This window comes from Harpia harpyja, chromosome 12 (genome assembly GCF_026419915.1).
Source record: "Harpia harpyja isolate bHarHar1 chromosome 12, bHarHar1 primary haplotype, whole genome shotgun sequence".
NCBI lineage: Eukaryota > Metazoa > Chordata > Aves > Accipitriformes > Accipitridae > Harpia > Harpia harpyja.
In genome coordinates this window covers 26,416,964-26,561,142 of record NC_068951.1, presented here as the reverse complement: position 1 = coordinate 26,561,142, position 144,179 = coordinate 26,416,964, and the positions used below count along the sequence as shown (strand labels likewise).

Sequence of the window (144,179 nt, the reverse complement as noted above, 5' to 3'; positions counted from 1 at the left end):
TTTAGTGTCAGAGTGCTCTTTATGCACTTAGCAGCCTTTCTGACAAAGGACCAAGTTGATCACATCTGTTCAAAGAAGAAAAATATGGGATGCCTGACTGCCATGAAGAGTTCTGCACCCAGATTCCTTCCCATCCTGCCAGGATGGCCCAAGACCATGGTTTCAGCCTGTTTGTAAGAGATCTTTTTCCCCAGTCCTCTTTATCTGCTCTTCAAATAGGACTTCTCCTTGAATATATGAAAAACTTTTTATACCAATAAAGAATGAAAAGTTGGGCTAATTTTTTTGACCTACCTTTCTTTTTGGTGCAGCTAATCCCATTTCTCTAATGCATGCTGTCGTGGTTTAACCCCAGTCAGCAACTAAACACCACGCAGCCGCTCACTCACTCCCCCCCACCCAGTGGGATGGGGGAGAAAATCGGGAAAAAGAAGCAAACCCCATGGGTTGAGATAAGAATGGTTTAATAGAACAGAAAAGAAGAAACTAATAATGATAATGATAACACTAATAAAATGACAGCAGTAATAATGAAAGGATTGGAATGTACAAATGACGCGCAGTGCAATTGCTCACCACCCGCCGACCAACACCCAGCCAGTCCCCCGAGCGGCGATTCCCAGCCCCCCCTTCCCTGTTCCTATACTAGATGGGACGTCACATGGTATGGAATACACCGTTGGCCAGTTTGGGTCAGGTGCCCTGGCTGTGTCCTGTGCCAGCTTCTTGTGCCCCTCCAGCTTTCTCACTGGCTGGGCATGAGAAGCTGAAAAATCCTTGACTTTAGTCTAAACACTACTGAGCAACAACTGAAAACATCAGTGTTATCAACATTCTTCGCATACTGAACTCAAAACATAGCACTGTACCAGCTACTAGGAAGACAGTTGACTCTATCCCAGCTGAAACCAGGACACATGCCAAAATCTGATTCTCATATAATAAAGCAACAAGATGTGTCTTAATCTTACCGTCATGCATTGCATAAAGCTAGAGAGCTTTGTATTGAGGGTATTCCTTCCATTATGTTAGAGATCACACATCCCTATCACGGTTCCAATTTCCTCAATCCATAGCTGTCCAACCTCTGATAAAAAACATAGTGGTTTTTTTGCTGGACGAACCTTGTATTGGTGACATATTCCCACATTCTGATCCATCACTAGGGGCTCTGCTAAAGCAGTTCCTTGCTAAAGAACATAAGTAATCTTCAGTCTATCTGACCTCCACTCCACTTGCTTGTTGAAGATCATCCTGCATACCTAACAAGTGCGTGATCAGAACTGAATACACAAGTGTGACAAACGTTGTCTGAGATGCTGCCCCCAAATAAGTAACAAACTGGAAGAAATACATTTAGGTAATTGTGGAATATAATTAGCTTGTTTCGTGAAAAGCTTGGGCTGCATCAAAATAAAGAAATTGTGCTTTTATCTAGACAGAGTTTAAAGGATAAGTGTACTTAGAGCAGCTGACTGGGAACATTTCAGCTGAGATGTACTCTGAACACAGACAGGTCTATCATTTACAGTAATGAAAAGTCATAAATGTCTCTATTAAAGAGTTATTTCCTGCATAACAAGGAATAAGGGACTAGGGGGTCTCATAGGTGATTGCAGAAGGAGTAGATAAGCTATTTTTCCATAAAATAGTTCCAGACCAAACACTAAACAAGAAGTCAGGTCTGAAATCCCTAACTGACATTGATGCAGATGCTAGCTTGAGGCCATGCTTTGGATAAGCGTAGTATCGCTCTCTGTATGGAACACAACTGATTCAACTACCACAGCAACAGCAACAAAACTGAATTAAAAAAAAATTAAAGGCTGTCTATTGAGCTCTTTTGAGGTGGTAGAATCATGTAAACTTTGTGCTAAAATCTCCCATTAAAAAAAAAAAAGGAACTATTTTGTCTTTAATATTATTTCCTCTGATAAGACTCCAACACATTTAAGAACAGTATCCTAAAGGGAGACAATATTTTATACATCTAAAAAAATCAACATTCTACAGAAGCACTTGCCACAAGCACCAAGACTGGTGGCTGATGGGCCTGAGGGACATTTTAGAGCATGACCCATACCAGGTAACTTCTGCCTCTACATCTAAGACTTCCAGTAAGCATATTCACTGATGAGGGGGCCAATATGAGAGATAAAAGTCTCCCTTAAGCTTTAGGGGAATGGAGTCCACAACATTTTTGGATCATGGTCAGAGTTAGCTTTAAGTCATCAGCTCATTATTGCCACCTGCCAGGAGATATTTGTGGATCTCTGAGGTCTTCTGAAGTAGAAAAGCAGAACTTTTACCTCATGGTGATATTGGTAATCTACCTTCCCAGCCCTTGAAATTACCTGAGAGAAGTTTTATACAAGCTGCAGTCATTGGTGGGTGTTCTTTACTCTGGGCCATAGTTTACAGCTTTAAGTCCTTTAGCCGTGTGGCATGACGTTATCCCTTTTGTTGACTTTGCAGTCATATTCACTGCTGAGAAGCTCATCACAGCTGCTTCCTTGCTAGTACATAACTGCCCACTATTTGCAACCTTTATACAACAAAGGAGAAAAGCAAAGGATTAATATTTCCTTAATGAAAGCCATTTTAATGCCCTTTCTGTCATTACATTCAGCCATGTTCCTTCAGTTGCATTAAAATCCCACAGATTTTAAGCATTGCTTAAGATTTTAAGCAATTCAAGCAACTCTTGATTGTTTACAAAAGAAACACGCATGGCTTTTCCCCTTGTAATTAAGGGAGGGAATGATTTATTCATCTAAATAATGCCTTTCACCCACACACCAAACGTGTTTGTGACTCAGGGAAAGCATGTTTCCTCCCAGGTTTCCAGTGAAACTTAGTAGGCAACTCTGGATTTTTAAAAGAAATATAATTTTTTGAAAGAAATCAAGCAGGGACTCACTTCTAGGTAAAAGAAAGACTTTGATATTCTAGAAATAACTATAAATTAGGAGGATTTACGAGACACAACCTCAGGGACCCCCAGCAAGGGGTGTCCTCAGACCTCAAGCCCAAGGCAGCACTTGTGAGGAACTGAGGGCTGTGGCCAGAGCAGGCATCCCACCCGCCAGCGCCCAGGCCAGGTCACCACAGAGCCAGGGCCAGGCAGGCCGGGGGCCAGGTCACCACAGAGGAGCCCCCGAGCCTGGTGGGGGGTCACGCCAGTTGTTGGCACTGTGAAACAGGCAGCTGGACCAAGGGGGGGGCCACTCAGGAGGCCGAGGGCAGGCAGGGGTGGGGAGATGGGCCCCAGGCGGTCACCGAGGCGGCTGAGGGCAGGCCGGGCCGGTCCTGTGGGGGTGGCAGCGCCGTGAAGCCCCTGGGCCCAGCGGTCGCTGCTGTCATATCTTAACCATCATTTGCCCAATACAGTCTCTGCGCAACCTGTTTTCTGCTGCCGCAGGTCCAAGAACACAGAAGGGAAACTCTTCTATAACAGCTGTATTTTTGCCCACCACATTTTGAATATCAGACAAGTGTTGGCCTCAAAACATTTGGTAAAGATTTAAACTGGTAACACATCCATTTCCCATGTCTTTTCTGCATGTTTTTTTATAGATTAATTTTGATTATGAACCTATAAACAAACTCTGTCATGACTATGGTATATTCTGATGAAGGTGCTCTTTCCAGCCTGGACAATCACAGATTTTTTTTTCTTCTTCAAAGGAGAGCACAGTCCTTTAGTCTTGCACACTATACATACTCAAAGGGATCACACACACACCTTTTTATATGCTGGGGTGGACAGGGCCCCAAAGCAAAGGGGAAGCTGCTGGGAACTCAAAGACTGTCCCAGGGAATTGGGAATATGGCATCCCTTTCCAGACCCCTGAAGCAAAGGTATGGGACAAAGCAGGGGATATGCAATTTACAGCCCCACCACTGGGAAGGGGACTGAAGGTTCTGTAAATTAACTTGACACCCGCTATGTACATGTTCTTACAAACCTACGGTATTGTGTGTCATGAGTCTTTACTCATGAGGGTAGGACCTTTTGGGAGGACGGTGTGCAGCATGGAGGGAAAGGATATGCAAATATTTTAAAGCTCTGTTTTATGGCTCTGCTCTCATGAAAATAAGTGATTTGGAAAAAAAAAAAACAAACCCACAACTTAAATGAGAACTAGATTAGATGTATTTTAAACAGTTATTCCTACTAGAAATTGCTGAGAAAATAAACCGAGATATACATAGTTCTGCAAAAATTCTAAATAAGACAGTTTAGGTTTTCCTTGTTAGTAAGCACACTGTACCTTATGTCTATTTTAGAAGATATTTAACATAACACAGATCAGATCAATGACTGACTGCAAACCATGGGTTTCTTCCACTGGATCCAAAAGCTCTTATAGTAATTAGTCCATCTTTAGCACTACAGAGCTCCAGCCAGCAGGAGGCTCTGAAACAAATAATTTTAATTAAATCCCTGTCTAAAATGCCTTTTATAGTTCATTCATGCCAGGAAAACACTTCACAGTAGCGTAGCCATCAGACTGCTGTGCAAGTAAGGTCAACACCCTAAGAATGTTTCAGACACCTTAATATTGGGGAGTGGGGGAGGGGGGGGAGGGAGAAAAAAATAAGTATTTTTGTTTACCAAAATTAGGCCTTAATTCTTGCAATAATGCCACATCCCAACTCTAAGACATAACCAGGGAAGCAGTAAGGGGAGGTTAGCACCGGAGTTGAGATGAACAGCAGTAGAGATTCTGATGCTGTAGGTGATGTGAACCCAGATCGAGCTTTGCACAGGTGACTCATTTGCCTGCATGCACTTGATCATTCTGAAAAGCACCCCACTACAATGACAGTTAAGAACTGAACATTGACAGGGTCATCTTAAAGTGTTTGTTAATTTGGGTGCCACAGTAGCATCAAAAAAAAAAAAAATTACAACATACGTGCTAGCACTGCAGAATCAGTTAGCTTCAAGAGTCCTCAGCAAACAAAACCTACCTGCAATTTCCATCCTACTCCCTCTACTGCCTCATTGGTTGCATAGGCCAGCTTGCTATAGCTGAGACTCACTCATCTCTCAGGCTTTCACTATGTTAGGTAAAAAAAAAAAATTAAAAAATCATATTATTCACTTTACTATTTTGTTTTGAAGAGATATGTAGCTGTTTTCAGTCTGGCTATTTATAAGGAATTTATTCTTGTCTATAGCAGACACTGGTTCTGATTCTGCAAGTTTAAACACCCAAGAAGACTGTGAAAAGCTCAGTTAAGTCTAGAACTCAGAACAGGGTCACAGAAGAAAAATCTAAATGTCTAAAAGTACCAAGTTAATTTATGACCAGGCACTGAGACCAACCAATGCTTACTGGGGTGCAAGCAACTGAGACATGAAAACTATTAATTTCAACATGTCCTGTGGAAAGGTTCCATAAAGCTGGAAGAGGCTGAGCTCAGCCTGACAGGATTTGGATCTTTGTAAAACCAACATAAATAGCAAAATAAGTACATGAGTGCAATATATGTGTGCAAATACATGCATGAGGGTAATGTGAGGAGGAGGCCAGTTCTTTATAGATAAAGCTTTGAATTTGAATTGTCATTTGATAGAATAGAATTCTGCACTTATAGAGGCAAGCCTCAATTGGAGGGAACACAAGAAAAAGTGACCTTTGTTTGCTGAAAAGATCTTTGTTTCCTTCAGATCTGATCTTGCAATCCTGCATTCATACTCCAGGCATTTAATAGGAGCAAGATTGTTCTACTTCTATGAAAGGTAAACAACACATACAGCTGAACTGCTAAAAAAATTACGTCTTAAACACTACCAGTAATTCAGGAGTGTAGAGCAAGGCTAGAAGCATGATATTGATGGAGTTATTTAATAAACACTTCTGTGCAATGTCAAGACAGCATTGCTTATTCTCTGTTCTGCTTCAAGTTTTGTGCTATTTGGTTTGTTTCTGAAAGGCTCAGCTCTGACATGAGGCATTGAGAACCTTAGCTTTCATTAAAAACAAAACCCGCTAATATTCATGACAGAGAAAAAGTAAACTTCAAAGACTAAAAAAACCTAGAGATGAATATGAGAAAGACACTTTTTTTTGTAATCTGGTTGTTTACACAGTCTTGTATAGTTGGGGTTTTATTTTTAATCCTTGAAGTATCTGGTACTGAAATTTTTACTTGGCAGTTTTATTGCAGATCCTTTCCAACAGAACCAGTATGAATACAATCCAATTCACTTAGTGTGGATGACCATATCTCAAAAATTGGAGACATCCCTTCCACTTCAAGGGTTTTGTTATTTTGCATGGCTCTTCATGCTACAAATACAGCAAACTCCAACTGTTACCCAAAGGAAGGTTCATAGAGTAGTTTAACTCGCCAAAAACAACAGCTTGCCACAAAAAACAAACAAAACAAGACTCTACATGCAGTCACATATTAGTTATTTTTATCTTGTTGGTCATGAGAATGTTAGCAAACAAACCTTAATTTCTTTCAACAAATAGTTTGATATACAGTCATATGTACAGAGAAATCAGTGTCCTTAACCCCCCCCCCAAAAGATGGAACATAACTGTATTCACTTTCTAATGCCAAAATCCACGATTATAAGCAAATCAGTAAATAGCAGTAAGCAAATAATTCCTAATAAGCATCCATTTAATTTATTCTAAGGTCTTATTTATGGTACTGTATCACACAATGTTCTCAAGCAAAGCTCAGACCTATGCAGCAAACTGCAAAGTCATAGAGATTCCCATCAGTAGAGACAATTTCAACAGGAAAAAACAGGGCAGACTGGGAACAGGTGAAACGGGAGCTATTCATGCAGCTGAAAAAACTTCAGGAAAGCCCATGAGCTAAATCATAACAGAGGGTTGGAGATTAAAATAATAATCAGAGCAAGCAATGCTGCCTACAGGTAACATTATAGTGTCTAGCATTATAATGTATAACTGTTATAATGAAAGTATCAGGCAATTTTAGAACTGTGTCATATTTCAAGAAATGGAGCTGAAGATTTCCCACATTATCTGTCCCACTTGCTTGCTTTTTTTTTTTTTTTTTTACTTGGGCTTTTTCTGTAACATTGTATCAGAAGTACTTCAGTCACCTATAAAAATTAGCATTAATAGAAACTTCTCTTTTGCCCCTATTAACAAAATTCACTACAGAACTTTTTTCTTAAGCAGCTTGCTATTTATGAGCGTTCCTTGTCATCGAGAACTTATTTTTCACCATTTCTGTGAAAAATACTACTTAGCTGTTCCCATGCAGTTCCTGAATGCTTAGTCTCCTGGCACTGAGTAACTCCAGCCTAGGCTGCTGAGGCAAGAGGCACAGAAATGCAAGCAGAAACGCTCTCTCGCTTCTGGGTTTCAATGCTTCTGCTCCTCTCACCCAGGCAATATGGTGAGGAAAGCAGACTGGCAGGTGGGACAAGAGCCAGGATGAGAGGGTGGAAGGAAGCACAGACTGAAACAAGGAAGCTGCAGGTGGAAGACTAAAAGCACAAAGTAACTTGATTTTTTTTTGTTTCTACTGTCTTTGCTGAACTTTCTAACCTTACTGTCCTCCTACATAGCTTTTGTGTTATGAAGTCAAATGTTTTACTAGATTTCTTTTCTTGATCTATATTTATCTGTGCATTGTCTGACTTAAAGGACAAGATGACTGTTTAAATAATCATGCCTTCATTTGCTGCTGTGAACGTGCTCAAAACTCCACATATGCAGGAATCTGCATCTGCAGCATTCTCAGTAAAAAAAAAAAATCAGGTTTGTGTCCATACTCAACACAACTTTTCAATATAGAGTAACAACGTATAAACAATGCTAGTTCAAGAGGAGAACTAGGTATTCCTAATAGTACTCCTTTTTAGATGTAAACATCTTTTATGGAATTGCTGTGAAGTTAACAAATGTGCAATGGCTTCCTGTCATTTGGGACATGAGCTCATACGGGCATATGAGGAATGAAAAATGAAATGGTGCTTCTGCACCAAAATCCTTTTTAGACCTTGGCGTCACTAACCCATTGGAAATGCACATGCACCCCAGATATCTACTTGACTAACACAACTGACATTCATGATGTTAAAGCAGCAGATTGTTAACCCCAGCTATAACTAGATTTAGCCTACAATATAAACCCATTTTTCCTTCTGCTCACAGGACTAGCTTTAAAGTGGCCTGTGCCAACACGAGTAACTATGATGTAAATATCATGTAGAATTGGTTTTAGCACAGCTCCTCGTCTCATTTCTCCCAAGACCAGTGAACTCTGCAGAGCCACTCTTCACTACATCTCACTCACTGTAACTTCTTTTTGGGTGCCACATCATGTACCTTGATCGTCTCCATCTTCATGCATTTGGAAGGAAAACTCAGTGCATCAAAAACAGTGAGTCAATGCAATTATATAAATGACTAACAGCACTATATATACACACTTGATACATCATCCTGTCCCCTCAACCCCCAAAAAACGAGAAACCAAAAAGCCCCCCCACACATACTTTTTTCTTGACTAGGATTTGCTATCTTTCACATCATTCATCCTTCCCTTTGGGTTTGATATTGGCCTAAATAAAAGGATAATGACCCTGGATATGAAAATCCAGTACTTTCTTGCTGTTACACAAATAATTATCCAACAAATCCTCTGTATACTCAAATTTTCTTTCTGACATCTCTATTTACACTAGCAGCAGTAGCTCTTGCTTTCTCTGAGCCACATCATCCTCACAGGTACCAGGCCATCTTTAAGTGCCTGGGAACCACTGCTAAGGACTTGCCTGGTACTGTTGCACATCACCTACTGCTTCTAGGAAGCAGCCCTTTTTCATTAACCCTTAGCACTCCTGTTTTCAAAATCACAGGGTCATGGTTCTTTTACAAGTTTATACTTGCATTTCTGCAGCTCGTATAGCTACTGTGGTCTAATAAACGACTGTTCAAATTCATAGGCTCTAACCTGGGAAGTCAGTGGAGTAAAATTAGGAGAGAAACCTGTAGTTATTTAATCACTTAGATCCCAGCTCTGCACAAAGGCGTGCATTCCAAACAGTGGTTGTACTGACTTCAATGAAGTTGGCTTTGACAGAGCTAATTAGCACCAAAATGTGCCCAATCAGGGCCTCTGTTACATCACCTGTGAAGGTCTGATCGACAGAGCAGTTAAAATGCCTGTAGCCATCTTATGCTAAAACTAGTCATGTGAACACAATAGCTGCTGCATGCTTTGTGTTGCAATTATGTTACAATTAGGACAGCAGCTACACATCTGTCAAGTATTAGGTATTTTTCACATAGACCCTCTGCAGGAAGATCACTAGATAAAATCCTCTGGGAGATGCCTGTTCATTCTAATCACAGGATAAAGCAAGATATGTGAGTATAACTGAACTGTGAAGTCACTGTGCTCATCTCTCATGCCCATCACCGAGAGATGTGAACAGGCGGTTTGCCTGCCTGAAGCAATGCCACACTCCTGCAAGAACAGTCTCCACAGCTTTGGTCCTTTCAGTCCTATGGACACTGCAGGCATCTGACCATTCTAGGTCATCTCTCCCTGAATGAAATGTTAATACATTTAAAAAGCTGATTAGTTGAACTGACCCATCTTTTTGTGAGCTCTTCTGTCTGGCTTCAGAAATCCCATAATAGGATTTACTCTTCTGCAGCAGTTTGCATAGGAGCCCTGTAAATTCGGTCCAAAGGGCTTTTACTACAGGAAAATAAGCTGGTATATCATTTCACTGCAGTATACTTCAGATACAGCAAAAGCACTAAGAGTATCCAGGTTCAGCATTGATTTACACGAGGTCATATGAACATCATTATTATTCCTACAGAAAGCACACGTGTTGTAGCGAATTCAAACTGCATTGCAGGAACATGATGAAAGATGGAGAGCGAGCATAGGAACTCTTTCACCAGCTTCCTTACCCACTGAACAAAAAAAGACAGCAGCCAAGAAGTTAGACAAAGTAAGCAGGAGGCCAATATTTGGCAGCTCATCTCTACATGCTGCTCCATTTCAGAGCAGCAAACGAAGCACCTCTGGTAGCGCATTTCAATCCACAACCTCTATTCAGCTACGCAGAAATTTTCTAGACTCTGCACATGGCTGAAATTTTCCATTTTCTATTTCAACCATTCTTGAGGTTTTTCCCAAGATGAAACATGTGTAATAGCTATTAAAAAAAACCCAAACAACAACAACAACAAAAGTACATACACATCCCACCCCAAGACAATCCTGGTGACCTTTACTTTGCCAATCTGCAATGCTCCCAGGCTTTAGAACAGGAACCTGAAATTTGGAAGAATAGCATGTTTCTGCATATGCTCTGTGCTGTTCCAAATTTGCACAAATACATGACATTTTTCAAAGGTTTAGTAAATGAATCCTGAAACTTGTTGAACAGGGTAAAGGGGAGAGGGGGGCAGTGGGAAGTACCTTGGACAGTTCTGATCTCCTTTCAAAAAGCAGGGCTAGACAAAATTCAGAGAGGAAACAAGGTTGTTTAAAAGATAGGGAAATGCCTGTCATAGATGTTGAAGACGTTGAAATCTGGAAAAACAAACAACAGACATACGAGGTAGATCTTCAAAATTATAAACGGCATAGAGATAGTTCGGTGAGATAGCCCACTCACCATCTCTTTCAGTGCAAGAACCAAGTGGGCTCAAATGAAGCTAGCAAGAACCAAACCCAAAACAAACAAAAAGGGTGGTTGTTTTCATACAAAAGTAGTAGAGCTGTGGATCTCCTTGCCATGTGAAAGCGAAAGTTTATATGGATTAAAGAGAAACTGGACAAATTCATGGAAGAGATATCCGTCAGCAATTACTGACTACATAAACACTGTCCCACACAACATCCTTGTCTCTAAATTGAAGACACATGGATTTGATGGATGGGACACTGCGGATAAGGAATTGGCTGGATGGTCACACTCAAAGAGTTTCAGTCAACAGCTCGATGTCCAAGTGGAAAGCACTGACAAGTGGCATTCCTCAGGGGTCAGTATTGGGACTGGTGCTGTTTAACATCTTTGTTGGTGACATGGACAGTGGGATTGAGTGCACCTTCAGTAAGTTTGCCAACAACACCAAGCTCTGTGGCGTGGTCAACGCGCTGGAGGGGAGGGATGCCATCCAGAGGGACCTTGACAGGCAGAGACCCATACAAACCTCATGAAGTTCAACAAGGCCAAGTGCAAGGTCCTGTGCATGGGTCGGGGCAATCCCAAGCACAAATAGGCTTGGATGATGAATGGATTGAAAGCAGCCCTGCAGAGATGGACTTGGGGGTGTTGGTTGACAAGAAGCTCAACATGACCTGGCAATGTGCGTTTGCAGTCCAGAAAGCCAACCGTATCCTGGGCTGCATCAAAAGAAGCGTGACCAGCAGGCTGAGGGAGGTGATTCTCCCCCTCTACCCCACTCCCGTGAGACCCCACCTGGAATACTGCGTTCAGCTCCAGGGCCCCCAACATCACAAGGACATGGACCTGTTGCAGCGAGTCCAGAGGAGGGCCACAAAGATGATGAGAGGGCTGGAGCGTCTGTCCTATGAATACAGACTGAGAGAGTTAGGGCTGTTCAGCTTGGAGAAGAGGAGGATCCAGGGAGACCTTATAGCAGCCTTCCAATACCTAAAGGGGGCCTACAAGAAAGCTGGAAAGGGACATTTTACAAGGGCATGTAGTGATAGGACAAGGGGTAATGGCTTTAAACTGAAAGAGGGTAGATTTAGATGAGATGTAAGGAAGAAGTTCTTCACTGTGAGGGTGGTGAGGCACTGGAACAGGTTGCCCAGAGAGTCTGTGGATGCCCCATCCCTGGAAGTGTTCAAGGCCAGGTGGGATGATGATTTGAGCAACCTGGTCTAATGAAAGGTGTCCCTGCCCAAGGCAGGGGGCTTGGAGCTAGATGATCTTTAAGGTCCCTTCCAACCCAAACCATTCTATGATTCTATGACATTGCCTCAGGATGTTTCTGTATTAAAAATACTTGGCACTGGGGAAAGGGCTAGAGGATGCTGCTCAAATATGTTTGTCCTGTTCTCATCCTCTATCCTAGACATTTACTTTTGAATTCTATTTGAGGCAGGGCCTTGGGCTATAGTTTTTATTATTAAAAAAAAAAAAAAAAATCAGAAAAATCTCTTTATGCAGTTATTTCCATGCTGTTATCTCTTAACTGATTGTAAGCCGTAAAGGACAAGCAGTATGTCTATTTGTTAAGTCCCAGAGATTTAAAGAAGGCCCGAAGTAGACAGGTCCCAGAGGACATCTAATGGAGTCCTGGTTTGTATCATCTTATATTTTTTTATTCTTCCCAAAGGCTGGTCTGTCCTGACTTTGCTCCTTGCATATGTACCCTTGTCCCAAGAACAATAAGGAGGAAAGGAGAAGCATGGCATGGAGTTTGTCAGCTTACATCAAGAGGGGCCACATTATATCAAGGGGGAAAGTGACTCTGCCTAACTTTCAACTATTATGTAAAGGAGGCAACTTGCCCAACAAAACAAGGAAAAAGAAGCTTCAGTAGGCTCTCCCAGACAGTGATTCAGAGTTCAACACCTACTCAAAAATCCTCTGAAGGTGTTTCCATCTCTCCTAGGCAGACCAAGAGACAAGCTGGCAAACACAGAAATCCAAGCAAAATGGCTAAATTTAGGCAGATAAATACCCCTTCTTGTGCAGATTGCAAATAAAGACAGAGCCTAAAGAGAGAACTATCAAATAAATTGCTAGTGATTGCTTTTAGACTGTCCAGGAGTGATGGTATTTTATCATGTCATCACATCTAATAAACAGAAAATGCAATTGAGTCACTCCGTGGGCAATTTGATTTGATTTTTCATTTCTCTGATGCTTATAATTCCATCTTATGTTAGCATCAGAGAGGGTTGGGCTGTGACAGTGATAACAGATAATCTAGTAGTGCATATTTTTGCCCACAACATCATGAAAGTAGCAAGTCGTGATAACCCCTATCAGCAACAAGGACTAAAGATGAGACTTTCACATAGAGGCTTTTGCAGCATTACTGACATCATTACACTGCCACTCTGTAGAAATCAGATGGCATTTTTCAGCATAATAGAGCAACCTTCCTTCAGCAAAATGCTGGTGTTAGCTGAACTACTCTGCAGCTCTGGAAAGCTTGGAGGGGCTCATTTACACAGGTGTCAATGGACTGAATTCTGCACTTGTATTCCCAAAATCCTCCATGAAGATATTCTCCCAGTTTTACTATCACTTAGCAACCTTTGCCTTCTGTCCTTCTGACTAAATATAAATTCTATGGATTAGCTGTTTTCACAGCTGTACAAACTACTTCAGCTAAAGGTTACCTAACTTTCACAAGCATAACAGCACTCGTATCACAATCCAGGCAAATACTTCACACAATTCCACTCTATTCCTCTTCTAAAAGTCCTTGAATTAATGTAGGTTCATAATTATCTGAGTATACACTTAATTGTTTTCAGATCAGTCCTTTTATTAAGATTTTTTTTTTCCAGTTTCCCTTCAGTTAGGGTCAATTTAAATGTTTCCAGCTGAAACATCCTAAGATAAATAGTCCTGTGACTACTATCACAATAGACAGTTCAAAGCACAGCGTAAGTGTAGCAGAATTTACCTGTTTGGGAACACAAAAGTAAGATAGTATCTTGAACTTGATAGTTAGATAAATGAAGTTATGCCTACTTGTCTCCTGCTGTTTTAATTCAGTGACTACTCTGTGCTTCTGAATTGTGGTACAAAGGCATCTTAAACTGCTATAATGCTGAAGTGCCTTGCCTAACCAATGCTCTAAAGCACAGGAATAGACTACCTGCAGTGGTTATGGAAGTGTTTAGCAGTGAGACTTTTTAAGAATACATTGGACAAACTGCTTCTGACAGTTGCTTAAGTATAGTTGACATTACTTTCAGAGAGGGGGATTATCTTTCATGGTTTTTCCCAGACCTATTTTGTAGACTTTCATGGCATAGCAACATTTAAACCACAGTACAAATTTATAAAACAGCAGCAGTTCACATACTTTGGGATTTGATGTGACTATATGGCCTTCTGAAGTTCCTTCCAGCGTGAATTATCCTCTGATTCTCTGCATAGAGTGCTATGTATCAAACTGTTCCCCTCTGTACACCACTGTGATTTTGGAGGTCAAAGCACCGAATATGGAGAACTACAGAGGAGACTGGTAACATACATGCCTACATATAAACATGGTTCTTCTACTGTACATTTCATACCCTTAATCCTGGTGTGTATATACATCCCCCATCTGTTTCTCTCTATATTGTGGTCTGTTATACCCACCCACCCCCCCATTTCTTTCATCTGTTCTCTTTTCCTCTGGGAAGCACCACATTCTAAGAATTTCAATGGATGCTTTATGTGTTTAGAATTTGTCCAAAATGTTTATCATTCTGAAAGATCTTCACATCTAACTGAACTGTATTTACAGGTGAACATTCAGAACAATGACAAAGTATTTGTCTGAATCTTAATTTGCAGTAAAACTAACAACTTGGCTGCTACAGCAATAAACTTTTATGTAACTAACTTTGTGAGGCAGTAAGCACTTTTCGCTATATATAATGGATTATGAGTATGTAATACATTGAGTTGGCTTTAAGATCTCAACACAGAAATAAAGAAAAATCCCAAAGAAATTATCACTTTAAAAAAAATGCAACATTCTTGAGTTCAATCTTCAGTGTAAATAGCTTCCTAATCTGACTAGTATAAATGAGCTTTTGATAAATGGTGTAATTTACATGTACTTATAGGATGTTATAAACCCACACAATAATTTTTTTTTCTTTAGAATTTGCTTCTTAGCAAGTGTTTGCTAACAAGAAAAACAGCCTCATGGCTCCCTAAGAACAAGAACATTTGGAGATTGCTTCTGGTGACAGAAAAAACTTAGCTATGCCCAAAGCACCAGCAAAACTGTAAAGCTAGTCTATTTTTTTTCCCTAAAACTTCCGGATTACATAGCTGATACCCCAAAGACAAATTGAAGTTAATTTTATTCTTTCCTTATTATTATTATTTCTGGTTTTTTACTCCTTAGGTTAAGAAGGATTTGGAGATGCTGAGAACTGAATTGAGACGTGAAAACCATGTAAAACACTGTACTTCATACAAAACAGAACTCAGTCAAGTGTAAGAGGTTCATGTGACCTGCCCTGTTCATACAAGCCTGGGAGGAGAGGAGTTCCCTCTAAATCACATGGCATCAATAGCCTTTGTTTTCCAATCTCAAATCAACCAATTCTGAACAATATAAACCTTACTTCAGTCTAATGTTTATTTCCTGCTGTTTTCCTTTAATTCAACCAGAAATTAAGAACAAAAGCAGAGCTTGCCTTTATATTTGTTAAATAAAAAATTTAAAAAAACCCCAACCAAACAAAAAATACCATCCCCCCCAAAAAATGAAAATAAACACAACCAAACACTACACACCCCAAACAGACAAACCAAACTTACAAGGCAAAATTCCAGTACTGCACACATAGCTGAGCCCTCAGCTGAGCCCGCTGGCTTGTATGACACGTATGTCAACACTACTTTTTTGTTCACTGAAAGCAGGATCTAGGCACCTGTGTAGTTGTGTGGTGTTCCATGCATTGAAATTATTCAAAACTGAAACCAAAGTTACTGAATGAAAGAATTTTTAATGCAAAAGCTCTGCTATTGCCATTTTCCTGTATATTATGATTTTAAAGAAATATGCCAAAACAATTATTTTGTGAGTCCACCTACAAGAATTAATAAAAGCCAATTGATAAATACTTTAAAGACTTTTAATGTGAGTGTCTTGACAAGCTTTAAATGACTTTATTAAGGCAGAACAGTACAGTTTTTCAGAGTTATTTCATAAAAGGAAATGAATTCTTAGTTTAAACTCATGGCCACATTTGAAAGGAAAGAGAACTGAATTTTTACGTGAAAAGAGCAAAAAGATTTTTTAAGAACCAACTGAATTAGAAACACAAACCATGAAACAGCTGGTTCCACTGCTTTAATAAGTGACTTAGAGGTTTGCATCCATTCCTGGATAATTCCACATGGAGGGATATACTAATCCTTCAGAAAACCTTTCCTGACACCAAGATAACCATACTGAGCAGGCTTGCAGACATCCTTCCCAAACGCTAGTCACTGGGAAAGTCAATCTAACCTGACAGAACTGAGAATTATGACTATATCACTTGAGTCTTTAAAAGCCTTTTTAGAACATGTTGAAAGAATAAAAATTAGGGTTGTTCCTAGAGAACCATAATTAAGTATAAATGTTCATTTCCACCATGAAGAACATGGTTTAAAAACTATATTATGATAGTACCATTCCTGATGAAACACTGATTGAAGCCATTGACTTACACCTAGAATATAAGCGGGACTTTTTTGCCCCCTGTAGTCATCCTTTTGATGAAAAAAACCAAACATGTTGTGGCCAATATCTCATCCTTTATCATAATAGCAAAGGCGAAGATCAAGCCTTGTGTGCATAAATATGTAGTGAGAGCCCCTCATCTGTCACAAAATGGAGAAATGCACCACCACTTCATCACAAGGTTTTCCAAACTTTTGATACCTAACATCTGACACAGAAGAGTTTAGGCAACACACAAAACATTTTGATGTTCCACTGAGAAACAAGACCAATAAACTACAACCAAACTGAAAATATTTGCTCCAACAAGCATAATAAAGTCATTGCATAAATGTTGGATTCGAAGATAATTATACAAGATATCAGACAGTATATATATACAGGTATACTTTCAAATATTTATATTTTATCCAGGAGCTTACATATATACTAATATGGGACTTTCAGATAAGGCACCACATATAAATGTGCATTTCTAATGGTGTTTGAAGGAACTGGAATGATGCCTATTTCCCATCTTCCCCTCCCCACCCCCTTCAAGGTGTTTAAATGCAGCCTCCAAAGTATAAATAGTATGATTGTCCTAAGGATTTCATAAAGCAGTCTCATACATCCAAGTAGGCAGTATTTACTTATAAGACTCAGATTGTGCTAGGGAAATTCAAAAGTTCTGCCACTGATGTTGGAGAGAGCAAGACTGGACATTAAAGTGGATTCATCAACAGAAAAATAATCTAATGAGCACAGGGTCCAATAACATCGCCTAGTGTTCAGCTTTATAAAAAGAGTAGGGGAGTGGTTGCATGGATTTTGGCTTGGAAGACTGACAATAAAGAAATTTGAGTGCGTACTATGGAGCAGTGTGTAAATGCATACTCCTGAGGTCTACTCCAAATATTTTATAGTATGTATATATAAAGCTCAACTAAAAAGATATCTATTCAGTGTGACGTAAAATATGAAAGTAAATCATTCAGAGAAGCAAGACACAATATAGTTACCATTAGCTTAGCCTTTCCCTAAGGTTTAAGAACCTGTATTTGAGAGCCATGGGAAAAAAACACGAAAGTAGGTCTAATTTTATCAATCTTTAATTAAACACTGAACTAACTCAGTATAACAAAGCTGGTTTTGTATGGCTCTACCGTTATTCCATTTTGATTTTTTTTGTAATAAAAGTGAAATGCAAGGCCTACATTCAGGAAATTATTTAAACATACCTTAGTTGTAACAATGGACTACCCTTAATGAGATCTATACATGCTTTATAGTATCTTGCTGAAGGCTGATTGAATAGATGCTTAAAAAATAAAAAGAATTTTTAAAAGAAAAAAAAAAAAAGCACAAATCTGAAGCTTGAAGCCCAAATACTGAGCCTACTCCCACTTGGACAATCACACAAAGAGCTCCACTGCTGCTGGGCTAGAGTTTTGAGCTCCTTGGTGGATATTCAGGTATTTTGAATTGCATCCAAAAATATGCTGAGCTATTAACATGGCAGATGTCAGAGAGTTGCATGACTGGAATCTCTGGTGTGTTTGGCAGAAAATTTTAAGTTTAAAATTGGCTATAAATTCTAGGAATCTGAAAGCAGGTGGTACACTCCAATTTGAACAGAAACTGAAGAAACTGCCATTGACTTTAGTGAGAAGATGAGAGGACCTTCAGTCTGAGAAATCAGGGATCTGAGTAGGCTCAGCCTTCTAGCTTCCATTCTGATCACTAGTCATGCTGCATTTATTACAATCCTGTCTAGGCTTCTTGCATTTCCTTCTCTAACCAGTAATCAATATTGAATTGAAATTTGGGTCCCTGGAAAGCTGCAGTGAAACAGTTCACTCATTTCTGAAGTATAAATGTTTTGGCAAGCCAAAAAGCTGAAAAAGTCAAATAGAAGCTCTGTCCTATTGTGTATTCCAGCTCTCTGGCACGAATTATGAATGGCACTAAAAATCAGAAAAAAGGAACAGGCATCGTCTTAGTGCTCTGTCCCTGCTCAGCCACCCCCAGCAACAGATGCATTTGGAAAATGTACAGATGCCTCCGAGAGCTGGAAGTTGAGATGTTAGTGCAAAATTTTCAGACACCACCACCACCACAATTTAAAACTCAGAAATTATACATGATAATTAATGTCAGGAGCTATACAAGGAACCCTGACCAAAATATCCCCAGCAGGTGGCATGGTCACTAAGAACAAAAAGTCCAAAACCAGTGTTAGCATGTCTATGTACAGACACCCAAACCCAGAACATAGCTGCTATATGGATGGGTTTAAAGTGCAATGAGAAGTCAATGCAAAAGGAGTCTGCTATCTGTTCTCTTTTCTGAGGATGCCATGGTTTAACCCCAGCCAGCAACTAAGCACCACGCAGCCACTCACTCACTTGCCCCCCACCCAGTGGGATGGGGGAGAAAATCGGGAAAAGTAGTAAAACTCGTGGGTTGAGATAAGAACGGTTTAATAGAACAGAAAAGAAGAAACTAATAATGATAACACTAATAAAGTGACAGCACTAATAATAAAAGGATTGGAATATACAAATGATGCACATTGCAATTGCTCACCACCCGCCGATCGACACCCAGTTAGTCCCCGAGCGGCAATCCCCCCGCCCCCACTCCCCCCAGTTCCTATACTAGATGTGACATCCCATGGTATGGAATACCCCTTTGGCCAGTTTGGGTCAGGTGCCCTGGCTGTGTCCTGTGCCAACTTCTTGTGCCCCTCCAGCTTTCTCACTGGCTGGGCACGAGAAGCTGAAAAATCCTTGACTTTAGACTAAACACTACTGAGCAATAACTGAAAACATCAGTGTTATCAACATTCTTCGCATACTGAACTCAAAACATAGCACTGTACCAGCTACTAGGAAGACAGTTAACTCTATGCCAGCTGAAACCAGGACAGAGGACATCTCAAAAGCACTCAGGGAGAAAAATGTAGACTGGAGTAATTACATTGGTACCATCTGTCTCCTCCAAAAAAACCAAACCCTCTTTCCTAGGGTAAATGCGGAGTACAAAAGGATTTGCTGGCATGCAAGTGTAGCAGAGCACATAAGGAATAAATTCAAAATTTGGAAAGAGTTACATTTCTCATGCATGCACTGTACTCTTGTACAGATACAGAGCATGTACACATACACAGAGCAGTTTTATGGTACAGGAGATGCAATCAGAGAGAGAAGAGGTACAATTAATGAAGAAGAAAAATGTCAGTCCTGCAGAGGACTGAAATTAGTCTGCTGTGCCTATGAAATGGCTTGCATAGATTGAAGCATTTTTCAGATTCCAAACAAATTGGTAATTCCAGTTCCCAAGGTTATAATTAAAAGTCCAGCTTCACTCTGCAAAAAGTGGTGGAGCTGGCATAGTATTTTTCATGCTTTTAGATGATCAAGAGAGCAAATATGACAGAATGGCAAAAAAATCTATGGAGAAAGAGAAAGTTGAGACAGTTTTTAAGATTATTGAATTATCAATTACTGACTGACAGCTGAACTAAAAATCCCACTGGGGCAGTATGACAGTCACTATGGAGAGTTTGGATAATGCTGCCTGCTTTTGAAAAACCTTGCCAGTGAAAATGTAATACAAGAAATGTAGGAAAAGTCATCAGGCATGCCTGTAAAAGCCAAAGCTACATGCGATAAATATGCAGTGCAAAATGTGAGCACGGTAGAATTCTGTGGTTTTGTATGGGATCTTCACACCACACTTCTTAGCCATTAAAATTTAAATAACCTGGACCTTTGCAGTGGTTTTTAAATTTTAAATTGTCATCATTTTCAAATGAATTATGCAGTAACATTGCAAACTTCAGTAAGTAACAACAATGCAACATTGTAAGTTTAAACTAATTCTTAAAGAATAACAAAACCTTCTTCCTGATTTTAATAGACTTAAAATGGGATGTGCATGACAGATATTTTTACAAATTTAGTCTATTATAATTTGTGGTCTTGATTTCTTTTTGTTAATTTTGCAAAATACTTTTCTCTACATAGAATATTTTCATTTCAAAACCAAATAACTACTAATTAATGTTGTTGTTGTTTTTTTTTCTAAGCAATCTAACGCTAGTCCTTCCTATTCCAAAATAAAACAAATAACTAGCCATTGCTTATCTACTTGAAAATAAATACATTTCAGCTTTGGAAAAGTGAAAGGTTAGTGACAGGCACCATGAAATCTAATCCTTGTAAGAAGTCTTTATCAGTGTAATAAAACATTTCCACTTTTGTCAGACCCTTTGCCTTATCGTTAATGTATTTTCACCATCAGAACATCGACATGCAAGATTAAACTTCTTAATAATAATCTTCATATTATATGTAGCTCCTTAAACAGAGACAGTCTACCATTTTTCCAGACTGAACCTTAACACACCTCTTTATTGTCACTGAATTACTGTGGCTTATTTAAAGTTTAATGGCTGCTCTGGTGATGAGTCTCTAGAGACTATCACTTTACTGACAGACCCATCTAAGTTTCAAAGACAACAGAAGTGCTAAAAGTATATAAAAGCAGTAGCTGTACAGTGGCAAATTAGCAGTACTGCCTCCTCTAAAGACATACAGTACAGCAAGTGCAGTTTGACCCTGTGATGTTATTCACACACTGCTCAGTAGGCTGCTGGCCCCAGAGTACTCAAAAAAAAAACCAAAAACCCCAAGCAAACAAACAAAAAAACCAAACCACAAAACACCACCAAAAAAAAAACCACCCCAAACCAAAATCCCACCACCTAGTGAAGTCAGATTAAAAATTACACATATCTTGATTATCAATAGCTAGAATTTCTTGAGAGGACTTCCAAGAGCTTTGTCTTTCAGAGCTCCATTTCATCAATTTGAATAGCTGCTTTCTCACATAACCAATATCAATTGTACTACAGAAATCTCCAAAGTGCAATAAAAACCCCCAACATTTACAACAGCTTTCTCCAATTATTGGCCTTACTATGTTTGTTCATGTTAAAGCAAACCGGTGACAACCTACCTTCTCCAAAACTGTGACAGATCCCCTTCTATGGCAACTGAAAGCACTAACTAGGATGTGCTAAAGCAGACTCACCAATTTTTTACATTTGCATCAGAGAGAATAACAATTGTATTAGCATTACTGTATTCTTAAAACACTAGAAAAGAAAGTGGATCCTTGAATATACATGTAAATTAGTCATCTAAATTATTAGCTTATAAATACAAGTTAAACCTCAGAAATAAATTTTCTATTGAAGGTCTTTGATATTAAATATTATGTTCATTTTCAAAGGATTATTCATTCTATCCTAAAGATGAAAATTCATTCTGGACAACAACCAAAAATCATTAGCTCTTGCAAAATGAAATTTAATACAAAGCATATTTTCTCACTGCTAAGTAATGGTAATTTTGAAATTCTGTAATAGTTTCTTCATTGTTAGGGCCAAAGATGCTATTACCTGCTCATAGCACTTCAGAAATGCATTGGTGCAACAGTGAGCAGAATCTAATCCAATGTATTAAGATAGTTTTAGAGAAGCTTCTAAGATGCAACAATTACTTTGCATGGACAACTAATAAGCAGCTAATAGTAGTCAGTGAATAATTGGTAACAATATCTTCAGCAATTATAAAGACTTTATCCATAAGCCAAAGGATGTAATCTGGTGTTTTTGTTGCTGTTGGGGTTTTTTGTTTGTTTGTTTGGGGTTTTTTTAACATTAACACTTCACTTCAAAAACAAAAATAAGGCCAAATATTGGCCGTAAATCCTGCAATTGTCATTTCTGAAGTAGGAGGGCCTGCATTAATATGTCCTCTCTTGGTAACCTGTGGGAGCTGAGGGCTAGAAGAGGCTTGTCATGCTTCCAACTAGAATTTCTTGGTGCAGGCAGTAGAAATGCAACCCTTCTGGAAAGAAGCAGACATACCATGCACGAGCCACATGCATAGTCTGGGCACACGCTGTAAATCTGACATTGTCACACATTAAACATACTCCGCATGTAGTGATCAACTGTGTACTATATTTTTGATAAACTGAACATTTCTGCACACTGTGCAGTTTCTCAGCATGTGTACTATAGGAATACCTGGGGTTTCCAGCAGGCAGCAACCCAGAGGAAGCTCAGTACAACGGTTCTTGTTAGACTGCCTAGCATACAGAAATATTAGACAAATGATGAATCCTCCCAGACCAAAATCAGCAGCCTGGGGAGAGTCCAAGGCAAAAATCAATGTGCATACCTCTAGAAGCAAGATTGAAAGCCCTGACAGTTCTCTGAGGGAATCGCCCATTAGACTAGTTACATGTTCACCTCCCGCCCTGATCTATTTATGCACTTTTCATGCTTCTCTGTCAAAGGACTTGGAAGAAGCTGTTCACTCAGCTACATAACTAGTGGATGAAGCTCATCAAATGAGTGTGACCCTTATATGTATTATAGCCTGCTCATTAGAACAATAATCCAAAAATGAAAGACCTGGGTCTAATATCCTTCAGAAGGTTCATAGCCATATAAGCAATCTGTCAGGGGGACACTCTAGTGATCCCAAACAGCCCAAGATGGCAAAAAACATCTTCCCTGCTGAAACTATGCCATTGTATGGAAAAGATTTTGAGATTCAGTGGGGTACGAAAATACCAGAAAAAGAGCAAAACTCACCTGGCAAGGTGCAGCCGTGACTCCATTCCATACTCCCAAGCTAATTATGCATTTTATTCAGAAAACATCTTTCTTTGAATGTTCTCTTTGAGCCTACAGTCATGAGCCTATAAGGCCAAGTAATTAATTTTCAATTCAATTTCATTTCATTTCACATTTCAAGATATAAATAGTTGAGTGCTACAAAAATATACACACCCCAAAGCCAAAACCACCTGTAAATGTTTTAGAGCTTTGCAAAGTAGTTTTCTGTATCAAATCGTATACCTTGCAGATGACATTTTACTAAACCACAAAAAGGTGAACTATAGTTTACAGCAGAAAATGCTACATTTACTCCCATCTTTTGATTTTCACATCAGAATATCATAATCTTACATTTTAAAATAGTCTCAGTATTATATTTGTATAATTTAATAGTTTGTTACCACAAATCTTTTTGCCAGAATAAAAATTTAATGACATTACGTATATGGACCAATTTTTAACATAACACCTACATGGTAATGGCCTGATCATTCCTTCATGTTAGTTTACCACATATTAACTCAATGTCAGAGCCATACTCATCATTTATAGCAGCATGAGAGGACAGTCTTGTAGGAGAGGTCATTAAAGTGTGAGTCCTTCTTTTATTATGCTAATATAGGTAGGGGTTTTTTTCAAACAAGCAAAATCCATTACCAATTTTCTCACTTTTCATATAGAAAATGGGACTGGAAAGAAACTAAAGAAGTTATCCAGTCCATATTGTAACATCAGCGTAATGCCAACCCCATTCCTTACTGATGGCTTCCCAACCACTCCCAAGAACATCCTGTGATAGAAAAGTCACAGATCCCACAACACTTTATTCCAGTGACTGACTGTCTTTAGACTTCCAGTCCTTCACCTAAACCAAATTTCTTAAGACTCTGAGAATCCCTAAGTACTGTCATCTGCCAGGACAGCAGACCTTGGTAATGACTTAACTTAACCACAAAGGAAGAAAATTCAGGGGAAAACAAAACAAAAAATAGACCTGAAAAAAGCCAAACAATCACCAAACTAGGACTCATTATATATTTAGTGTGGATTTACTCATTTCTGGGAATGCCTAGCCATGCCAGAAATCTTCTGATTTCATCCTGTTGTGCATCTTACTCCTTTGTTCTCCACAAATTCACAACTTCTCGAGAATCGAGACTTCTGTCAAACAATTACAACTAGTGTTCTAAAAGCACTCTGAATTGATTGCAAAAAAAACGGGGGAGGGCGGAAATCAGATGTTTCAAAATTTTTCATGAAAAGACAAACTTTATTTCGCCCATTCCTCTTCCAGTCATAAGCAGTTCTTCCAATTCAAGTGAAGTTGTGTTGAGCGTCCACATGAATCGCTCACTTATTTCTCAAATAAACCATTCCCTATATGAGTCTTAGGTTATATTTTTAAATGAAGCATCTCTCTGGCTCCAGCTAATTCTGCATTTAGCACTTAAAAGTCAGATACATAGCAGAAGTACACCTTGCTTCATTGTTATTAGTTTCCTATATCAAAATGTAAGTAACAAACACTGAATTACAAATTCACTGACAGAAGCCAAAAAGCATGTATTCAAAAGCAGAGATTTGTGAAATGAAATGCTTGCCTTCACATGCAGTTATGAGATCCTAATTCTTATTTTTCCTCATAAAACAAAAAATTATTTCAGGACCCCATCAAGCTCTAAACACTCGCCCCTTCTCTCCAAATCCAGATAAACTCTTTCTGTGCTCCTTCACAGCTATAAATGAAATTGCCTTTGCCTTCTTGAAACCTTCCCAAAGTGTGCCTTATTGTTAAAGTTACATATCTACCTTATTCCTAGGTTGCTTTACAAGCAAATTTTCATTCAAAAGTGTTTAAGCTCTTGCAAGTTTAGGCTCTGATGCAATCCTAGTTCTCATGGTCATCTCAAAAATTTATCCTGTAACTGGCAATTTTACAAGCTTTCTGAGAAAATACAGAGGATTACGGGTGGAGGGACTGTTTTATTTAAACTTCCTCAGAAAAGAGAGTAGGTCTGAACTACATTAAAGGGGCTGCTCAGAGAGGCTTTCATGCCTGTGGCTCAACTGTACCTGTTGCAGTGGAAATATGCATTTCAGTTTAACAACTGCTATTTATGATTCTGGAAATACCATTAGCTACTATGGTGATGCAAATTGATTTAATAGTAATTTTGAAACAAACTTTTAACTCCATAGGATTTTGCACATGACTGTAGGCATCTATTTACAATCACCCCTTCTGCAGCTATTTAAACAACTGTACATGGTAATTTAGCAGCATAAAGTACAAAAAAGAATAAAGGTCAGCGTTTTCATGTTTATTTACATCCTTCTGGCTTGCACAAAGGTTGCTAGCTTTTTGTTATTCTCTTGAGAGTTCAGCCAGAGATGTCCAAAGTGAGATTGAAGGACAGTGGACGGTCAGATAGGATTTTTTTTTTTTTGGTAGTAGCTGCCCTACTCTTTTCATACACCTGCATTTCATTGTCAGTATATCGTGTCATTTATTCAAATATATTGCATGAGCAATTTCTCACATTGCATCTCATCTCATTGCACCCAGAAAATTAACACACAGCAGTTGGTGTATGCTTACATGAAAAAATCTACCAAAAAAGGAAACCATTTTCCTTCACATTTTAATTGTATGTTCTCACCACCTATGCAATTTTAGTGCCTCAGTAGACATCTTAGAAAGCATAGAACACTATAGCTACAGAGAACCTCTACCAAATCAGACTTTCTGCATTATCATTTGCATTGGTCTTTGAATGTCCTTTTTCAGCCTCTTTTTCTGACCTCTTCCAGGTTTTCTTGTTCTCTGCTTGCCTGTCCAAATGAAGAAAAATGGATAGTACTTATTCATAGCTGCTATGAGGCCTTTTTAGTATGTCTTTTGGCTTGACTTCTTCTTCTACAGATATACAAAATATAATTCCTATTTAAAAAACTAACTCCTCCCAACACTTGAAAATTTCACCCAAGAGAACAGCCAAAAGTATGAAGCCTGTGGGACACACTATGTTGGAGGATCGTGGCTAGAATTAAGATAAAACTTCCAAAAATAGTTTAGTAATGAAAAATTCCGGTGATTTTCAGGAAAAGTCAGAATTCCAGATCCCGTTTTCAATATTTATTCAGAAGAAATTAAAAAAATCTATATCTATTCTCAATACAAAGCTGACCCACGTAGTCACAGTCTTTTAAGTAAGTACCAACACTCTGAACAACCTCTGGAGTTGTAGGAAGGGACAAGAATGAGCACATAGCTCATGCAACATTAAGTTTGAATGCTCAGAGAACAGGGGGAAGCCAAAAGAATTTTTTCCTCTTTATCCAAAAACCCAGGGCAGCATAGATGAACTTAAAGAGTGTATTTGTGAATGTGTCTCCTTCTGTCTACTCTATATGCATCATCACCTTTAGATGACTAACAGATTTCAGTTAATGCTACAGATGATGGCTCATTGCCTACCAGCTGGTTATTATTATCAGCTTCTAGCACAATTCTGTTAAAAGTGAGTGCATTAGTTTTGACCTAAGAGGAACTAAATGGCTCACTTTTAGTTTATTGCAAACACCAGCTTCTCTCCCTGTGGAATAATACAGTTGAGATCAACTGAAACACTCAATTATAGGAACTCTCTAGTTTACTGGAATAAGACTGACAGCAAACCATTCAGAATTTCAAAAAATCTGGGAACGACTTAATATTCTTAATTTATCTTCCAGAATTTAAATGCAATCTCCTATCCCTTTCTCTTCCCCCATCTTTTCTGGGAATGCAGGTAGCCTGAAAATAGTGTAGGTTTGGGGGTTAGAGACAGACTGACTGAATGAGTAGGTTTAATTTTTAAACTTGTACATTAACTCAAAAATTTTGAGGTTATGTTAGAAAAAATTCTTTTTGTAGTTACAGATATGTATATAGATGAAAAATAAATACATCTACCACCCATGTTCTATGGTAATGATCTGGATTTATTAAATGTGGAGCCATGTCATGCAGTCTGGAGCTAAGTGACAAATGACAGTGATCACTCTCTTTTGACTACATCCAACAGCTATCTTTGTCAGACCATCTTCCTCTCTAGCTTCTCGCCATTGTCAGTGAGAACCTTGTGAGCTAAATCTGTTCTAATATAAATTAAAATAAGTCATGCTACTTATTTTGCAACGCATTTTGACACCTCTTCAAGACTAGTTTGTTAACTGAGGGTGCTTTAGTCACAGTCCAAATACCCATCTCAAAGGGAAAAGGACTTTGACTGACAGAACAAGATTTTGTAATTGATCACCAAAACTGTAAAAAACGTATTGGACAAGAAACACTTTGTCCAAAACATATTAACATATTAAAGCTAACTACCTAATCTTCAAAGTGAATAGTTTAACCAATGTAACTCTGCAAACAAAATGTACCTGATATTTTGGGTAAAAGATATGTGTCCATCTACAGTGTCAGAACTCAACCAATGTATTGAACAACTACATAAAGAGAATTACGTAACCTCATCAATAACCTGATCGCACATGAGGTGATAGATTATGTATGATAGTCAACTACACAGTAATACAGCAAACTGTAATATCCATTTCAGTAAACAAACATCTCATAGACAAACATAAACCATGTTAGATGATCTATATTTTAAAAAACTTTTCAAAATAACTACACAAAAAACATGTAGCACCCCTTTTACATTCATTGCGAAAGGGAAATACTTTAGTTGTAATGGAATAACTACACATTCATCAAGACAGTAATCTGTGTGCACAAACCAACAGCACAGCAAACATGGACAAGGAGGATAAATAGAGGTGCACCAAAAATATTGTTTGATTAACACTAAGAGTAGCTGGAAAGCTGCCTGGCAGAAAAAGACCTGGGGGTGCTGGTTGACAGCTGGCTGAATATGAGCCAGCAGTGTGCCCAGGTGGCCAAGAAGGCCAACGGCATCCTGGCCTGCATCAGAAATAGTGTGGCCAGCAGGAGCAGGGAGGTGATTGTTCCCCTGTACTCGGCACTGGTGAGGCCGCACCTCGAGTACTGTGTTCAGTTTTGGGCCCCTCACTACAGGAAAGACATGGAGGTGCTGGAGCGTGTCCAGAGAAGGGCAGCAAAGCTGGTGAGGGGCCTGGAGCACAAGTCTTATGAGGAGCGGCTGAGGGAGCTGGGGTTGTTCAGTCTAGAAAAGAGGAGGCTGAGGGGAGACCTTATCGTTCTCTACAACTACCTGAAGCGGGGTTGTAGTGAGGTGGGTGCTGGTCTCTTCTGTCAAGTAACCAGTGATATAGGACAAGAGGAAATGGCCTCAAGTTGCACCAGGGGAGGTTTAGATTGGATATTAGGAAAAATTTCTTTACTGAAAGGGTTGTCAGGCATTGGAACAGGCTGCCCAGGGAAGTGGTGGTGTCACCATCCCTGGAGGTATTCAAAAAGGGTGTAGACAAGGCACTTCAGGACATGGTTTAGTGGCCATGGTTGACAGTTGGACTCAATGATCTTAAAGGTCTTTTCCAACCTAAATGATTCTATGATTCTAATGCCCAAAGGCTTCTATTAGGATTAGGACCTGGCTGTCCTAACTGGATGAAATTTTTTATTATGTAAGAGACATGGTCCCTGTATTGGGGATTTGACAATATCATATTTATTCTGGAAGTATTACGCCTCTGTCCAGAAAATGCTAAGACATTGAGAGCTTTTTTGATCCTGCTTTGTAAACATACACCACACGCTAAACTTTCCACCTTTGTATTTCTAATTAGGTGAGTTTTGTAAAAAGCAGCTCACAGGACAAGCAAAGGGAAGTGAAAAGCAAAACACTGTTTTCCCCAGTCCCCTACAACATTGATCTATTCCTGAAAATACCATTCAGTTACAGAATCAGTACAGGCTGGCTAGATTTCCTGGGCCAAACCAAGCCACGCATAAGCACAGTTTTCTAGAACAGTTTTTTACTGCAGATGAACCGAACTTCAAAGCCACAGAAGCACAGAATCAAAGCACAGAATTGCTTAGATTAAAAAGGATGTCTTAAGGTCACTTAGCCCACCCCCCTGCTCAGCAGGGTCAGCCAGAGCAGGTTATCCAGGACCATTTCCAGAGGGGTTTTGAGTATCTCCAAGAATGGCCAAATCAAAGTCTTAGTGTAAGTTTGGCTCCCTCTGACTTTTCAGGAATGATTGACATATTTTCTCACATGACAGTCAGCTCTGTTTGGTGCTATTGTTTCAGTTTCTGTCAGCTCAAACTAACAATGCTGCACCAGTTTATTCTGCCAATCTTCCCAACAGAAGGGCTGATTAATTATTTTAAGTAGCCCCTTGGATTTTTATAAAAGTCTAAACCAGCCAAATATTAAGGCGAACAAGTAGAATAGTCTGTATCCTTAAAATATAAGAATATTGTATCCTCTGGCTGTGACTTTCTGTTAGCCAGTGTCCTAGGCTGACACATAAAAGACAGACAGCTAACTAAAATGCCACAGTATTCTCTTCCTGTTGCCAATTCATATCTAAAAGCTGAGGGAAAAATACACTCCCAGTGACAACTCTGAAATAAGTCAATGTGTGACAGTAATCAGGTCTCTTCTGTCAAGTCGAGTTCCAGGAAAAAGAGTAGGTTTTTTAAGCTATATGCCAACATTGTCAAGGAATAAGAACAATGGCACAAAGTAGTACTTGGCTATTTCCCTCAGAAATAAAGACTGTGGGCTTTCAGCAAAGAGGAGAGCCAGCTACCTGAAATGAGAAAGTTTCAGGTAGATGGTGAAGAAATCAGGTCACAATGGCTAGCTCAAAGAGGGGCTCTGAAATGGTGAGAAGCAGCAGTAGAAGAATCCGTGTCTGCACAAGACAGGTTTGTGGAGTTTTTGCAGGATGATGGAGCCAGACAGTAAAGAGTTACTAATGCAAAAAAGAGAGAAGGAATCAAATTACAAGGTAAGAATCGGAGGGCTTCACAACAACTCTTAAGGATGTGATAAAAATCAAAGCAAACTATCTGCTGGAGTAAGAGACAGGTGAGTGGCAGTGTCTATAATGGAAAAATGATGGTTCAGAGCCATATCACGTCAGGGAACAAAGACCAAATTTAAAGGCGAGACTGAGCAACAAATATCCCCACCTCTAATGAGGGAAAAACCTCTCCTCTCTTTTTCTGTCACAGACCTCTTCCCCCTGACAACTCACAAAAGCAGACAATCTGAAATTAGAGAGTGGAAAACCAGTTATGAACTTCTGGAGTGCAAACATCACTGACATAACACCGTCATTTCCTTTCTCTGAACTGTCCCTAGCTGAAGGTCTCTGTCCTTTTCCTTCACAACAGAAGCAAAGCATCTCAACAGTACTGAAGAAGCTGTTCTGAAACCCAGAAACAGCAATGTGAAAACCATATCTATAAAGTTAAAAGACTTAGAGCAGAATAGTTGAGAGCGCAAAAGTAAAGGGAGTAAAAAAGAAAAAAAGGAGTAAAATAAAAGAAGGGAGAAAACAGAAAAGATACAGAGAGAAAAGAATTGCATGCTGCTAGGGAAAAGGAGGGTAACAGAAGAGTTAAGGATGGGAGAAGGTGTAAGACAGTCAAACAGAACATCTGTAGGCAAGTAACATCTGAGCGTCTTCTCCAAAATCTGTGAAGGTAAGTAAAATATGATATCACAGGGATAAGTTAACGTTAACCACCTTACCCTTGGTGGTGACAAGGTTTAAGTAACTAGAGTACATAAAACCATGAAACCAAACAAGGGATACACAGAATGGAGAGAGGCTGAGATGCTCAGAATGTGTCCAAGGGAAGGCATCAGAGAGGTTAGATAAGAAATTTGAGCGTATTAATAACTGAAACAGACAGCCATGTTACATGACTGGTAGTGTCTGTGTGTGCTGTGTCTATGTGTGTCAACAGAGTCAGGCACAGCCCCATGATCAGTTGTACTCTTTAATTGTTAGTGTTTTCTGTTCAGAAAAAAAAAAAGAAAACACAACCAGTCTGGATGAAGTCACACTGCTCTAAAAACTAAAGGAGTTTAGACATGAGCTGTGCCCTACTCTGTGCCCATGAGACCAGTGAACAGGCCTTGACCAGCTTTAATTAGTAGCCTAAATGCAACCTAAGAGACACCTAGGTAGAGTCACATGTGGACTCAGTCTGAGGTAACAGTAAATATCTGGGGCAGAAGAAATTCTTGAACAGTGACAGAAAAAGGATAAGATCATGACAGTGAAGGAGGAGCAGACAAGCTACTGAACAAGGAGGAATGTGTGAAAGATTAGAAGCTCGGTGGCAACAGGATTGAATTTATCAGAAAGGGAATGCTGTGACAAGGAAGAGAAAATAGGACACTTAAAATGCAAAACTGGAAATCTGATGCAAAGTCATGTAAAAATGACTTAAAGAAAATAGATGAAATTAAAGTAACCGATCAAGTGGAAGCTGATAGAAAATATTAAGCGCTGCACAGGTAGGGCAACGGTGTCTATTAGAGAAGAGCTGATGAGAAACACAGTCAACAGGGTTGAGGGACACAACAGACCTGGGAGTCTGAGTGACCCCAAAACATGGAATGTACATGGTGAGGACTGAGGAGGAGGAGGAGGAAAGGGCATTACAGCCTGTTTCCAGGAATGAAGCAGTGCAAGAGCATTGGAAAAGCGTGAGAAAGGTATGGCACAGTGCTGAGGGAGTCAATTCAGAGGGGCTGACATGCAGGTATTAAACAGAGTGGGTTATGTTTCATGCAGACAACCAGTTTCAACAACAACCTGGGCTTGCATTTCAGCAGGTAAAGTCTCCGGTTTGTCTGGCTCTGGATTTCAGGACTTTCCACTCACTCAGAGCCTGGAAAGATTCCTCAGGTCTCCATGCTGTTACATGGGCTGGCTTTAGGCTAGCATATTTCAAGTGCTCCGCTAAGAGGCTGCTGTGTCTCTTAGTTTTCTCAGCTTCTCCACTTTCCATTTAAAACCCAACACTTCCCGTCGCTTTGATTCCTGTTTACCCTTACGTACCACGATGTAGCTATCAGCCTTGCCATCTCTCATTTGTTGCTTCACAAGTTGACAGATGACTGCTACAACAGCAGGGATAATCCATATCCTTAGCGCAAAGCCTTAAGAGGTATTTAAAAATTAACATGAAACTTTCTCCTCTTGGTTATGCAAAAGTCACCAAGAACAAACCCTTCAGGTAGCCTTTCTTAACAATGAAAATTGTTGGTTCAGTAGTTAAATGATACCATGCCTCTGGCTGCAAAGTTGGTTTAAGAAATTTCTGCGCTGTAAATTGGAACAGAGAACAAAACCTGATTTAATATATAAAATAATTCCCTCCACATGCCCCAGGCCGTTCCAAAACTCACTAAACTTCATGATTTCATAATGTTGTGCCAACAAAAGGGAATAGCAAGGTGTAGAAAAGACACAGGAATGACATATTTAAAGGAGAGAAACACTGTCTCTTTATTGCAGAAGGAAAAGATGGTTGTCAAAGCGTGGATTTAGTTGCCCTTGCCACCTGCCCTTCCTCTTTGTCTTTGAATTCACTCAGCAAATCTCTGAACACAGCACTGACTAAAGAGCAGGGCTCACCATACCTCAGTCAAGTTTCCAGCAGTATTTGTGGACATGTATCAAGCTCTTGCCATGGTTTCACTGCTGAATTCATCTGTGGAGCACAGTGTTTGCTACATAACTGACAGAAGTAAAATACTCATCACCTAACTGGACAGAGCAGTTGGGCTCCGACGTAGATCACGAATGTATCGAAACCAAATCTCAGCAAAAGGGAGATCTTGCCAGCATCTACAAGGTGATGACAGCTGTCTCCAGCCCTGCAAGTTTCACACCTGAGCCAAAGGACTCCTACTGAACCCGGGAGGCTCTGAGTACACTCTAGCTCAGGGTTCACAAATAACCTATGTTTGCACCGTGCATCACCTGCGACTCAGATGCTTTTAATCTCACCTCTCCATGACTAGAGATCAATTCTAATAATTTGTACTGCACAGATTCTCAGACGTGGGTGTGCAAACACGACAAAGACAAGCTACGAGACATTTAGTATTTTCTTGAAAAGAAAAAAAGAAAAAAAAAAACACTGCTGCAAGTAACTGAATAAAATAGCCTAAAGGAGCTCAACACAAGTCATAAGTTGTAGCTAGCTAAGTACGCTCCTTCTCTAAATTCTCGAGTCTCTCATCTAAGGCAGTAAGAAAGAAACCCGCGTCATTTAAATCGCATGGTTTACGGGGCTGGGGCTCTAAGAACATCACGACGCTCATAACGAGGAGCCAGCAACGATTGCCAGTTTCTTGCTGGGTCACCCAACACCTCGTTGTCACGTCCCAGTTCCCACACCGCCAACAGAGCGCAACACCCGCAACTTCTTCAGGCGTCCTGCCCTCGGCGCAGCCCTCTACATCGCTTCAGAGAAACCGAAATAACCCCGAGCAGCTGCCTCCTGCCTCCCCTCATGTTCCGGCTTGGCACCCGCTGCCAGACGGCGCTCTGCAGGTGTGAAGAGTCCCGGGGACGGCGCTGACGAGGGTGACCGCCGCTCGCCCGGGCAACCCCTGCCTGAGGTGCCGCTTTCGGCCCCGCCGCAGCCCGCCCCGCCCCGGGCGGGGAGCCGCGCTGACCGCCGCCCCGGGGAGCGCAGCCCCCGGCCCGCCGCCACCGCGGGGCCCGGCCGCGAGGGAGGGACGAGGGAGGCGGCCGGGGCGGGTAGGGGAGGAGTGAGGCAGAGGGCAGGGCCGGGAGGCGCCGCGCCGCAGCGCGCCGGGGCCGCGCTATTGCTGCTCAGACACCGCTGGAGCGGAGGGTCCCGCTGCCGCTGCCGCTGCCGCCGCCTCCGCGCCCGCCATGGCCGGCCGCCCCCGGCCCGCCGCCGAGCCCGGCCGCCCGCCGCCCGCCGCGCCCAGGTAGGGCCCGCGCCCCCGCCCCTCCCCGCGCGCCGCCGCCGCCTGCGCGCGTGGGGCTGCGCCGCGTCGCGAGGGGCTGCCGCCGCCCGCGGTGAGTAACGGCTCCGGGTGCCGCCCGCCCCCGCCCGGTGAGGAGCGGCGCTGGGCGCCCGCGGGTCCCCGCCGCCTGCCCGGTGAGTAACGGCTGTGGGCGCCCGCCGGGTGCCCTCCCGGTGAGGAGCCGCGCTGGGCGCCCGCCGCCCCGGTGCCGAGGACCCCCGCCTGGGCTCACCACGGCACGGCACGGCAGTCGGGAGCCCGCAGGGAAGGGGGTCGCCCCCCGCCTGAGGGCGGTCACGGAGGAGCGGGGACACCGCGGCCGGGCTTCGCTTCTGCGGTACCCGCGGGGAAGGCGGGTGGCGGCCGGCCGTGTGGAGCCGCTGCCGGCGGGAGCGGCCGCCCGGGGCCTGGGAGCGCAGGGAGCAGCCGACACGGGCGCGGCAAATTCCTCTGCGGCTGCGGAGGGGCTGGGGATGCGCCGCTACCTGCCAGAAGGTGGTCAACCGCCGTGGCTTTACTCTTACGCGAAAAGCAGGAATTAAAGGGCTTCTCTTAAAATCGACACACCCCCCTCCCATATATAGATTTTGTCATCTAATTTTGCTATAACAGCTGGTTTTCATACCATAGCGTCTTGAGAGTCGTCAAGTTAGTTAGTGCTTAATAAAATACCTTTAGGATATTGTGCTTAAATCACTCCGACGCATGTACGCTACCTAGTAAATCAGATTCTTTCACAATGAAAGAAAAAACTAAAAATCACTTTTATTATCCCAGCTCCACCAAACATGTATTTATAGCTTTTATGAACAACAGATTAGGGCAAAACTTGCTTCAAGACAGAAATTGATGCACAGGTAGGAGTAGCCTACCGGAGATGTGAGATGCGGTTAAGCATAATTTTCAACAATCACAAGTAAATCGCATTTTGATGATAGCAGGCGGAGAAAAGTATTATAGAAATTGTACCTTTTAAGTATGATACAGACTATGAGAGATAACAAGCATGTGTTGCAAATTATTACAATTTGTTTTGTTGTAGTTGCTTCCAGTGCAGCGTCCCAATGAGAGATGAGGGGTAAAAATGATAGAAATAAAGTCCGGAGAAAACACAGCCTTGAAAAGCAGGCAGTAAAATGATACATAACTACCTGAATACTCAAGAGACACTGGTTGGGGAAGGGAGGGATGACAACACTTAAGTGGGTGATAATTACTTGCAGGAGAAATTGCTTTTATTTACTTGAAGGAAACAAAAAGATTTAAAGCAACCCCTCAAAGAGAGTTGACTAAATAGCATTTCATATCAGTAAACTTTTACTGACGAAAGGTTAGTGGTTTTGCACTTTGATCTGAATTGCCTGATCTAGAAATAGCCCTTCCCGATTTTTCCCTTGGCATTTCAGGGTGAAAAGAGCAAGATTTAGCTTTTTGTTGTTGTTGTTAATCATGGCTAGTAATTTTGTATACAGCTTTTACAACTAAATACCAAAGCTACTGTACAAACTTTAGTATTTTATGAGAAGCCACAATCTGAAAGTGAGAGGGACTCAGAGTTTAAAGCCAGAGAGACTTTTAGGTTATCTGATCTGACATCCTATATTTCACACTCTACAAGAAAAATTGGGTAGAATGCAATATTGACCCCAGTAGCCTGCGTCAGGATAAAACAGGTATTCCAAAGAGACAGCCTTAAAGATACTAAGAATTAGACAAGCTGCTGCTTTCCTTGCTTATGATCGTGCTTTCATTGTTACACATTTACCTCCTCATAGGCATACAACCACCTTCCAACTCCACACAATTGTTGCTAGGCTTTTCATCACTGCATAAAACTGAGGAAACCAGTCCTACTCCACTCCAGAGCTCTGCCATCTGGTCATCCATTCACCCTGGCTAGGCCTGCTGCCCAGAAAACATTCTCTATTTCTGTAACAAGGCCAAGGCTTACCTTGCTCCTGTGTGCAACATACCTCTTTCTTCCTCCTGAAGTGTGATAGATTTTCTTCCTGTAGCTTAACCAAGTCAGAATTCCACACACCAAGAACTACAGTTCTCTTTTTCATCTCTTTTATCTCCTGCAGCTAGTATGTTGACAGCAGCTTGTTAGTTGTTAATCAAGGTAACCCTTTCTTTGCTGAACAACTACGTAAACGTCATACTTTCTGTCTGTGAATAAGGGTCAGAGGACTCCAGGAAAGAAGGTAACCAGAACAGTGAGTAATTTATTCAGGGCATTCCTGTCTTCACCAGGAAACCTTAGGAAAAAAGCACACCTAGGAAGCCATGGGACAGAAAACTTGTCCTCATACACCTTTAGCTCATCATGCCCACCATACAACATTTGGGCAACTTTAATTGGGGGCTAGTTACAACAGCTGTCGAGAAATAGGAACAATGAATGTTAGCATTTACCAGTTAGCTTTACAGGCCTTACCAAAGAAAGGTTTCACTGTCGAACTGTTATAAATCAAATAGTATTTTGCTTCTTCCCTACAGAATCATTTCAGGCATTGGCCTGTTTCTGTGGCTATTCATGCCTGATCTTACTCACCTACACCTAACTTCCTAAACCAAGGCTGCGGCTCTGCCCACCTTGCTGACTTCCTATCACACACTACAATCACTGCCTGAGTTCAGGATAAACTCAGGGTGCATGTAAATTCCTGTTCAATACCTTCCCTTGCTTTGTCTTCTGTATCTGAAGGCAGAAACATAAGCCATGGGTCTGGATGCCTGCAGCCACTGTGGAGCAGAGCAGAGCAGGGTAGTGGCCTTTGGGCATCCACTGATAAATTAACATTTCTGGCAGTAGCTTCTTGCAGTGAACGCTTACCCTGGGGATCAGTTGAGCAGCTGCAGAGAACTGCACAGAACTGGTAGCTGTCACTTTTTCTTCAAGCAGCTAAAAGGCATTTTTGTTGCAGATCACAGCTGGGAAGCTGGAACTGTGATCTATAACGATTTATTGTTTTGTAATGGTGGAAAAACAAAACTGCATTAAGACCTTAAACATACCAGCTTGCACTTTGCCTCTTCAGGTGAGAGGCAAGAAAAAAATTACTTGAATTTTTTACAAATGAGCCAGGAACTTCTGTGCTTCTGTCCCCTGTGTAAGCCAGTGACTATTTGGAATGCTGTTGCACAGCTGCCTAAGGAGATACAACCACCCCTTTTGGTAAAACTGCAGTTTCTCTGCTCAAGTTTATGAAACTAAACCTATACACATACGCAATTTTTGGCCAACCTTGTATATCTGTCTTAGCTGACAAATAAGAGTCTTCAGACACGTCTTTGGACTGGCACATGCTTTCAACACACCTTTTGTGTGAATACTAGAAAGAAAAGGAGGGATAATAAGTGTTCTTCAATTCAGAATTAGAAGCAGCACTGGGGCTTAGAACCAACATTAGACTGAACAGTAGTTCAAAAGAATTAAAATGGATATCCACCCAACAGAGATGAGAAGTAGCAGGTTTTATATTTTAAACAGTGAAAAGACAAGCCCAAAGAACATCTGGCTATTTCTGAAAAACTTACTCTCCATGTAGTACAAAAAGTTTTGTATCACCAACATGAAATTAAATATCTTTGCTACGTCTTAATAATACCTGGCATGGCAGAAAACTTAGGCACATAGAGCACAGAGAATGGCTAAGAAAAACCTTTCTGATTTGTAGGGACTTGTTGGAAACCAAACATTTTTTACATTTTATGAATATGCTAGGGCTGACCACAGATACAAAGAGGTAAGTTAAGATATTCAAAGCTAAGAAGAGATCCAAAAAGCTGCAGCTGTATCAGACCTTTATTACAACTAGTAGGCATGTGGCACGCACTCATTGCCATCGGTAACTTATACAGTAACACTAATGTCACAGATTTCAGCTGACAGCTGCTCCTATGGCCCAACAAAGCAGCCCAGCTCTTGTATAACAGAGAAAACAGATTTTGTGGCTTTGTACTAAGATGCTTTTAGGAATGAATGAAATAAAACTTTGATCCTTTAAGGAGACAAAATTGCAGGCAAGGACTCAAATTATGAAGTTCAACAGTCATGGGACTAAGCTAGAGATAACAGTTTCTTTGAAGAAATCATTAAAAAATAAAAAAAAAACCAACTAAAAAAACCCCCAAACAAACAAACCAAACCAGAACAGCAGCACATAAGCCAACAGGAATCAGTATTAAGAATTTATTTTGAACAATTGTCAGTGATGAGTGGAATGAAATAAGCAAAGCCAACTACTCAGGGGGTGATGGGTGGTATTTGGTGAGACTGACCACATAGCTCACAGATTTGTTCTCCGTATTTTTCCACCTCTGTGAGTAAAAGAGAAACAAATGTATTACAAATCTTATTTAAATAAGAGAGGGCAAATGAAGAAATCCCCTGAACAAGAGTGTATTGTCAGAACTTTCATTATCAAGACAACTGCATGCATTAGAACAGTAGCTGGTGTCACATATGAGGATGAAATTTGTTTTTCTGCACTCGTGCAGAACCAGCACTGTAGCCCAACCAGAGAAATCTGTTTAATACTTGCTGGGTATGCTTTTCATTTGCAAATTAGCAGATGAATTTACCAGACGCTTTGAGTGGAGTGGCCGGAAAATTTATCTAATGCGACGTGATCATATTGGATATTCACTACCTTCTTACAATGTCAGTTTGATTGTCAGTGGTGGGAATTCTTGAAATGACATGCTGCATCCTGTTTTCATGGGGAATTACTTTAAACAGTTCATTAACCTGGCTAACCTATGTTGTCAAACATAGGCAACAATTGAGAGAGATGTTTTCCTTCAGTGAGGTAAGGGGAGAAAAAATTCAGCTAAAACTATAAGGAACTTAAATTGTCAAAGGTCATAAGCCTGTGGATGAGGAATCTGATCCCTTGAGGAATAGGACTGCGGGTGACAGGAGGAGGAAGACTTGCAGAAGTAGTAAAGAAATTAACTATATAATTTCCATGCTTTGTTTCACTAACCCAGTATGCACTATAGTGACAAAACCCTATTGCTTATTTCCAGACTTGCATCTCTACTTCTTCCTTTATTTTACCAATCTCATCTGTTTTGAATTCTTTAATTCAGGTTACCCTAGCCTCCCATATGAACTTCACACTTCTTTTCCTGAAAACATCCATTAATCTCCTCCTTCAGTTCCTACTCTGCTCCCATACATCACTTCTCCCCTTTCTGACTGCAGTGCCTGTAATAGTGTCAGTCACTCTGTTCACAGTTCTGCCTATGTGTACCAACCCTTCTTCTTCATCACTCAGTCCTCTCTTTCTTCAAATGTCCTTCCCCTAGCACTGACTTGAGAAACCCTAACAAGTATCAGTGGTGGTTTGTTATGTCCAGAATTCGTTGCTATGCTGTTCCTTTTGTATATGATTTAGGCTATGACCTCCTTCCAGTAATCATTGTAAGCACAGTTATTAGGTTAGCAGGGTTTTGCCAGCTCCTTCCTCAGCCCTATGTTAATTACTTTACTCTTTCTTGTAACATGTAGTTTGTTAGGCTACACCCTGAGTAGGAGGGAGGGAGGCATGTTTAGGCTGGTGGGAGCCTTTATCTGCACTGTGCATAATGAACCCTAGCGCTAAAACCTGCTTCAGGTCAAGCCCTCATGCAGCTGTCATTCCCTAACAACTTGGGTCTACAAACATTGTAAATTAGAGCACCCTCTAAAGAACAGTATTTTAAGCCACGATTGGCACCTGAACAGCCAGAGGTCAGAACAGTAAGTCCCGTATTCATACAGGAGCATCTTGTGTGCTAGAGCTGCTGAGGAGCAGGAACAGGCAGATAGGAGAGGCTGAGAGCTCACTCCGGTGAGGATACCAACCAACCTGGGATCACAGCAATGCCGGCAGTGGTCACTCCAGGGGTCCCTTCAAGAACACTGCTCTATATTACATTCATTCAAGCTCAGCTGGAATGGCGCAGCTGTCTCTCAGGGACAGTATTTAGTTATTTAACAATGGGGAAAGAGTTTCAGTATGAAGGACCAGGAACACAAGCACTAATAGCCAAGTAGTTTTGAGCATTCACCCAGAAGTGGAAAAGGCAGTTTTAGTTTTCTCTCAGAAGAAGAAAAATGAATTAAACTTCTACATCAAAACAATAGCTTTAATTAACAACTCACTGGACAAAATGCAGCAGCAGCTCCCCCTCTCCCTGCATGTTGTGCAGGGTCCTGGTGGTGCTGGCTGTGATCTCTGGGGAGGAGCAGGAAGGTAAACCTACCTAGCACCGCTAGAGACAACGCACTTTGAAACACTTTACACGTACCAGGAGCTCAGCGTCAGAAACTTGTGGGGATTGTTTCCTAATTTTTTAACCACCTCTTTGCTTATCAATGGATTAGATAGTGCTTCAGACTGCATGTACAGTTCACCTTCCCTTTCTCCTGCTTCACTGAAAACAGAGGGAAAACTTATACTGGATATTTCTGTTTTTCTGTTAATAACAAGTACAAATTTAGTATGTGCAGATTAATACTACAAGTGCTAGGATTTGTTTGGTGCCTAGTGTGAATTTTAAACCTCCTTTTTTAGTCTTGTCACCCTTGGATTATTTTCATTAATCTCTTTAGTTTCCCTCATTAATTTTCTTCACTTCAAGACTTGCTTGATTATTATTAAATATCTGGCTGCTGCCAATGCCCGTGACACATAATAGGTAGTCAGCGGGTTTTTTTATCAAAGCTATGTTTTCTCTTGGTTGTGGCATCACAATTTGTTATATATCTAATTATTCTTGACTGCAACTTAAGAAAGGTTCCTTTCTAAATCTTGATAAAATTTAATTTATAGCTGAAAGAAAAAGGACTTTTTCAAAAATTCTAACACAGAACCTGATGCAGCAGTGCACATTTCCCAGCTATTCATAACTGGTCAACAAGCCCTGTATAACCCTAAGTGGTCACTTTTAAGACTAGGATCTATCTTCTACAGTCTATTCTGAGCTGGCTCCATGTGCTTACAGTAACCAGCTTCTGAGTATTACAGGAGTTTTTTGTTTTCTGGAAAAATTTTGATTTATTATATGAACTGCTGAAAAACTGGAATTCATTGAACTAAGACATATTTGTGTTACAGTTAAAACTTTTTAAACAGAAAGATGCACTGAGTTTAGGAGGCCTAGACGTGGAGAATAGTTTAACTTCCATGACTGGCTTTCCCAAACACACACCAGACACCCATGTGGTGGGACATTGTATAGAATTAGTTACCTAGTGGCAACTATGTAACCGGTTAGATTTGTAGATTTTTTTCTTGCGTGGAGGTAATGTTCTTGCTGAAGTGGCCTCACAGGGTGTATGGACTAGGTAAGTCCAGAAAGCTTGAGTGTAACCGTTCAGCCCACAGACAGAACTGTTGTAAAAGTACAAGTGTTCAGCAGGACAGGGGGGCTGCAGTGCTCGTCTGTGCAGTAATCCTAAGTTACTTGGGTACTGTAGTTTCACTTCAGCGAAGGCTCAGTTTACTTAGAATGTCCCATAAGACTGGACTTGTATTTTCTTTCAGCAATGAAAAACTTAGGTGGTCCTCATGTAGTCCTTGTGAGACTGCATAGTTATCAGAATTTCATATACCAGGCATAGTGCTTCTGCACTAGCAGTGGAGCTGTTCATTACATGCAGTGGATCTTCAGAATATTAAATGGAGAAAGAAAAGGTGTCTCTTAGTTTTCAGAACTGTGTTTAAATTAGGTCTAAATCCCTTTCCCCTGAGATTCATTTATAACTATCTATGCTATTTCAATTTGAAAAGGGAAGAGATCAAATCAGCAGGGTAACAGTTCAACAATGTGCTTATAGATTGTTCCTTTTCTATGTTGTCAAGGCAGTATCTTCCTTCTCAGTGAAAAAATGTGTATTACCATTGTAGACACCGAATAAAAATGAACAGCTCATTTATTTTTAAAAGGAAAAGATCTGCATGCTGTGATATTGAAATGAAAAACCCATCATCCTCACACAAATTCTGGAATAAGACCCTCCCCTCAGAAAAAAATTGTTTCTTGAATATGTAAAAATACAGAAGTGATAGCACGGCTATTAAGGAGCTTAGTTAAATGGTCACATTGTACCTGCCAATAAAGTCAATCCTAAGCATAATATATGCCATAAATTTAGTGAAATCCAATGGTCACATTATTCACATTCTTAAAAGTAAGTAGCATATATGAACTGTATCAGTGGTTTCCATGATGTAAATTAAACGTTAATATAGTTACCAAATACAAAGTTTTGATACTTTAAAAAGTACAGCCATATTTCTAAGATTACAGAAATCAATACCGTACATTATGGAACAGTGCATCCGAGTGAGAGAGAGGGGTGTCTTTGGGCACTACCATTAGCAGCAGATTTTTATTTAATACGAGGAAAATTAATTCATAGGTAAGCACATATTCGCTGCATGCAACAGATGATTTTCTGATTCAGAAGGCATGGCTTTTAAGGTATCAGGTATTAGAAAAATAATTGAGTAACTACTGAAAAAACAGAGACGGACCATAAACAAATGTTACAAATAGGAATAATAATCCAAATCCAGTAATTAAAAACATAAAAAAGAGGCCATAGGACCAGGCTTCCTTTGGCATGGATTGCTTTTGGATACACAGAACTAGACCTCTCTTTCAAACTTTCTCCAGGTGAATTTGTTACGGTGATTCCCCACTAATAAAACAATAGTAATTTTGCAAAACCTGGATTTAAGTGCATACATCTTTTTTGTTCCTTTGAATCAAAAGAACTTAAACCTTGCAGTGCTGATCAGGGTAAAACTTAAACACACCCAAAGACATGAAACAAGAGGCAATCTCTGCTCTTAATGAAGTTAATAGGAAGACCATGGCTGCTGCTGGGCTCTGCTGAAGCAGGGCAATATCCCTGCCCCAGAGACAATGAGCACCTTCGGCATCATTTGTACTGTGAGTTATGGTCATTTTGCAGTTTTGGATGCATTACAAAATACAAAAATTTCATGCTGCCATATTATTTTTTCAAAGGAAGCCTGGACAAGCTAATGGTGGTGATACAGATGGTTAATTTAGACACCTTTTTTGTTCATCATGTATGATCCAACTACATGGTCAGCTTCACTTAAGTTATTGTAGGATCATTCCTAGACTGTGGTGCAAGTGAACTTGTCTGTATCTGAACTAACAACTAATAGAAATGCTTCTATCTGCAAGGACCAAGCATGAAAAAGAGCAAGCGGCATCAATTTAATCTTTCTTAGATTCTCTGCAACCAAATCTCCTCTTGATTTCTGAGCAGATAACTGAAAATCCATGTCTACACATAGTCTGGTCTATATTTTTGCATTAGGTGTAAATGCAAGAATACTAATTTAGCAAGTACTCACATAATCACACTGTGGGTAATGATAAGGTTATATGAGAGCTTAACAAGCTCAGTCAGTGGTGCAGATAGTCCTGCTGGACCTTGTGCATCCCAGCAAGAACAAATTAAGCATTTCAAGCCCAAGTTATCACAATAGTTTCATAGTTACTCTGCAGTTCATTGCAAAGCAGTGGCTGAAGAAGCTCTGCAGTTTATCTACATCATGCCACCAAAGAAAAAATTTAGATTAAATTAATAACACATTGATCTGATTCGCTTTTCGCCTCCCAGAGATAATGTCCTATGTTCCTTATAGATAGTTAGTAAGGCAGTAGATTTTAGGGGGTAGAAAGAAGAAGGATTCATCTTGCTAAAAAAAAAAAAACCTCAATCACAATTTCTTGGACTGAAATCTCATGCTTTCCTTATGCTGGTATAAGCTAGGAAAAAATTGAGAATGTTGCCTTTACAGCTGCCACTCAATCCTGTTAAACACATTACAGTCCATGGAAAAAAGTTTCACAAGTTCAAGCAAGCTAAACCAAAGACAATGCTTGTAGTTTCTTGATAGAATTATACAAAAGAATGTTTTATCATATTAGAAGCCATGATAATTAGAGGCAGCTTCATTTTTTCACATCTCTGACAATGTTGTTATGCTTTTTAAAGAAAACACACTTGTAAACAAGTGGGTTTTGAGGCCTTGCTTTCTGTAAGTTATCACAGATTGCTATTTATTGATGTATTAACTTAGCATCAAAGTTGATAAGATTTGTGCTCCTTTGGGATATTAGTAGCAAATCAGAATTGTTCAGGAATATTTCAGGCATGTAAATGATGTTAAAATGTGTTGTGAATAAGCAATGACAGAATGTATTCTTTAGCATTAAAATAACTTCAGAATGTACCCTGACATTTTAACTAGATAGTTTATGAATGTAACTGCAGGTGGTCATAGAAACAATACTGGATTAAAGAGAACAGGAAATTTATGTGAATATTTTAGGTGAAGACACTTATTTTTAAACTATTGTTTTACTTTTCTGGTATCATTAGTTAAGGTAAAAACGTATTGGTTTCTGAACACTATTATAATCCTAAAGAACATTTTGAAAAATTTAGCAGGTATCTAAACCAATTTGGCTTTCTTTCAAATAAAAAGGGTTGGAAACCTGAATGGAGTTGAAGAAATAATACATAGGCAGGTACTTTTCAAAGTACTTTAGATACTGTTAAAGTAAAATATTTACCATAATCAAACTGAGTTTAGTAGGGACCAACATCACAACTACATAGACTAGTTTTGACCAATTTTTTAATATATAAATATGTTGGTGAAGCTTCCTGTCCAAGGAAATGAATGACAGTAGACTATGAATTGCCTTCATTTTTACAGCTGTAGAAATGATTTTACAATTGGATAACGTTATTTCTGAGAACTGAGGAAGAAGGGTAGACTCTCCATGGAAGAATATCTACCAAAGCTTCCATCTTTGCTCACAGCAGCAAAGTCTTGGTTCTCTCGGGGGCAGGCGGAAGGGAGGAATTCAAGCAGGTGGGTTCAAAATACCTGCTTAGATCTTCTGTTCTGGCAAACAGAAGATCAAAATGTCTTTGGTTGCTTGCCAAAATATCTGCAAGCCACCATTATGTTGGGGATGAGGGTAATCTGACCATTCAATTTAACACGCTACCTCCTTTATGAATTAGAACAACCACACAGTCTAGCATGGTTATTTGGTGGTAGGAGGGATCATTCTGCAGTAGCACTGTTGCCGTGTTATAAAAAGCTTGTCATAACACCAGTTCAGCTACTTGTGTGGCACACAGATTCCTGACAATAGGATCACTTCACTCTATTCTTTCTCCCTCTACTCTGTTTGACATGTATCTCAGAAATGCCCCCCAAAAAGAAAAAAAACCGAAAAGAAAAAGGAAGTTCTTACGCTTTACTGATTAGTTCTGTGGCTTACTGGTGGCTGAAGAGTCTTCAGGCTTTTGGAATAAATATTTTATTATAATTTCCTTTAGTATTCAGAAACATTAACTTCTGTGATATGGAAAACTGCTTCTTCAACTACACTATGCTGAAGTCAATTCTACGATCTCATGATTTGTAATAAAGAACACTGTAAAGCATGATATTATGGCCTCTCGGCTGGTCATACACATACTTTTTTTTCCAAGACCCCAAGCTGTTCCATAATTCGGATTCTGTGTTTAAAAATTTGGTTTTCCAGTTTCACCAGTTCCTTTTCATTAACAGCTTTGCCCTTTACCTTTTTTAAAGTAGCTGAAAGTGATTCTGTGACACTAGGAAATTCCCAAGCTTCTCCCTTAAATATCTGGGGACAAGTCAGCCCCTTCTTAATCTCCGATTTCCAAAGCCAGATTTATTATTTGATTTATTATTTCTGAGGAGACCTGGTACAAAGAATTCCAGAAATTCTGTCGAACATTAGAAACATACCATTCACAACATGAAAGCAATGTTCACCTTCCTATCACGCACATAATCCTGAGTACCTACCACATTTCAATTGCACTTTTTCAGTCTATTTGATTTGTAATCAATCTAAAAAGGAAAACACTGGAACAGCTAGCAAGTTTTGATTAGCTACTTGCATTTTCTTTTCAAATAAAATCATGACATACGTATTTACTTTTAAGTTACAAGCATCTTTGTCGCATTTCTCTTCCTTTCAGAAATACTTAGTATCTGTCTTGAATTTAATTAATGAAAAGCTTTTATAGAGTAGATTTGAGATCTTTAAAAGGTAACCTTTAAGAAAAGTTGTCAGACAGTGAAATACTTGATTGCACGTGTTGCACTTTGAGGCCTGTTTTGTCAGTATTTGATTCTTGTTGCTCTAATACTCAGAATCAAAAACACACTGCATGGGTCAATGGCACAAGCTGACCGAGAAGCTTGACCGTGAAGTTTGTCTATATAATAAAAACAAGATGCCAAAAATTACTTAACAAACTAGTTAAGCTAAGATTAATATCCTCCACATGAAATCACTGGTTTCTTGCTATGTCATATTCCACTGGTTCTCCTGAAATGCCCACTTGACAGTGTGCATAGCAAAAGGATGAGAGGAGCAGTCAGAGAACACAACTTGTTTGTTAGATACAAGAAACATTTAAATCAGACTTTTAAAAGTTACCCAGTGGCTTATGGCATGAAAGCCTAATTTACAACATCTTTGACTTCATCTTGAAAAATGCTGAGAATTTCCATTTCTAGCTGAAATCTGTGGGAGCTGCTTACACATTTGTTATGTATTTAACTTGGACCATATTTCAGCAGATTCCAACTGGGTCACAATGTTTTTTCCATTATCTTTAAAAGAAGTAAGATCAGATAACATCACACACTTGGAATATTATACTGTACTGCACCAACAACATTAAATCAAGAATAGGCATTGCCATCAAAAGTGCAGTAATAATATAAGTTGCTTAATAAATATAGTCATGAACATTCTTGTTTGAGAGGAAAAACAAGTGTTTCCTCTTAGGTCCTCCTTTCTATGGCAGGAGAACAAGTGCTATTGTACAGTACACCTACATATGCTAAGTGAATAAGGAATTTTTTGTGGGACATCTTTTTAAGAATATTTCTGATTTTTTATTGCTTCTTGCTGACTTAGTAGGCTTAAATAGTAGCAAGCCTAGTGCTTTGCTGTAGAGAAAATTAAACTGTCTTATTCTGTTGTTTCTGTAATACCTGTGCCTGGATATAGTGAATTCAGTCTGTATCTCTCTAAAATCATCTTACTGATCAGCACTGCCACTTAAGTTATGTACATACAGACTAATTAGTTTGAAGAATCCTTCCTTTAACAAGATTTCTTATCTTTCCTGCAGTCAAATCCTCAACAGTGTCTTAGTTTCCCACCTAGCTGGGACTCCAGAGCTGAGTATAGACTCCTCGCTTTTAGGGCAGAAAAGCAGTCTTGCCTATCTTTCAGTCCATCTCCATAAGGTGCGGTCCTTTAGCCCTCCTCAAATTTAAGGGTCTATTCCTTAATCTTTCCCAGGTTCAGTCATTTTTCCTCATCAGACTTTGTCTGGTCCCTAGTTGTTGATCCAGGGCTTTTTTTTATACCTTCTAAAAGTCGTCCAAATCAGGAACTCTTCAAAAATGATTGTTACCAATACTGCATCCTACGTATCGTTCTAGGTATTTTCTTTCATTGCTTAATGCACCCTACCAGGAAGAGATCTCATGGTTCCTCATGTGCCTTTTCTGTAGTGTCTTCTGGCCAAGGTCCAAGACTGTCCTTTCTAGCAGGTTTCCTTAGTAAGCAGCCATTCTACCAGCATAACAAAGGTCCACCTGGAATTGTCCTCAGGGCATGTAGAAGCCCAGTTTATATTGGGTTGGCTGTCTGTCAGTAAACTACCGAAATATAGTTAACCATAATTTGTCATTCAGCTCCTGATTGCCAACTCTTTGATTTGATTGTCAACTTTTTCATCTGAGTATATCCTGCCGTAACTATTGAATGGGGAGAAGTTTGTCAGACTTGTACATAAAACCTTGTTATTTTTCCTTTAAGAATTCAATCAGTAAATAAAGGAAGGAATACTTCTAAGTAGATCATGTAAAATTTAGTTAGTTTGGTTTACATTTATTCTTCAGTAAAACTTGTCTGTTCTTTTATAATATTTTTGAAATATGATTTGAAAGAAGGCTGATCATTGCTAATGCTTGCAGAGGCTTCCAGATTTGTTTGCTTTTTTTAATTTGGACCAGAATAAAGGGCATTCAGGACTCTGTGAACACAGAAGGAAAAGGCTTTTTTATTGTGTGGTGTACCACAGTATGGGCTGTCTTTGCTCCTGTTTTTTATTAGCACATAGCTAAAGACATGGCCTTTTTGCAGCTGTATCACTGATAAAAATGAAATGTAAATCAAGAGTACCCAATAGACATTATGAAATAAGGAATCTGAATACAAAGCACTTAAATTTCTACTCTTTTTAGTGCACTGATCTGTAAAACTAGCAACCCAATCCAGTACCTTTTAGACTGTACAGAAACTCACGTCTGATAATGACAGGAAGTGTTCAGTATTTTCAGTTCCCAGTCAATAGCAGCCAAGGGAGACTGAAACAAGTCTATGAATACCTTACAAGATCAGACCCTGATATTGCCAGTGATTATACTCTGCACATGGGTTCCAAATCCATAGCAAAATCAGAAAGACATTTGTTTGAGGTATTTATAGAGCGTCTGTTTGACTAACCATCTGTGCTCTGATTGAAGTATACACATGGTCCAGACTGAATAAAACCCAATTCTATGGATTAAAATAGTAACTTTGACACTGTTACATCTAAAGATTTACTGCTAGTGACTTTGTTGACCTGTTTACACGTAAAGGTAAATTTTAAAACTGTAAAATCTGACAGGTAGCATGAGGAAAGAGTGTGACTAGTCTGTCTACTTCAAAAAGGCTTTGAAGTTAAGGGATGCTGTCTGAATGCTGCATGCCTTTCAAAACTGCTGCTTGCTTAGGGTCTGGATTAAGCTAGCTGCCCTCCTCGGTTTCTGAGTAGCTTTTGGGTTTATTTTTGAGTGTAAAGGTAAGAATATGCTAAAGTATTTACCATGCTTTCACTTGTCTCATATTTCTATTTCAAAATGAGATTCATTCCTTTTTTGTTGTTCATGGTGTTCAGTACAATATTAGCAAAACATTAGAAATGTAGTTGACTATAGCTTGGAGTTAATTGCACTGAGAAACCTCACTGTGTTCGTTCAGTTTGCTTCCTCCATCAAGATTATCTTTTTCATGGATCAGTATGTTTTGTATGTTCAAAATGCTGATATTAGGAATCATAATGAAAAGATGAAAAGCACTAAGCTGTAATAGGATTGGTTCAAAATGTATATATAATGGTCACGTATTATTTATTGAAATTGCTCCTTAGGAACGATTATCAAACAGAAAGTTTTTGGAAGCTGGTTATGCTTGTTCAAAATGGTAGGAAATTGAAGTTTCTGATATAGTTTCACAAGATTAGTTTTCTTTAGTGATAACCTGGGGAACTCTTTAAATTACCTTTTCTTAGTTGATGCAGCACCATCTGCCACATCTGCAAAGATGATAATTATTTTTAGGAGCAGCTGTGTTTTTTTGATTAAGTCTCGAGTCATCAAGGTAAGTATTTTTGAATTATTCAATGTAGGAAAATAGAAGCAATTGTTTTGCATTATGGTCAATAAGAAAGGATGTATTTTTATTACAGTTAGTGCCATAAACCTCATAGCTATTTTCTACAGTCCTCTAATTTCCAAGAAATTCGAGAGCATTTAGCCTTGTAGGAAAAAAAGTATCAGTCATAATTCATGAATCAGTAAGACAGCAGCTGGTGGCAAATAACTGAATGTGGAGACTCTTCTGTTAAGGAAATATTAAAGTGAAAATGGTGTACTTCTTAACACTGGGTCATGGGTCCAGGTTCCCAGTTTCAAATGCTGAATTGTAAATTAGGATCTCTCACACCAAAGGAAAAATCCCCAAATGAGCCATCCTTTAACAGAGATTCCTTGTTATGCCTGTGGCCTTCCATGATAGCTCTAAATCAGATGAGCACATCTAAGTCAGATAAGCATTCTCCATCACATAATAAACAAGGGGAGCCAAGCAAAGGTGAGAATTAGGACCTGAAACCTTCAACAGCTTCTTTTACCTTGTAGCGAAAAGGCTCTGATCTGTGCCAGATGCCTGGAAAGACTAGTGCTTTGTGTGAACTCTTAATGTGAAGTAACAAGTATAGTACGTGAATGCAGAGCTATCATTTGATGATGAGATGGCTACATCTCTGCAGCAGTTTCTTTCAGCTTCCTGCTGTTGAGGAACTAATGAGAGCAGGCAGCTTCTCAAAGACAGAATAGTTTTTCCCTGGGGACTTAATGAAAAGTAGGTTTATCTTACTGGCTTTGCTACAGAGCAAAGGTGGCAGAGCTGCATGGCCCAAGGAGGGGGTCTCAAGACATCACACATACATGTTGAAAATTAAAGCTTAGAAAGGGTGCCCACAGGATAAAGAAAGAGAAGTTGAAACTTTGATCTGAGATGAGATAATTGAAAAAGACATGTTGAAAAGCCAAACCTGTGTTCCACGTTGAAAGACAGACCTGTGAATCTGAAGGTATCTAGACAGAACCTCATACACTGCACCTCCTTGACTTATGGAAGACTCAGGCTTGTGACATTGGATGCCCAACCTGAAGAAGCTCAGTTAGGTGCTCATTTTTTCCATCAGTTAGTATGTACTACCACATATCTACTTTACTTGATGCTTAGAGGTGTTCATGTAGCTGACCGTCAATGGTGGCCAAGGTGTGTGAGTATGTGTTTCTCTATATTTCTTTTAGAAATTGTGTACCCATAAACTCACTGAGGAAAACGCTGTGGAGTCTAAGACTGTTTCCAAATGTAGCGCTCATAATTTAGCATTTCTTTGTTAAAATTATTCTGCTTTTCAGTGACCGTGAACCCTGACTGCATAAATCTGTTTGCAAACAGTGGGAGCCTGGAGTTCATATCACTAGCACAACATTAGAGTTGAACTGCAATGCAGCATGAGAATAAGGGTTCTGCTCTACAGTTACAGCACAGGAAACATGAACCCTAAGACAAAAAAGAAGCTCTGAAAGTGTTACAGATACTCATAAATGCGTTGTCCCTTGTTATGTGAAACACAGTTGCTGATTTTACCTGTGCTCTGAATAATCAACTGGACATGAAATAGAGATCTGAGGACTGTGATAGCTGATGAGAATTTAGGTTTACCAGATTTCAGTAACACCAAAGGCAGTTGTTGCCCGTCTGAACTTAAAGTCTGAGATGGAGCCTTTTCTCATTCAAAACATTTAGTGGCATTCCACATTTACTTCACTCATCACTTACTTTTAACAAGCTTTTCTATATTTACAAATGAGGGTTTATTTTGGAAAGAACACATATTTTAAAGAATTAAGAAGATTTTGCAAATCTTTGTGCCTTCCATATGACTAGGAAGACAACTTTACTTCTGTATGGAACATGTAATGTGCTACCCCTTACTGGAATATCACCCAGAGGTAGCACAAATTTGTTAATACTCCAGAATGTGACTCTTCAACTACATTTGCCAGCTATGCTTTAATGTACTATTCTATTTGTACTGTTTAATTAAGGTCCAAAAAGGCCTTCAGATAGTGGCCACACTATCATCTTTGTTGCTTTTAGACTCAGCAACACTTTATACACTGGAAGTTCAGTTCCCTGCACACAGAGAGCAAATAGTCATTATCAGCATATCAACTCCCTGTAGGGCAAAGCAGTGGCAAAGCCACTCAGTCTTCCTCTCAGTGAAGAGCAGGAGAAAACAATGGGCCTTGTACTTCAACCTGCAGGTCAGACTTGATTTGTAATTTACTAGCGGATTGCAGAAGTGATGCATGTTATAGAACAAGGCAGTGCACAGCTTCTGCTGGGAGTACTGAGTTGTACCTAGTACAGAAGTTGCATTTAAATGTGGATTTATCAAGGAGGGTACTTAATTTACACAATATTTGACCCTCTGAATATGAGGTTCTTATTTTTAATGAAGATATAAAACCAGAATGACTTCATATGTTTAATGTCCTTCATTCTGTTAAAAGAACTCGGTATGAGGCCTATAAAAAGCTATTTTCTTTGTCAAATGCCACAGAAATTACTGCCCAGAAATATTACCCTTTATCTATATAATCTGAGCAATGGAATAGAATTTTGTAAACAGACAAAAGTCTCCCTTCTACATACAAATGATACTGATATCTTAGAAAGTATTAAGTGGTATCACACTTTTCAAGTGAAGTCAGTTAACCTACTGGTCTCACTTGTGCATCTGTATTCAATCCTCCCGTGCAATTCATGAAGCTCCCCCCAATTAGCAATTAATAAATGCTAAGTTAGTTTTATATTTTTCATTCACTCTTCTAATTCCAGCACATACACTTTTTTTAATAATCATGGAATAGCACCACACACATCAGCAAAATTCATACTGACAAAGTTACTTATCAATGGGAGTGGATATATTCATAATCGGTCCTAAGCAGTATCAAGTGAAATATACATATATGAATCTTTGAGAGAAAGGTAGCCTTATTGATGTTTCAGTGTGTATTTGTGCAAAATGTGAAAGTAGCCTCCTCTTAACATATTGGATTAAGCTCCAGTGAAAGTGACTTATGAAAATGCATTTTAGTTTTTAATTGAGCATACTCGGAAATTGCACATGGTCTGTTATCTCATTGGAAGTGATGAAAGATTATTAGTTAAGCCATGGTAACCTGGTCATTTGTTATGGTCTATCACAATGTGTTCCACATCTTCTCATAGATGATTTGCAATAAATTGAAAGCACTCTAGAGACCCAATTTGAGAAGCAGAACTTGATCATGTAGGATACTCTTTCCCTAGTACATTTCTGGAGAAATATCCCTTTAGCACTGTATGGTCTTTAACTAAGATTACATCATGTCCAGAGAGAGAAGATTTACTAAGCTTACGACAATTTGATTATACGGAGGGAGATCTTACAAGACTGGCCTGAACTATTCCAAAAGAAAAGTGTGAAGGGTGGTACCAGCTGTGCATGCAAATAACTTGGCTGGGGGAACTTGTTTTTATGGTTTTGTATTTCACATCTGCACAGTCCCAAAGTAAACACAGTTCTGTTGTGTACAACTGACTCCCGAGAGTATGTGCATGACTTACCTTTGCTCTAAACCTACAATGTATCAAGCTATTCCATCTAGATTATGGAATTCAACCACTCCTGTTGTGTTTTTTACATTTTAGTCACTACCCATTTACTTCTATCCAGGCAGGTAAAAATGCAGCAAACGTTTCTTTTGTCTACCAAGCTGAATTAATGCAGCAAGTATTTCATTCGCTGCTCCAAGCTGCCTGCTTATGAAAACAAGCTACTACCACTTTTTATAGTGTCATTCAGGACAGGCGGATATGATTATAGGCAGCTATATGCTATCCTCTAGTCTTCAAAAGACACTGGTCTGCTATTTTATATCCAAAGTATGTAGCCCAGGAGAGTTTCCCAAATTTTCCCAAAAAGGGAAAATTAAGGTAATAAATAGACCGGTAATGTCAGCAAGGAGAGTATAGACAGCTTCTTGTAATCTAAGTTAAGTTACATCTCTTGACTGAACTGTATTTTGGTATCATTTGAGTTATCTGTGTAGCTGAGTCACTGGAAAGGTTTTTGGGGGTTTGTTTCTTTTTTGTTCTTCAGCAACTTTGAATCTCCACTGATGCATGAAGTCCCAGAGCACCAAGGCAGCAGCACAAACAGTTCGGCAAGCAGTTTGGGAAGCTCTGTCACAGCATGTAAGAAGGTAACTTCTAAGTTTATGTTATATTCAAAGGCAGATATATCCCAGGTTATAGCTTTGCTTTTTAGCTTTTGTTTTTATTGTGGAATAAAGAAATTCAACTGATACCTAAGAAAGAAAAGGACTGATAGAGAAAAATAAATTCTGCGTGCTGTGATGGTATCTTGCAATTTTGTCTGCCTGGTCTATACCTGTCTGGTCCCAAAGTATATTAGACATATATGGGAAATAAAATCCCCCTGAACATTTCTATTTTTCCTCATTATCTGACCATATGAAATAAAAGCTGTGCGTAGTGTGAATACCTTTAGGACTGCTCTTCAATAGGTGGCAAGTTTCCGGGACCCAGCCTGAGGGTCCAGAGCTTTGCTTCTCTCAGGTCAATACAATGGAGGGTCCTTCATGAAACAGCTTTTCTGCCTTCCCTAGTATCTGACTGGAAGTTTTTCAGCAACCCAGGAGGTAGTATATATTTGACTGTTGCTGTTTTTGTTGCCTCAAAATGGGTTTATAAGTAGTTATTTAATTTAGAGGATGGGGGGGGGGGGGGGGAAGCGGTGCCTGTGTGTGTATGTATGTCATTAGGAGAAGTCATATATCACAGATTATTTTATGTATGTAGGTGATTTCAGTACAACTGAGAATACACCAGTGAAGACCATGGATGCTTCCTTTTATTCCTCCTCCCCAGGGCCAGGTTATGGCAGTACAGTCCAAGGGAAGGGGGTACTTCGCAATAACCCTCAGAGCTCTACTGTCTCCTACAGGCATAATTCTAGAGCTGACAAGAAAACATTTGTTCTAATACAGAAATGTTATAAAACTTCACAGTTCATTCAGTTTTCCCATAATTCTTACTTTTTTTTCTTTTCCTTTCACTAGCAATAATGCTTTCCTTTTGTTCTTTTTTTTTTTCAAAATAAAAACAGTATGCATTTATATATGCAAGCAGAGAGAGAGAAAGATAAAACATGTAGAAGATAAAGATTTGTTTTCCTTATCCTGAAAACCACACTGTGGGTGTGGGGGGTGAGTACTGTCTGTCTACAGAAATTTTGTTAAATGTAAAATCATTGGTATAAAAAAGAACTCAATAGACTGATGCATATGCTGAGACTGGGCTTCTCCAGCTCCCCCCAACATGGCTAAAAGACAGCGTCAATATTTCATTTGATCAAAGGGTTTGTTTATTTGCAAAAGAATACCTGATTTTTAAAAAATGCTGCTGAATGCAATTGGAATCTTCATATAAGCAGAAATAGGCAGAAAATCCATTGTGTGGGAGAACATCTTAAATTTTCATTTAATCTCAGAGTTGTGTATTTTATGTAAGACTGAAGGACAGTGGCACAGCACTGAGAAGTGCCGCCACTGTGTTTACAAATGGTCCCAGCTTGGTCACCTTCAGAAGCACTGCTCTCTTTTAAAGGCCAGCCTTTACCACATAATTTAGAGCTGCTTCACCTGTCTGATCACTTATATTTGAACTTTTCATTGTAACACGAGTTGATTTTATGATTGTTGGCACACTGAAAGTGATTCACTTCTGCCAACACTTCTGACAAATAGCAGGATGTTTTGGGCTTCTTTACAGCATTGTTACAAAATGTGTTACCATTCTTTTCTTGTGTGAAAAAGGATAAAGTTACCAAAATAGGCCATTACCTTCTCTTTTAGCCTCTGTTAGTTACAGTGATTTTTAAGTTAGATGTGTAATTGGTGGTGGAGTGAAACACTATGGGTTCCTGCTGCAAGGGAACAGTTTAAACAGTTAACTTGCGGTTTTGAGTAATTGTATTTGGCATGAATGGCTCCTGTCAGGAACCATATGAGATGTGGCCTGCTACTACACACACAAATCCGAACAAATGCAGAAGAGGTGCCCCTTGATATCTCATCTTATTCTGTATGTCCCACTTTCATATCTTTTTTGATGAATAGTAATTAACCAAAGCAATTAAGATGATCAGCCACGAAGACGCAGATGTTTCATTTGTGGAGCAGAGCCTTTTTAATGTTGTCTCGGTTATGGATATTTACTGTATTTTAATGTCTTATGATCTAAATCAGGGAGCAGGAAGCTGTTACACTAAACTCGTATGCAATATTTTCCTCTGGGAAAGAGTGACTTTTCCAATCCACACTCTGCTAGAGGCTGATTTAGTTCGTTGATTCACAACACACTGAGTAATGCTGACGGCTGAGTCTCTAGATGAGAGTGGAAATTTTTTTTTTAGAACCATGAATTACTGCTGATTTTACATTTAGTGCATGATGCAAATTCATCCTGAATTATTTTCTGAGTGTGATGATCCTGCTCTGAACCAGATATACAGCAGTGTGTGCAGCTGTTACACGTAAGTATGGTCAATGAATCAAGTTCTGCTTTCAATTGTACCAATGCAAATCAGAAGCAACCTCGCTGAATTCAGCAAAATTTCTAACAGTGTATGTCAGTGGGATTGGCCCAGAGCTTGTCTCAATTAGATAAGAATGAAGAGAAGTACAAGATAGGAGGGGGACATTTGGGCAAGTGATACTGTTTGCCTTAAAAGTGCAGGCTATATAAAAGAAGGATGCTGACTGACAGCTGAAGTATAGGTTTAGGTTTCTTATCCTTTGGTACAGACCAGCTTAGTATATTTTGAAAATATGCTTAAATGCAAAAATAGCAATCAGAATGTACTGGTAGACTTACATCTCTGCAGAACACCAGTTCTCACATTGCATTTGATTAATTAATTAGCCTTATTAATTTAGGCCAGCTCCTTCAAGCTTATACACTTTTGATCATCACAGTCATACGTTATTTTACTGTAAGGACTTCAGTATATTCCTTTAAAAGCATGACTATCCCAGCAAGTTTTAATACATATGCAAACTCCCACTTTATATAAACACATGCACCTAGTTAACAGGGAGAATTGCCTTACAATAGCAAGATGCTGTAAGAAGCATTACATTCACTCTTACGGTATGTTTGTCTTTGAATGTGATAATATTGCTGTCTGTTACTAAAGAAATATGCCCAAAAGTTCACATGGCTTTTATATATGCATTTTTGCATAGCAGGTGTGTGTAACCCTACTGTGATCAGCATTGCGGGGTGGCCCAAATTATCCTTTGACCAAAGAAGTACTAACGGGAAGGCTCTGAGCAATAATATGTCTGTAATGGTCCTAATGCAGAAACTTGCATTTCATAAGGTAGAGTTTAAACTCATTCAAAGTTTACCCCTCATTCCTGCCACCGCTTACTCAAATGTCACCTTCCGTCTCCTGAACACCGTTCAGATATGTGTAAATCCTGACCATATGCAAGGAGGCCTCCCCCACATGTTCCTGCATGCCTCCGTTTCCCACAGCACTGTCTTTTCAGAGTAATTTCCAGAGGCTTACCAGGTGATTTTGGGCCAAACTGTATTCCTTGGATTGCTGACCTCCACCAGCTTCTGCTGCGTGGACTCAAGTATACCTGGTTTTGTTTTTCTCACCTGTCTTCTTCAAATCCAAATCGCTGCAAATTATTTTCTCCAGCCTCCAGTAGTAAAAATGTTATGCCTATTGCACCCTTCTTCAGACTTCTGGCTGTATTCTCAAGTGCATGTGCAGAACTACTCATGCACACATGAGACCAAAATCTGGCCCAGGGAAAACATCATCCTACTAATGTTGTTCATCTCCTTGAGGTTACTTAAAAATCCCATGCTGTCCAAAACTTTCCTGTAATAATTTCTGCCTTTGACTTCAAAGTCTATTATGAAAAGCTGCATACAAAAAATTAAAGGTACCATAAAGCCTTGCAATTTATAAGCCATCCTGGAGTGACCCAAGCTTGGCAACTATGACCTGACCTGACTGAAACATTTGTTCAGGAGAGTTATTGCTTCTGTTGGTGCTTCACCAATATTTGCTTCCTGATAAAAACATCCTCTGAAAGAAAGGTAGAGCTATCCAGGGTCATTTAACATCCCACAGGAGGAAAACTAGGTGAAGCTTGGACTGCCCAGCTCTTTTCATGGGTTTATCATCTACAATATACATCTGCTACAATCTAGCTGTTCTGAAATGTTGGGTGTGCACAGCAAGTCCTTATGAGACAAAGAGTAGTACTAAGGATTTCTGAAGCTTGTTTCTGCATGATAATTTCTGCCTATTCCGGTTTCTCAGAAACTGTCTGATATTTGGGAAAGCAAGCTCTAAAGTGATTAAGGCTAAAGACAAATTTACTGTGATTTTTAAGGAAATGAAACAAGACTGCTTATTACAGCAAAAGCTATTTGAGCTAAAGAGAATTGTTTCCTGTCAATGTTATGTCTTAACAGGTAATTAGAACTTCAACCCTTTAGGATGAGAAGATCTAGAATCAGATGAAATCTGAAGTCATATATATATATGTATATATATGTGTGTGTGTGTGTGCTTGCATGTATATATATGTTCAATTCTTTATGTCTTCATAAAAGCCTCAGAGGATGGTAATTTTTGGAAAAAAGAAAAAAAAAAAAAGCTTGATTCTAGATTTTACCAACCAGCTTATAATGGCTCAGTATTCCCACATTTGAAAATATTTCTAAAAAAAAAAAAAAGAATCATTTATAACACTAATAGGAAATTGTTTCTTTGGGATATGAAATATATTATTTTCCCCATCTAGTCTCAGATTTAGTTATGGTGGCAGGAATCTTTTTGCACTAAGACAGGAGGTTATAAAATTTATTGAGCACAGAGTCATTCAACTGGTAAACAAGATTAGCTAGCAGCCCCCAAGAAGAGACTGGTGTTCATGTGAAGCATTCATGAGCCTTTGTCATTCTCAGAACAAATTCTTTGGGCACAGTGCTTTTTCTGAGTATTCTGTGAACCCTAAATTTGTATTCAGAAGCTCTTTGGAAGAAATCCCATAGCAGGGCTGGAATACTGAGAAACAACTGCCACAAAGGTGCAAAGCCTTTGTGGAGGGCACCAAAGAAGGGCACTGAAGCAGCCCAAACTTATGGACTGTGGTGTTCCCCATTGCCTCCTCATCCATCTTCTGCTGACTTTTATTCAGAAATCCATATAGAATAATACAGGGAGTGCAGTATTAACCATCTCACTGGCTTTCTGCGGAAAGATAAAAATTAGAGTGGGTGGTAGTCTGTGGGTGGTAATAAGCTTATTTCTGGATTGCCCTTGAGTATTAGAAAATTGTGTCAACTGGCTAGATCAGCTTTCCACAGTCATTCATCTTCCCTGAGAAACGAAGAGGCCTTGCAAGTTCTTCCCACTTCTCTTCCTAAGGAAGGGATCTAGGCTTACAGATCAAGTGTTCCTGAAGTAGGACAAAGGTGTGTCAATGCAAAACATGCAGTAAGGTCAAGCACTGTGGATAGATTTTTTCCCAGGTAGAGCAACAAATGTATATTTCAAAATATCATTATTAAAATAAAAGGCTAGACAGCTAGAGTACAGCCTATTTCCATGTAATGCAAGAATTGCGAGAAGTACAAATAAAATATACATCCATTTCACAAACATACTTCTTAATATTGCTGCCCGAGGAAGACAATAAGCCATATAAAATGTTCTATAAGTAGCATAATTGTTGCAGCTATTCTTTTCCTGTTGTTACCTAGTTGTTTTAAAAATACTAAGGGTCCTTTTTTCATGGAAGACTATTAGGACAGAGACAGTAAGTAAGGAATTCAGTTCAATATAAGCATCAGACTTGCAAAACTGGCTTTGCCTCTTTATAGTCTACAGATATCTGCAGCCCCATTTTGCTTTTGTTTGAGCAAAGCTTGTGGCATAAGCTGTAGGACTGAGTCAACACAGAGATTAAACGCAAAGTTTTGATCTTAGGGTACTGACTGAGCTCAGTACTCATTACAGCAGGTCTTAAGTACTTTAGCTTCTCAGAAAGCAGAAATATGTGTTTAAGAAGAAAGAGTTTGCAGCCTATCTAAGAAGCTGCTGGCAGAGTGAATAGTACTGATCTATTGTGGAGAGAGATACAGTAAATCATAAAGGCTGCAACTTTGTGCACTCTGGTATAATTAAATAATTAGTTTTTCCAACATCTATGTTTATCACTTTAACACAGAACAAAACTCCTAGCAGTATTTTCCAACAAAAATGTTGGGTTTAGGCATCTCCTTCAAGTATGTCTAAGGACTTTCAGTTCTGAAAGAATATAAGCTAATACTTTAGGGGATATATAAATCACTTGATTTAAGGCACATTAACTGGACAGGTCCAAAAGGAACAGGGGGTCCCAGTCTTGCCCCCCAAAATTTTGTAGGCAAGATTTCCTTTGAGTTACAACAATAGAGTTCAGGCCCCCAAAGCACAGTAGGACTGAGTAAATTTTTTAATTATTTTAACTATTTTTAACTATTTTAACAGATTCTCTGCAGTAACAGTCTGCTAGAATCAACAGACTACTGGCTGCAGAATCAGAGGACACCATGCCAAATTGGCTTTCTGGAAGACAAGTCAGAAAGCAACTGTGCCTCAGTAAGTACTTGCTGTAATTTCCTCTGGGGAAAAGTCCACTGAGAGTTATTTGGGTAGGATGTGGGGCCGACCACACTACATGCTAAATTAAAAAAAGTCAATGACTAACTGACACTGAAATTATAGCAATCTATCTATAGTTTCTGTAATTTCCAGCTTTCTGTTAAAAGCAAACATACAAAGCAAAAATGAATACAGATTTCTACATAAAGCACATTAATAAAGATTACTGCGGAGGTTTCCCCACATTTGGTTTTCAGACTTTGTGGCCCTCCATATTTTTTTATGTTCATAATCTGCAACTTACAACAGAGGAGAATAAGCCAAACAGAAAACTATTCCAAACCACAACTTGGTAAGTGGCAGGTTTGAAAGAGCAGATGTTTAAAAGGCTGCTCAATGTTCCTGAAGGCATAGAGATACAATTAAAGAGAAAACTCTTTTCATAGCAGATGAGAAGAAGCTGCTAAAGAACTCAAACAGAATTATTTTACATTTGAAATGAAATTTAAATCTCACTATTGTGGGTTATAACGCAATTAAGAACAGCTTTTGGTTAAGAGGGTACACGAAGAAATAGAAGTTATGTTGTTGCTTTACACACTAGCTACATGAAACTGGATGGAAGTACATTGCTATGATTGTAACAGTTTTTTATTTGATGAAGGACTCAAGAGAGCAGATCCTTACTTGGAATCCTGTTTGACTGCTACTCCCTGGCCTCAGTGAGCCAACAAGGGCTTTAGAAAGAGCAGTTTTGTCTCAGGTGAAAGGTTTCCAGCACTGCTTGTGCTGCACACAACCTAAAGACCAGCGGAGGGCTCTCATGGAGTCTGCTGGGATTCCCTCAAGGACATGGACATTTCAGGTCTAGCTGATCAACCCAGATGCCTGCTGTCAAGAAACTGAATCTGCATCCCATGGTGGTGATGACTGGAGGCTTTGTGTCTTGCCTGGGGGTGATGCTGCATGCTTGAGAACAGCAGGAGTGATACAACAGTGTAATTGCAGCAGTTAAAGGTTAGGAGTATGATCAAAGGTTATAGGGCTCAATTCACTGTCATGCTGTCCACTGGACTATCAGTTTCCACAAGACAGAGTGAGCAAAAGACACAACCTAATCAGAGTGTGCTAGTAAGCAACGATACAAGGTATAAGATGAGAAACTAAACAGACTCCTGTGTCTATTTTGGATGATGCTGGGTGAAAAAAATGAAGGGGATATTAAGGAGTAATGTTTAGTGGTACTAATTTCCTAGACTCCCCAAACTAGACAGACAGCAGTTCCCTGTTCGTTGAGCATTCTGCATGTATTTCCCAAGCAAAAGGGTCACAGTATTAGGAAGTACAAACATTGCTCAATTGCAGCTGAAATGCTGTCACTTGGAACAGTATCCTGAATATATTCTTAACCAGAATGGCATCATCAGGCAGGTAATCAGTGGTATCCTTGTTTGATACAGGAAAGGATTGCTTTTAATGCAGAAATCATTGACCACAGTCACTTGGTTTTACTATTTAGTACTTCATATCCTAAAAAAGGCTTATTTTCTCAGAGGAAATGATTACTCCAAATAATAATATAAAAATGAATTATGACTTGCTTTTTGATCTGTTGAGCTTTGACTTTTTTCCTCATATTTCTTTGAATCTTATAGGAAATTATATCTATCTCTGGTAGGATGGAGCTACTGAGAAAATATAGCTTGTTAAAGTAAGACTATGCTCAGATTTGATTTAAAAATACCCAATATAGCTGCTTGATACACACTTTTCCTCTTGAAAGCACAGATCAGGTTTTATCTAGCCCTGGTCAGTCACCTTGTAGGGAAAATAAGCGTTACTCTCACTATTTTGCAGATATGAGAGAAGAGGCAGAAGTACTGAAATGACTTTTCATTATAATCCCAAAAGGAGATTCTGAGATAAAGGGTTTCAGCAAGTCAAAGATTCAAATCTCACATGTGCTGAATGCCCACAATTTTCCCTGGTAAAGTAATGCAAGTCGTTAATTTTCTTTTAATCCCCTCTTTGTCAAAGAAAAGACAAAAAAGACAAAGGTCCTTCCTAAGAAAACAGCTTGTGTTACTATAGTGTAATGGTGTAGTTCCTGCTTGCAGGCAGAGGGTGGGCAAAGGTGCTTCGTGAGGCTTCCAGGATACAGAACTGCCCCACAGTTCCTAATGCCATCCTAAACTACAATACCCTGACTGACCCCTTTCTTACATGGGAGGAATATTAGGATATGCTTTGAAACAAGGTCTGCCAAGCCATCTTGTCCCATTGCCTACTCCTTGTGTAGTGTGCATACAGGACAGCCAGCTTTCCCTGTATGGCTTTCTGAACACAGTGCCAACTCTACACACACAAAAAGTTTCACAATTTTCAAAGCTAAATTTATACCTAGTTGATTCTGCAATTTACAGTTATCACTATAGAAGAAAAGAGATTACATTGAAAGAATTTTGTATTAACGAGGTTGAAGTAGAATGTACAATAATATATTGAGTGAAATTAAAATATCATATATAGAGAGCATTGATTTAGAAGGTAAGAAGTTATATATTATTTTGGAGCATCACTGTTCACATCAAGAGAAAAGGTATTTGGTAGCCTGGAAGCATAGTTCTTGATCTGTCCCTGAAAGTTATGCTTTTGAGTTACTGTTGAATTGGTACTCATAAACTGTTACGAGCAGAACTGAAGTTTTGTTCATATTCCTGGTTAATTTATTCTGAGTGGTAGTACAGTACAGAATTTTAATTTGGGTGCCTAAAAAGTTGCACAACTAACGTAAATACAAGCAGTAAACTAGAAAACTTTGAAATTAATCATCAAACTTGATATGTGAATCAGAGTGTAAACACTTTTTTTTTTTTTTTCATGAATTGCTCTCCCCACTTTAGATACGTGGGTGGTTCATTTCGCTGTGCACAGTACATGAGCAAACCAGGGAACAGGGAATACTTAACCACTGTGCAAGGATTAGGCATTAGTTCAATACCATACTCAGAACCTGCAAAGCATTTCATTGTGAGTCCTTTCCAATGACTGACACTAAACAAGCAGAAGCTGCGGGAATGAGGGAGGAAGAAGGATATGAACATGAAATAGTTTCCCTAGCTTCTCAATTAGCAAGCAAACCAGACTGCCCTTAGCAGAAAATATGTTCTATCTTCTCTTTCATGTGGAAGATTTTATAAATTGCTGTTGCCAATGGTGCCAGAGATGTTTTAATCAAACTGCCTCTGAAAGTTGTCATTATGTTTGCAGAAGGAAAAAAAGAAATCTCAAATGTAGTATATTATTAATGGTTGCTTTTCCCAAAGATAGCTCATAATACATTTAGCTATAGTGTTCAGTTTTCGTTTGGAAGAGTTCATGTTTAGTTATAAGGGGTCTAATCTTACTGTAAGTATAAATGCATCAAGATCATATGAACATAGCTTTCATAAATGTTATATTCATTATGTTCCATTACAGATTAGCACAGTTAGTACAAGTAAAAATAGACTCATGGCTGTCCTACATATGCTCACCAAGTATACTAACATTGATTTATTAAAACACTAAATATTTAACCCAGTTATAGAAGACTACTTTTTCAGAGAGAATTTTTTTTAAGCAGAACCGGCATTTTGGTACATGTAATAGTCCATCCACTTCCAAACTGGTTAATGAGAATGTAGCCATTATGATATGAAAATAATAAATTGTGTTAGAGGAACAGTATTTCATATTTGCTTAAGTTGGAAATCTTCTCAAGAGCTCTGAAAATTGTTATTTCAAATTCTGCTACCCTACCATAATAGAAGAAATGCTAGTGTGTCCATATTTAATCCAATGTTTCTGGTCATCTGCAAGGATGAACAATAGAAATCATAGGGAGAAATAATAGGAGATGTGGTGTCTGGTCTCCATTTTTATGCCAACTTAGCAGTATGTTGGTGAGTTGTCTATGAAAAGAAGTGTTATATGTATAATGAGTATGATATGAACAGAGTTTGAAAGATTGTCTTGTCCTAACTTTCCTTTTCTACTTTCTGTACATACAATTTTTGTCCAATTCTCTGTGTTTACATTTAGGAAATCAGATTAGATACACTGGGATTGACTCCAGGGGGACAGGACTAACTGTTTTATGTTATTAGGGCTTTCTAGGGAGACTTCGCACAGAGGCTAGTCAGAAAGGGGCACCTGAAAAAGATTTTTCTGTGCTTGAAGTGAAGGCACAGTGGGAGAGAGTAAAGGTAAATCCTAGGTAGTAGTGCTGTTTGTTTTCATTTCCGTATTGGAATAAAACATCCTACCAGCTCTCTTTAAACCTCCCCCGGGTTGAAGTGTGCTACCCCCCTTATTTCAGATGACCCTATCTGATTTTGCCATGCTGTCTGCTTAAAAAGGTTAAACTCCCTCAAAGAAATTCTTCTTCTACATCAATGTTATGAGTGTTTTTTCCCCTTCAGAGAATGTTTGAGTAATTGCTAAACACTAAATTAAACTTAGTTCAACTAACAATGATACTGTTTAGCAGCAGTTTACTGCTGCAGATTAGAATATGTAGTTTCATGCTAATATCATAATTAGATAGTATAAATTTTAAACATCGTTTAATTATGGAAGTCTTGTTTTGTTTGTTTCCACTGAATGAGAACTTAATCAAAATTCACCTAATAGAATAAAATACACGGATTCATGAGACATAATCATTCATAAGCTGCACATAGTGACTTATAAATGTAATTAAAGTATCGGTAATGTGAAATTCTTATTACCCTATGGAGAGACTTCATAAAATAAATGTATTTCCACATAAATATATATACCTTTGTCCACTCCATTATTGCCATCTTTCTCAGGACCTACATCAAATGCTTTGGACATGCTTTTAAGCAAACCTTATTTGAAAAGAAAAAACTGATAGATACTTTGTCCCTACTTTCCCTCCAAAGATCTAGGTTATATAATTACTAGTGCTGAACATTTGTAGTTGGGTTATGTTAGTACAAGTTAAGAAATTTAAATTCTTCCTTAATTAGATGATTTATAGTTTCTTCTAGCATTGGACTCTCCTAAAGTGCAAAGTCTTAATCTTGCACACAGAAAAGTCATTTATGATTCTTCTTAGCACTTCCTAAGATTTGACATTTTTCTTTTCAATGCCTGCGCAGTAAGCATCAGCATGAGTAAGGTGGTATTGCCATGCTTCTAAAGATGTATCTTAATTGTCTTTTAGGAATTCTTAATGAAGAGTTATTTAGAAAAAAGTAAGATAAAAAAAAAAAACGTATTATAGTCCTGCAAGACATTTGGCATTCATTTACCTCAAGATGCATAAATCATAGCAGTGATTTTTGCAGAAATTCTCTGGACTTTCATACTCTAGAGCAGCAACAGATAGAAAAGCCATTAGAAATTATAATTGCACTGAAAAAAGATTTTCTCTCAAAATGGACCCAGACTCCAATAATCTTCCCACAAAATGCGACATCATGCCCTCTCTCTCTTCACATGACCATCTTGTCCCAACACGGAGGCTGGGAAGCAGGCCTTCCCACTCCACACAGCCTAACAAAGCCCTTGAGAACAACTGATCTAGGAAAATACACCCTTCCCTTCCCAAGCAGTGTGCCTCCAAGTGAGAGGTAATGGGATTTCCAGACTTTGGCAGAAATGCTGCAAACATTTTATCAAATATCCTGGAGAAGTAGAAACACAAACTGTACACCCTTGAACAGCAGTGATAGATATGGAAGGTGGAAAATCTCTGCTTTTCAATTAGAACAAAGCAATAAAAAACAGTGTTCATTTCTTACTTTAGCATAACAAGATACCGCTTTTTAAAGAATCAGGATGTGTCAAGGGCTCTAAAGCTCATTTTAAAATCATTTTATGTCTCCTTATAGCTGAAAAAAAGATCTGGCTTTGCAGGCAGATGGGGGAGAAAACAGTTTCAATAAAGGGTTTAAAGATTTGAAACAGTCTTGAAATAGTCCAGCAACTTTTCCGCTTGCAAGTACTCCTACTCTGTAATAACATAAATACTCCATACAAGTATGCATATAATGTAGGCTATATGCATAGACATACACAGCTGTATATTGGTTAGATCCAGCCCAAGGTAGCAGCGGAAGCACATGGCCAGAGTAAAGGGAAAAGGGAAGGACAGCAGCCCAAATTTCAGTCAAATTCAGTCTTGTTAAAGTACCCTCTCATTTAATTTTAGCTGCTTTTGTCTGACCCCGTGCCATCTCCACTTTTTCTCCAAGTGGTCTGATGAGTGCTGGTGGTAGCACAAAGGAGAGTGGAGGACAACATGAGTAGGGAAGTGGGGAGGGCGGAGACAGTAACCAGCAACTGGGTGGGCTTATGCCACATGGAAGAACCTCAATCCATCCACAGTACAGGAGAAGGAAGAATTGCAGGTTGGCGTTGTTAGCTGCTTAGTTGAGTACAGAAGAACATACCCAGTCTAGAAGACAGACATTAGCATCTCAAGGAAAGGAAGCAATGCTTATATTAGTGAAGGGTGGCAAGGCTGTTGCCTTGGTGAAAGATAAAACAGATTGCTAAGAACGCAAACAGGTGATGTAATTATGGATCACGTTGTCTATGATCTCTCTGTTTACTGAGATAATGAAGAATGTAATTTTGCCATCATAGCAGCTAGATTTTCAATACTAGCTGCTTAACTTGCTACTGCATAGCTTCAGTCTCCTAAGCAGGTATCTAAGCATTGCCAATTTCATTGCAGTTTAGCCATCAAGCTTTTAAACAGATTGAGGAGGAGGTTAAGGATGCCTTTATGCACTAATTTGAGCTGGTCAAATCAGGCCTTCTGTGGTCTCACCTCCTCCTCTAGCCCCTACTTCATCTTTTTTACTACCCTGCATTTGTACAAATGTGTAGTAAGTCAGTTCAGACAGAAGAGAACCTATGAAAATAAGAAATTAGTTTTCCTGGCCAGTTCTTCCTTGAATCATCTCACTGTATTGTCAGACAAATGCCAGTGCTCACTCAAGTGATGGAACAAAAACATCGAGGAAACAGCTCCCACAAATTAATTCAAGTGGAACGATAACATATGCAGAAAGGGAAAATCCTTGGCAAGGTGTATTTTGAGGAAAAATAAGAAAGCAGCTTTTGGTTGAATTAAAGTAGATTATGAGTGGTTTTCATTCATTTCTTCACCCAAGTCTTTTTAAAGATTTGACACGACATATCTTTGGATGTTTAGGTACGAATATACAGAGTTATATTTTACATCAGTCTTTGATACTAGAATTACTTCCAGGTAACTTGCTAACAATAGCGTGGACACTGGGTCAGGGTGCTGAAATCTGAGCACTGGAACATTTTGCATCTCTTAATAAGGGCCCCTAGCTCCAGTATGTTCTCCAGAGTCTCCAAAGAATGAAAGCACTTACTTTCCCATACTGAAGGGTGGACATCTAGTCTTACAGGAGTTCAGAAAGGAGGATGTTTCTTCCCAGGATTGGTAGCAGTCAGCAAGGCTCTATATACAGCCAAGTATGAAAGTGCAATCTTGAATCCCAAAGGAGGGGTTTTTTTGTTTGTTGGGTTTTTTTAAATCAAAACCATATGTGTCTTCCTGAGTAGTGACCATACATAGCTGAAACAACTGTTTTGTTTTATTGTGTTTGAATGAAGATTTGCATTTCCTAGTAAATATAGCAAAGCTCTATTTGTCTGCATAAAATAGACCTACATACTAAGATGTTTGCCCTCCCTCATGAGGCTGCATGCACACCCCCAGCAGTATGTCATATAGACAGGGGATTACAAGAGTGTTTATTTTACCTTTCACTCAGTAATTACTCAGCCATCTTCAAGAACAGCATTGTCTCTTTCAGAAATCAAAATCCATCCGTTGCTTTCCAGATCTAAGCCATAATTACTAGAGGTATTTTTAGTTTTAAGTCCCATCTTCCTATTCAGCCTGACGATACCTTAATTATATCCTGACAAGGAGCAGGAATCAACAGCTGCAGGCTAAATTGTGGCATTGAGTCTTAGTCATTTCTCAGGCATGTGTGGGTGTTCATGCTGCTGTGGTAAGGAATTGTACCTTCCAGAGAGCCCCTCTCTCACTTGCACAGAGAAATAAGAAACCCTCCTCTTCACCAATTACTCTCTGCCTTATGGAGCCCAGTGCAGGCCGACTGAACAGTAGTTTAAACGACCACTGAAAGAATTACTTGTATAATCTGTAAAATATGTTTCCTTTGTTGCTCTTGTACATACTTGGCTCTGAAAAATATATCTTTACATATGAGCTAATGTTAAGGCAGAAATTAAATATGCCCTTAAAGGGTTGTATTTCCACATTTTCAGTACCACACATGTATTTTATATAGCAGCCAAAAGCTGCCTCATTAATTTTGGGGTGGGGAAGATTGACAATAGATTTTCTTCTCTTTTCTTGTAACTTCAGACTTGGACACACTTTAATCTTCTGTCTAGATCTGCCATCTTCTTTCCTGTCCCTCTATGATACTTTCACACAGCAGTGTTTTCCTGTCTGTATTTAAGCGAACTGGATGCTTAGCCTTACTCTGACAAAGCTATAAATAAACACCAGGAGGATCAAGTGTGGTATTGCAGCTGTATCCCCTTCAGCATTTCACACTGGCATATCTTCAGTGCCTCCATGGTCTGCCTTGTCAAGAAATGGGATTCTTGTGCTACCTCCAGAGTGGACATCTGTAACTGCTTGCTGCTGTTATAACCACAGGTTCCCTCTAACGTGAATTGCAGTGTGAGGCTTATAGAAATTTGTTAAACATTAAGTATGCAGGGCACTGGAGAAAGCAGATGGTGCATGTGGCATAAATATTTATTGGCATATTTTCTTTAAGTCATAAGTGACAATTAATTACATCAAACCCAAAGGAATAAGCCTTAATGGGAAGAATATGTTCACAGCTGTTTTTGAAGAAACAGATTATAAAGAGATGACTTGGGGTGATTCATTAATGCAGTCCAGCCACTAAAATAGGGATAGTCTCTAAAATATCAAGACACATAAATCAACCAAATCATTTGAGATAGGCACCTTCTGAAGAGTAATTGGGACTAAATTTCAGGTATGTTACTGCTAAAAATGCTGGAGGGAGAACAGTATAAGACATCCTTCTGACAACATACAACATATACCTAAAAAAGAGTTGTGGCTGGGCCGGGGAGACACAGGAAAGTCACGTCAGGACCTTATTTAGATGAACTTGAGTGACTCACAGAAGATAGTATATACTAGGTTGTCTGCTTTTGGAAATGCTCCATCAGGGCTTGCAAGATGAGCAGTTGGAAACCTCATCTGCATCTTAAGATAGCAGTTGTGCATCTCACGGGAGAGATTTTTACATAGAAACTGAAAGGAGTAATGTGGGGTTTGTGGCTGTCCTAATGAAAATACAGAGCAAGAAGGGGAAAAATACTTTCTCCACTCACAGCTAGAGAGGGAAACTGTTACTCTCTAATCATGCGAAGGACTGTACAACAGAAGGAAGGCCCACACTTGGCTTCAAGTTGATGTTTCCCCAACCTGCCCTGCATCCTGTTGAAGTTCTAGGCAGAGAAAGTGTCAGTAGACTGCCATGGTCCTACTTTGACAAGGGTGGATTTTTTGATGGTTTGCAGTAGCCTGATTGCACTTTGGTGAGGTCAGGAAGGGTACCACTCTATAGCTGAGGGATACCTGTCATGAAGCCTTTCGAGTTATTTAGACTACAGTGCAGAAGGTGTGCCTGAGCTTCTTCATACTCTGGGGTTATCACTTGTAAATTCTCCCACCTGTGTAATACTGCTGCCTCACATTTGTGTACATCCTTTTGCAAGCAGCTACGTGGCATATCTACTACTTCCAAACTAATATTTTTATTTCCACATCTCACAGCTGGTTCCTCTGCCAGAATCATTTTGGCAAGCATGGAAATTAATGCGAGACAAACATTGCATCCAAATGTTAATGGATAATTAGCTCTGTCTTCCAGAAGATGCTTTTTTATTCTGAGTCACAATCAGGCTATTTCAAACACCTCATATAAGACATATTCCAATTCAAGATCCTCTTTAACCATTTAAATATAACGGATCAAATTCTACCGTGTGTGGAGGAGAGCGCTACATCTCTTATACCATTCCCAGTCTCCTATCTAGCAAAAAGTTGAGCTATGTATATTAGTTATAACTGTTAATGACTCCAAAAAGAAGTTATGAGAGCCAATGGCAGGGAAAATAAGTCACTAAGATTTAGTCAGTGGGGCAAAGGAAACTGTAATCTAAAACCAAATAATTGCAACATAAAAGCAACAACTGGTAATTTTCAGTTTCCTTATTTCTTATGAAATATCTCAAATCTCCACAAAAAAGGCGATGTCAATCCTTATAACACATCCTTCTTCAGTAGGCGTTTATCTATATGCTCAGGGGAGGGAAATACTTGGAAATTACCCGATTACACTCTTCCATCCCATGACAGCACACCAATTCAATAGCAAGGCAGGAACCAAAATCCTGCCTGCTTCCCAAAGTTACTCGGAGGTGGAGCACTAGGAGGCTAAATAATAGTAATGGCAAAAAAAAAGGGGGGGGGTGGGGGCAGTGGCGTGGGTGGAGAACACTATAGAATATTACCTGACACTCAGCAAATTTCAGCTAGCAGTTAGTGAACAGTTGGGATCTCTCTCTCCCTCAGAAAACGCAGGAAAGTGTCTTTTCCCTTACATGCTTTATAACGTAGGTGTCACAAGCCTCACTGCTCTGCATGAAGGCATTTTAAAGAAGCACGGTATAAAACCAGAAGGAAGCTGAATGAAGATCACACGTTAGGCATAATGAAACTGTACACACAAGAAAGCCACACACGCACACTCCTACTTCAGATGATCCTAATTTCCTCTTCATTAGGGTGCGTGTGACTGCATAGTTATATCTTTAAATAGCTGAGAAATTTGTGAGTGGGCCTGAGTGAGTGCAGAGACCGTCTGCCCCCCAGGCAGCTTGTCTAATTGCCTCTGTTCCAGTTCAGTCTGCTGCTGGCTGCAGCAGTAGAGCTTCTGTTAATTAAAATGAGCAGTTGCTTATTACACAGATAAACACACATGCCCAGTGACACTGTGAGAACTTGAAGAACGTACTAAGTTTGGAAATTCTTCCGTGTAGCTTTGTGCTCTTAGCATTCAGAGCATGAAATCTAACTTCCACCGTAAGTTGCACCTAACTGCAGTCGAATGTTTTGCCATAGGTGTTTTCTTCTCCAGAACTCAGGACCTTGTATAGATGAAGTGTATGTTCATGTGCCCTTTGAACTGAAAGATCCACTACAGGTGTCCATACAACATCCATTTTAACATCATAGTGTTAGCATACAGCTTTTTTTTTCCTAGCTACACTAAGAAAAAGTTACCAGGGGTAAGCAAAAGCAGGGATAGGAGTTTCTGTTTTGTAGAGATATTTACCTTCTCAAAGTATCAGCATAAGACAGACAACAATCAGGAATCACTCTACATAGTGTTACTGAAATTACCTAAAACACCACTCCTGATAATATTGCAGGAAACTGGCTCAGGCTGAGGTTTCTAGCTCCTTTTCCAAAAAGATCCAATCCAATCCTCAACTGGATGCCAGAAATTTCTCATCTCTCTGCTTGTCTGCAAAGAAACTGGAAGCTACAAAAGCCATGACTTTAATCGTCACTGTAGGAGCTTCCAGGCCCCTTTCTGTAATATGAGCCCAATGTAGGGATGATGCCACATAAAGCATGTCAGGGAGCCTCACAGTCCTATTTGCACCACTGCTTTGGACCTACAGGTTTAAGGCGGCCATGAAGAAAGCAGATGTTGCCTTGGTAGAAACTTGTCTAGGGGAAGAAGAAAGTTCAGACCAGAAAATCTTTTTAATTTCCAGCTTCGTCATTTCAGATATGAGAAATTGAAAGCTAGGAGATTCTTGCTTTAAGGGGTTTGTTCTAAACCCATCAAAAGTGTTGTTCAGATATTTTTTCTCCAACCACATATACAAATAAATATGTGGAATGAACAACTCATTTTTTTAAGCTGCAGAGCTTAAAAATGGTTATGGTAAAGCTAATAATCCAACTCATTCATGGACAGAAAAGATCTTTATTTCTGTCTGCTGCTGTTTAATTTGGTAGAAAAACATCCATGATTTCAGCAGCTGTGTGGTCTGGCTCTGGGAACACAGAGCTTGTGAGAATGGGTGAGTGTGCAGAAGTACAGGCACTTCTGCCTAATCCCTGCGTGGGATTAGGGATGGTTTCGATAATTCTGATGCAGTAGCCACCTCCTCCAGATTCCAGCAGATGTTTAACTGAGATATTCCATGCTCTTTTTAACTGGTGGTATGCAAATGTGGGTAGCATCATATTTTTCTAGGTAATTTTTCTAAGCATTTGGGAAGAATCAGTATCAAATCCATCAAAATGAGGTTTCCCAGTTAAAATCACTTTATGTATTATGAACAGTTTAAAGAATTTCCCAGCTTGCTTCTTAAACAGTGTATTTGGGTAAGATAAGTCCTTCCAGATCCGCACCTCTCCCCCCCCTTCCCCCCCCCCCCCCCCCGAAAGGTGCTTAAAGAACTCTGTGAGAGGAAATTATTTATCTTTACTCTCTCATACTGGATTCTGGAAATAGATCAGTATTTAATAGATAAATCAATAGATCAGACTTCAACTGGGGCAAGACCTAAATCTGTCAAAACCTACATGTATTAGGCAAAACATTGTCCCAAAGCAGCTGTGGATTTGTGTGCATAAAAATAGTTTGACAAAGTAGTTGAATTAGATTCAAATTAGTTTGATTAAATATTTTTTTAAGAACCAAGAGAATACCTAGGATTACAGCCTCAGTAAAGAAGCATAATTATGGTTTCTGGTTGCCTGTTTACCAACAGAAATAATTTCAGGCTCAACTGAGAGCAATGAAAGAGCAAATTCAAGTTGAGCGGAGAGCAAATAAAGGAGAATTGGGGAAAAGGGAAATTTCAAAGTTCAGTTGAGGCTTTCTTTCTAATTATGCAGTGGCATTTAGGGTTTTGAGAGCATATATTTAAGATGTCAAATTAACTGACTTGAAGAATCTTTTTAATGTGACTGAACAACAGATTCTGCAAGCATGGTAGGCATGGTGATTCATGATTTCATTTTCAAAAAATTTGTGAGATCCGAGATGGTGGTATCATAGAAGACACTTTTTTTTTTTTTAATGGATGCTAACACAAAGCAGTTCTCTAAAAATAGGCAGAGAAAAAGAGAGGGCAGCACCAAAGTAAACCCTACTTATGCAAAAGCAGACAGACCTACAGGCCCACTCCTTTTAGGGACACATTTGGCAACAGAGCTTCCCCCGATGGCTCCGAGAGGCTTAAATAGAGAGACAGAGGAGTCTGGTGTCTTGACAGAGCCATGTCAAATAACCTCCCACAGCAACAGGCTCCATCAGCAGAAGTTGAGCATTGGGCTTCAGCTTTTTTCAAGCCAAATTTTAAGCCCTTATGGTCTGTGGGAGGCAGGTGAGAAGAACAAAGAAGGCTGGAGGGTGGGTAGCTTTGATAAGGAGACAGACTGTGTCGCCACCAGTGCTGACAGTGGGAGAAGGAGGAACTGGTGCTTCTGCCCCACCAGTGTTCCTCTTGTGACTCCTCTGCAGTTTGCAGGATCTGGTGTCTGATGTGCTTGACATGCCAGACAAAGCTACCATTCTGCATGCTAGAGATTAGATCTTCATTTCCAATCAAGACATACCTTACGAGTACATGTGGGTCAAGGCCTCCATGTGACAATCTGTAGTCACTTTCAAACTTGCTGGATCATATCTATCTAATTTGACAATAGGCCAGAGGTCCCGGAGGTAAAACTTCCTACAGGTTTCACGAACAGATTAAACTGGGAGATTGTATAGTGCACCAGCTAAGCGTGAACTCAAACCTTGCTTATACAACAGCGAAACGAGACAAAGCCACACCTTCAGAAACACTCTACTGACAGGAAAGTGGCAGTCAGATCTTACACCTCAAGGTGCTGAAAAGTTAACGTAGAAATGTTAATACATAGGTAAGCAGGCTTTTCTAATCCCAGCACTCACGTAGCCGATCAGAAAATCAACTGTTTTCCAGACCACTTCGTAAGCACAAGAACATGTAATATTTCTTCTTTTTCAAGTAATCTTGCTGTTTCAGAGCTCTACCTATTTATAACCTGTCTAACAGCTGGGGCAGAGCTGCCCTGGAATTTGTAAAGCGCGCGTGAGCAGAGAGATGCTATGCAAGTCTCCTTCAGCAGAAACAGAGGTCAGTCCCTAAAGGTTTAGTTTAAAATGACTGAAGCCGTTGGCAACCATATGTTATCTTTCTTATAGAACTTTAATCAAAAACGATGAAAAGAGAGATTGGTGAGCCACAGCAGGAGCAAAGCCCACAGTGAAAGACTGAGCCGGTGAAGTTGGGCAATTAGCCTTTTGTTTGAAGCATACTGTTAAGAGGGGACACAAAGCAGAGGGCATCGCTGCTGTTCTGGGCTGCTCCTCGACTCTGACAAGCCTGGCAGTGACGTTTTTGTTTTTTCTGCTTTCATATTACTGTTTTGCTGGTAGTTAGTGTCTTATCTTTATTGGCCTTTGTGTAACTGAACTAATGTAGGTTAGTAGATTTGAGGCTGTATTTAGAGACTCTGAGTTGCTGAATTTAGAGGCTATGCCTTGTGTTGTGAACTCAATGTTTAGAACAGGGTATGTTTTCTTCTGAGTTGCAGTGGAAACCACTAGCTAGCTGCTAAGAGTTTGGTTTATGTGGAAAAGGTCTCTAAAGAACAAACTGGTTCAGTCACAGAATAAGTGGATTTTTTTTGTTTGTACTTTAACTTAATCTAGACATTTCTACAGGGTGACTCTGTTAGACATTGACAATAAAGCGCATGGAGCTAAGACAACTGTCATCAAACCATATCCATTATAAAGCTGTAACTTCTGTTGTTTGTAACATTGGTCAGCTGTAGCTGGATCTTTTGTGTGCTGAATGCAAATGCTGTTAAAGGAAGGATGAAACATTCCTTTTCAGAGGGGAAAAAACATGGTGGTATTGGTTTAAAAATTTAATCTTATGACCCAGGAAGCAAGAAGAGGCACTGGGACCAGGATAGGTTTGGTGGGGGGAAGGAAGAGTTTAGGGCGTTATCCTGATCAGTTAGATTTTACAAACCTGATTTTTATTCTTCATGTGTATATCGATACATATTTATCATACAGCTGAGCTCAGACAAAACCCATCATCAGACCTGCATGTGTCCTTCCTTAGTTCCCACCTCATTTTCTCAAAAGCAGAGAGAACTTACAGAATGGTGTGCTTTTACTGCAGAAGGATCTCACTAACCAGTGGAGCAAAGGGGCCTGTTTTTAATCTAGAGACAATAGTTTCTGATCCACTGGATCCAGTCCTGAAATCCTTTCCACAGAAGACTTTGAGTAGAGATTTATCAGGAGACATGTTTCAGGAGGTGTGACAACCATGGAGCTGCTGATTTTGTCTGCTGCCCTGCAAAGTACCACCTCCCCATTCCTTCTTCCCCCACTGTAATCCAGAAAGAAGGCACCTAAGCCCAGGAGACAGCAATACATTGCAGACCTGCCCCACTGCGTGAAAGACAGTATGAAAATGAGAAACATGGTATAAACTATTATGCATACTAACATTATACTACAAAAGGGGGAAAAACACCTATGTTGGGTATCATAATAAAGTGATAAGCATTACTAAGTAGTTGAGGCAAGTAAGAAAAAAACTAGCACAGTTTAAAAAAAAGCCACAAATACACTTTTCCAGACATTGCTGCTCTACCTTCTGATCTAACAGCTTATATCTAATTGTAAAAAGCGCATTTTGCTCTTTCTATCCAGCCGATAGATATACTTAAGCTTTGGTAATACCTGCTCATTCATACACCCCAGAAACCTGTAGCAGGTGGGACTTGAGTCTGATCATTCTCTCATAGTCACTGCTATGGAATATTTTCAACTGACATCTTTGTTCAGCAAAATAATTTTCATTTTTAAATAAGGCTTAGCAGCATTTACTTCCTCATCTTTCTCAAGTACTGAAAATCCCTGTAGAGCACCATAGAACTGTATGACATGCACAGATAAGCAGAATGGATTTAAGTACTTATAACTTTTTAATCTCCTTTTTTTACTTCTACATGACATACAAATGTCTTCAGGAAAAATATTTTATAGCAGTTTAGAGCAACATTGTACCAAATGAGACTATCTAGGTGTGTTAAAAAAATAGTAGGCAAATACTCAACTGCCCCAGAAATCTGAACATTCAATTTAGTAATGCACCATCAATGTTTTCTTCACCATATATCCAACATCATAATAATTCCCTGCTTCAGTTGCTTCTAAGATTTAAGAATGCATCTGTTTGGCTTTGTAGACTACAGGCAGTTACATTTCTTGGCTTACCAAGACTGGCCTGGGCAGAGACTGCCAAGACAATCGGAATTTAGGGCTGCAGGGAGTCAGTCTTTCACCTCGGTTTCACTGTTAAATAGCTCATTTTTCCAAACCATTAAGTATTTTATATTTTTGGGTGCAGTTATTTAGCAGAGTCTGGCCTATAGTTAACCACAACAGTTAAAACTTCCTGGCATTTTGACAACTGAAAATTTCAACAATTTCTATGAAATCTTTTCCCTGGAAGTGTCTAAAATTTGGAAGTACTGTTTTATAAAGTTTTATCTTTGTCTTTCTGGAGCAGCCTGGTCACTGACATATTGTTCCAGACTCTGCTGATATTTGGGTAGCAGGCATCGGCCTGCCCTGCTAAGCAGGAGATCAAAGGATGCAGGTAAAGGGGAAGGAGCAGGACTGGCTTCTGTGCAACCCACAAAATGGTCTCAGGTTCATACTTATTATTTTGCTTAGGAGCAAATCCTCCTTGAAAATAACATCCCCTGCAATAGTTTGATGGAACCATAATTTTTCCATACCAACAACCTTCAACTGCAGGAAATGGAAAAGGAAAAGATTAACTTGAACAAAGCTAAAAGATGGTATCAATTACTGTTTATTGGTTTATATTTATCATTGTTTTATTTGGACTGGCCTTGAAATCAGATTTCTCGGCTTTGTTAACTGTCACAGTTATAGTATCTAATCCTCTGAGATTCTACTTGACATTTAAATGGTACAGAAAGAAAGAAAATAAATGAGTGTAAGACCCAGCAAAAACGTAATTTAAGATGACTAATGCAGGCACATAAAGTTTTACAGAAATTTATCTTAATTTTGTAGTCCTGCACAAGCAGTAATACTTTCTATTCATTCTGCAGCAAAAACTACTGTTGACCCCAGTCTGTAAATTGAAATGGTGACAGAGAAACATAAACTTTTTAATGGTAATGAGAGACATGCAAAGGGTAGAAATATTAGGCTGGATATTGCTTTTGGCCTTGATGGGTGCAGAGTGATTTCTGTGAAGTAAGTTTTACATCCAACATGTGCATATTCATTGGGACAGTCACTGAGTTGATGATAACAAGATTCCCATCAAACACAATGAATTTGCCCAAGACCTCAAATTTCTGAAGCTGCAGTGTAGGGAGACTTCTAGTCTCCAAAGCCTGAGTCACAGTGAAAACCTGATAGCAGCTTTTCAGCACATGAATGAGAATTATATTGTACAAATTGTACTCAGAGGTGCAGACATTGGCCTCAGATGTCAGTTATGAAAGTTTTCTTTTAGTAAATAATTGTGGTGAAATGATCAAAGCCACAAGCTTCCCCAAAAAAATCACACAAGCAGCCTCCTTTTACACAAGTCCTACCAAACCTAGGTGCTAAAAAAATTCCTAGGATCTCCAAAATTAGGAGGTAGTTTGTTTAATTATTAGCTAAAGGGTAATCTCATGTGACATTTTAGAACATTTATTTTCAAATCATCATTTTACAGCTATTTTGTCTTTCTTAAAAAAAAAAAGTACTTGAAACTCTATTGGGATTACAAGACTCAAGAAGCTGCAAGTTTAAAGAACAGAGAGTTCAATAATTAGGGGTCCTTATAGACAGGCTATATATATATATGCACACACATATATATATCACGAAAAGTGCAAGAGTTTTTATTTAGCCTTCCCATTAGCATAAATAATTCAAGTGAAAATAAATGCAGGGTTCTTTTGGGGAGCTTTGCAGATCAGCATTTTGAATAACCATCAAAACAAATGATCTTGTCACACAAACAGAAAAAACAGATGGCTGCATTGCTAGAATCTGCTGGAAAAGGCATTTTATGCCATCTTAATATAAGTCAAAAATATGTGAATGTTGCTGGTCATTTTCAAAGAGACAAAGCTTACAGAAAATTTCTGGACAGAATATGGCACATAGACACTCCTTTGATATTTTCTGTGGGTTACAGTTTGCTTTGTCTCAGGTGCATAGAATAAACCAATATTTTTTCCTAGGGCTTTCGCTGACTTCAGCTCCTAAGGAAACACGACATGCAGCTATATGTTCTATGAAATAGACACCATTCCAGTGAGGGATGCCTTGGAGTAGCTATATTTGGTTATTGTGCTGTGGGGAAATTACGGTGATCTAAACTATCTTTCTAAAGCCAGGAGACTTTGACTTTGGTCTAATAAAAGTTTAAAGCTACTGTATTGTTTTTCTACTTTTACACAGATTAAATTAGGATGAGAATATGGCTCAGAATCCAAAACTGCCATCCCATCACAGAGTTACTGCTGAGAGAAGAAATGAATGAGGTCAGACACTCCATTAAATCCTCAAAGACAACTGTCATAGCAATCGTGGTTGCTGTAAAATTTCACAACCCTCTTCACAAACTGTATCTTCACAGTTCTACATTTAAAAAAAGGGATAATATGTTCAGTAGCATAATAGCATATAAGAAACAATACACATCCCGAGAACAAACAATACCTGCCTAATATATAGAGGGGAAACAACGTGGTAAAAAACACCAAGCCTTTAATTTCTCAAAGGATAATGTTAAATAATCAGTATATGACTGCATTAATGTAAGATGCATGTTACTCACACTGGGCACAAGGAGCAAGGGAAGATACAAACAAGCACAGCCAGATACATATTAATTTAAGAGTCACATTGTGAGAGTTTCATACCTGCATCACCCAAACCAGGACAGAGAGGAGACAGCCAACTGCCCTGACATACAGCTACCTTCCTGCTCCCACCGCTGGACTCCTGTCAGCAACAGATGCTAACATTTGAAGTGAACAAAATAACTACTGAGTGTCATTGGGGAAAGCTTAAAGTGCAAGGAACGGCACAGTTTGAACTTGCCTTTCCTGCTGTGGAGATACAGTCACTGCTTCAGTTCTTTGCCCTTGAGGACTGCATTCTCATCAGTGCTTCATCTGGTTTTTTATACAAAACAACTATCAGGCTTGGGCTCAGCAGTCACTCAGCCTTCCTAGGCCACACCACTGTATCCTGCACATCCACTGGTTTAGGCATTTAAACTATGTTTTTCCTTTGCACCCAGGAACTGCCTGCTCAGAATTATCGTCTCCTGCTATCTCTCCTGGGGCTAATTATCTTTTTCACTTCTGTTTGTAGGAAATTAAACATGAGTTTTATGGACAGATTGCAGTGCAGTCCCAAACCAGTTATTTCCTCTAACTCTCTCCTGGGCTGTCTGAATTGGCACCTTGCATATCTAAGTAGACTTGGTGTTGTGACAGAAGACGGGAGAGAGGATGGAGAAAGCAGAGCAGCACAGACCTAGGATGTAAAGACCCTATAAGTTCAGCTTCCAGACAGCATTTACGTACTGATATACCAACCAGGAGGGCACAGAACATGGTGAGTTCTGCACAATTACCCTGCAAATCCAAATACACATAGAGAAGTTTAGCCTGTGCTGAGGTACATGACACCTAGGCCAAAGCTGATGAGGATCAGCTGTATGGATACAGTGGCAGAGTGACAGGGATGAAGGGGTTTGTGCCACCTGAATGTTGTCCTCCCACCATTTTGGCATTTTGATACTGTCTTTAACTGCGTAGTCGTAATCAACCAACTGACGTAGATTAGAATGAAGAAACCATGTTTAAGAGTATCCTTTAGGTTACAAAGTCATGAACTCAAGTGTTAGAAAATGGCAGATACACAGTTCTCTGCTTCTTCATAATTCTGCACCTTTTTGCAGTCTTCCTGTTCATTGAATCAGGCAGAGATCCTGCATTGCATAGAGGTGGGCATATGAGGTAGAATTAAGGTTGCATAAGCCATCTGTATATAGTTTTAATTTTCAAGTCCTGTCTCTTGTTTTGTTCTGGTTTCAGATGTGATAGAATTCATTTTCTTCTTAGTAGCTCGTACAGTGTGTTTTGGATTTGATGTGAGAATCATGCTGATAACACACTGATGTTCTAGTTGTTGCTAAGTAGCACTTATCCTAAATTAAGAATTTTTCAGTTTCCCATGCTCTGCCAGTGAGCAGGTGTACCAGAAGCTGGGAGGGAGCATGGGCAGGACAGCTGACCCAAACCAGCCAAAGGGATATTTCATACCATAGAACGTCATGCTCAGTATATAAACTGGGGGGAGTTGGCTGGGAGGCGCGGATGGCCACTCAGGCATCTGTCAGCAGGTGGTGAGCAATTGCATTGTGCATCACTTGTCTTGGTATTTTGTTCTGAGTTTTTGGGGTTTTGTTTTTTGTTGTTTGTTGGGTTATTTTAATTATATTCCTTTTCATTACTATTATTATCACTATTATATTCTAATATTATTCTTAGTATTACATTTTATTGTACTTTAGTTATTAAATTGTTCTTATCTCAATCCACAAGTTTTACCTTTTTTTTGATTCTCCTGCCCATCCCACTGGGGCGGGGGGAGTGAGCAAGTGGCTGCGTGGTTGTTGGTTGGGCTTAAACCAAGACAGGTTTAAATTCCTTTCTTTTTAAATAGATATTGAAATTTATTTGAGAGAATTATATAGAATGTATATGTATTTGGATTGGGGGGGGGACCACCTCCTGCAGCCCTTTAAACAAGTGTTAATCACAGTTCTTTACAGCACAGAACACAAGACTATGGCTCTCACTTCACTTACCAGAGTAACGTAACTGTATCAGTTAGGTGCAAGGGACAGCTATTATCCCAGTGAGAGGGAAGAATATAATGGATTTTCAGTTCAACCTCTTCCCTAAGAAGAAGCTGGAAGAACTCACACTTCATGGGGGAAAAGGGTCGAAGCACCTCAAAGCTGTTTCTCTTCTCAAAAGCTGCTAGCAGCTCTTAGCTATTACAACACTGTGCAAGAAGCTACTACTATTGTGGCAGGATAAGCCCAGCCTTCAAACATCTCTGCCGAGTTAGTATTGTGACAGAGAAGAAGATTGGAAAACAAACAAATTTTCTTCTTAATTAAAAAAAAGATATTAGTTTAATAAAAGCCCACAAGCTAGGGCTTGTTTTAATCTCACCAAAAGTTGTAAGATATTTCATAGGACAAAGAAAAAGCCTTTCCTTACTGTCAGGTATTGATACAGACAACAGAAGGAGGCATTAGCACTTCCTAAGACAAACAGAAAAAAAGTAGTTTGGCAGTCTTTTATCTGGGGAAAAAAGTACAGAACTGAAATAGACTTCACCGTAGAACAGACACTTAGGAAAAATACACAGTTTTTAAAAAAATTACTGTTGTTAGTATTATACCTCTGAGACATTGTTTCTTTTTACCATCAGTGTGCTTTTTTTTTTTTTTCATCTAGGGAATTAAAATGCTAGTAGTACCAACCTTGGTTAATACAAGCTGAAATGAAAGCAATAAGGAAAATACAGACAATAACATATTTCTTTGCTTGTCATTCAGCTGTTTGCCAGCATCACTACTCTGGAAAAAAAATGAAATTGCTTTACCCTTCCAAAGTGAGAGAACAGTGTTACACTTTTAATGATTCCCTGAGGCTATCTGTCAATGAGTAAATATATTGTGTGTATAGTACATTATATCCTTAAGTGCTTTATAAACAAATTTTTTTCTTAACATGTAGTTCTTTTAAGAAGTAATAGTCTTAATTTGCAGACAGTGGACACTGAGGTGTCTGCATAGTTTCTACACCAACACAAGAGTAGATTTCAGGACTTGAAATTGTTGATCTAGAGAATTTACTGCATACACCTCTTACCAGTCAGAGATTATAACGCAAAATAGGGAAGAAAAGAAAAAAAAAAAAGTTTCTCTATTTGCTTTTTATATGATCCTGGAAAGTAAAGGCTTCTTCAGGATCAAAGCTCAGAAATTTAGTGATGATAATCTCCCTGGTACTGTCCTAGTAGAAATACTTGGAGACTTTTATGAAGAGGAGGCTTGGGAGTCAGACCCCAATTTGTGTTATTCATGTACAAGGATCTGCATAGGGGTTGCTATTTACAATGTGATTGTGTATCAAATGGTCTCTGGATACGTAGCATACTGCTTTCTGCCAGTATTGAGACTCTAGATTGGAGTGCAGTGGTACACGTTCACCAAAAGAAAAGTGTTGTTCTCACTTCAGCAAACAGGATTTCTACACTGGAAACACTACTGAACCAAAAGTAGGCATTAGCATCTAACAGGGAAGTTGTGGGTGACTATCTCACTATGTAAAGCCAGAATTTGGGTGGTGGGTTTTTTTTCCTTTTTGTATTATGTAACACCATTTAATTTTTGTTGTTTTCTCCCCTCAAAATAGATATTTCCTGAGCCAGAATAAAAGGCAGTATCTTGATGTTTCTGCATGGTTTCCAGACAGTAGCTCAGTATGAGTGGAGAGCAGACGCATTTTGGAAGTGAAAAGATGTTTGTGGGAAGACAAGGATGTGAGGTGTAGAGAAGCGTATGGGAAAGGATAGACATTCAAAGATACTATGATTAGGACAAGGTTAGGTTCTAGTTAAACTAAGCTAAAATACATTAACTTGCATCTGATCCAAAGGAAAAAAAGTCAGAATTAAATTGAGGTTAACAAATGCTGACTTAATCTTGGCTCTTTCTTCATAATCTATGCAATATTTTCTTCCTACAGATTATGAATTATTCTGTAGTGTTGTTTTGCCTTGTTTTGATGGAGGACTCTGATAATTACTAGAAGTTCATCAAGCAACACAAGCTAGTGAGAGCTTAAATTTTGTATTATGTAAGCAGAAAACAGTTAGAGATTTTTCAGATGGATCTTTTTCTCTTTGAGCACCTCTAGTGAAGTATCTCCAAGAAAAATATCCTCACAGTGAACTTCCTAGAAGGTAGCAGTAGTGCAGAGCCTGCCAGGATGGAGCTGTAGAGTTAATTTATGATTACAGCAGTCACGTAGTCCCACCTCCTGCTCAAAGCAGGGCAAATCTCAAAGCACACAGCAGAACAGAAAAAGTAAATGAGTTCTTCAGTGTCTTTCACCAGTGCAAAACTATTTTTGTTTAAAAATTGCCTATAATTAAAACTGCAAAATCCACAGAACAGGAAAATGCTAAGAGACCGCATTGTGTCAAAGGAATTTGACAAGTGTATTTAGAAACTGGATTCAGTACTGCCGTAGGTTTTATAATATAAGTTCATTTTAAGTTCTGAAGAAAAAAAAAAAAGATGAAAGATAATAGCACTTTAAATAATAGATATTCCTGCTTATACTGTTATTTCTTCTACTGAGGCATTAGCAAGTTGTATACCATCCACACCACATGAAATAGAGGTGATAATTTTTTTTGGCTGCTTGAAAAGGACATACCTTTAGGATGGTAGTTGGTGTCACTGGTAGGAGTGGTAGTGTATAATACAGCAGACACGTACCATTGTGCCAGCATGTAGGTAGCAAATGACAAAACAAGGTTTACCAGAGTGTCGAGTGTTTGGCTGGAATGTATGTGCAGACACGACTGCTCCTACGCAGCTTTTTCAGAAAGCTTTCACACTGAATGGCAGTACAGAACTAGACCTTACCACTCTGGCATGGGGGCTTGGAAACAAAGCTCCTAAGTAACAGCCCTACCTTCAGGATGGTAGCAAATGTGCTTGAGAGGACTAGAAACTGGACCCATACCTTCCAGCACTCCTACCCTGGTTGCCAAATTAACAGTCGTCTAAGAAAACGCACCTCCGTGCACCTGCGGACTCATAACCACATATCACTGCGGGCGTTGGACAGGTGCACATGCAAATCAAGAGAGTAATTTTCTAATGCTCTGTAATAGCTACCCATTTCTGATATGTAAAATGCCTACATATAAAATCCCAGTGGAAAGTAAGACAATTTTTTTCCTGTATAATTAACTGTAACATGTTTAGGACATTATGTAACTACCACATTATGTTGCTAGAGGGTATTTTAAATACTTTATAGCTTAGAAATTTTTATAACTATTTCTTAAAAGTTAGCCAGCCATAAAATGCAGATGACAGTGGCATAGCCTGATTGTTGACATTTTCAGAGAAATATTATTCCTAAAACTGTAAAAATGTTGGAAAATACATTTTTAAGTTCATCTAGAGATGCCATTAAACTATTTTAAAAGGCAAAAAGCTTTCTTTTTCAGTGAGGTTTTTTTGGTTTACAATGGGAGGTCTGGCTGGATCTTTCCATCTGCTGTGCTGGCTGTTACTGCAGATGGTCCTAATCTGTACATATGGTATGTGCATATATAAACTGAAATCGGTGTTATCTTGGGGTAAAAGCAGGCACACAACAGGAGCTTGGATGCCTAACACAAGAATATTACTGAAGGGGATAATTTAGAGATTTTCTTTTTCTGGGGGAAATTTACATAGAATTAGGGAAAGAAGCACTTAGTGTTTGCTGGAAAAGAAAAAGAAAAGAAAAAAAGAAATCACTCACCTTTTAGAAGGTAAATTCTGGATCTGCAATTTATTTGGCATCAGATGTTGGCTTCAGCTCAGCCCTGAATCTGTGCCAGGTTTTGGGTTAAATTATGACAACACCAAACTCTCATAAACTTCTAAAGGGTTACCTCCAGCGCTCAGAAGTAGGACAGTCAGCCTAGCTTTGGAGTCCCTACTTCTAACTCAGAAATAAAGCTGGAGGAGAGATTTTCTGTTTTCTGAAAATTAGAAAATGGCCTTCCAGTCATGTAAAAAAATGAAAGTCTCAGAAATGAAATGGTCCTCAGATCTGAAGTTTCTGTTTAAGTCAATCTCACTACCATTAAATGGTTTCCTGAAACTCATGATGATCAAAGAAGGAGCAAAAGACCTTGTTAAAAGTAGTACTTGCCAGTGAATCACATGTAAACTTGCTAAATAGTAAGCTGTTCTGCCACCTATTGCAGTGCCCAGTTAGCACTGCTGAAAACTTCTCCTTGCATATTTGCTGATGAATCAGTTAAAAAAAAAAATTATTTCCATAAAGTCTTAAACTTCTACTTAGGAAGTTTGGACAGTTAGGAAAAACACTACCATATTTATGTGATGTGGAGAAAACTCTAAAAGCAACTCACAATTGCACTTATGAAACATTTAGCAACAAGTGCCTGAAAAGAAGAAATTGTTGGAAAAGCAAGACATGAAGAGTTTATCTGATATATAATCAAATGCATTTTTAACATTTCCTCTATCTTTTCTAATATCCTCAGTATTACAGTTTATTGGCAACATTATCTCATTCACCAGACAAGCTAATTGTCAGAGCAGATAAAGTCATGACTCTTGTTCCTTTTTTCTTCTTTCTTAATATCCACTCTGGTATTCTCTTCACTAACTTTTCAACCTTTTTTGTACTAGGGAGAGGCTTCACATATTCAGCTGCAAGGCTAGAAAAGGAACATATATTGACTTTAAAAGGATTGCTGCCATGCTAACATGACTTTATAAGCTACTGTTTCTTTTTCTCTCTTATTACAGGTTTGTTTTGTGAATTTAGATGCAAACAGAGATGACTGCAGCGATGAGCAAGTGAAACAGGTAACAGTCTAGGTCTTAATAACATGCACCGGGAATCTGAAATTATCTCAACATCAGGCCATATTTTATAGATTTTCTTATTCTCAGCCCGGAAATATCTAATGGATTGTTGCAGCCTGTGAATTCACAGCAGTTATCATGTGATTGGACCTCTTGTTCAGCCTTGATTTTATCAGAGAAGTGAACATGGATATGTCATACATTCAATTTTTTAATTTGACATAATACTACATAAAAACAATTTCTGATATCTCTCTCTCCTACTGCCAAAACGCCTTTGAGAATCTTCTACTCATTTTGGTCTTGTTCAGCTGACCAGTCTTAGTCAGACTCCAGATACTTTGATTATGTGGTCTTCGGGAAGGGTCTAGATAAAACAGACCTAAAAGGTGTGTTTTACCATTTAACTGAGAGTTTGGAGGGTAGAAAAATGGGATTTAAAAAAAAAAAAGAGAGAGAGAGAGGAAAAAAGACCTTGGTTATTTTACAAACACTAAGACAACCTACATCATGATATACTATTTAGAATACATACCATTTGAAAAAAACCCTCAAATCTGAGAAAGTCACATTTTGAAGATATGGCCTGGTGTCAGTTTTGAGTTTACATCTTCCTTTATCAGTTCATTTTCATCATCCTGGCTTGGTGCCCACAATCAACACGCAATACAGCAGCAATACGTGGTAAGTGAACAAAGGTAGGATCTCCTGACAATATGCAGGGAGTTCCTCAGTAGAGCAGTACAGTTAGTTTGCTGAAACCACTTTTAGCTTATGGGAGGAAAAGCAACGCTGGGACCTTGTTGCCTCCTGCAAGTCATTCATTAGCAGGCACTGCTTTTCTATGCTGTTTTCTGCATCCTGGATCTGTGAAAATTCAGATGTCAAAAATAAATACGGTTTCTTGCAGCAAAATGATTTTTCTGTTGAATCAGCAGGTTAACTGTGCAGAACAGCTCGAGAGGTTTAACTTTACTGAACCCACAGAAGCACTGGTTGTTTTCTAATAAGCAATGGTTTTATTGTAGTTTGCAGTGTTTATTAAGGAACAAAAGCTGCAGCAAGTCATAAGGAAACACCAAAAGCTTCTCTCTCAATCTTAGAACTAGGTATCTGTAAAAGCCAACTTAAACTAGCTTCATGCAGCTCTCCTTTACAGTGCCTGGAGATTAGATTACTCCCTCACAAGCACAAATCACCTTTGAATGCAGCTGCGTGATTTTTACCTATCAGCCCTACCGCAGTGGTGCGTTCACCGCCTGTGCGCTTCGCATAGCCCTAAGCTCTTCCTTCGCAGCAGAGCCCGGTCGGCTCCCCAAAGTGCTGCACCCCACCATGCCCACAGCTGGCACTCCCCACCTGGCGCGTGGGGGGGACTGGTAACGGAGAGACCGCAATACCTGGCTGCATTTTAGAAAGGTAGTTTCTGGTGCAGAGTCAACACATTTATTAGCCATGACTGGAAGATGATTCTTTTCTTTTTGTTTTCAGTGTACATACTAAAAATTCACTACTAGCACAGGTACTGTGTATTCTTCTCTAAGAGGAAACACCCTCATCACGATTTTTGTGTATAATATGCAGTTTGTGTTATATAATATGCGGTTTGTGTAAATTAGCTTTGAGCGGGGTGGATTTTTTTATACAACGCTGATGTGGTGGAAGCATTTCATAGAAGAATTTTAAAGATGCTAGCATAGCTATTGTTCATATGAAATATATAACTATTTACTATTAGGTACTGTTAGGATTTTGCATTACCCATTTAACCTTGGAATGGGTTAAATTGGGGTTTTTTTGGTGTAAAATAATCATCTTTCCAGACTTTTCCTTTTTTATTCTGAACAAAAGGTAAGGAACTGAAGTAAAAGATATACAAAAAGCCATGGTTTCCTACCCAAGAAATCTGATAAAATGTGGCAATTTAGGCAGTAGAAAAATAGAGATACATAGAGAAATGTGTGTGATAACAGAAAGGCTATAATTTGAAAAAAGAAAGGGATGAGAATTTTTTTGTACTATACTGAAATGTCAAACCGAATTGAAGCGCTGAATTTAGTTATGTCAAATACAAATACTTAGCCTCATCTGAAGATCAGTCTACTGAAAAGTGAATTGTTCCCCAAAACTGAATTAGATTTGCCAAGCCAGAAAGTTTTATTTTACCTAATTTACTCTGAGGAAAAATAACAGTACTGCAAGCTTATGATGAAAAGGAAAAAGTGAAGTATCATTGAATTGCATAGTAACTGAAGCATACAGCTAGGTGCCCGAGATCTGCACTCCCTTAATGGCTTTGCCATTTGATGGGCTGTGTTAGTGCATAAAAGGGAGGTGGTATTTACTTCCTCTGCAAGGAGTCATCCTTGATTCCCTGTTCATAAAGGAAGCACACTGAGATCCCTGACAGAAAAGAACTCCAAGCACTCTTAGAGTAGGTATTGGCCTTTTGGTCTGGCCTTTGTACACAAAGCACAGATGTCTCCTGCACACACTGGGGACTCCTAGCAGTGTTGTAATACAAATCTATGTTACGTAGCATCATTCCTGTTGTGACTATTACCACTTTTGGCTCTAGCAAATATGTAACAGGTAGAAAAAGATTGTATCATTTCAAATGAAAAGTCTTGAAGGTGTCCAGTGGAACAGCAAAGAAATGCATATTTCATCTGTGTATTAAATGCTCCTGTTATTCCAGGTTTAGCATTGCATCAATTTGATCAGCAATTTCCAGCTAACTTTCCCTTTGGTTTCTTGCTTGTCATATGCCTGGAGGAAAACTGGAAGATTTGCTCTGTTCTCATTACCATACTCACAGAATCTTTTCTGGTTTAGACAATAACAGACACAGTGTTCTCAGTCTCTCAGGAACTCACTCGTGATAGGAAGGACAAGCATTTAGGTGCACAAATACAATCAAGCCGTTTAGCACACGACAATGTAAGGGATGACAGATTGTCCTGCTGGACAGTTGTGCAGAAGTTCATACTGTCACCATTGTCTCCCCTGATAGCTCAAAAGAAAGAGTGTGCATTTTAACGCTGCCAGTTTTATTTTTAATCCACGCAAAGTAGTAAGTTCAAGTAAGCTTTCTAAAGGGACGCCTATAAGTGGTATTTCATTTTCATATTTATGAATATAACTGTGCAGCTTGGACTTCATTACGTGAGAGCAAAAATCTGTCTTTCATACTACAGAGGTTGATCAGCGTCTCTCCAAATCTCCCCAAACTCATCAGTTCGATGAACGTACAGCCACCAAAGGAAAATGAAATAGTCCTGCTGAGTGGATTAGCATCAGGAAACCTTCAGGCTGATTATGAAGTTCCCCAGGTAGGAATCAAACTCATCTTTAAGATCACATCACACCTGTGAAGGATGGAATTTGGAAAATGGAAGAAAGGAAGCTGAAAGCAAAGACCTTGCACCAGTTTAAGAGATGGGTGGGAGTTTGCAAACATAGAAAATAAATCTAACAAAAGCCTGTGTAAGTGTGCGTGGCGGCGGGGGAGTGACACAAAGATAGGAGAGAGATTCTGCTATTCCCTCTAGATCCTGTGGATGTCTGGGTTGCAGCTGATAATGCTTTAAGCCTTATTAGTGGCTGATCCTTCAGGGAAGGCAGGCATTGGTGGCAGAGATGATTCATAAGCCCAGATTTCAAGAGTAGCAGGAGTCAGAAGGGTGGCACAGAGGGGGGAAAGGAAAGATGTAACACTTTTTCTGTGCACATAGCTAGATTGGGCCACAGCTCCTACAGACTCCCTTTCAAGTGAAGTCTTGCCACTTCCCACTTTTGTTCCCAGTCCATCTTCTCCCACACATGCACCTCAGAAAAGAGCTGACGATAGGACTTGAAGATCCTAGAGGCTATTGTAAACCTGAATGTGACAATGGAAAATACCAAGCAACATTAACCATATCAGAGCTGATACCTCATTTAGCTTCTGTCAACTTAAAAAGTAATTAATGCATTAATTAAAACTGAACATTTGAAGAAGCCAAAAGCAAAGTTCTCATGCTAACTCCTTTACTCCCATTATTGCCAATGAAATGTTCCCCATCTGTGATCTGGAGGCCAAGAATTCCTCCTAATGACACCACATAGAGAAAGGAAGCAAACGGTAACATTTGCTTAAAGGCATTTTAATACACAAGTTCCAGAAGCTTAACTCCTTATTGTAATAAAAGTCTTTTTCCTCCTTTCCATTTTTATCATTCGTTATGTCTGTTCATGTCTGTGTAAAGAAAAAGAATGAAAAATACTTCAGTATTTTTCAGCCTGATTCTGATCTCATTTGGCCAAGCACGAATTGGGAACAGCTTCATTAAAACTGCAGAGTTATCCTGGACTACAAAACTGTCTCAGCAAACTTAAAACATGAGCAGGTATCTTGTTTTATCTGCTGCAGGAAAAGAAAGCAGAAAACTTTTTTTTCACTGAAATTAACTTGTGTACAAAAGCCTTCATGAAGCAGGCCCTGGAACAGCTGTATTGCAGAGATCATTGAATTTTATGTTATACCAATACGCTGATCTTTAAAGAGAGAAATTGCCTGGTTATTGATCTTTCTTGCCACTTGTGACTAATGGCTGAATTTAGAAAGATTTAAAAAAAAAAAAAAAGAGCACAAGCCTGCGGTGAGAGCAGTGGAGCTCCAAACCCCACTTCCCTGGGGGGAAGCTGCTGCAATACTTACAAGGTTGTTTTGAGGCCTGAATAAGATGACTCAAGTACTCAAGTCATCCCCATCTCTGAAAGACTGCAGCCGTTGAGAATGGCAGCCTTCTCGGTGAGAGTGCAGGCAAGAGACAAATGAGAACTAACCTAAATTTCCATTCTGTAAGATGAGTAAAGCTTTGCATTGAGGCTGGGTGACATTTATTGGCCAGATAAGCACATGCTATGTTCATCCTTACATTTGTTTGGCTTTCCAGAGAATTTAATTTGTAAGGAAACTCGCATAGTTTTTATACAAGGATTTTTATTCTGCCCCCCTCAGCCCTTTTCACAAGTACAACCCTGCAAACTGTGGACTGGAGAAACAGCAGGGGAATGTTCGATCTAAGGCTGCATCTGTTTTTAATAACATTTTTTACAATATGGTATATGCTCAAGTCTGATTCAGCAACAATTTCTTAGCAGCTAGTTAAAAAAAAAAATCTGTATTTTCTCTTTTACTTTTAAACACACTAATTTATCTGGTTTTCTCTTCAAATACATTTTTTAGGTGGAAAGGAAGAGCAGGCTAATAAAACATGCTATTCCAACATAATAGTCATCCCATTCCCTTTATTACTAGATATTTGCTTTGCATTCACACTCAAAGACAAAAGATCTAGGATGGGGTTACATTATGCTAGATACTGTGCAAATGCACAGGGGGTCCAGGGCATCTTTTGCACAGCTTAAAACCTACCTCCTCGATCCAGAGCTGGTTCCACTCAGGCTGGCTCCTTCCTGGGGTCTGGAGTTAAAGCACAAGATCACAAGCTGCAAAAGCTTGGCTTTGCTTCAGGGTACATCCACACCGCAAACTTAGTCCCATGCAGAGATATCAACTTAGCTTTGTGGTTGTATAAATATCCAACAGTTTTAATATCAATAAAATGAGGATCACAAGGGTTCCTTCCTCTCAGTTTCTGTCCAACTTTCAACTTAATTGTACAGCTTCTTTGGGTAAGACAGTTTTATATAAAGGCTTAGCACAGTGCACAGTGGAGCCTGGTCTGAAATAATGGGGCTTTGGGCAAATAAGGAACGAGAGGAAGAAGAGCAAAGAAACAAAATAAAACACTGTTTTAAAACAGTCTGTAGGAACATCTGAAGGTGACCTGCTCTTAATCTCGCCAGCCAGTATTTACAGGACTGCCTTCGAACAAGTGTTGCAACAGAAATTATCCCAAAAAGGAATTCATGCCCACAAACTATTCCCTCAAGAGGCAGGTAATACCAGGTGGTGCGAGACCATTAATAACAGTATGTCAGATGGCTAACTCTGACATGGCTAAAAGCAAGTAAGTCTCTGTCATTAAAACAAGAAGTTGACTGAAAACAAACCACTTGGTAATTTCAACAAAATAAAGATGCCCCTGTGGTACAGCTAGGTTCTCTACTAAAACTCCTGTATAACAAAACTTGTCAGTCCAAGCAGTCTTATTTTGGCATATATGTAACTGCACACTGCATTACAAACATCTAAATGACAAATTGTATTGCCTTTTCGCAACAACATTCCCAAGATATTTATAGAGAGGGAAGATTAAAATAAGTTTTCTTTTTTAATTAAATAACTGAGATTCTTTTCCCCTCTAGTGTCCTTGGCTGGCAGATGTCTGCTTGGTTCAATGTGCGAGGGGGGACAGGAAAAACAGCGCAAGCTGCATCATTTTTGAAATAAACAAGTTTCTGATTGGACTTGAGCTCGTTCAGGAAAGGCAGCTGCAGATAGAAGCGCATGTCTTAAAGCCTGAGGATGACACAAACTGCTCAGTGTCTTCAATAGAAGAAGATTTCCTCACAGCATCTGAGCACCTTGAGGATGACAACGAGGGTGATGAATATAAAACTGGTAAAAGCAATGGGACTGAGCATAATACTGCGGCTGTTCGTACTGCAAAACAGCCATGGCAATGCTCACAGAAATTGCACTTGATGTTAATTCATGCATATATTTATCTGTAATTTAGAAAATGGACAGCCATTCATATTTTTAAATTGTTGTTCAAAGACATGGATACATGGCTGTGCCGTAGTTTCACAGAGCAGTAATGCATTACACAGTTGTGCAGCTGTTTTCTTTTTAAAGTTACAGGGTATTCTGCAAAAACTAATTTCTTATTTTTCTTTTAATAGGTCATGAAAAAGTAAGTGTTTCAGAAGCATCTTCAGATGTCAAAAAAAATAAAGGAAAGGGATTTGAAAATCTCCACTACAGAAAAGCCAGGTTGCCATGCATTCTTGAAGGGAACTGCATTAATAAAGATAATGCAGCTACTAGAGTCTCTGAAGCTGTGAATGTTGTGGCTGAAGATGGCATCTTACAACCTGAAGATAAGTCAGACCAGGAAATACTGTGGCAGAAGGAATTAGCTCGAAGAGCTACTTCATCCTTTAGTACTACTAATTTGACTGGCGAGGTTGAAATTTCCTGCTCAGCGCACATGTTAGAAGATGTACCTTTAACCAAAATGGCTAAAGAGGAGCTGGGGCCTCTGTATGACCCAACAGGAAAACACAGCAGTAAGACAGATGGAGAGGATTGTGCAAGTATCAGGAAAACTGATCCTCCCTTGCAAAATGAGCAGGCAACTACAGGTCAGTATGCCACAAATTTAGCAGAATCTGTTCTGCAAGATGCGTTCATTAGACTATCACAGTCTCAACCCACTTTTAGTGAGGAGGCTGCAGTCAGCATCTCCGTAGGAAGCTCCTGTAAGTCAGAAGACGTATCTGCTTACCGATCGTGGAATGAACTTCCGAAGATCGTCATAGTGCAAAGTCCAGACAGTTCTGAGAATGTATCTGACTGGCCAGGGTCTGCGTTCCCCAACCTGTGCCACTGGACTGAATCAGGAAGTTCCGCTGAAGTTTCGGATTACTTTGAGGAAGAACATTCAAACGGACACAGCCAGAGCGCACTGGAAGTGGCGCTGGCTTGTGCAGCCACTGTTATTGGAACCATTTCCAGTCCCCAGGCTGCAGAAAAATTCAGAGGGGATCAAGAAGCCACAGACTCTAAAAGCGGAACGGTTGATAGTGAGGACCTACACACAGCATCTTCACAGCTACTTGATGACTGTGCTAGCACAGAATATTCATTTCCATCTGCACTGTGTGGCATGACTCAAGTAGCAAGTGCTGTAGCTGTCTGTGGTCTGGGGGAAACAAAGGAAGAGAAGTACCCTGCAACTTCGAGCGGACTTCTGTCTGCTGCTCAGACTTCTGCAGCCATTACTCTTCATTGTAGCATAGCTATAGGAAGCAGCATGGAGAAACTAAATGATAGCATTGCAGAAGCACTTCTCAAAGAGGCATCAATAATTTTGACAAAACCCAACACATACAAAAACGTAGGGCATTTTATGGAAACCATAAATGGAAAAATTATTGAAACAGCAGCAAGGCCACGGATTCCACACACTGATGAAGTAATCAGGGATGAACTTGCACAAAACTTATCCAATATTATTCTACGACATTCTATTGAAGAGGTTAGGAAGAAGAGACAGCTACACCCCTGTTCAGAAAACAGCTCAAGTACGCAAGACATTTTCATGGACACTGCAAACGAGTTGCTTTTTAACATAATGTATTTCACTTTCAAGAAGATGAATGACATAAGACAAGTTGAAGAGTGTTCTCCCCTCTTTTCTGAGGGCACAAAAGTAGAGAAAGTAACAAGAGCAGAAGGATGGTCAACACAGGCAACTGCATGTGAAACTCCACGCAGCCCCCTTGATCACTCTGCTGTTCAGCCATTTGGTACATCCTACAGCACTAGGGCTAGCAAAGATCTTGGAAATGTCACAAACACTAGGAAAAGTAATGTGAAAGATGTAAATAGCAAGGAAAGTGCCACACTGAATTCAGAACCAACAAGTAGAGCTACAGGGCATAACACGCTTGTTGCAAAAACATCTCCCAAGAAAAGATACCTGAAAAGAACCACACGAGACTGTTACAAATCCCCAAATCAGAGTAACAATCATCATCAGAAGAAAGACTACAGATCATTTTCAGACAGAGAAAATACCTTTGCAAACAATGAATGCAGGCATGGTGTTCAAGAACGGCTGTCTTCCAGTGCCACCATAAATGCAGAAAACCAGGCCAAGCATAAGTGTGATGCTGTGCTAAATAATGATGTTCAGGTTAGCTTGTCTTTATTAGGAAATCAAGTCTTGCTTCCTTCTCAGCCTGTGCTTCAGGTGAAACATTCAAGGGACAAATATTGTATAACAGATTTTGCAGAAGAATTGGCAGAAACAGTTGTCTCCATGGCAACAGAAATAGCTGCCATTTGTCTTGAAAATTCAAATGGAAAGCAACCCTGGTTCTGTGCATGGAAGAGAGGCAATGAATATCTGGTGACCCAGAGCTTATCATGCAGAACCATGAAAAGGAAAAAGGAAACCCACGCTAATGGTTCAGTTGTTCGGAAGCACAGGGCACCTAGACTTAGTGAGATAAAAAGAAAAACAGATGAGCATCCTGAGCTAAAGGAAAGGTTGATGAATCGAGTAGTAGATGAATCCATAAACCTTGAGGACACACCAGATTCAGTCAGTATCTTTGCAAATGAAGTGGCTGCCAAGATCATGAACCTCACCGAACTCTCCATGGTTGATAGCATCTGGCAAGGTCCAAACCATCCCAGGAATAGGCTGCACTGTGAAAGATGGAGCCGAGCCAAGGCCTCAAGCTGTGAGAGCATACCAGAGGAGGACTCAGATTCGAAAGCCTCTTTCAACACCCTAGGCCTAATGAACACCTTTGGTCAGCCTGTGAGCCAGACAAGTTCTGTCTCAAAGCAGTCTAGTTGTGAAAGTATTACAGATGAATTTTCAAGATTTATGGTGAACCAGATGGAAAATGAAGGAAGAGGTTTTGATTTATTACTGGATTACTATGCAGGAAAAAATGCAAACAACATCTTAACTTCTGCTTTGGAACAGGTAGCCAAGAAAAACGGTCACCTTAATGTAAGACCAAGTTGCCCATCCAAACAGTCCAGCACAGAAAGTATAACAGAAGAATTTTATAGGTATATGCTAAGAGAAATAGAAAAGGAAAATAAAGATAACATATCTTCACCTCAGAATTCAAAGGACTGGTGTGGCAATTTGCTGCCACCCTCTCTACGATCACCTTTTTGCTTTAGGCAATCATCAATGCCTGACAGCAGATCATCGGGCTCTAGGCTAACAGTTAATGTTCCAGTTAAGGCAAATTCATTAGATGGATTTGCCCACCATCACCAAGATTCCTTAAGTGTACAGCCAGTCAGTACTGTGGCTTCTTCAGGTCTTTGCAAGTCTGACTCATGCCTGTACCAAAGATGCAAGACTGACCAGATAACAGATATGTTGATTCATGAGACGTGGGCAAGTTCTATTGAATCTCTAATGCGCAAGAACAAAATCATAGCAGGTGAGGCAGAGGCTGCAGAGGCAGACCAATTTCACAGTGATTCCCCACCACACGTGGAACAATATGCAAACAGACTGGCTGCAAATATTGTCGAAAGTGGTAAAAATTTAACTGTTGTCCAGCAGGATTCCTTTGATTATACAAGCCAAGCTCATGTGCTGGAAAGCAAACATCCCCAAAGGGCAACTCGGATTAAATCAAAACCCAAAAGGGATGGAGTAAATTTGGATGAGGAAAAAGAGCATACGAAGAGCCCTGGATGCCTCCCTGCAGGTCAGCACAGGGAAGTGCCTTTAATTCAGATAGAAACCGATCAACGAGATGAGACAGGTAAAGACTTGGAGTCCTTAACTTCATGTGGCCCTTCTGAAAAGGAGCATCAAAGCAAAGAAAAGCCTCCAGAAGCTTTTGGTGGGAAACACATGGTTTCCAGTTCCCTGCAAAATAGGTAAGTGACGAAACAGCAAATCAGCACATTGCTTTGGTGTTTGTTGTAATTTCCCAGTAAAAATTATTTTGATAAAGAAAGAAGATAAGAAGAGAAGCACTTTTAAAGAAATAAACAGGTTAAGTTCTGACTACAGGTTTCTAATAGCATAAAATCACCCAATCGTGTATCACAGTGCCAATTTCTGGAGCAAACTTACATTGAATATGACCATGCTGTTTCTGAGATTCAAATCTAATACTGCACAGACAAGTAAGTTTTCTCTCTACAGATATTTAAGTCTTCCATAGTCAAGACAGGAAAGATGGACAAAGTTTGAAATTTCATTTAGCGCTGGCTGATATCTCAATTAAAAAAAAAAATAAAATAAAAATCAGTGTTAGTGTAAAACAGAAGATAGCAGAATTTGACCTGTAGTTCCCTGCTGTGCTTGTTCATATAACTAATGCTTTGTGTACCTGGAAACAAGACCAGACTTCCAAGAGCTTGAAGTTCAGCTCTGTGTTTACAGTCTGGAGCAACAAGTAATAAAACTTCTTTAGTGAAGGAAATAAAATAGTAATTAAAAGCACACCTTGCCTCCTTTGGTTCAAGACATCTCTGGTAGAATTTAGATAGAGAAAATAATAACAATTCATTTTATTTTAATTTAATTTCACGGAGTTTATATCACAGCTTACGACCCTCTCCTTACAGTTGTACTCCTTTTGTTGAGGAATCTGCAACTTGCTTTGGTTAAGGCAAAGGGTAAGCCCAGTATGAGAGTGCAGTACAAATGCAGAGGATTGTTGTGGATGCTGTGAGGTTAAGATCAAGGCATTACCTTTTTTAAACTACATTTCTTCATCGCATCTGTTACTTTAATGGTACCTAAACTGCCAATCACTTGGAGCACTGCAGCACCCCATTATCTCAGAGTGCTAGAAAGAGCGCAGGTGCTAGTGTTAGAAACCATTTTGTAGCTCATTTTATTCTAGGCAGTGCTCTGTTTTGACTTTTGACAAAGCTCTGCTTGAAGTGAGAAAGCATGTACTTTACTGTGTATGGTAGCAATTAGGTGGATAATTATCATAATGTCACTATTCGTTCATACTGACTCTCCCCCACTAACCTTCCTCTTCTTCCTTCAAAGGCGACCTACTTTTAATAAGATACATTTAGAAATCTACCTGTTTGGAGTCTTGACTCTTTGAAAATGAAGTTGGTTTTGCACAGTTTGTGAGTCCTTTAATAACAACTTTTCCTCTGCCTTTGATGCAGAGTTCCCAAAGTGGCTGTGGGAAGCTTAAAGCAATAGGATTGGTAGGGCAGTTTTAGTAACCAGAGGCTACACCTACATGAGCATTTTGGTTCAGCAATGCAGTGCAGTTCTGAATCATCTTGTCTCCATGTCCATGCTTCGGGTCTGTTTGCAGCATGCAACGCAGATTTCTTTTAAAGGAATCTCAACTAGAAGCTGCACAAGTGTGTACCAGATGTGCTCGTACCCCTACTGGGAAGGCAAAGCTTCCAGTGGTTCTTCACATGGATTTGAACCACTTGTGGCATGGCTGTCTGGACCAAGCCTAGGCTGAAGTAAAAACCTAAAAATACATATATGTAAATATAAAAGCATCAGCACCAATTGCTTTGATCCACTCGTACTGCATGAAATTATTTGCTAGTGTAGGTACAGGCACATAGGACTTCAGGCAAAATATCAAGCAGACGTAGAGTCAATTAGAAGAAAAAAAAAAAATTTTTAAAAAGCGCCATGCAGGCCTGGGGAAAAGGTCTTCAGCAAGGAAAGAGTTGTTTCTTGTACGTAGGCAGTGCAACAGACCCTGTCCTGTCACGGTTACACAGAAACCGTTCCAACCAACTGTTCAGAAGCAGGGAACTGTCAGTTCGAAGCATCGCTAGTCTGAGATGTAATTGCATAATGAATCAAATAAAACCCAAAAAGCCAAGTAACAACACCCACAAAAATCTCTCGTGTTTTGGACCAAGTATTAGGTGCTACCTGCCCTGTATTAAAAATCTGAATAACACCACTACCCTGTGACCTGGCTGCTCAGTGCCTTCATGTTACTACAGATGACAAGTTTTGTATCTGAAGGGTCAGGGATGACAGGCATAGGTATTTGACAGATGTTGACTGCCTGATAGAGCAGAGGCCCTCAGGCAAACAAGTCCCTTTCTCCCTGTACAGGAGGCTGCCTCTCTCTAGCATCCAGCGTTCATGCAGCAACTTCTCAGTTGTCCTGAGAATGAGAGCATGGCAAAAGGAGATATCCACAATATTAATGTCTCAGTATATTCTTAGTCATGTTAATTACTTGGGAGCAATAGAATTTTGGGGGTGATCTCTTGCTCTAACTGAAGACAGGGCGCCTCAGCCATAACTATAGATAAAAGTCTGGAGGCGAGAACTTCTCTAGAGGGATCTTGCAAATGCAGACCACCCAGTACATATCACAAAACTACAGTTTTGTTTTAATTGTTATTCTGGTGCTGCAGCAATACAATTAATTCTTTCTTATTATCCAAAAAGAGGGGGGGTGTGGATTATTACATACTTTTCTGCCTGCATATCAAAAGTTCCATGTTAGTCACACAAAGTTCACTTTTGCTCTGAAAATTTACCATAAATATAGTTTTTATTTTTTGTTTGTGTTTGCATTTGTGGGAGAGTGTGTAAATATATAGAAAATGTGTCATATAAATATGTGTGTGTGTGACATATGTCAAGTGTGCAGAATTATAAAGCATTTTTCCCTTAACCCTGTATTTTCTAAACTCAGTCTGGGCTCCATATTCAATCTGGTTTCTGACTACCTGCTGCGCACCTACCTAGAAAAAGAATACTTTGTCCTTCCCCAACCTAAGCAGCAAAGATCTTAAAAAACAAAGGCGGCTAAGATTCATTAGTGATTCACAACCCACAATACTTTCCTACTTTTACTTCTAGACCTCTTTTGGATCTACAATGCTAACAGAGTAGAAAACCCTGGCAAGAAACTTATTCACCCGTTAGTAGGACCGGGATTTAGTGCCAACATATATTTCCAAGAAATGCTGGCATCCTGCACTAACATATACCACATATTTCAACCACTGATTGACTGAAGCGCATGAAGCAATAGGCCTATGCAGTGAGCAGTTCTTTTTGTACATGTAAAATCTTTTTGTACAAGTTAAACCTTTTCTATGCATAGTTCAGTATAAGGCTTACTTTGGTTTGTGTTTCTTTATAGCAGTCATAAGAAGATCCTTTTTAAAAAGCATCTCAAGACCATATGTCCAGCTGGACTTTGTGTATAAATTATAAACTTGTCCAAACTCTTGCATCGGTATAATTTTGCAGCTTGGTTGACTTTAATGAGCAGCATTGCTTGAAGATTGGTGACATCAGTTTGTTTGCCTATATTACAATATCAATGTGCCTTCCTTATCACCCTACCAGCAACAGTCCTCAGAGCAGACCAGATGCTGAAATCACAGGAGAGACAAAAACAGCTGAAGAATTTCCAAACCATCTCAGCAGCAGTGAAGAAAGCACTGGCAGCTGGTCCCAGCTAGCTAACGATGAGGACAATCCTGATGACACAAGTAGCTACTTACAACTCAGCGAGCGATCCCTGAGGTACCCATATTGTCTGTTCTCAGTATACAATATGGTCTAATCAACCAAGCCAATGATTCGACTACCATGCATCAGGAATGAGGGTTAACGGCTCAAGATTTATTCAGAATACTGTAAAAAAAAAAAACAAAACCAAACACACCTAATGACAGTTCATCTCTTTACTTTTAAAAAAGGGAAAAAAAATAGCCACATTCTGGTTCTCAGCCAGGTCTTTTTATTGCTGGTGAGCAGCTAGATTCAGACAAAGAAAAAGCTTCCCGGCACCACTCAAGTGCCTCAGTCCTACAGTGAAAGGGTCATTGGACAAGCTAATTGCGACGGTCTTTCCTTTGATTTATTTGCTACTATTTGCATAATGGTTTTTTTGGCATCTCTATAGCTGAGATTGATGAGACTGCTATTCCCACCAGGTATCTGTGCACTGAGAGCAGAGGCAGAGCCCTGATCTGCTTAGACTGGCACAGGGGAGCAGATCAACAGAGGATGATGGAGTTCCCCCTGAGTAGGCATAAGTTCCAGAGCTCCCATTGCAATGTGCTGCTCTTTGTTCCTATTCAAGTCAGGACATGTGTTTAGAAATGTTATCTAGTCCTTACAGTTTATATAAAGTGATGTTAGTTTGACTTCAGCCCTTTCATGACTTCAAATTGAGCAAGATTTTTTCTTCACATGCTCTTAGATTAGGTTTTAAAATATTGTCAGGTAATTACATCTTTCTCTTGGGTTTAAGATGGCAGGGAGGGAAGACAGTGTGGTAACGAAGCGGGGAAGAGAAAGAGTCTCTGTCAGAGAGCACTGTTGGCTAGCTGAAAAAATACTGAACAAACCTTGCCTGTCAGTGTGGGTGAACATTCATCCCATTAATGTAGTATCAACATTTAACAAAGTCCTTGGTCTGAGAGAGATAATGTATTATGCCTTTTGGCTCTGCATTGAAACAGAAATTGCTACAGCAAGTCTGAACGCATGGCGTGCTGACACTGACTCAGAAAAACCTGATGGGGAAGGGAACTGTCTAATCAATCCTTCTAATGTAAGGAAAAATACTATTAGTTGCTTTTCCAGTAAAAAGTATGTGGTTCAAGTTGACTCGCCATCAACTTGTTTGTGCTAATTGACTTGCAGCCAGCAAATTCACAACCTGTTCATGAGACTATTACAATAACTGCATAAACATTCATTGTCAAATTTATAATGATGTTATAAAGTGAACTGGTACTATTTTTTCCAAATATTCTCAGATGTTTGGCTTCTTCACAAGAATGAAGTATAGAAGAGTATTTCTATGTATTACTGGTCCCACTGAGCACTGGCTTTAATGAAAATCTCAGTCTTTCAAGGTAGTCAGAAACATAAGGGGCCATCACTGTACCTGTGGGTTTCATCAAATCCCTGGTAGTATTTGGGGTATGATGTAATATACTGAAACTGCTGCTGGTTACAGGCATGGAGTCACGCAACAGGTAAGTAGTATGATGGGCAACTAAACGCCTTCCTATAACTCACCACGTTCAGAGGTATCTGAATCTCTGTACCTGATAGTCCTTCTTTTCAAGGACTCATTCAAACTGGTTTTTTGTTTGAGGCCAAATGTTCATTGCATAAGCCATTCACAAGATAGTCCACTTTTTTTTTTTTTCCTCCAGTTTATAGCACTACTTGATACATGCTCCATCTAGAACTATTTTAATAAAAGCCTCATTATTTTGAGCAGATTAGTGTGCTTCATTCTGTGAACCACTTGCTAAGCCAATTGATTTTGTGGAACTCTACATGAGAGGGGGCAGCCTCCTCACTTCGCTTTGTACATAAATAAATTAAAAAAAGATGTATGGAGACAAGTTCAGTGCAGCTTGGCACTAATACTTAAACTTTTGCTTTGTCAGCAATGGCAACAGCAGTACAACTAGCAGTCTTGGCATTATGGACCTGGAAATTTATCAGGAGAACGTGCCATCTTCTCCTATGATTAAGTAAGTAGTCACTGAAGTGAGACTTGATGTTTAGTCTAATTTTAACTGCAAATCGTTTACGCCATCTAAAATGTGCCAAGCCCTGCTTTGCACCTGCTGCTGAGCCTGCTGTTAGTTTCAGAAAAAAAGCACATGCAGGTATCTGTGCAGAGTGGTAGCACTAGGCAGTGAAAGATTACGGGAAACCCACCCAGGTGACTCTCTCAAGAGAATATGGATCCATCAATCACTCTGCCTAAAAGACAGTTTTCTGCTGTATTGGTTTCCCATTGTGAGAACTTTCTTCTCTGAATAACTTCAAATATTATCAAAACTCTGCTGTAATAGCAAGTAAGGTCAAGAAAATAAGGATCAATTAAAGTCAAAGGAAAAAAATATGATAGCATTCTTTCCAAGAATAATAATAATTTGGCCCAAAGTACATCTTACCTGTTGTTTCTGGGCATGTTTCTACTGAGCATGCAATTAAATTATCACGAGGTGTGCAAGTACCTGCCTAAAGATTCTGGTACCCTGAAACCTGGTATAACTTGCCAGCTGGTGAATGTCACGATGCAGTCAGGGCATGGCCACTGCAGAAGTGTATAAACTGAACATCATTCGCTGAACGTGGGAACTTTGTGAAGTCGGTGACATCAGAAAATCTTCACAGCTCATTACCAGACTATACTACAACTGTCCTGCTTTGAAGAGGCTCTTTTTTTGTAAGAAATCTGGGCATTCATGTTTCTATAGAGTTACATGCATTCTCTCTCAGCTGCTGATTCGGAAACTAACCTTGTTAAAAAATTCCCATCTTTGTAGTAGGCAGTGATACCTCCTACACACCTTCCTAAAGATGACCCCTCTCCCTTATATTTCTGAGGACCAAAGGGATAAATTTTTGACTCCCCTTGTTAGGTTTCAGGGGCTATTCTCAGGTGTTAGGCAATAGGCGTGAGAAGTTTGTATTTCCACAAATCAAAGTCAAGGCACAGAATACATCTGCTGTTCAAACAGAGAACCGGAAGAAAATCTGACAGGAAGGAAGTTATTCAGCACCTATGATTCTAAGTCATGACAAACCATACATTGGATGCTGCTATTTTATTCTTTCCTCTCACATCTTACAGTAGCCAGTACACAAATATATATAATCTTGATTCTTTGAAGCCTTGGAGGAGATTCTGGAATCCTGTGAATGAGGGCAGTAAAGAGTAGCGTCCTCCCTTCCATACTAGAAACAAAATCTTACACTTGCAGCATTCCCCCTGATTGAAGGCAGAATGGGACAGTAGAGATGTGTATTATAAGTGCTGTCCCTCCAGGAGCGATGAAATGAATGCAATAGCTGTGACATCAATAGTGAATTTGCAGTCTCCTGCCACATGTACATGAGCATGGATATTGTGTTCAGAAATGGAAGCTGAAGCAGTGACCACATGCCTGGAGTTTGTTTCCTGTAGTTTAAGAAAGCAATAGTACATAAGAAAGGAAGATCTTTGGAAATTTTTGCAAGGTGTAAACAGAATTTGTTTATCCAAACAGTTAATATATTTAAAACCAGCAGTAGTTGAAGTCATTAATAGTTATGATCGTATTTAACTATGAAAGATAGAACTAGAAAGCAAGACTGGAAAAGGTTCAGCCAAGGAGTATAGCACTGCATAATGCAGGCATCAGAAGTTCAGTATTTCCGCCCAGGGTATGAGACTTGCTGTGTCTTACCATAATGTCATTTGCTTGTCATTATGTAAAGATACACAGATCCTGGTGAAATGTAATACACAGTGCAACCAGTACAAGTACTTCATCCTATTACAGGAATAATGCTGCAATTCCCATAGCTTTCCCTGATTTACAGATTAAATAAATGAAATACATTCAGCATTTTATTGTTTCATCCTCCGTAACTTTTTTCTTGCAGTTTTCTAGGTCTTACATTGAGGGAGAAGTTTATCCATCATGAAGCAATGTTGTAGACTGTTCCTAAATATCACTAATAAGCTTTGTTGTTGTTTGTTTCTAAGTGAATTAGTAGAAGAAAAGGTTTTCCTTAAAGAACAGACAGAAAATACAGAGGGTAAGTTGAACCATATCAATTAAAGCATACAGTTTGAAGTTAAGACAAGTAATTGCACAGTAACTGTTGGGATTATTTTTCCAGAAAGTACTTCTGGGCTTTCAGTGGGAACAGCTAATTGTCAAAAGGACCTGCTGGTAATAAACTTTGATCTGGAACCAGAGTGCCCCGATGCGGAGCTGCGAGCCACCCTGCAGTGGATAGCCGCTTCTGAACTTGGAATTCCAACCATCTATTTTAAGAAATCTCAGGAAAACAGAATTGAAAAGGTAGTATTTACAGAATTGGGCATGCTATGTTATGTTTTATTGAAGTTACTGAGCTTAAAAGCAGATGCAAAAACATCATCATTACAGCAAGATAGCAAAACTACTACTTATTACAGAAAGGGAGGAGAGGATTAAATGTGTCAGAATTTAAGGTACATGAAATATTTAGTAGATTGTCCGTGGCACAAGAAACAGTATCACCATGAGACCTTCTCCAAAGCCTCTATAACATGCTTTGTTGAATCTGTTCGCTTTTTCATATCAGTGCTGCGTTAAGTATCAATGCTCAAGGCAGAATTAGCAGAGAGTCCTTTATGTGGCTGCATTTGATGGGCTGCAGATGGCTTACGTGGAGTTTAAACACGTAGCTCAAAAAATAAAAATCCCTTGCATGTGGTTATCACACATACAAAGTTCTGCTCCTCAGTGACAGTAAGAGCTGACTATGATGCGAGACATAAGTTGGACTTAAGATTTCCAGCTTTGAAATTTGAATTTGAAGTGCCAACAACACTGATTAGGGCAGCTGCAGGCAGGTCTGAACTTGTGCCTGGCTGTTCAGAAATTGCTATAGTTGGGAATACAGCAGGGTACTGCAGGGGCCTGACAGTTCCTCCTACATTTACATGAGATCTACCAGGGCCAAACATGTTGGCTTTATAGTCACTTTGTGCTGGCAGAAAAGGATTGCTGCTCACCAAGGAATGGGCCCCACTGCTGAAACGTACAGAAGATACTAATGGCAAAATAAAGATAATCCATATTAGCTCAGGTTCACTGACATAATAAGACTACAAGGCTTCTGCACCAGAGCTGATAGAAAGTTCAGAAGATAGGCAGGATGGACCTATCTGCGTAGGCATATCCTTGTATTATTACTACCCTAAGAGACAGTTTTAGCGCAGGCAGTGACCAACCAGCATTTCCAGTAGAACCATATTTGCAACCACACATCTGTTACTTGGTAAATTAGACTGATTGAAATATTTTGCATCACTGTGTGGAAATTATGAAGCACCTCCCCTGGCCTAGCAATAAAAAAGTGCTATGCGTGCCAGTACTCTTTTGCTCCTGCTCAGGTGTAGCTTAGCCTCTGCCAACCACCATTTTGAAAGCAGAAGTCTATTTCCAGAGGGAGAGGGGCAGACAGACACAGACTACCAGAACTGAGAAACCTTCTGAGGGATTAGTCCAAGCCGGAGCACCAAGAGCAACACTGAAGTCCAAAATGGCCACAAGAAGTGCAGACTGTTTCTATTCCCAAATGATTAGTTAGTGCTCTGTTGTAGATAGCCCTAAATGCCACTCAGCGTTTCAGGAATGACCAAAACAGCCCCATTTCTAAGGTCAGCAGGAACAGCTCAAGCCTTAAGGCTTACAAAAAATGTCACAGTATTCAAATCAATTAATGAAAACAGTATTACAAATCAGTATTTTGGTCTTTTATGGGAAGATCATTTTGAGGAGCAGAGATATTGTTTGATTTTCTTGAGTACATGCATTTGGGAATCATAAACATAATTTAAAATGCATTCAGCAGCAACAGTCCAAATTGCATCTAATTAAAGAAACAGCTGTCAGCTTTACCCATGTGCTTTGGCAAACAGTTAATTCAATTGCAAAAATACACTAGAGAATAATGAAGCACATCCTGCCTACAACAGTGCTCTTGGAAATCGCGTGCCTATTAAATATCATTAAAATACATATTAAAAGTTTAGGCTTCAGTATGTAAATAGCAAACAGCTACACTAACCAGAGACACACAATATTTTCTCGTGCAGTTTAAAACTGGAAATGTAGAAGGAGCAAGCTAATTGGATATTGATTGTGAAATTCAAAGAAATGAAAAGCTTTGATTTTCATTTATGTTCTTCAGGAAAAAATGGGACCAGATGTATGACACTGTGAAGCCCATTATTAAGTACAAAGTGGACAAAATTCAGGGTTTTTTACAGCTGCTTAAGAACATATACTTAACCTCTGGTTTATCTGGAAGTTAAAAAAAAAAAAATCAAATATAGATACTCTCTGTGATTCAACCACAACTGTGGCAAATATCTTCATGTGACAGAAGTTTACCCAGGATTCCCTCTCACCAGTACTACGTGAATATTTAAAATACTATGGGATGTCTATGTAGAAATACAGAAAGTTAAATATAAATTAAAATATAGCTAATGGTAATGAAGAGGGATTTTTTTTTTTTTTCTTTAGAGTGGATAGTCACACTTCCATTATTTTGACAGCAAGTTGTGGATAACAAGGAAAGTTGTGATCCTTTATCAAGCTCACTTTCACTGTTCTTACTTTCATTGCAATAAATAAGAATTGATGAGAGCAGCTAACTTAGAAAACGTCATGAGATCGGACCAGTCTCTGGGGATCTATGGAACTTCATTTCTGAAGTTTTATGAATAGAAGGAACCTTTATGTTGCTGTGCAATGAATCGTGTCCACTCCCTCATGCAGCAGTGCATTTACAAAGGATTGTCTTACAGCAGTTTGTGTGTATTCATTTAACAAAACCTTAATCAAATCCTAAGCGTGTTTTGTTGTTTTTTTTAATTTAGTTTTTAGATGTTGTGCAATTAGTTCAACGGAAGTCCTGGAAGGTGGGGGATATCTTTCATGCCGTGGTGCAGTACTGCAAGCTCAGTGAGGAAGGCAGAGAGATGACACCAAGTCTGTTTGATTGGCTTCTTGAATTGGGTTAAGAAAGTTCACCTGTTCAGCATTTTTGTTTTATTCCAGTTTAAATAAGCAGTAGTTTGTGTAATGCTCCGATTTCTGAACATCACTGAATAAAATGAGCAACAACATACAAACTCTACAGAAACAGCACACGTCCGTTCCACAACTGAACAAGGAGCAAAGTGAAACCAAGGTGTATTGTATCTTTCTGTATCATGAGGGACTCTTCACGTATTGTGCTATAGGATGTACTGTACTAGGAGGGGATGGATTTTTAGCCTTCTGAATGAGGGGACTACACAGTAAAAGCTTAAATTATCTAATATGTTCCATTTTATTCAGTTTGATTAAATCAATCAGCTAAAATGGGATAGTACACTAACATTCAGTTTTAAAACACCAATATTTGTACAGTTTAACTATTAGAACTAGAGTTTGTTCCAGGATGGCTGGAGACACTCACGTCCCTAGATAAAGAATTGATCTTTTTTTTTTTTTTAAATCCCCATAGTCTGTTAAGGGGCAAAAAAAAACCCCCAAAAAACCCACACCCAAACTTTTGAACACTTAACACCTTTGCAGCTAGACAATACAATAAAAAGCTGCTGAAAACACATTTTAGTTTCTTTCCATGTGATTATTTCTCTTCCATAGCTGTTCCTGATTCCTGTCTTCTTCTCAAGGAAATAAAATCTAAACTCTCAGTTACTACCCTTAAAAACTTCATTCCTTTTCACTTGAAGGCAATGCAGTTCAGTCTAGCTACACCTGGCATATCCCTGAACACAGCTCTGCAAGTCAGGGCAGCAGGTTTCTAATCCTGTCCCACCACACACCTGCCACGTGACCTTGGGCGAGTCATTTCACCTCTGTGCCTCAGTGTGCCTACCTGGTAAGAGGGAGTAATGATAACACAATCATTACGTAAAGTGCTCCTGTTTAAAGCACTATGTAACATGCTACATATCAGTTAAAAGCAGTGAAAAAAATACTATTTTAATTTTAATCAAATAAATTGTTAATAAGGTGAAGAAATGCATATCTGAAAAGAGTACCATCTCATCATAAAAATCTTAATTTTTTTAACTGACAAGAAAGCAAAATGATTGTTAAAATTTCAGTAGACATACTTGTTCATTTTGGATATTAGTGTTTGGACTACATGTGATAGTTCACATTACTATAACATTTATATAATGGTTTGATAAGATATACTATGGTATCGTCTTGTTGAGATGATCTGTTAGTATCACGCACTTAACGATACATTCTCTTGACTCTGCCAAAGAGATTGGTTTTGAATTTAAAGGTAAATATAACTTAGCACTTCACAGCTCTTCCGTGATTTGTTTCTTTAAAAATATTTATCTTTCATCTCTCCCTACCCAAATCGCGTAGTAGAAAACCTGCCTGCTTTTCCCAATAAAATGTTGAAGAGATGGTTTATTTTCCATATAACAGTATATGCTTCTGTAATATTTCTTGAAAAAACCCAACCTATCCTTTTGCACTAAATATTTTTGAAAATTTTGAAGCAGTTTTAAATAATTTATGAAAAAGAGCCATATTATCAATTTTATCTTTAAAACAATTCCTAAACTTGCATGATTGCATCACTCATTTGTTCTGAAATAAAAACTGTTAGTGAATCAAAATCTAACATGGAACATTAAACAACATGAGTAATTCTACATCTACTCCGCAGTATATACAAAACAGTGAAGGTCACTTTACTGTCAAGATAAAGGTCGACTTATTGCATACTCTGAATGTAACTGTGCAGTCACTGGGCCTGCTCCTAGGAAGTGCTGAACATCCGTAACTCCCACTAACATGAGTGGCAACTCTGAATGCTCAGCATTTCTGAGGCTGAAAGTCAATAAAAAGCACCAAGTATTATAGACTTAAAGTGCTTTGTTTGAGTTAATAAATGGGAGTGTATTTATTTTTAAACCAAATACAGTTAGTTGTCAGTATACAATTTTTTGCTGTGATAGAATAAATGTTTACTTATCCTACAAAGCACAAATATCATGACAGAGTTGTAACAGTGTGATGCAGTTTCTCTGTACAGTAGTTCTTAATGTTGCAATTTATTCAGAAATAAATTTATGTTATAATGTGCGTCCTCTTTGCCTTCCTAAAAAGTTCATGGATGTGCTATGGTTTTTTTGACCTATTAAATAATATTTGCCTGCCACCCCTGTAGCTTCTCAAAGCTCTGCTTCTGAATGAAAAACGTGACCCATGGCCCGGACCAAAACAAGTTAGAGCAAGCTCCAGGTTCTTACCTCAGTACCAAAGCTACAGCTTTACTCAGGTTCCACAACTCATTCAAGTGATACAAGGCTAATCATAACATTCTTAGTGTCGCAGTAAGATAAAGAGAAATTACATGTTCATTGCTGAGAATTAACCCCAGAATAACTCCCAACATACCAAATCTCTATTAGTGCTCACTCTAGCTGCTTTCAGCACCTGCAAAAGTGGGCAGGGGGTTGCAGAGACAGAAGTTCAGGATTTTCTTCTGCTTGTTTCAGTCTGCACAGATATTTACTGCCCTACTGCCTAGGTGGTATTTCTATGACTAAACAGAAAAGGAAACCAACACTTATCCAAGTAAATTGGAACAGGACATGTCCACCATTTAAAAAGGTTGAAAAATATTAAAAGTCAACTTTAAATACACATAAATGAGAACTTGATACTACATACAATTTTAGGTAAAAATCTGAGAGTAAATTATATGCAGTTCAGCCTCTCGGTATACATGAGCATGATGCAGGTTGTTAATATCACAAGGGCATGGAGGGGGTGGCTGCTCACTATCTTTCCCAGTACAAACTAAGACCCAACAAATGAAACTCACATGAGCCAGATTCAAAGCAAACAAAAAGAGGTGACACATTATGAAATGAGAGGATGCAAAACTTGTACATAGATTCAAGTTCCCAGTTGGGGAACTGTATAAGTTCTTAAAAGAGATACACCACAATTTACTAAGGAAGACAAACCCTATGAGCCTCAGGAGATGCCCTGGCCACCAGAGGCCACCCATGGGAGCAGCAGACATGTTTGCCTCAGCACCTGCTGCAGCACTGGTCCCAGCCAGGGCTGTCCCACTCACCTTCCTACGCTGCAAGGCAGCTTCAGGGGAAGGCGCCTTCCACCCTGGTGTCGACTCTACCACCCACCTAATGAAGAGCAGAATTTGGCCTGTAGATACATTAATTCAAATACAGGAGAATTACCTACTGAAAAATATGTATTTAAAAACTTCATTTTTCGTTTGGTTTTGTTTAGGGTGCTTTTAATGCTGGGATCATTAGAAGTTGAAAAACTATAATCTACCTCAATTTTGTCCTAACACCAAAGATTTTCACAGTGTCTTCAAGTAAATTAACCATTTTCTTGTGGTCTATGATAAAAATGGTCACCTGTTTACAGTTATCCTATTAAATTCAGCAGGTAACCTTTCTGGAGAGGCTGATCTTACTGTCTCTCTTGTCTAGTTTCATGCAGAGCTACATGACAGATGAGCATAGGAATGTCACCATGAATCCTGCACTCTGATTTTCAAAATGTCAGGGGAAAGAAACCCACCACTCCATTGAAATAAAAAGCCCATGAGCTACTTACTAAATAAAACAAATTCCATCTGAGAAGGAAAGCACATCCATACCAGCCAATTTAAGAATTTTAATTCAAGGCAGAGCCATTCCTAAGTATGAGCAAACTCATAATGCCACTTTTTCAAACCCACTCTAAAGCCAGTCATCACAAGGAACAGGCCTTCAGAAAGCAACTTGCAGCTGTACAGCATTTAGCAGGACAGACAGTTAAATTAGATAGCTGGACTATCAAACTTATTAAAATAATTTGCAATGAAGACAGGTCTGGCTGATGGGTACTGTGCCCTCCTCCCAGCTTCAGTTGAAAGTTAGACAGTGAAGTGCAGCAAACTGGAAAATATAACCAAGCAGGATATATTTCATATCCTTTCACTAACTACCCAGGAAATGCAAGCGATCACACAGAAGAAGCTAAAAAAGAAAGTCTCACAAAGTGCCACTTTTAAAACATGAGTGGGTATGAGTATTATTATCCTCACCTATTCAGAAAATAATTTGAATCTCAAGAGATACAAAAAGCATACGTCAAGAGTCCAAGTACACATCGTGTGCTTACATGGTAATTCTTGTCCTTGTCTTGTAAAATGTGTGTTCAGCCCTAGGGAAGTTACATGACACAAGCTAAGGGCTTTTTTCCCAGAAAAACAAACTTGTATATTCACAGAGATATATAGTGGAAGGATTCAGCTGTCTAAAGGACAGAAACAATACAGCAAATATGATTTCCACTGTGACAGTCCTTACTAAAGCACACTTCAGGAGTCACCTGAGGTAATCCTTTTCAACAACGTCACAGTGAATCAAGTTTGCCAGCATTGCAGTATAATGTTGAAAGCCACATCCCACTCCAACCACGCAGTGATTAAAGTAACAGCTTGGCGAGCGTAAGGTATGTAGAATCCAAATGTTTTTATAAGATTAAAAAGGCACCAGACAATAGAGTTAGAGCACACACACACATGCTATTTTGGTTGCAGGGACTGAAGTAGAATTAGAGAAAGGGATCAGGCTGCCACCAGAGACACAGAATGGTTTCAGGATGATACATCTATGCAACGCACTCCTAACATTTATCTCTAAAATTTATTAAATCTACATATGGGTAAACCAAGGTGCAGAGAGCCTAACACCAAAGCATTCATATGATGGTACCTAGAGTACTTTTGAAGTTCTTATGAGGCGCCAAGTCAGCATGCTTTTCAGCAGTGCTGTGAATCACACCAGATGTGTGTTTCACATTTGAGCAGGAAACCTGGATAACTTAGCCTGAAGAGCAATTCTACTCAGTGAATCTAGGGAGAGTCAGAAATAGAGCCCAGATAGCCTCCCAGTCCAGTGCTTAGCCTATGAAACCTCAACCCACTCACAATTTTGCATAAAAATAGGACAAGAGCGCGAAGCCAAAAGCTACTACAGATGTTTGATTCACTGAATCACTAGCATAGTATAAGAGAAAAATCATTAAAAAAAAAGCAACAGAAAATAACCCAACCTGAAGGGTTAAGCAAAAAAAAAAATTGACTTCCTAATTGCAGTCCCAAAGAATTATTTTTACTTTGTGATGGTTACACAGCAAGTCAGATTTCAGTTTTTAACTATGTAGCAGTATTTGTACACACTTCATTACACTAATTTTCCTCCATTTTTGTCAGCCAGAAATCCCCCATGTCGCATCTATAAGTACAGGTGCAAACTGATCTAGGGACACTAAGCAATTCTAAAGTAACACAGAACTGCATTGCCCTTCCTGCCCCTTTCAATTCTGGATTACTGAGATGCACTTTTGATATCATAAATCTTTGCACAAGACAACAGGAAACACCACAAGCACTACAGTAACATTAATATCAGCCACTTCGCCTACTCGTAAAGGTTTAATTTTAAATGATCTGCAGCACACTGCTTAGTTCTCCCACAACACAACACTACTTGAGACAACCAGGATATTCGCCAACTGATGACAGGCAATTTTATTTCTTCATTTACACACAAGGAGGCTGGCAAGCACTCAGAGACAGTCAAAACACATCAGCATTAGTAACTTCCTATTAAATTTAACAACATTTAGAAGTCAAGTCCATAACCACCCAGAGATATACAATATAAACAAAATACCTTCAAGTTCATTTTCTGCTGCACGCTTCCTTTATTCCTTTTTTCCCCTCAGTCAACACACATACTTTGTTCAATCTTACCCTCTTTGCCTCTTCATCCTTCTTCCAAGGCTACTGGAAGAGACCAGTTGGCTCTGCTCCTTCTCTACTCCCCTGCAAAAAGCAACTGCAGTTTCAGGTGCTCTGCTAGGAAGTGGGGTGAGCTCTGCACAGGTGAAACCTGTTGGCAATTGCTGGCAAGAGGTAAGCCTGGGCTGGAGCTCACTGTAGGATGGTAAATAATTTGCAGTAGTTCCTCATCCATTTCTCAGTTTATGTCACAGTCCTTGCCTCCAACTCTTTGGTGTGTAGAGTTTCTTCATGCTAGCCATAATCTTTGGGCAAGGATTCAGAGTTGGAGTCACCACCCATATTATTTTTCTTTTACCTCAGGTGAGAATGGGAGAATAAGGACTGAGCAGAAATGAATGGAATGAATGGAAAGATGTGGGCAAGTTTGAAAGGGGGGTGAGTGGGAGTTTAACTACAGCACATATGCAATAGTTAATAGCAATGCAATTCACAAATGGTTGCTGGTTTTCTCCAGAAATACCAAGTAGGACATTGTATTACAAGTAGTGAAACTGGCATTTTAACTCAATACTTTATTACACAACAAAAAAATTAATACAAAAGTACTCAGAACAAGTGCATAACAACACCCCTTTCACACCTGAGAGCATTATAATGCTGTATTTTTTTAAATAAAAGTTAGAAGTTAAGAGTGACACAGAAAGAAATGGGGCCATCCTACTGGATTCATTCACACTAATCATGATTTCTCTCAGGTGACTGAAATAACAGAGCCAGACTCTTCTCAGTGATACCTAGTGAAGAGGTAACATGCACAAACTGAAATATGAGAAAACATTCCATTTAAATATAAGGGAAAAAAAACCCAAATTTTTTACTGTGAGAGTGATCAAACACTATGCAAACACTATTGCTCAGAGAAACTGTGGAGTCTCCATCCTTGGAGATATTCAAAACCACGTCAGTCCTGGGCACCCTGCTTGGTTGATAGTGCTTTGAGCAGAGGTGTTGTACTAGACAATCTCCAGAGGTCCCTTCCAACTTCTACTATTCTGTGATTCCATATCTACCAGACATCAGCAAAATCAAACCTATCAAAATCTAGGTAACTTTTCTACTTCAGCAAAGCTGAAGGCGAACAAAGAGGGTAAAAGAAAAAAGATCTGAAAGACTGAGTTTATTGACTATGAAACTCACAAAGTAGGCATATACCAAACTGGATCTTTCCTTCTCTTCTGTCAGTGCCATATTCTACAGGTGTTATCCTTGCTTCCTAGTAATAAACACACATTGTGAAGGAATCATTTAGCTGTATCACACAATTTATCCATTTTTGTTAACACCTATATCAACAATCTACCCAGAATACTGAGGAGCCAGAGAAATATTTTTCTGTCCATGACTGAGACAGTAGGACCTACAGCAATATTTTTAGCTGACATCATCCTGCATCCCATATTTTGGTAGTTCAGTCAAAAGACCAAAGCAATCACAAATACTCTGTTCACGTCTTTCCCCACTCCCATGACTTTTTGTCTGAAATGAAAGAAACCTCAACAGAGTTCAGCGCCAAATACACAAAAGGTGTGTTCCCATTTAAAAAGCTTTGCTTTTTGCTCATCCAGACCTCCCTCACTGCAATGCATTGTGAGAAAATGGCTTAGTCACTGGTCTGATGCTAGCATATGCTCATAGGAGAGATGGTAGGGTGTGCCCATGCCTTTATACAAATTTGTACATGGACATATTCACTTAAGCCTCAGTTCAAAAGTGAGTTTTTAGCTTTTCTTGACTATATTTTAAGTTACTGCTGGTGCCTGCATTTGGGATATAGCCCCAGGAAACTTTTCAGATTCATTTTTTTTACCATAACAAGATTTCAAATGTCTCTCAAAAAAAGAAAAAAAAAAAAAAGGAATATATTAGTTACCTGTAATGATTATATCGCCTTTGTAATTGAAAGCACAAGAGAATATCTCATCGGTATGACCCTCTAATATCTGAAGGCAGTGTCCAGTAGCAGCATCCCAGAGTCGAGCTGTTTTATCAGAGCTGGCTGTTAGTATACGATTGCCTTTAGGGTTGAAACATACCTTTAAAAAAATATAGAAAAGAGTTATATTACTTAGCAAGTCAGTATGCCTAGAACAGGAAGCATATCTAGTGATTAAAAGATGAAAACAGAAACCAGCAGCTCTTGCATGCAGCTTTTCATCTGAAATTAAGGATAGTATTCCACTAGAGTCACCCTGGCAAACTTCTGTGGTTGAAAACTTTGTGTATGTAAAAACGTGTACATGCAATGACCTCACTATAGGATCAAGACTTCAGAACCTTATCCCCCAAACTCACAATTGCTTTACAACTGTACCAACTATATTTAAATGTTATCATTATTCCATTGTAAAATTTATATACATTTTATTGAGTTCTACATTAAATAACATACATCTCTCTAATATCAAAATTTCCACTGAAGGCAACTCATTTTGTAGTATGTCTTCATATTTGTTAAACATTCATTGCCAAAATTGCATGCATTCCCAGATAATCAGATATATTCTTATAGCACTAACTGGACAATACCAGATTTATTATATAATGCAAAATTGCTTAATTACTGAGGGCAAAATGCCTATTCCCCAGAAATCCAATTTCCAAGTAATAACCGTCCCAAGTGATCACAGCTACACAGAATATCTGCAGAAATAGGTTGACTTTTCAACATGCTCCCAGATGAGCAGATTCTCACTTCCAGCAAAGAAACCATGCCAGCACTTAGGACCCTGGTGGAAGCTGTCCCTAACCCATGCACATGTCAGCATGTATTCAGACTGCATTCCTCACTGCATCTGCAATGAGTGTGAAATATTGCAGTGAGTATATTAAGTAAGGAAAGACTAGCTCTTCTGAACTTAATATTCGCTCAGTGGAGTGATTATAATAGTCAAATCAATACAATGAAAGCACATGAGTTTTTTCACTACGAACCATCCTAGTTTCAAAGTATTAATATTTCAATTACAAAATACATCAAAAAAAAGCAGCACAGACTTAGCAGACTAGCCTGGAAGGTAGTGAAAACTATCCATTTGAAAGAATAATGAAAAGTTGCAAGCATTAAATAACAAACTTTGAAAAATGCGTACAATTTTAGAAGTAACTAAATGTATTTGGAACGAAACTTTGGCATTCAAAATTGAGCCAGACAAGACTTCCAGCAAAGTACATGAGCACACTCCTCATGACCAAGTGATTTTTGAAACAGGCTTTATACTTCCAAGTCCCTTATGCACTTTTGAAAATAAGACTCTCCGTGTATTTTGCCACAGAAATATGTTTTTTCTGTTCCTTTCCATAAATTAGGTGTGCACAGAAATGAAAAAGAGTAAAGAGGAGCAGATCTGGTAGAAGCAAGGAATAAGGGTGATGGCAAAAGCCTCAGAGGCAATAGCCTTAAGATGTCATCAAGAGACTAAAACACTTGTGCTTATTTTGTCAGAGAATCTGGGGACTCCAAGGGCGTAATAACACAAGTACAATTAATGACAGGTCAGACAGAAGCTCCATTAACTATGATCATAGTGAGAGAACATTCCGACAGCATCTCCTTCTCTGGTCCCCTGTTCTCTGCTCAGTGACGCAGAGACCCAACCTATATACTGTTTCAAAAAAATGAAAGAGGTAAGGAAAAACAATCATTTCAATGTTAACAAAGCCAGGTATCCATGCCTGGGAGGGACGGACTTCTTAAGTAGCTTGCTAACTGCCACAATTCTAAGGAATCAAATAGTAAATAACATGACAATATGGAGAGATGGCTCTTGGTTGAGCCTGTAGGAGTAGCACACCCTTAGTGTGTTAGGTAAGAATTGGGGAGTTGGAAACAATCATTGACTGATAGCTCTTAGTCAAAAGGAATGTTCTTTTAGTAAAGACAACTTCTTAGCCAGACCTCTCAATCTTAAATATTAATGATTTTACCACCACATTCTTTAACAGTATTTCTGCGTCATGGAATAACTGGTGGATTGGATGTCACACGTAATCAAATAAGAAAAGGTGCAAACCACAAACAACTTACCTTTGAAATTTCACTTCCATGCCCTTCTAGCTTTGCAATGCACTTTTTTGTTTCTGCATTATAGACTCTTGCTGATCCTGTTGTAGTAGATTAGGAGCCATTTGTGATTGTTACACTTCAGCATGCATTTCAATAAGACCCTCTTAATAAGGTTGGAAAGACCTCATCCTCAGGTTTGATTTCAAAAGAAATAGAAGACAATCTTAACACAGTTTCCCCAAAGGATAGAGTATGTCAAAAAGGATCTGTAATCTGGTTGGAAAAGGTTGACTTCTTAATGGTTTCTGCTGGAAAACTTCTAAAATGTGAATATAAATGTCCACATAGACCGTGGACTACTGAAGTCTGTAGTTTCAGAATGCATGTACTATATATTCAGAAAGCTTTCATTGTATTTCAGATATTCATTCTATTTAATGAGCTATTAATTATATTTAATAAGCTATTGATTACATTTCAGGAAACTTTTTACATTGTCTTATGTCTTAATTTAGCAACTACAGCAAATCAGATCCAAACACTGCCCCCAATCCAGTCTGGTATCCTGTTTCTGGAAGTGCAAATCAAACCACTTAAGTATGTAAAAATAATACAGTATTGTCATTATGCGCTATAATGTAACACTGTGCAGGTGAATACAAAAAGCTATTGCAATTCCTAAAAAATAATAAGTATGCAAAACTGCTGCATACCAATAATAAAACAAAATGCTTCTTTCACTACCTCTGTATTTTGTATTCTCTTGCTATGCATTTGGAAAGCCTAGTAGCAAATCCACCATTAAAATTCCAACTACCTTCTTCATTTAAGCCTAAATTTGAGCCACCCAAATCAAACTTCACTCAAAAGCTACTTACCTAAACATTTAAAATGCATTTCCAGACACAAGTGAAATATTTCCCTGCAAGTTTGAAGTTAAATGGGAAAGACATGTTGAGTTGATTAAAGTGTGAAAAATAAGAAAATTTTCACTGGGGAAAACTTCTTTAATTTAATGCTGAACTTTCTATAATGCAACAAAAGTTGCTTGATCTGTAGTTTCGAGTCGTGATACTCCTCTTTCATCAAGCTACATTCAAAGCAAAACCAAAGGGAAAGGACAAAGGTGGTTTATGCTACTATTGCAATTCTTACAGCAGTCCCAGTCGCTTCACTTACCATCAGCAGAGGCAGTTGCAATACGCTGGCCAGCATAATCAAAGCAGACATCCAGTATTTCATCACTGTGACCTGTTAAAGTTGCTATATGTGTCCCAGTCATAGCATTCCACAGCTGCATAGATAAATAAGGGTTGGTTTTTTTTCTTTCATCGACTAATTTACTTGATAGATATCTAGTTGATCCATAACGCAACATGTATAGGCCCTTTCTGATGTCTGACAATGTATTAACATGAAGCTTGGATATAAAACAATGAAGAGTAACTGTTTAGTCAGTTTAATGAAGTCCTATATTTTTTATTTCAGTGTATTGATTAAATGAGCCTTAAAATATATATTGTTATTTAACTGGACTTCACTAAAATGAACAAGCTTATAGGTTTTGCATTTAGTTGTAAATTCTTTAATGAATTACATGTATTAGTTTAAAATAATGCTCTTCCATTTACAAAAGATATATTTTTATATATCAAGTAGCTGTATTCAATACAAACTCAACTTTCTTACCATGCATGTTTTGTCCATTGATCCAGTGACAATGAGAGAACAGTCCCAGTTGAACTGTGCACTGCTAATCTCTCCTCGGTGACCTATTAAAGTATGTAACATCCTATCAAAAAGAGAATTTACATTTTTAGTGTGTATTTTGATATATGCATATAAATTATAAGTAAGTTTATAAAATAGTATAGTTTAGGTGTCAAGTCTTCACCACTTTATCCATTAAAGCAATTAAATGGAGTGGTACAGCTCATTTAGGATTCTAGTACTACATCAATTCCATTTTTTATCTTTGAGACAGAGAGGCAGTAAGGAATAAAATGCTAAAGTTCTTCCTTCTCTTTCAGAAATATTTTAGTGAATGTATTTCCAGTGAAATGTGATGACTTTCCAGTGCCAGAGACAGATTTCTTGTATTCATCTACATACAAAGCACATACAGCAAGTTTTTCCACACTACTCTCCCATTATCCTACTTCAATGAACTGTAAACAGTACATCTTTAAAACTCCATATAATCTAAACCTTTTATAAAATCCACTGAAGATCAATGGAACTTAATCAGGTACTTAATGTGAGCATGTTCCCAAGTAACAGGCAAATGAAAGCCAAACTGAAATATGATTTCTAATCCTCATTAATTCTAAACTTCTTGCTGCAAAAGACTGGCAATACTAGTTCCATTAAATTCTTCAGCTTTAGCTGAATAGAGAGGATACAATTAGCCATTATTGCTTCCTATGAATTACTGGCCTATAAGGCAACGAACCCTAAAAAAGATTAGTTGATACACATATATTGAAGGATTAGTAAATTAGGTTCTTATCACAATGCTAATATCACTGTATCATTAATAGAAAACTGTTTTAACTAATGGATAAACTAATGACTAGAAAAACAACTAAATGAGTTTAAGTGACTGAAATGTTTTTATTCATTGCATAAGATATATAAGGGTAGCTAAATTAGTATATATGTTAAATGAACAGCAAAGCAAATCTCCTGAGCCATTGAATTTTCTATTTGTTTATGATAACAAAAACTTGATTATAGTCATGTCATTTTATAGAATTACTCCTTCTACTTTCTAACAATGTGAGGCCTGCACTGTTATAATTGTGTAGACCTTTTTACAGTAAAACCAAAAATCAACAAGCAGAAAACAACAGTAGAAAACTTCTTTTGTGAACATATTATTTGGCCGTCAAGACTGCTGTTATTGTAATACCTAATACCCCAAATACCTAATAATAAAAAAAGTTTTAATTTAAAAATTAAAAGCTTTAATTTCCAAATTTCGAAAAGGCAGTCCAGGCTTCACACTTCAATGTAAATATCTGATCAATAAGCAGAATAAATAGCAATGTGTGGAACATCTCACAGAAACCACTGTCTATCAGATACACAATTAGATAGAAGCCAGAAAACAGGCTTGTGAAATGCTATAAAAATTTTGCATTTAAATTATTAAAAAAAAAAAAATCAGCTTCAGTCATAATACTTCTTTAGCCTTCAGTTCCAGTGAAATTTAATATGTGGATGTTCTAATGTTTGCACCATAATTGCAAAATTGCAAATAAGAAGGAACTGTCTCTCTCTCAGCATCCTGGTGTCCAGCGCTCCTGACCCCAGTTACAGGCTACTGATTTGTCAAATGAAGCTCTGAAGACACCTTCAACTGAACTATAGCTGACTCTATCTACCATGGAGAAATTATTGAAATACAGACCTATATTACAAAGGCAAGTTTTTCCCTTGCCCCCCTTTTTTTTTTAAATTTTAACATTTTATGAAGAAAATCTTGAACCTTCTTGAAATTTCTTGTCCCTACATCAACTTCCCTCAGGACAATTCTAGATACCTACCCAGAATAAAACTGAGGAACCCAGACACCCATCAGTCAACCAGCAAGATTCACAGAAACTTCAAGTTCAAACTCAAATTTGGAAAGCAGTGTGTCTCATGTATTTCATATGGTGAATGATGGGCACACAAAACCTCACCTACAAGTTTTTTGCGAATCTACATGAACCTGTATACAGCAAAGTATGATTTGCTCACAGTCTTTCTGCCTGCAACTTTTCATTATTACTAAATCTATATATGCCCAGTTGCCATCTAAAAGGCTGAATGCTGGCCCTGACACAATTATATTACCTCCTAGGTAATACCAGAGATGCCACTGTTTAAAAAAGAATTTTTTCCTTCATATTCCATTTCCTGGTATTGACCATGATGTAAAGTCCACATTCATTTCTTAGAAAAAAAAAAATGCAACAGGAAAATCTCAAGACTTTGACTTCACTGCAGGCTCAGACGAGAAGCTGGAAGAAGAAGCTGTTTTTAAACAAAAATATTTGCAAGAACACCAGGCTGAATGAAGTTGAATCCAAAGGCCCGATTTGCTCAAGGAGTGCCTCCTAAGTATTTGCATGCCAAACATTAAACTGCTGGTGTTGAATAAGCTCAAAGCTTACAGGATCAAGCCTTACATGATTTACTATGTGTACATTATTTTTTAAATCACATGATTACTCTCATTTTGAAGCAATACACATTGTTTATTACCCCAAGATATCACTACATACACACTTTCTTTTTATATATAAATTTCAAAGATATTCCCCTTGCTCTCACAAAAAGAAAAAAGGCATGACCTCTGAAAATGTAATAGAACTGTTATCTTCATAAATTACTTTATCAGTAATCAGGGCAATCATTTTACTATTCTACTTATCCTGAGTTTCCAGTTGAAAAAGCAAGTGGATTTGTCAGGATAATACAAGAAGTTCATATTTAGCTACTACATTATTATTTGTTGGCATCATAATCAAGACATTTTGTTCTCTGGAGTCAGAGGGGCCCAATTTTCTCCTCTTTATAAATTTATACTGACATAAAGGATTGTGAGAAGGAAAACTGACCCACTATAGTTTTTAAAGAAAATGTGACCAGAGTAATTTTCTATGACATAAAATATACTTTCTTTTTACTTAAACAGTCTATTCCACCTAGAAATTCTAGATACCTTCCAAACCATGAGTTTCCACGTTGATAAAATATTTTCCTGTTTGGAGAATTTATCAGCAACAAACACAGGATCTGTCCATTTTGTCTGCTTCCTCAGTGCTCATAAGATGGAAATTTAGAACAAAAAACATATACAAAAGCATTTCATGAGCAGCATTCCTTTTCAGAAGAACAAAGGGAACAGGAGCAACAAATGATAAGATGAAGGAACGCATACTCTAAATGAAGCAAAAATACAAGGTCTGTAATTTGTAGCTCAGCATTGTCTCTTTCATTTGTCATTAAGCCATGCAATGTAAAATGATATTTATTAGTACTTTAGTACCTGCCAGTGCCAACATCCCACACTGCTACTGTATGGTCAAAGGAGCCAGTGATAATCCTATCTCCAGTGGTGTTGAAAGACAATGCAATAATTTCTGCTGAATGTCCCTGAGAGAATTTTAAAAAAGGAGCATGAGAAAGCAAATTATGACTTTTCCATTAATGTAGTTTAATATGTAGCTTTTTTCAGCAGCATAATCCTTCTATAACCCTTCAATATGTTATTTACTGTCTTGACCAGTATATATATTGAGTGCACCCTCAGTAAGTTTGTGGATGACACCAAGTTGGGAGGGAGGGTAGGAAGGCTCTACAGAGGGATCTGGACAGGCTGGATCAATGGGCCAAGGCCAATTGTATGAGGTTCAACAAGGCCAAGTGCTGGGTCCTGCACTTCGGTCACAACAACACCATGCAGCACTACAGGCTTGGGGAAGAGTGGCTGGGAAGCTGCCTGGCAGAGAAAGACCTGGGGGTGCTGGTTGACAGCCGGCTCAATATGAGCCAGCAGTGTGCCCAGGTGGCCAAGAAGGCCAACGGCATCCTGGCCTGTATCAGAAATAGCACGGACAGCAGGAGCAGGGAAGTGGTTGTTCCCCTGTACTCGGCACTGGTGAGGCCGCACCTCGAGTACTGTGTTCAGTTTTGGGCCCCTCACTACAGGAAAGACATGGAGGTGCTGGAGCGTGTCCAGAGAAGGGCAACAAAGCTGGTGAGGGGCCTGGAGCACAAGTCTTCTGAGGAGCAGCTGAGGGAACTGGGGTTGTTCAGTCTGGAGAAAAGGAGGCTGAGGGGAGACCTTATCGCTCTCTACAACTACCTGAAAGGAGGTTGTGGTGAGGTGGGTGCTCGTCTCTTCTATCAAGTAACTAGTGATAGGATGAGAGGAAATGGCCTCAAGTTGCACCAGGGGAGGTGTAGATTGGATATTAGGAAAAATTTCTTTACTGAAGGGGTTGTCAGGCATTGGAACAGGCTGCCCAGGGAAGTGGTTGAGTCACCATCCCTGCAGGTATTCAAAAAGCACATAGACAAGGCACTTCAGGACATGGTTTAGTGGGCATGGTTGACGGTTGGACTCGATGACCTTAAAGGTCTTTTACAACCTAAAAGATTCTATGATTCTATGATCACAATTTTGACAGAAAGATCTACTGGACTGTGGAATATTCAATATCGTAACAACTGCAAAAAATCAGGCACATCACTTAAGCAGTGAGCAATTGTCCAGTGATGTCGTCAGTGCATATTTTCCATATTTGATTTAAACAGAATCACATTTGTTCACCAATACACAGTGAAATCAGATGATTCATTTACAGTAAACTACAGTACAGTTTGTCATTGGTGTTGGTGGAGCGGGTTGGAAAAATGAATGTAAGCATACTTATAAGCTAAAGTTTCACACATTCCACTGCTCTTTGCTCTGCTCAGGGCTCTGAGAAAGTCAAGGAGGAGAAAATGCCTTCCTCACTCCGTAGGCCACGTACACCAAAGGAAGCTTATGCACTACCTGTTATTTAGTATTTACATGAGAGAAATACATTGAAACAGCACAGGCCAATCTGAACCTGTGGAATCCCAGCAAGTCACGTAGAGCAGAGACATCACAATCTAGAGGTAATTGGATGGTTGTCCTCTGCTGATGTTTACAGGAAGAAGATCCATACAGAAGTAGTGTCTGACATTAATGTTCTCAGAGTTAATGCAGAGGAGGTCATAATTTACAGTATAGCAACATGTTTTAATGAGCAATGGAAGGCATTCTAATCTATAGCAGTACTGTCACTGAAATGAGAAAATTTGTCTTTTGATAAATAGAACTTCTTATAAAATACCATAGCTTTAACATTGCCTTCAAGTTTTCTTAATCTGTTTCATAACTGCAGTCTCTCCGGGACCACCTAGTAAAAGAAACTCTGCAAGTTTTGAAACTGTTGTAATGGTTATACTATTATTTATCTCAGCTAGAAAACTAAGAAAGCAAGGAACACCTTTAGAAACATAAGGAAGGCAAACATACACTTAAAGTGACTATTTCTTCTCCTTTCTCTATATTCCATAATTTGGCAGTGGTATCCATGCTTCCAGTTGCCACCAATGTACTCTGAAGATTAAATGATAAACACACCTGTAGCAAGAAACATTGGATGGAAAAAGTGGGAAAGGAGACTATTTATATACATTTTCTCAAAAAAAATGGGTCGGGATTAATATTTTTAAACAAGACAAAAGTCTGATTTAAGATTTTATGGTATACAGAAAAACTGCAGAGTTCTTCCAACAGCTCACTAGAAGAGCAACAAATCCTTATCACATAGCTCTGGATGACTACTCAAATCAAATGGACTAATTGGCTGCTTTGCAACAGCAATGCATTAAAAAGACTTACTGAAACATTTCCTGTATTGTTTTCTGAGCCTGGATTAAAATTCACTATTTAGGTTCTTCATTTTGTGTCACACAGATAAATTATTTAGTTCACAAAGTTTTAATGAAAATCAAGACTGAAGCAGTTTGTTAATTTATTAACAGTGCATAGTTAACTGGCAGAGAACTATGTATTCAGTATCAGTATCTGTAATGCAATAAACTTGTGCAATCTTAATAAACAGCTACAAATTTCTAAACCTCCTCCTCTAACTCCAAGAAGTTTTAACCACACACACACTTTCACACTCTTGCGTGCACACTTATCCTCTCACACAGGATGACTGGGTTACAAGTGCACCCCCCATTCCTAGGAGTATATGTTCCCCTACTTGCACATACCTTTCCTAGGAGACATGAGTGCTCTAGCTTTAGTTGAACCCATGCCACTTCCTACAATCTGCTGATCCACATGCCAGAGAGAAGGCATCCAAATTCACATATGCACATCTTATGGGAGGGACAAGGGTGCCTTTTTGTTGAACCCCATACTACCAATCCACTAGCCGGATGCCAACTCCTCATGGTGTCTCCAAATGGATGGCTATGCTCTCTGGTCTAGGCAGAGACTGTGATGCCCAGGGTGACTTCTGGAAGCACCAGAGCAGGTTTTGACAACTGCTGCCTCCAGACTAATGTCTCCTCCACCCTGTTATAAATGGTCTTCTTTTATCATCTTCTACTTCTTTCTTTTTCTTTATTTCAAAATTCTACTTCTTTATTTCAAAATTCTCTTTGAGATTCTCCAGTTACTGTTCAATCCAACTGACAGTCCTCCCTAACACTATCATTTGGTAGGCTTCCTCTTTAACTTGATCAGTTTGGGGCAAAGACCCTCCAGACAGTTTTGTGTACCCACAAACACACTCTATACACTCACACTCTTATCTTAAGAGGTGTCATTATCTAGGCCATTTGCCAAGAAATTGAGAGGCCTTTAAATATTTAGCTAACTGATTTGTGGAAGCAAAATCACTGCAGCCTGTCTCAATAAGCAAACACGTTCTCCATTGTAAGGGATAACTGTTTCAAAGTATCCAGAGACTTAAAACCCACTGAAACCAACCTCACCTTCCACCAAGGTAAACCATCATTTTCTCACACTAGTTACAGGCCTCGCAATCTACAAATTAAATTCCAATTGTTTCCAGAAACAATTTCAGGAAATGCTTTATTGAATAATGATTGTATAGCTATTTTTGTTAAAAAATATATTCTGCATTGAAACTAAGAGTTTCAGTGGATTTGCCATGATCTTTTAAATCAGAATGCTATGTATCAAGATATTTGCTATTGCTAATAGGGCTTCTAGTGCACTGGAAAGGAAACCAATCATTTTTAAGCTTAAGCTGTTTTCGTTTCATACATCTTTGACATTTCACCATCCCACATATTCCCATTTAACACACTTAAAATTTCAGAAATTCATTCTTCTATGGCTCCAATTGGTCCTGTATGTGAAGTACAGATCTCAGCATGAAAGTCAGCAATACAAGCAATGATGTTCTTGTGTATTCGGGTCTGCAAATATGAAAGGCAATACAAAATTTCTAGAAAAAAATGAGATATGTAAACAAATCAAGGAATAAATATGTGCAATAAATTGAGAATTCTGATTGTTATGGTATTTTTCAAAAATGTTTTAACATTTAGCAAACAAGAGAAATTGGAAAAAAGTAAAGGAACAAAAACATCATTTCAAACTGTATACAATGTTTTATTCTATTTCTTAAGAACTGTCAGACTATCTTTTCTTGCAGTGCAGAAATGTTCACAATATCTGAATGTGTGAATAGATGCAGCAGAATACCTGCCCCTTCCAATGTCAGCTCACAGGGACTTGGAACCCACAGCCATCAATGATGGTGTGAGGAAACATAAAAATAAGAAATGTCCATCAGTACTCACTATTTCTGCACTATGTCCTCTGAAAGTATGATAACATTTTCCTGTTTCTGTACTCCACAGTTTGCAGGTTTTATCAAAAGATCCAGTGGCAATCTTGTCACTAAATGGAAAAAATCCTGTCATTTTTATTTAGGAAAAAACCTCTGACTTCAAAGACAGTAGAACTCACAGAAACAATACCCAGTCATTGAAGCTTGCATGCATTTTGGTGCATGCTGCCGCACTACAAGATCTTGGAGCAGGATTTCACAAACAGAAGTTATGTTAAGGGTAAAAATTAGCAGACATAATTAGTTTCTAAAAAAGCCACTGTGCCTATCCATTAGCACAGAAGTGTTCATAACTGATGACTACCCTGCATTAGGGATAAGGTTATCTGCTGTACTTCCAGATGTATTTAAAAGTTACATCATTTAATCAGATAGCGTCTGTTTATCAAGACTTATAAACTTATTATAAGCAGTATACCCAAATTTCAGAGGTCGAACTCCACTCCCACTGAAGTCAGTAGAAGTGTTATGACCAACTGCAGTCAAAGCAAGACTGAACTGAAATGAGGTACCCAGAAAATGTAGCAAGGGACACTGTACCAAAACCTAAAGATTAGCAGAAAAAAAAGTTCTTTTTTTACTGAACTTTTAAATTAAAAGTAGCTCAGCGTTGTCATCAGGTTTTTGCTCACTATATATTGCTTCTCCATTTTTTTGTTACAGTCTAGTTATTGATCTTTGCACAGATTTTTGTCATACATTACTTTCTTCAAACTATATAAAAGAATTTCATTAATTGCTTTTTTAAAGTAAAGGATAGTATCAGAATATAAGACATTGATATAGCGGATTCTAGGTTAGATAAATGCTTTTCATTTAGAAGGAAATGACAATGTTCCAAATAGCATAACAACACGTCTTTAACATTTATTTCCTGATGTTAACTGTGTATTGCTTAACTGATAAATAGGACATCTGACAGTGAAAGAAGTAATGTGATTCAATATAAAAATAAGAATTAATTCCTCTTATTTTGCAGAGAAGCAAAATTATTTACTTACACACGACAGCTTCCTCAGGAAGCACATGACAATGAAACTTCAGTAGCTAACATATAATTCCCTTCACCTAACAGGTGGCAATTCTAATGTAGGGCAAACAGTTATTGCAGAAAACAAGAGGCACAGATTCATATTTGACATTCATACAGCGGCACCCTGTGGATTTTATAAAAATTACTCAACAGCTGTGACACTTCTAAATCATGTCCTAAATAATAATGAATGTGTAATAGCAAATGGAGAAATCCACTTTTGTTATGATGGAAATGTCCTTTCTCCTTAACTGAAGCAATACAAGCTGTCATAAGTACTTATATCTCACATCATATACAATTACATGGAGGCAATAAAGAATGATTAACATTCAGAACACAATCTGATCATGTAGATATTATTTAAATAAATCTGTGTTTCAGTATATTAAACTGATTTATATATGTATTTTTCAAGACACTGAATACCTAATGAAATTTATGTTTTTAATTTCTAAATTTCATTTTAAAAAAATTATAGCAGAAAACATGCTTGAATGTATCTCTTATACAAATAATATAGTGTCATCCCATGCTGATTAGCTATAGTTGAAATTTACAAATTCAGAATTTGAACTCTTTCAATTTGAAATAGTCTATTTTATGTTAAAGTTTGAGTAATAGTTCTGTATTTGCAAAATAATATGATTATAATATGATATATCTCAGAGAAAATGTATTTACCCATAGGGATTATTGAAAGCTATTGCATAGACAACGTTTCCATGTCCCTCCAGTGTACGTAGCTCTTCTCCTGATGCAGTATCCCATACTTTGCAGGTTCTGTCATAGCTTCCAGTGATAAAGCTAAAGCAAAGAGAAATTAATTTCTGAATACAGTAAATATCTTACTGGTCCTGATGCATAGTCAAATGAGTTATTTCCACAGATTTCAGTTAGCACTGTCTCAGACCCTAAATCTCTTCCTTCTTTCAAAAATATAGATTTATGATTATAGAGGTTACTTTTTTTTTTAAACATTACTCATAAAAAAACCCACCCTTGTTTCTAATCTTTAAAGTATCTCAACTAGAAAGCAAGCTGCTGCTTTCAAGACAGGAAGGAAAAAATTATAAGGCATATGCCCACAGTGAAATCAATTAACATGAAATTCCACTACAGTGAAAGTCCCAAATGAATTTATGTCAAAGACTCATTTAGCTTTTAGTAATATTCACTTTATTGCCATAAAGGTGCCAATTTCTGAAATCTGGTAATTGTCAACAAGCTATCACCTTGGAAGAAAAAATTACATAAATTGAATGTCACCCGCTACTTTTTTGCATCTCCCATTCGTTCTCCCACAGAGGCCTGAAATCTAATCCCCAATCATGATGGAAGCTGCTCATAAGCAGCAGAGCTCAATTTTTTGTCAGCAAAAGCCCTGAAATTCCTTTACAATTTAATTTACAAATACAAAACTTCAATTAGTGATTATGTATTTTGACTTTGAAAACAACTTACCGGGAACCAGATTTGTTAAACGCTACATTAGTCAGTGGTAATACGTGTGCTCTAAGTATCTGAAATAGAAGTGGGGGGAGGGAAAAGAAAACAACATTTGATGCAAATAAAAAAAAAAAAATTGCTCAAAATATTCAACAGGTTAATATTTTCTCCTCCTCCTGTCAGATTAGCAGTTATAGTTGTAATACATTAATCTCTAACTAAAAAATCCCCCATGCCTCAGCAGGTTATCACTGCGGATATTATATAGTATTGATTTCAAATTTATATTTTACTTGAATGAACTGTCTTTTCCCCTATGTTTGCTTTTTCCCCACCTTCTCTGAGACCAGCAAAGTAACCCTAGACCAGAGCTGAAAGGGCAAAACCAAATGAGTGAGGAGACCATGCCTGGTGAGATAACTGATGAAAGAAATCCCAATATTAAGCCTTATACAGTGAATAAAGAGATCCAGCCGAATTGAGTATTTTGAGTCTTTTAGGTTATGGGATGTTTTTAGCTAGTATATGATTTTGTTTTAAAAAACAGGAAGAACAGAAATAAGCTACCTCTACATCCTAAGAGGTTGTGACAAAAAAGGCATGCAGAACCATAACAAAGACACTTATCAAGACAAAATTCAAAGAGGGAATTTCAAATTTGATGTCTGCCTGTATTGTGTAGGTTATGGAGGTCACTGTTTTTCTAACATTGCTACTAAGGTCCTTTAATCAGACAGTATATATGCTTCATGTACATTATCTCATAACCATAATAATACATATTAAGATTTGTTAAACATAGGTGAAAATGGTTTCAGATACTGCCAGTGAAGGTCAGCATACCATGAAACTTTGAAAATGACCAAAAAAAAATATAATCTGGTTTGTGTTTGAATAAGCTGGCTACTGTATAACAGGGTTTGCATTTGAACAACTTTCACCTATTACAAGCTGGCTTCTGCTTGATTCTAAAGCATAATAAAATCATAACCTAGGAAATCACAGCAATTGCTGACAGTGAAGTGAAGGGCTGTTAAAAATACAGCAGTGGTCCACTAGGTCTTCTCTGTAGGGTAAGAATGAAGAAGAAATTATTTATTTATTATTGATGCCATTTAGTCACTGACATATTACCAGAGCTTCAATTTTTTCTTCTTATCTCTAGCTTTCTCAGCTGCCTGTCTCCAAAAGGAAAATGAAAGGAGCTCAGAAGTCTTCTACTCAGAAGAGCAGGGACTGATCAAAATGGAAATAACTATGGTCAAGTGAAGGATTGACAGAGAGAGAAACAGAAAATGTATTTTATGTTAGAGAAACAGCAATTTCTGTTCTCTAGAGAAAGTAAGACAAGTTGTACTTTCAGCTACAGCAGTGGGAATTGGCAATCAAGATGTGGAAAGGACAAAAATATTTTGCTTTTTTTAAAAGAGCCACAGTATACAAATATCTGCATATGAAAATAGATAGTTATGGAAATTTATGGAAATTTGATCCGTGACATTTTTAGGGCTCCATGCAGGCATCTCTGAACAACAAACATATTTAACAATTATGAAAAAGGGAGGAAAACAAGATGGGTTTATGTTCAATTTCAGATCCCTGGACTAATTCTGTTCTTCTAACGCCCAGTGCTGCAGTTGCTTCATCCACAGAACTTTAAGCCAGCAAGAACTGTTTGTGCAAATGATACAATAATCAAACCCTAAGGCAATATTAAAAAAAAGTCCTGCAAAATCTGCTACAGCAGTCCCTAAGACAAAAATCTGCAAATCACTACAGCATACAATTGCTATGTAATAGTTTAAGACCTGAGAAATTGTTACAAAATCTTGTTTCTCTGCGGGGTGCCTAATACAACACTGTCACCACAATTATTGGAAACAATGAAAAGATGGATTTATACACTCATTTAAGATTATGCTCCAGTGCAACAGGAAAAAATATTAATTTCCAAACAATGCAAACACATGGAATAGTTTTTGGGGAAAAAAAAAAATTATCATTCCCATCCATCTCTTGTATTTTATGTCAGAAGCACCTGATATTCATGTTTCATTTACAAGCCTTAAATGGAACTGAAACATAAAACAAGTTATTTTCACACACTTCTAACTACTCTTGAGTGAAGGAAATAAGCCAGCACTGACTGGATTTGCCTGACTCTAGTATTTCCAAATACAGAAGCTCAAACGTGGCACTATACCCAATGAAGAACAAATACATTATTTACACTGAAATTTGAACAAGCATTAGATTATTTGTCAGTCTCTGTGATGAACAAACAATTTTAAAAGCTTGTGAAAAGCAAGGCATTATCTCAGTTGAGAGCATACCTTAAAACAGAAACTGTTTAAATTTAAGATGCCTTATTACATAGCTCTGTTTTCAAGGTTAAATACACAGATCTTTACAGAATTCACCCAGATGTGTACTGTTGGTCAAAAGAACCCAAGTTTTATCTAGCAATATGTAAAGGGGTTTTTTTAGCCAAACAAGCCAACACAAAAATTCTCCCTTTTCTCTCTAAATTTAAGGTAACCATCAATAACATAGCACTGACCAGCAATTTTTAACAGCTACGTATTGCCATCTGCTGACACAATAAAGATAGCACACTTAATTATTTCAGATTGCAACACGCAATCTGTGGAAGTAATTTTATTTTTATTTACACAATTAAATACAATTAAACCTATTCTCTTCTGACAGACTGAATCCTGGATTTGAAGCCCTGAAAGGTCTCTCTAATCATTGTTCTTAAAAAGCTTACTCATTTAAAATAAATTTTTAAAGTTCTGCCTGTAAGGTGAAGATCAGACTATCAATATTAAAACATAATATTAATGGCAGAAAGTAATGACAACCAGTATTACTGTATGTAGCAGAATACATAAACCCCCCATAATTTTCACAAAATTAAGAACATGTAGACAAAGGTATGAAAATATTTTGAGCCTTTCCCAACAGCTAATTTACTTGGGGTCTATTTACAGGTTTTGTTTAAACATAACTATGGGATTGCTGGTCCACAGAGTCTTATCTGACAAATAAGAGAATTATTTCTTTTAATCCAAAACACACCCTTTTACATAAGTCTGTGTAAACAGTGTCTAGGAACAGTTATACCTCCCAGCCTTTTGGGGGAATTCCTGGCAGACATAAGCAGGCCAGACTCAGTCGCTCTAAACAGTGCAGAGGTGATTGAAAAGAGCCAAGTAATTGGTCATAAAGTCCAAATTTTGCTCTCAGGCACAACATGCAGCAGTAAAAACATACTCACAACATCACAACTGAAACCCCCCAAAATTATATTAAAGATGCCTCTTACCTTAAAAAGACAGAACTTGTGATCCTCTTTTTCCCCTAGCTTCTCTTGCAATCTTCGCACTAAATGAATGACGTGTTCCTTGCATGAAGCTGTGATGAGAGGTTCTCCTTTTCGAATTTCTTCTACTAAGGCTATGGCGTCTGTGCTAATTATGAGGGGGAAAAAAAAAAAAAACCAAAAAAACACCAGATTTCATCCTCTGGCAATAACTATGAATATAAAACCAAGAATATTATTTACCTGCAGAGAAACTGAAGTAAGCAATTGAATTATATGCGTTTATGTCATTCTGTAACAGCTTAAAGGAATATGGATAATCTTTCTTTGTTTCTGTACTTCCCCCCTCTCTTACTAAAGTGGTTCAGTAAGATTTAACTTTTACAAATTTTAGCTTGGCAAGAAATTTACCTTTTCAAAGGGTTTCCACAGAGGGTCAGACATCAGAGATGTGTATCCAAAACTGATAGTTTTGGAATAAGTATCTAAATTAAAGTGGAATTTCATAAATTCCAAATGAATTGCCCATGAAGTAGAAACAAGATAAATTATACATGGAAAGTGTTAAAATTATCTTTGTCTGTGGCTTCACAAATCTAGGCCTGTTCCTGTAACTCTTAGTTATGATAATAACTTCCAAAACGTGATCCACAGTCTATTGGTGCCCATGGAGTCCCCAGGAAGTGGTTCACAGCTAGTCTGAGGAACTGGATCATCTTTTCATATCATCAGATAAACTGCTGATTCCTGGCCATCCGTGAGAAACTGAGGGTTGACAATACTGAGCAGTCAAAGCACCAACATACACTTAAAACTAGTCCTAGCAAGAAAGCCTAGCATTTCTGTTAGTATGTAAGTTATTGCAGTCTAAAGGGGATTTTCTATATCAGTCCTCTAAATGGGAGCCACTAACATCCCCATATATTAGTATCCTCTCAGTGTTTATACTCCTGTTAAATAATACCAGACAACTTATTTCTTTCACAAAGTGACTTCTTAGCTTTTATCCATAGTACTAAACTGGACAGTTCCAGGTAGACAAAAATGAATAATTTTTAAATATTGATTTTTCATCTTGCACGTGCAGCCTACATTGTCTACTAACTTTGGCCCACATGCAAGGACTCTTCCATATCAATGCTGGTATTAAGACAACCATATTACTTCATGCCCTTCTGCCTAATAAACTCCATGGATATTGGCAACTTTATTTAATGGTGGCATTCTTTTATCTTTCTGAAGCTCTTCCTACCAGAGCTGGCTGAGTAGAGCATGTAGGCTGACTACTATGACCAAAACCATGTTAACGCCCTCAGATTTCTTTTGGTTTTTTTTCTTTTGGGTGCCTAGAGGGAGGCATTAGCTGGAGGAAAGTGGAAGAAATAGTTTGAGAGCTGAATAAAACTTGGCAATCTTTCCATGGTGTTTGATGACAGCCAAAAAGTTCTGTGGAAAAATTCCACTAGATTTGACATGCAAATTCATGAAGTGTTCCATACTATTTATGTGTACAAATAGCTGATGGGAGGGAATAGAGGGAGGCAGACTTTTCTCAGTACTGCCCACTGAGAGGACAAGAGCCAATGAGCACAAATGGAAGAAAAAAAAACCCAACCAAACAAACAACCCACACAACCAAACCACTAAACAAACAGGAAATTCAATCTGAACACAAAAATACACCTTTTTGCTGTGAGGGTGATCAAACACTGGAATAGGTTTCACAGAGAGGTTATAGAGTGTCCATTTGGGAAATATTCAGAACCCAACTACACATGGTCCTGGTCAACCTACTCTAGCTGACCCCGCTTTAGATGGTCTCAAGAAGTCCCTTCCAACCTAAATGATTCTCTGATTCTGACATGCCTTTATATTCTGTCACTGAATGCACAAAACAGCCAGTCAAATAACCTCTCAAGCACTGGTACATAAATTACATGTAGCAGTATTAAAGCTAATTCAACATAGTTACTTGTTAAGTCAACAATCTCATTACAAAAAATTTGTCCTATTCTTCACAAGGAGTACATATGAGAGTTTCAGATTGGTGCTTTCCAACTGTCTGAAAGCCAGAGGCAGATGTGATTGAATATTGTCGTCCACACAGCAAGTCTCACTTGCTTCCTCATGAAGCGACCTCTGCCTTCTACCTTACCTAAAGATATCCTATCAAACTTAAATCTAAACTTGACTTTGAAATACATTGTATTTTTTATTCTTCAGTTAGGCCAATCCCTGATTTTTAGATATATCAAGCTCCTGCAATTTCTTTCATCATCTGTAGGAGAGTAGAAAAATCAGATTATGCACTCCTACTTGTTCTTTCAAAGAAGCCAACTGCAATTAGGTTCGCAACAAAAGAAACCAGAAAACTTCCATTACTTGCAACAGAAGCAGATACTTAGTTTCTCCACACAAACATATGAGAGGGAATCACTTAATTGCCTACCTTACACCACTTTAGCTATGGTTGTTATGAGGATTAATTAATTAACAGGAGAGATCTGAACGGATGTCTAGTTGTTATTTTCAGTCATTTCAACAGAGGTCATTTAACCAATGTAACTGGGGGCTGAGTTTGACCCATTTTTTGAAAACATTCTGAGGATCAGAAATACTATTACAGGACCTAAGAACTAACTGTCATTCATCACAACATTACAACATTAGCTGGCTTTGTACAGGCATCTTGATAATCATAACTCTATAAGCAGAATAAGGCTTCACCTCTAAACAGAAAAGCACGGCAGTAATAATCAGCTGGAATGCAAGATTCTGTATTTAAAATAGTAGAAGAATGACTTGACTATGTTATTTTCTTTTCTGTGTGTGTGTTTTAGTGAACAAAGACATAGCTGACCTGAATTATGTTTAAAACAATCAAATAGAGTTGTATATGAGCATGCTATAAAACAGCAGAGAGTGCTGTTATCTGAAATAATATCATACTTACTCAGGCCTAAGATCAAGTAGATCTATAGATCTGGTCTTTGGCTCACCACCTTGTACATATTCCAGAATAATTCCTTAAAAAAAAAAAAAAAAAAAAAGTGATAAAAAGGTCTTGGTTAGATGTCCAGGATTTTATAACATGCACTGTAGACAGCAATGCTTCCACTTTTATTGCTCTACTGACTTCAGCAGACCTAATTCCAGTTCTTGGAACTAGAAGGAGGTTGGCTGTTCTTGCTGAGAGTTCGCAGGGTGATGACCAAATCTGATGTGCTTATATCATAAAAGATATTAAACATTATTATTTATGAGCCATTTTCCATTCTGGAAATGAACAAGCTTTTTTCCCCAACAACTTTTTGCATTATTTCATCAGCTCTATTTTCAAAGAAGCTGTCCTGAAGATACTTGCTGTAGTTTGGTGTTCCAAGAAGCCTGGAAAACATGTTTTACATAATCTGGTACAATTATTTCAGTGATTGCAAAGGCCCGTGTGCAGTAATATATAGAAAATCATAACGCTTTCCATTTCTAGGTATGCTAGGGCACCGCTGCACCTTCTACTGAGCTGAAGGATTAAAATATTTAACCTCATTGCTTCCTGTTTTGAAACAGTTGTTAAAAGAGTTCTGCTGATCCTTTGTTTTCTGTAGGAAAGGATAATTTAGATGAATTTTTATGTCATTTTGCATTTTACCAAGTCCATAGGAGAAGTATTTAATTTGAAACAAAGATCTTTTATCACAATACACTTCCTGAGCTGGCCATCTCCCTCTTGTTTCACTTCTGAAAATTCATTAAGTCTCCTGACTAAGTTCATGATAAATGATGAAGACAGCTTAGCAGCATAGCTTTTCAAAGCATGATTCTGCTCAGAAAATTCACAAAACAAAGAAAGAAAAAATAAGAAAGGTGGCAACTTTTTGCTAAACAGGCCTGTTGATAACACATTTTTTGGTGCCAACTACTGTCACTTTTGACTTTTTAAACTCTGTACTGCGGTGCGAATGAGGCTGACTTGATTTCGCAATGATAAGTCATTAATTACAGCCCCGATCCGCGATGAGCTGCTTCCAGCTGGAAGTCTCTCAACCAACCCCAGTGCCAAAATACCCGCACCTGAAGTCAATCCAGCTGCAGGGGCGCGATCTACCCGCTTACTCCTGCCCTAGCCCATGACAGAGGTGAGGAAAACCTCCATTACAAGAGGCCCCCCCCGCACCCCGCGCCTCTCTGACAGGGCCGCCCGCCACACGCCCAACGGCAGTCCCCACGCGCGGCCGCGGCCCCGGCCCCGTCGTGCCGGCGCAACGGCTGACAGGGCAGGGAACCGGCCCGGCCTCCCCGCTCCGCACCCGGCGGGTAGTAGCGCAGCAGCAGCCGCCTCAGCCTCATCCTCCGCCGTCGGCCCCGGGGCTTCAGCCCGCTACCACAGCAACGCCCAAACAGCGCCTGCGCGCATGCGCGCCCCCCCCCGCCGCCTTCGGGCGGGAAGGGCCGCTAGGCGCCGCGGGTCGCCGGTGTGGCAGTCTCCCGTCACGGCTGAACGCCTGGCGTGCCCTCGGGCCGAGCGGGCTGTGTCAGACATGGCGGTGGCTCTTCAAGCCCCTCGGCCCGGCTCTCGGCATCTACACGGCTAGCGCGGCAGGGGGGCCCGGCTGGGCGGCCAAGGCCTGCCGTGAGGGAGCAGGTCGCCCTGAGTTTATATGGCACTGTTTTATCTCCTACTCTCAATTCTTTTCTATGAATTCATAATGTTCAGGGCTTTTTACTGTTATTTTATTTCATCAGAACTATCCATTATGACTGCAAGATGTTACCAGAGTAGTAATAGCCAGCTAGAAGCCCATCGCTATTTGTACAAACTTAGGTTTGCTTTCTCCCGGGTGCGTAGACTTATAATTATCGCGCTGAATTTTATCTACCTTTTATTGTCCTTTCACTTAGTAGTGCAAGGCTTCTCTGCAGTTTTCACTGTCAGCTCATCTTGACTACCCTGAATGCCATCAGCTAGGACTGCTCACACCACATAATTCATACAGAGCTGCAAGGGCTTCTAATTTATGCTATAGAAAGGCAAGTATCAGATCTTCAAAGGCTACAGTGCGCTAAAAAATGATAAAATTTGGAGTGCCAGAGCCACAGGTAACGGCATAACAAATATATGAAAGCTATTTGAAAAGCAAATAGTGACTTAATTACTAAGGAAAGCAGGCAAAGATTAAAAAAAAAAAAAAGAAAAAAAACCTAGTCAGCTTAATTTTTTTAAAGTGAAACTCAGGACAGATACATGAGTATGAAAATACTGTTTCATCAAAGACAGAAGAAAAAATATATTTGAAAAGAGATAACCAACATGGAATCATTAGAAGACAATGTATTAATAGAACTAAAAATTTGAGTCAAGCTTTATGCAGAAATGACCATAGAGCATCAACAGGAGGAAGCAGTGAACACATTTTCATTTAGCAAATCTCCTCATAGCCCACATTATTGACAACGGGTCAACAGAAGACAGTCCCAGTCAGTGTTTAACAGTACGTGACTTTTCCAAAAGCACCCGAATGGCTCCCTACAGCTTCACTTTGAAGACAGTCCTTTGGTTTTTGAAAGCCAGGAAGTAAAACACAATGGCCAATTCCAGATTTACTTTGGGACATGACTGGGGGACAAAGTGGTCTCTGGGTTTTTCATTCCCATTTGTTTGTTTAAATCTTTTGTCTTATTTGTATGTGGAAAGTCTTGAGGCAGATAAGAAATATTTTCATTAAAAACAAATAATTTGAACAGCTTTCCAACAAAATTGACTTACTTGGACCAACCGTATTTCAAAATAACTTTTTGAACAACCCTTAGTCTTGGTGGTCTCCAGTTTCTTAACAGCTTTTTGTATTTGTTTAGCATAATATGTATCCACCCAGATTATAATTTCAGAATATAAATATTTTTCTGTTCTTCTAACTTAAGTGATGTGAACGACGAACAGGGCACAGACACTGCTTCCTATGTTAAACCTTCTTTGTTCTTTGTAAACACACATTCATGCAGCCTTCCTGGTGCCTTCAGGATTACTTAACACCAACTAGAAGTGCTACGTTTAATTTTTTTAGTCAGGTTGAAAGGCTTGATACTTGTCTATAGCATAAATTAGGAGTATCTGCAGTTCAGCTACAACTTACATAGTAAGCATCTCTTCAGTTCTGTACTTTATGGTTGTATTTGCATCATTGAATCAATTATTGCGATATTCTTGAGCAATCGTTTTTTCAAGGTTTTGCATATCATATGCCAACAAGCTCTTTTTGGTTTGCTTTTCATGAGACACGGAAAGGAAAAATGCAGCCCCAGTCTAAACAGGGGAGAGGGAAGTGGAAAGGCTGCAGAGCTCCATGACGTCAGTACCTGGCGGTTCAGCATGTTCTCTCTTCGCTTTCTTGCTGTAAATCTCCATCTGAACATTCATGCCTCACAGCTTGTCATCACCTGGGATTGAGAGGCGATAACAACACTGGAAGATGCCAAGTCAAATCAGGCCTCAGCTCTCACCTCCTTTCCTTGCTTCTGTAAGCAGAAGATTCAGGAGCATTGGAGTCACGACAGAAGTCAGTCCCTCTTAGCTCTGTGCCTGCTATCCAGACTGTGCCAAAGAGGCGCTGGCATAATGGCCTTGTTTGCTCTATTCCTATATAGTAACTAGAAAAAATTGCTGACCGCCTGAGCGGGGAACAAAGAGCTAACGCTATGCTGAGTTGAATTTTTTCCCAGAGTGCCACCCAGGACAGGCCTGTCTGCAAAATAAATATATAGTAACTAGCACTATGTTTTTCTGACAAAACAGAACCACAGTTGTAGCACAGGTAGGATTACCTAAGGAGACTTTAGACAGCAAAGGTAAAAACTGTAGTGCGGGAATGAAGGGAAGGACTTAAACACAGCTAATTACTTGAGGACTAGTCAAGTAGGGCTTCTGATGGTACAGCAGACTGAGCTGAAGTCCATACCACTAAACCTTGACCGTTAAAAGCAGAAATGGAACTCTTTTTCAAGTTCAGGGAAATGGGCAACTAGCATATACTTTTAGAAGGAAAAGTTTTAGACTGCTGGGGCAAAATTGTTGCCTTGATATTTTTTAGCATCCAAAGAGTGCACACAGCCTCTAAGCCATGAAAGGCCAGCTTCAAAGAATCTGTATACACACCATAGAGAGTTCAAAAATATCTACACTGGAAAGAAAAATTAAATGCTGAGATGTTCATCCAGGATCTGTAGCGATTTTCCTCTCTGGATGAGATAATCAGCTTTTATGTACAGAGATCAAAAGTATTGACGTTATCAGCCTGGAAGGGTGCATCACTTGCTCCCTGTGCACTTTTGCTTATGTCAGCAGTTTGCAGGAGTGGCAGAAAGTTAAGATACTATAAACCTCACTATCAGTCAAGATTCAAAAGCCTTTGAAAGGCTGCAATGTACACTTATCTAGAGTGCTGGAGACAACTGTGTTGGACAGTATGAAGCGAAGTTAATACAGTTACAATGAAGAGCTTCCTTTTATGAACCCTGGGTTCTTCCTGCCAACAGAGGTTCTGAAAATCTCTCTTTTCTTGAGCCAAAGTACTGTCCTGAGAAGGATAACAAGAAGAAAGTGTTTCTGACTCAAACACACTCTCGCTTGCAGAGAAGAGCGGGTTTTAGGCTTCCTGATCTAAAGTTGTATCATGACCCACTTGTTCTGAAGTAGGTCAGTCTGTGGTATGCTGAACTAAATCAGAAAGGCCAGCCCAAGAGTAGTCTGAGTTAAGGGAAAGATGTAGAAAGCCACTTCCTATTTGTTATGTTAGTAATGGGTGCAGTGCATTTTTACTAAGGGGAGTTTTTGCGTGCTGTCCTTTCTTGCATGCTGTCCTTTCTTATAATTGTCAGATCTGTCAGAAGCAAAAGAACTGTGCGCTGATATTTCCTTGTTTCTGCTGGGTGAATTAAATGGGTTTAGGTCATTTTTTTCAAGGTTGTTTTATTCTGGCGTAGATAACCTGCTTCCTCTTGCCCAGACACAGCTATACACATATACTTCTCTGTGCATTTAGAGCTCCTTCTCACTTCTGCTTTGTTATTTCCAAAGCTAATCATGACACCACAGCCATGAAAAATGTTAAAACTATATTACTTGTATAAGGAACATGATCTTTTGGGAGTTTGCTATTTGCTAGGTTAGAGCTATTCTGGGAGAAAGAGCTGACTGTGTTATACAACAGACAAAGAAGTGCTCTCTTTCCCAATCTTTGCATGGCTGTTTTCATCAATTTAAAATTATCTCGAATCAAAAAAAAAAAAAAAAAAATTACTAGTTGCTATTTGCCTAGAAAGTGTGTCAGCTACAAGCTTCTGTTCACATGAATAGATGCATGTGTTGTTTACCTACAGTGAGATAATAACAAGCACCAGAAAGGAACAGTAGTTCTCTTCTTTGCCCTTTTCTTCCATCTTCCATTTCTGACAAACTGCTTACATATCCCATGCAGTCAGGCAAATTCCATACATTCTTACTTGTTTCAGTCAAATTTTCACTTAGCTGAAAAAAGTTTTTCCTTGCTGTCCACTTTTTAAAGGGAGACCCTTTCCTCTTAACCTTGCCAAGCTGATGGGTAGACCTGACAACAAAAAAACCTCTGCAAAAAACCCAATAAAATATATCTATCTTACCCTGTCTGAGAAGAACTCAGAAATGCCTTTAATCTTTCTTTCCATGGTCCAGACTGTGGGGGGCTGAAGACCTTTTTGTTAAAGAGAGCTCTGTATCATCCAGTCAAGACAGCAAAGCTGACTGTATCAGGTAATTATGCAAGTATTCTGCGGTCAGATTGTCTGAGCTGCAAGATGAAAGCCAGTGAGTTATCCGGATGCACCTAGTGAGCAAAATAAAGGAGCACTTCTCCTACGTATACCTAACACAAAATTGAGTCAAACCACTAAGTCAGGAAGAAGCAAAAATCTTCTGATGAATAACAGGATTTCTAGTAGGTCTATAATAGAATTGAAAAAGATAAGTAGTGAAAGCCACTTCATTTTAGAAAACACAGATTCATTACAGTGAAAGTATGTTCATCTCACCATTGTTTTTAATTAAAAAGTCAAAATAGCTCATTTGGGCTTTTATATTTCATTTTTATATTGCCAAAATTCTTTAAGCATTTCACATAAACCGTCATGTCTTCTACATATCTATAGGCCTTCACTAAGTGCCGTAGGCCTATTGCATTATCTCTGTGTTTCTTATTTTCTGTTTCCTTACCGTCATTTTGATGTACTTCATATGGATGTGCAAAACAATATATATGTCATCCATTCATTGTAATTAGCAATAATACAGCACTACCCACTTTCAAATTCATAAAACATTTTTGCCTACTCGTATCAATTTGGAGGATGCTATAGAGTGAGCAGCTCTCTGAGATTTGCAGTATCTCAGATATCTTTGAGGTTTACATTGTCTCTGAAAGACATTTTGACCATTTGTTCCTAGTCGTAACAATATGAAACATTCAGATGCCCACTGGAACACATAACCATATTTTTCAACCAGCTCTAGTAAAATATATGGGAACATAGAAATCACTGTAGGAAGGCACATAGCTAAAATATTATTTTTCAGATATGCATGACAAACTTTTACAGTAATGTTTTGATTTGCATTCTTAAGTACAGCCATATAACAAAGCTTATTCATACATGAGATACTGCCACATTTGAGTGAACAGTTGAAGTCAGCACACTGACCACTCTACAGCTCTGATTTATCATCTGCCACATTACATCTATCATTCTTGAATTCCCATTTGCCTACTTTGTAAGTTTATAGTGTTCTCACTAGCTTTGTGCCTGACCAATGATGCTGCAAGGATATTAAACTACTAGTTTAATCTTGACACTGTAATTGACAATTTCACTGCAGATTGGACCACTTACTTGAACCTATCTCCACTGACACAACTCTAATTAGATGGCTTGACCGGTCAGTGCATAGCACCTTGTTATCCACCCCCCCACCCCACCCGCAGGTATGAGTCTGTAGCTTCTTACAGATTTGTAATGTTTCTCTGCCCTTGGTACCTAATGATGCTATCTACTGTCACCTCAGTATTTGTTATATGAATTCTTGGTACAGAGTTTAACCCCTTTCAAGCCATGTTCCTTCAAGAACAATATGTTTTAATTAAATTTTATCATCCAGAAGATGTAGGAGGAGTCTAGTACAGTTTTGTTGTACTAGACCATCCTACACATAAATTTTTTGCCTACACTTAAATGTTTTGCCTTGGCTTATGGGCACATGGTCAGAAGAGAAGACAGTTACAATTTGCATCACAAATGTACCTAAAGTTTGACCTAGAAATAAGAAATACTTTGTGCTCTGTTTTGTACACTTTGGTACATTCCTTCACTAATCATGGTACACAACTGAACTGTCTCAATGTGTCTTGTTTCCTAAGTTGTTTTATCCTGTAGCTGTCTATTAAATGGATCCTATCATTCAGGCTTTCTCACCAGGGAGCCCAAGTGCTGGGCCACACTGTTCCCATTTCCAGAAGCTGGTTTGTCTCTCTCTCCCTCATTCTTACCATGAGCCTGTCTTACCAAGTGAGGTATTCTTCACAGGCTGAGAAACCCCCAACTAACAGAAAAGCGTATCTGATATCTTATTACAACTATCTATGTGTGTCTTCTCATTCACTGTGGCACAGGAAACAGTTAATGTTAGCCCTTGAGCAAGCTAGGTCTTCTCTGAAGCCTGTGGGCCATTACATCCATCTCCAGCAGCAAAGAAGTACAGGAGAAAAAAAACCTATAAACCAAATAGATAGAAAGAAGATACACATCTTTAGCCTCAGCTAGAACAGCAATTTTTTCACTGAAAACGTGGCTCAAGATCATAATTTCTGGTAACTCAAAGTAGCGTTCACTGTAAGAAACATGGCAATAACCTTCCCTTTAAATGTAACTACTACAGCTGCTACTCAAAAACATGAGTTGGATATCAAAACATCATACAACTAGCTTAGGTGTGAAAAGTTGTTGAGATGTTCTTCATCTTTTGTTTTCCAAGGCTTTCTCCATAATTTTGAGGACTAGAAAAAAGAATCACTTAGATTTTTAGGTAAGTCAAGATACTCCAGGAGATGGAGTATTGTGAAAACCTAGTACACTGGAATGCATTGGATCCAAAGGTCATACAAACAGATTTAACCAAGAGGTTAGGTTTGTAAATTAATACATGCAGGAATTAATGATATATGTAATGAACCTTAGTGATTGCATCTCACATGTTCCATGGACACCTCTCCAATAATAAGAATATTAACAATTGGGAAGGAACCAAATTTAACAGAGCCTGAGATGCAGACTTTTTATCCACAGAATAGATACTCACACTAAGTCAACTCCCACTTACATCAGTCACCTCTTCTGAGAGTCAAGTAGCTCTTTCTCCTTGGATTTTCATATCCCTTTGCTGGCACTGTTAGTCTAGGAATATCTGCTATGTGCAATTCCTCTTTTCCTCACT

General features: G+C 38.9%; 2 protein-coding genes across 5 annotated transcripts; one reads left to right on the top strand and one right to left on the bottom strand.

Moving 5' to 3' along the window:
- Window positions 1–33,923: 33,923 nt before the first annotated feature.
- SPHKAP (SPHK1 interactor, AKAP domain containing) lies at window positions 33,924–109,678 on the top strand. Of its 4 annotated transcripts, none has more exons than XM_052803732.1 (12): window positions 33,924–34,034; window positions 53,746–53,848; window positions 60,232–60,342; window positions 86,269–86,328; window positions 89,526–89,660; window positions 92,644–92,899; window positions 93,184–96,928; window positions 100,374–100,553; window positions 102,443–102,529; window positions 104,539–104,591; window positions 104,676–104,860; window positions 107,434–109,678. In XM_052803732.1, exons 1-12 carry the CDS (start codon window positions 33,976–33,978, stop codon window positions 107,575–107,577), a joined length of 5,118 nt encoding a protein of 1,705 aa, XP_052659692.1. In that variant the 5' UTR covers window positions 33,924–33,975; the 3' UTR covers window positions 107,578–109,678. The 4 variants fall into 4 exon arrangements, with proteins under 4 accessions (XP_052659692.1, XP_052659696.1, XP_052659695.1 ...); XM_052803733.1 differs by lacking the exon at window positions 33,924–34,034 and adding an exon at window positions 34,098–34,207; XM_052803736.1 differs by lacking the exon at window positions 89,526–89,660.
- Window positions 109,679–112,715: 3,037 nt separating this feature from the next.
- DAW1 (dynein assembly factor with WD repeats 1) lies at window positions 112,716–137,045 on the bottom strand. The gene is made up of 13 exons (XM_052803737.1): window positions 136,975–137,045; window positions 135,621–135,693; window positions 132,671–132,815; window positions 129,358–129,416; window positions 128,578–128,700; window positions 126,811–126,910; window positions 124,496–124,603; window positions 122,474–122,580; window positions 119,125–119,227; window positions 118,615–118,729; window positions 117,457–117,533; window positions 115,303–115,465; window positions 112,716–114,645 (listed from the first exon to the last, which is right to left on the bottom strand). Exons 1-13 carry the CDS (start codon window positions 137,012–137,014, stop codon window positions 114,611–114,613), a joined length of 1,248 nt encoding a protein of 415 aa, XP_052659697.1. The 5' UTR covers window positions 137,015–137,045; the 3' UTR covers window positions 112,716–114,610.
- Window positions 137,046–144,179: the final 7,134 nt, after the last annotated feature.

Bases quoted from the DNA above. Each gene is read 5' to 3' on its own strand.
- SPHKAP (XM_052803732.1), top strand. From the start codon at position 33,976: ATGGCCGGCCGCCCCCGGCCCGCCGCCGAGCCCGGCCGCCCGCCGCCC. The intron at 53,849-60,231 runs GTAACTTCTAAG...CTATTTTAACAG, and splicing joins CTGTCACAGCATGTAAGAAG to ATTCTCTGCAGTAACAGTCT. The intron at 86,329-89,525 runs GTAACAGTCTAG...TTCATACTACAG, and splicing joins GCGATGAGCAAGTGAAACAG to AGGTTGATCAGCGTCTCTCC.
- DAW1 (XM_052803737.1), bottom strand. From the start codon at position 137,014: ATGAGGCTGAGGCGGCTGCTGCTGCGCTACTACCCGCCGG. The intron at 126,911-128,577 runs GTAAATACATTT...TTTTCCATTTAG, and splicing joins GCTTTCAATAATCCCTATGG to TGACAAGATTGCCACTGGAT. The intron at 118,730-119,124 runs GTAAGAAAGTTG...TTATCTATGCAG, and splicing joins CAATGGACAAAACATGCATG to CTGTGGAATGCTATGACTGG.